The 138,621-nt window shown below is 54.0% G+C and overlaps 4 protein-coding genes and 1 long non-coding RNA gene across 14 annotated transcripts in view; 2 read left to right on the top strand and 3 right to left on the bottom strand.

The window, feature by feature from the left end:
- The window catches only part of LOC123285773 (uncharacterized), an 8,752-nt gene extending 6,561 nt beyond the window's left edge, over positions 1-2,191 (bottom strand). For 2 of the 5 annotated variants that reach the window (XR_006527746.2, XR_011503505.1), the window contains exon 1: positions 24-159. This is a non-coding gene — a long non-coding RNA (uncharacterized lncRNA). Of the gene's footprint in view, positions 1-23; positions 160-1,504; positions 1,603-1,840 lie in introns of those variants that run through there. The other 3 variants (XR_011503504.1, XR_011503502.1, XR_011503503.1) reach the window with 3 other exon arrangements.
- TINAGL1 (tubulointerstitial nephritis antigen like 1) lies at positions 189-10,017 on the top strand. Of its 3 annotated transcripts, none has more exons than XM_014837953.2 (12): positions 189-345; positions 873-1,190; positions 2,130-2,193; positions 5,810-5,902; positions 6,118-6,232; positions 7,345-7,468; positions 7,554-7,704; positions 7,837-8,026; positions 8,134-8,179; positions 8,440-8,563; positions 9,339-9,384; positions 9,491-10,017. In XM_014837953.2, the coding sequence occupies exons 2-12, from the start codon at positions 881-883 to the stop codon at positions 9,629-9,631; spliced, it is 1,404 nt and encodes a 467-aa protein (XP_014693439.1). In that variant the 5' UTR covers positions 189-345; positions 873-880; the 3' UTR covers positions 9,632-10,017. The 3 variants fall into 3 exon arrangements, with proteins under 3 accessions (XP_014693439.1, XP_014693441.1, XP_014693442.1); XM_014837955.3 differs by having other exon boundaries at positions 206-345; positions 782-1,190; XM_014837956.2 differs by having other exon boundaries at positions 214-345; positions 876-1,190.
- A 25,134-nt stretch (positions 10,018-35,151) lies between these two features.
- On the top strand, positions 35,152-44,875 carry HCRTR1 (hypocretin receptor 1). 2 transcript variants are annotated; one of them, XM_070510479.1, is made up of 9 exons: positions 35,152-35,669; positions 36,589-36,642; positions 36,807-37,141; positions 37,338-37,516; positions 38,699-38,942; positions 39,378-39,493; positions 41,026-41,252; positions 42,270-42,391; positions 44,027-44,354. In XM_070510479.1, the coding sequence occupies exons 1-9, from the start codon at positions 35,293-35,295 to the stop codon at positions 44,215-44,217; spliced, it is 1,845 nt and encodes a 614-aa protein (XP_070366580.1). In that variant the 5' UTR covers positions 35,152-35,292; the 3' UTR covers positions 44,218-44,354. The 2 variants fall into 2 exon arrangements, with proteins under 2 accessions (XP_070366580.1, XP_044626169.2); XM_044770234.2 differs by having other exon boundaries at positions 35,449-35,669; positions 36,929-37,141; positions 44,027-44,875.
- A 2,263-nt stretch (positions 44,876-47,138) lies between these two features.
- Positions 47,139-65,113, bottom strand: PEF1 (penta-EF-hand domain containing 1). The gene is made up of 5 exons (XM_014837951.3): positions 64,723-65,113; positions 54,877-55,192; positions 50,432-50,587; positions 49,801-49,944; positions 47,139-48,140 (listed from the first exon to the last, which is right to left on the bottom strand). Exons 1-5 carry the CDS (start codon positions 64,744-64,746, stop codon positions 47,911-47,913), a joined length of 870 nt encoding a protein of 289 aa, XP_014693437.1. The 5' UTR covers positions 64,747-65,113; the 3' UTR covers positions 47,139-47,910.
- A 6,489-nt stretch (positions 65,114-71,602) lies between these two features.
- Positions 71,603-122,213, bottom strand: COL16A1 (collagen type XVI alpha 1 chain). 3 transcript variants are annotated; one of them, XM_014837948.3, is made up of 72 exons: positions 122,008-122,213; positions 120,313-120,419; positions 118,268-118,342; positions 118,043-118,160; positions 117,103-117,226; positions 116,530-116,796; positions 115,842-115,922; positions 115,547-115,672; positions 114,712-114,765; positions 114,387-114,413; positions 113,806-113,841; positions 112,727-112,753; positions 111,542-111,604; positions 111,278-111,319; positions 111,108-111,152; positions 110,975-111,010; positions 110,542-110,604; positions 110,142-110,186; positions 109,959-110,054; positions 109,742-109,780; positions 109,084-109,128; positions 108,888-108,923; positions 108,274-108,384; positions 107,830-107,865; positions 107,567-107,602; positions 107,379-107,489; positions 106,965-107,009; positions 105,087-105,122; positions 104,898-104,942; positions 104,474-104,605; positions 103,692-103,727; positions 103,378-103,485; positions 102,941-103,063; positions 102,781-102,834; positions 102,536-102,577; positions 102,172-102,207; positions 102,041-102,094; positions 101,804-101,872; positions 99,662-99,715; positions 99,544-99,570; positions 98,708-98,764; positions 98,475-98,522; positions 98,292-98,345; positions 94,860-94,913; positions 94,620-94,652; positions 92,366-92,482; positions 92,241-92,282; positions 92,061-92,147; positions 91,197-91,241; positions 90,211-90,255; positions 88,435-88,488; positions 87,796-87,849; positions 87,208-87,261; positions 85,605-85,649; positions 85,436-85,489; positions 85,082-85,117; positions 84,677-84,739; positions 82,172-82,243; positions 81,902-81,955; positions 81,248-81,292; positions 81,008-81,052; positions 80,636-80,689; positions 80,122-80,175; positions 77,984-78,034; positions 77,561-77,650; positions 75,992-76,027; positions 75,336-75,380; positions 74,223-74,411; positions 73,793-73,859; positions 72,887-73,063; positions 72,666-72,743; positions 71,603-71,943 (listed from the first exon to the last, which is right to left on the bottom strand). In XM_014837948.3, exons 2-72 carry the CDS (start codon positions 120,383-120,385, stop codon positions 71,741-71,743), a joined length of 4,875 nt encoding a protein of 1,624 aa, XP_014693434.3. In that variant the 5' UTR covers positions 120,386-120,419; positions 122,008-122,213; the 3' UTR covers positions 71,603-71,740. The 3 variants fall into 3 exon arrangements, with proteins under 3 accessions (XP_014693434.3, XP_014693435.3, XP_014693436.3); XM_014837949.3 differs by lacking the exon at positions 90,211-90,255; XM_014837950.3 differs by lacking the exon at positions 98,475-98,522.
- Between the last annotated feature and the right edge of the window lie 16,408 nt (positions 122,214-138,621).

Below are 138,621 nucleotides of genomic sequence, written 5' to 3'. Positions count from 1 at the left end.
GAGGCCCCCTGGGAAGTCCTTACCGGTGTCAGACCACAATCCTTTCTGCTTAGGTTGGAATTCCGCCTAAGGGAACAGCTGCCCTCGGAGACCTAGGAGGACAATCAGGTGCTCCCAGTCCCTCACGCAAGTCCCAGCTTCGGAGCTACGCGACCGCAGGTGCTAACGCGCCGGAGCCCGGCCCTCCCGCAGCCCGGCCGGGGCGGTGCGGCGGGCGGGACGGTACAAAAGGCGGTCCCGCCCCGCGATCCTCACTTGACTTTGAGTGTCCGGCCGGCGGCGGCGCCGGAGCCAGGAGGCGCAGGCGCGCGGGGCAGCCCGGGCCCAGCCCACTCCCCTCACCAGGTAGGGACGCTCCCCTGCTCAGGGGGGAGAGGCGTAGAAAGAAGGAACAGAGAGGAGGAGGGGGGACAAGCAGAGGGACCAAAACGGATGGCAGAGAGGGAGAGTGGAGGGGGGCAGAAGGACACGGAGAGGAACAGGAGAGAGGGCGGCCCTCCACACAGAGTTAAGGACCCTTGTCAGGAGTGGAGGCTGAGGGTGGGGCAGAGGGACCCAGGACAGGAGAGGAGACCTGAGGTCCCAAGTATGGGTGTGGAGTGGGGGCACCAAGAATGCCACAGTCCCCAGTCTGTGATGGTCCCCAGGCAGGTCAGGGAGGGGCGTCATTTCTCGCCCAGTCCCCTTCCCCCTGTAAGCCAGGGCACATAAACTGTGCCTCCTCTGCCTGGGGACGCAGGAATCAGGGTCTCTGACCCTGCTGAACCCTCTTGACTCGCAGCCCCACGAAGCCAAGATCAGTCCCTGGGGTGCCAGGGATTCTCTGCTGCCTACCACCTCTGACCCCTGACCTCTGCCCTCCCTGGGCCCAGCAGGCACCATGTGGCGATGTCCACTGGGGCTGCTGCTGTTGTTGCTGCTGGCTGGCGAGTTGGCCCTGGGTGCCCGGCGGGGTCGTGGGCGCCGGGAGCTAGCACCGGCTCTGCACCTGCGGGGCATCCGGGATGCAGGCGGCCGGTACTGCCAGGAGCAGGACCTGTGCTGCCGCGGCCGTGCCGACGAGTGCGCCCTGCCCTACCTGGGTGTTACCTGTTACTGTGACCTCTTCTGCAACCGCACCGTCTCCGACTGCTGCCCTGACTTCTGGGACTTCTGCCTCGGGGTGCCGCCCCCCTTTCCCCCCGTCCAAGGTGGGCACCACACGGCCAGGAGGGTGGGTCACTTTGTCAGCCCCAAACTCAGCAAGGCTCAGGAGCAAGGCCGATGCAGTGACATTTCCAGGGGAGGCTTTGTAGAATCTGGGAGAGACCCCGCCCCACTCTCTGCACCTCTGGAAAGTCCCTGCTCTGGTCTACCTTGGATCTCTACAGCAAGACTGAAAGAGAGGAGATCCTTGGTCAGTGGGATTCTAAGCGGGCCCAGGAGAAGGGCAGCCTCCTGCCCTTTCTCCGAGTCCCGTCTCCATTCTGGATATGGAAGGTGCTGGCCCCGCCTGCTGACTCACCCTCAGGCTGATAAAACACGCAGGGGTTGGTCAGGGTCCTCTTAACCATTCCTTTGCCTTTGCCCAGGATTCTCTATCCCTGAGATGGCTGGTCACACCTGGGAGGTGGGTCAAATGTGTTCAGCCCTCACCGCCATGCTTTCCTCTGCGCTTGCCCCTGTTCATTCCGAGAATCACTTGAATTCCTTCCCACAATTCCATGGGGCCATGGGCGTGAGACTGCCTACCTGGGTTGTCATCCCAAAGTGCTGTGTTATCTTTGGGGAGTCACTTACCTTCTCTGGGTCTCAGCTTCCCCATGCCCCACCCACTCCCCATCTCCAAGCCCCAACTCACTTAAATGGCAAAGAATCCAAGGAATGTTGTGGGCTGCCATCCAAGTGAAGCAAGAGGGATCCAAGTTAGAGTCATTGAAGAACTTCCCAAGTAGCAGTTGGGGTGTGACCCTGCAGGAGATGTCTCAAGTTATAGTTTGGCTTCGGTTTCAGTGAGGGCTGGGGTCAGTGTGCGTGTATACGTGCGTGTTTGGGAGAATTTGGGGCACCTGACCTCTGAGGACCTGGCCATCTCTGCCCATTATCTCCGGTCTCGGTTCCACTTCTCTTCTGCTCTTCTCTCCCACCAGGATGTGTGCACAGGGGTCGTGTCTATCCAGTCTTGGGAACCTACTGGGACAACTGTAACCGTTGGTGAGTGTTTGGAGCTTGGAGGGGGCTTGTCTTGTGGGCCTTGTAGCCAGTAGACTTGGTTCAGATCCTATCCCTATCACTTACTTGCTGGAGGCAAGACCTTTCCCTTCTATGAACCTCAGTTTCCTCATCTATAAAATGGGAATTTTCACACTGACCGTGTAAACTTACATAACGACATTCCCCAGGAGCGGTCAACCATGGATACCTGGCCCGAGGTGCAGCCCTGACCTGGTGCAGCCTTTCCTGCCCTTCTTGACTCGGGCTGGGCTGCTGCCCCTCCCCACCTTTCTCTGTGTCATGGGAGAGTCCGAGAAGGGGGCGCCAGGAAGGAAACCTCTGACTGCAGCATCCGCTGCCCTGGACCGGACGAGGGTCAGGGATGGCCGAGCTGGAGGCTGGCCCGCCTGTAGTAGGACCTTCCCTGGAATGTGCCCCCCACACCCCTCCCTGCCAGGAAGCCGAAGGGGTCGGAGTGCCCCCTACTCTGATCTGAGGCCTGAGCTGGGAAGTGGAGAAGGGTTGGGTCAGAAGCCTTGAATGCCCGAATGGAGAGAATGGGGACCCCACGACTCAGAGGAGGAAGCCCCGCACCCACTCCACCCCGTGCCCTCCTTGCCTGGGACTGAGAGGCCCCGGGGAGGACGGATTGTTTTGGAATGCATTACGCACAAGCTGTTTCCATTGCCTCGCTGGCCTGAGGGGTGCCTGGGTCACAGGGAGAGTGAGGACTCATGCGTTTCAGCGTGTGTCTGGTGAGGGAATGTGTGTGCGGGTGTGTGGCGTGAGTGCGTGTATGTTCAGGAAGATGGATGTGGTTCTGCCGGCCCTGACAGGATGCCTCTGGACTCCGAGGGGTTAACTCCCTCCCCCTCCGGTCCCTGGGGCCCAGCCACCCAGGCCCCTTCTGGAATGCTGGGACCTGCAGCCACCAGCCCTGTCCAGACCTGCTTGGGCAGCCCTGGGGACATAGGGGGAGGTGGCAGGAAAGGACTGACCTCCCCCTCCAGGCCAGCTCTGGGCAACTGTGTTCCCTGCAGTGCCCCACACCTGAGTGAGGGTGGGGGGCAGTGTCTGTGGACCTTCCAGGCTGTGTGAGCCCTCCAAAGTTGTTTGGAGAGCCAGATGGGGAAGGGAAGGACATGGGGAGCCCCCCTCCCCCATAGTCTCCTGGGGCTGGAGAGCCCAGCCATACAAGGTTCCCCTTGAGCCTCCTTAAAAGGCAACATGGGAGGCGGGAGCCTTGGGCAGGCTTGGAACGACACAGTTTAGCATCTTGTAATAGCAGAGTTATGAGCTTGTAAAAGCAGCGTAGAATTCAACTGTTGAGATGACACCTACTTATTAAAGGCCTACTATGTGCCAGGCACTGTGCTGCGTCAAGGAGATTCAGCCAGAATGCACCAGACAGTCCCCTCCTTGCACTGGGGCTTCCAGTCTAAAGGTGAAGGACCACGCACGCAGATAAACATGTCATTACCACCTGTTAGACGTGTGACGGGAGAAAACAGAAGAACGGTGTCCCAGTTTAGAGGCGGGTGAGGGTGAGGGAAGGCCCCTCGGGAAGAGACATTTATGCTGATACCAGGGAGATGGATGGACTAGGGGACAAGTGGCCCAGGCTGGGAAGTGGGCCCCAGCTCACTTCAGCTGGAGCTGCGAAATGGGGAGAGAGGTCCCGAGGAGGCGCAGGGCCCATCCCATGGGTCTCAAAAGCTGTGCAGAGGACTTTGTATTCTGTTCTGAGTGTCATGGGAAGCCACTCAGTGAGCACACAGTCTGACTCGCATTCTTCAGAGATGTCTCTGGCTTCAGAGGAGGTAGGGAATGGATTGTGGGGGTGCTGTGGGGATCTCGAAGAGGCAGGGAGCCTGGTTAGGAAGCCATCGCCAGGGTGAGGCGAGAGGTGACACGGGACCGGAGTAGGGGGTGGCAGTGCAGGGGTGGGAGAAAGATGGATTCAGAGCCTTCTGTGATGTGTGTCCCAGGACCTGCTGATGGCATTGGGGGCGGGGGGTGAGGCTCTGGCTTGAACAGCTGGGCGGTGCCATTTTCTGAGTGGAGGGTGGAGGGGGAGCAGGCCTGGGGGGGGCAGTTTTGGCTATTTTCAGTTTCAGATGCCTTTTGCACACTCAGAGAGTGTCAGGAGGCCAGTTGGACATGAGTGAAACTCAAGAGGGGGGGTCGGGGTTCCTGTCATGAGAACAATAATAGTAGATAACAGTTCTTGAGCACTTAAGATGGGCCAGGCCCTGTGCTAAATATTTTACAAGCCTGCTATTTAATTCCTGGAAGGTAGTACTATTATCGTCCTCATTTTACAGCCAAGAACATCGAGGGAGAGAGAGTTTAAATAACTTACCCGAGGACACATGACCGGTCAGCTAAGATCAGAACCTAGGATTTGCATTTCAGAACCCGTGGTTTTAGTCACTTCTGTATATTGCCTCCATTCATTCAGTCATTCAACAAACATTTATTGGGTGACTGCTATATCCTAGGTTTTGTTTTCTAGGCACTAAAGATACCAAACAATACTGGACCTCAAGGACCTCAGAGTGTATGAGGAAACAGTTATAAGCACTATAAATAACTAAATATATACTATGTCAGATAGCGATGACATGCTAAGGAGAAAAATAAAACAGGGAAGCAGGCTAGAAAGGGTGGAAGATGTTGAACTTTAAGATGGGGTGGCCAGGGCAGGCCTCCCTGAGAAGGTAACATTGGAATAAGGACTTGCAAGATGTGAGAGTGAGCCGTGGGGATGATGGAGGAGGAGCCGCTCAAAGGCCCTGAGGCAGGAGCACGGCTGGTGTGAACAGTCAGGGGGCCAGCCTGGCTGGGGCCACAGGAACCAGGACAAGGAGAGGGTCAGAGAGGGAACAAGAGGACAGATCATGCAGGGCCTTGGCAGCACGGAAAGGACTTGGCTCTTATCCTGCGACATGCGGCCAGTGGAGGGTTCTGGGCAGAGGAATGACATGATATGACTCGGGTTTAACAGGATCACTCTGGCAGCGGTGTTAATAATGTACTGGCAGAGGGTACAGGGCAGAAGCGGGGGGAACAGTGAGGAGGCAGCAGCGTAACCCAGGTGAAGGGTGAGTGGACCACGGTGGCTGCAGGAAGGAATGAGACGTGGTTTGGATTCTGGGTGTGTTTTTAAGGGAGAGCCAAGAGGATCTGCCGATGAATTGGATCGGCACGTGGGAGAAAGTGTCCAGGGTGACTCCCAGGTTTTTGGCCTGAGCTCCAGCAAGGATGGAGTGGCCATTTTCTGAAGACTCGGGGAGGATCAGGCATGGGAGGAGGGAGTCAGGAATTCGGGTTGGGATGTGTCCAGTCTGACCTGTTGGTAGACACCCCCGTGGTGAAGACGAGTGGCAGCAACATTCTTGAATCTGGAGTCTGGGGAGAGATCAGGCAGCAGATACAAACTTGAGAATCGTGAACGTGAAGTTGACATTTAAAGCCACCAGGCCACAGGGGATCCGCTAGGGGTCTTCCCATGGACGCTGGTGCAGAATCCGGGGCTCCTGTTGGCCTCTGAGGCCTCCTCCCTTCGCAGGGTGCCAGCCCGCACTCACCTCTTCCTTCTCTCCCGTTGTCCCAGCACGTGCCAGGAGAAAGGGCAGTGGGAGTGTGACCAGGAGCCATGCCTGGTGGACCAAGACATGATCAACGCCATCAACCAGGGCAACTACGGGTGAGAGGCCCTGGCGATGCCCCGGTGGGCACGCATGCACGAGCATGTACCACACGCATACGTGCCGCCCGAGATGCATGCCCTGCCGGGCACACCCACACTCCCATCTTATTCATCTGTACACTTAGCCAATATGTGTCTCTTCCACCCACATGCGTGTACCTCCAGGACCCCCAACCTTGGCAGGTCTGTGACTTCCATCCCCTCTCTTTCAGTTGGAGGGCTGGGAACCACAGTGCCTTCTGGGGCATGACCCTGGATGAGGGTATTCGCTACCGCCTGGGCACCATCCGCCCCTCTTCCTCCGTCACCAGCATGAATGAGATTCACGTAAGTCCATCCTTGCCCACAATCCTGCCATCTCCCCATGGCCTAGGACCCCAGGGCCCCTGCACTCTGTGCCCTGTTCCTCCAAGGGCCTAGGCCTATCTCCCACCAAAAGGCTGTGTGCCGCTGAGCAAGTCACTCCCCTTCTCTGGGCCTTTAGTTCCTGCCTATAAAAAAATGTGCTGCATTGGAAGAACTGATGCTCAGCTTCTGAGATTTGTGGTCCCAGCATCAGTCCCTCCCTGGCCTCCCCAGCCTGGGAAAAATGCTGTTGGTCCCAGTATGGCTGGGTCAGGGCCCAAGGGGCCAGGAGGTCACTTTGGTATTTTGAGAAGGAGGGACAGATACTCCTCCAGCTCTGGCCAGAGAGCAGCAATTCTCGGAAACAAACGCCGACTCAGTAGAACTGAGGGAGGAGGGGGCTTCTTCCTTCCCACCAGGGGGACCCTCTAGGAGGAGAAATGAAACCAGACCCAGAACAGTCAAAGGGTAAAGAAGGGACGCTTCAGTGGGACAGGGCTGGGGCACATGCTGGAGGCTCCATCCATCAGTGGTGGGCAAGGAGGAGGCAGCTGCTGGCCAGAGTGGCCCTCCCTGCAGAGGGACTTCAGCTGAAGGCTGGGGTGACCAGACCCTGCCCCTGCCCTTACTCCCCTGGGCCTCTGCTATTTTCTGCCTCCTGCTGTTTACCTTGGCAGCCTGCCTGGTCACGAGACCTTTCTGCTTCTTCCCTCCCCTGCCCTTTGGGGCCTGAAGCCCAAGGTCCTGGTGGGAAGAAGGATGAGGCAGATCAGAAGCCGCAAAGCAGGAATGAGGCACAAGTTGAGGCTGGAAAGCGGGGTGACCTTGGCCTGGCCACTTCCCTGTTCCTGGCCTCCGTTGTCCCATCTTTAAAACTAGTCACCCGCTACCTGACACTAGAGAGGCACTAAATGGTGCCTGGATCTTCCACTTGAGTCAGCGTGGAGGCTGCTGGAATCTCTCAGCAAGAGGGCTCAGGATCAGGAGGGCTGCAGGAGGCCCTGGACTCTTGGTAGCCCTCCCATGCCACCAGGCTCCTGAGGGTCAGGTCGGGTCAGAGGCAGGAGGCAGACAGAATGACCTTTGCTTTGCAGACGGTGCTGGGCCCAGGGGAGGTGCTACCCACAGCCTTCGAGGCCTCTGAGAAGTGGCCCAACCTGATTCATGAGCCTCTCGACCAGGGCAACTGTGCGGGCTCCTGGGCATTCTCCACTGCAGGTCTGTCCAAGGTCGGGGGCTGGCGTGGTGGGAAAGGGGCACCAAGGCCTGAGCCCCCTGATGGCCCCTCTGCCTCCCCCACCAGCCGTGGCATCGGATCGCGTCTCAATCCATTCTCTGGGGCACATGACACCCGTCCTGTCACCCCAGAACCTGCTGTCTTGTGACACGCACAACCAGCAGGGCTGCCGCGGCGGGCATCTTGATGGCGCCTGGTGGTTCCTGCGACGTAGAGGGTGAGCAGCAGGGGGCAGTGGGCAGGGTACGAGGGCACGAAGCGGGGCTCTTAGGAAGCATCCTGCAGGCCAGGCCCGGGCGGGGCCGCACCGTGCTCACTCTGCTGTCGCTCCCTCCTGCTGCCCCACCAGGGTTGTGTCTGACCACTGCTACCCCTTCTCCGGTCGTGAGCGGGATGAGGCTGGCCCCGCCCCCCGCTGCATGATGCACAGTCGGGCCATGGGTCGGGGCAAGCGCCAGGCCACTGCCCACTGTCCCAATAGCCGTGTCCACACCAATGACATCTACCAGGTCACTCCTGCCTACCGCCTCGGCTCCAGTGTAAGTCTGCGCTTGGGTGGGGGGCAGAGGGCGGAGAGCTGGGAGGTTAGCCACAGGCTGGAGCCTCCCCCATGATGAATCCTCTCCTCCCCACCGCCTCCCTCCAGGAGAAGGAGATCATGAAGGAGCTGATGGAGAACGGCCCTGTCCAAGGTAAATGCCCCTCCTCCTGCCCCCTGGTTCCAGAAGCTCGTGCCTGCTTGAGACTGGGCACAGCAGCACAAGCAATCTGTATGGCATTGAGCAGCAGGTCCCCTGGGGCCGGGAGTGGGGGATCTTGTCCCCTTCTCTCGAGCAGCACCGGAGGAGGCACTTCGAGTCTTGCTCCCGAGAGAGGATGAGTGCCCTGGGGCCTGGGCATGGGTGCCCGTGCTAACGGGCGGAGCCAGCCCCACTCTGACCTCTGCCCACAGCCCTCATGGAGGTGCACGAGGACTTCTTCCTGTACCAGGGCGGCGTCTACAGCCACACGCCAGTGAGCCATGGGAGGCCGGAACGCTACCGCCGGCATGGGACCCACTCGGTCAAGATCACAGGGTGAGGGGCTTGGTGGGCAGAGGGGGCTGAGGGCTCTGAGCCTGCCTTGAGTCCTCACCATCTCTCCGCAAAGGCCCATTTCAAAGAGGAGGAAGCCACCCCGAGACTCAAAAAGAGGACGGACTCGTCCTGGGTCGTACCGAGAGTTGGGGGCCTTTAAGGTGTTCTAGGAAGTGTTCTTTCCTTACACACTGGGATAAAATGAGCCCCAGTGAAAGAGACACAAGGATTCAAGAACTGCAAGACCTCCCCCCATCTCGGCACCTGTCGGGACTCTGCCTGACTCACTCCCCCAGCCCTGTTTCCCCACCTGATATAAGGGGAGATGCTAGAGTCACCGATTCCAATTGTCCAACCAATGAAAGGTACTTTGCAGTGGGAGTTTGGGGTTTTAAGATACCCACGTTCTCTGAGTCTCTTCCTTCTGGTCCCTAGCACCCCAAGTGAGGAGGGAGGGCAGGCAAATGTGTGAGTCCCCACAGAACTGATCCCCAGGGTGTGGGTCCCTGGAGGGTGGAGTCCCAGGGTCCCTCCTTTTCTGCCTGGCCCCTCCAGCTGTCCCTTTGGTGCCTTCCCCCACCCTGGGCGCATACACAGACTTAGAGACATGCAGACTGCGGGAGGTGCAGAGAGGGACGGAGACCCATCCAAGTCCTAAGGGTGTACCCACTGTCGCCAAAGGCAACAGGGGCCTGGATAGGGAAGGCCCCAGGGGGGTTGAGCCCCTGAGAGCTGATGGAGTCAGCGTCCTTCCCCTCCCGACTCCGCCCCGCAGGTGGGGAGAGGAGACGCTGCCAGATGGAAGGACGCTCAAATACTGGGTGAGTCCCTCCGCCGCGTGCCCGGCCGCGCTGTCGCCGGCCCCGACCTTCCCCTCCTCCTCCCTTTACTCCCAGTCCCCTTCTCACGACCCCTCCTCATTCCCAGACGGCCGCCAACTCCTGGGGCCCAGCCTGGGGCGAGAGGGGCCACTTCCGCATCGTGCGTGGTGCCAACGAGTGCGACATCGAGAGCTTCGTGCTGGGCGTCTGGGGCCGCGTGGGCATGGAGGACATGGGGCACCACTGAGGCCGCGGTCACCACGCCGGGCCTGCAGACAGAAGAGCCCCGGTGGGGCGGCGCCCCCCGCCCCGCGCGCCCGCCGGAGCTGGGGGCGCAGCGGGCGCCACGGGTCTAATCCGCCGCGGGTTCCGCTGACGCAGCGCCCCGCCTGGAGCCCCGGGCAGGCGAGGGTGGCGGAGCCCCCGGACCTCCCAGCGGGGACGGGGCAGGGCCTGGCTGGGAGGAGCCGGCCTGCAGATCCCAGGCCCCTGGCACCCCCGCGCAAGACCACCGAAGCCAGGACACCCCCAAGTCTCCAGCCCCACCTCCCTACCCCTGTACTCTTATTCTTCAAAGATATTTATTTTTCTTTTCACTGTTTTAAAATAAAAACGAAGTATTGATAACTATCACACCTTGGGACCTCTGGGAGTGGAAAGCCATCCCAGTTGGGGTGGTGTGTGGTTAGACAGCAGAAAGGACTGCCTGAGGCCTTGCGGGTTGGCAGGGGTGGGTGGACTAGGAATCTTAGCCTCCATTCAGCCTGTCAGTGGCCCTGGGCACTGACCCACTTGGAGGAGGGGCATGGATGGCATAGCCTTTGGCTCCCAGGGAGATGTGGGCTGTGGGAACCACCTTTCAGACGCTGAGTCAGCGCCGCCTGAGGGGGTAGCCCAACCCACCAATCGGCAGAACTGGCGCCAGTGCCCAGCAGGCAAGGGGGGCACAGCCCCACAGAAGCTGGAGCCCCTGTCTCCGCAGATCAGCCTCTCCAAGCCACCCAGGCGAAGGGGTCCCCCCTCTCCTTCCGCTGACCCTGGGCTGGGCTGGGCCTGCCTCTCCGAGCCCTCTCTCTACCCCGCCTCCCCAGCCTCTCAGTGCCAGCAAAATAACCCCAGGCCTCAGTCTAGCTTTCAAGGCCATCAGAACCTACCCCGTGAGCCTCCTCACCAGCTTCTTCACCCAGTGCCCAGGCAACTGCAGAGTCCTCACTGCTCCGCCATGCCAGTACTCATGCGGACCATCGGACATTTGCATATGCTGTTACCCTAGTCCCTGTGTCCTTCCGTTCCACCCACCCCTTGTCCCACTGCTATTTCAAAGCTAACTCCAGGATTCCTTCACTCACACAGTACCTGGGGAGGGCTGCTGATGCGCCAGGGGCTGGGCAAGGGACCCGTGCTTCTCCAAAGCACCCCAGCCCCACCCAGCACGGCGCAGACAGGCCCTCCCTGAGCTCATCTGCACCCTGCCCTTCCACCCAGTGTTTCACTCATCTGGGCGTCTACCTACCTCCTCTGTAGGACATCCCTTGAGGGCAAGTTCTGGGTCTGGTTCATTAGTGGGTCCTAGTACCCACACCTGTGCCCTGATAGAAGGTGGCATTACAGTTGTGGGATGGTTGAGTGAATGTGACCTGTCTTCCTCTTCCCCTTCCCTCCTAAGACTCGGCCCCAGCCCATCCCTCTAGGAACAGATGTCACCATGGTGTCCCTTCCTTTCAAAAGCCCAGGGAGGGTGTGTGGGGAGGGCTCCCATGGCAGGAATCCTCCTCACCCCCACCCCCGGCTGACTGGAAGGCAGGGGTAGCCTGAGTCACGGAGGGGAGCGGCTCAGAGGTCCTTCCTCCCTGGCGGGCAGCCCCTCAAGGACAGCCGTGTCCCCCGGGCCACTGGGGCATCACCTGAAAGGAATGCGGGGGCTCGATAAGCGACCGCCTTTGTCTCATTTCCTGTTTGCCAGGACGTCCCGAGCCGGCTCCCTCGGAAGGCCCGCCCGTCCCCAAGAGCCAAGGCTGGCGGGGGGCCCTGGGGACAACGACGGGCCTGGAGCCCCGAGCAGGGGCCGTGGGGGCTGCCCGCTCGCCACCCCCTCCGGGGCCTTCGCCGGCCGCTGGGACGTGCCCTGCTGCTCCCACCCCACTGGAAAAACCCAGTCCAGGGGCTGGGCGGGCGCGGCTGGAATTTTCTACAAGGACCTTTGACGGAAGCAATGGGGGGTGGGGAAGGGAGGGGAACAGGGGTGCGGCCAGCCGCCAGGCCCTTCCTTAGCCCTGTTCCCGGGCCAGGGAGCCCCAGGCCCGCCTGGGCCCGCCCTGGAGTGGGAAAGGGTGCGGGTGGGGCTGGGAAGGGCTTAGCTGGTCCCTCAGTAACCTCCATCACTGCTCCTGGTTCTCTGATGCTGGTAACAGACGTGTTGTTATAAAGAGGGAGGCAGACCTCGAGGGCCCCCCACCAGATTACTGCCCTTGAGTCTGGCACCCCAGCCCCTTGCTGTGTGTTCTGAGGCTATTCCCTCCCTCTCTCTGGGCCAAGGGCCAGGGTCCTTAGATAATACTGGGTTTGAACCCCTGCTGTGTTTGTTCCACACAGACTCGAGAATCCTGACCTCTCAGAGCCTCTGTTTTTCTATCTTTGACGGGGATAATAGTACTCTCCTCCTGGAGTTGTTGGGAGGATTAAGTGAGACAAAGCATGCTAAGCATTTAGCACCATGCTTAGAACTTATTAAGGGCTCAGTAAATGGGGAGAGCTATAATCATTTTAAGTGGATTGCATTTGATGATGTCAAGGCTTTGCTGAGCTAAACATTCACTGAGTGCTTAACCACAGCTTTCTGCCAGAGCATTTTTCTGAGTGCTTTACATATATTATCTCACTTAATACTAACAGCAAATCCCTATTCCCTTTTGCAAATAAGGAACAGAAGCATAGAAGAGTATGAAGATTGGTTGAGGCAGAATTCAAACCCAGGTGGTCAGAATCCCCGTACTCATCAGCTCTGTACTAATAGTAGTGGTTGATTGATAGTGATAGTCCAATGTCCCTTCCCTGTTTAGCAAACTCCTACTCATCCCTCAAAACCCAGCTCAGATGTCCCTTCTCTGGAAAGCCTTTCCTGGCACCCATCCAGAAGATGGGCCTCCAGGGACCCCAGCATACATCCCTGGCACAGAGGGAGTACCTGTTGACAATTTTTCCTTCCACAAATGGATAGGGCAGGAATTTTTTTCTTAGCCCTATCCTTTCCTCTCCACCAAATACTCTGCTTGGGCCTTCATTCTGGTCTCCTGTGGGGCTCTGCAGGGGTCCCAAGGCACCTGATTCCAGTTTCCCAGGAGCTGCTGAGTTACATTACTTCACAAGGGCTAATGCCTCACATCTTCCTGGTGTCTTGCCAAACCCCCATCCTTCCCTGGTGCCCATTAAGGGAAAGGAATTCATGCCCACTGAGCCTGCAGTGGGCCAGGCCTTAAGCTGAGCGCTTCACACACTTTAGCTCATTTTATCCCACGCACATCCTTGTGAGACCGTATATCTATAGAAACCAATGCCAACCAGCGAGGTGACTCTCAGAATCTAAGGGAGGGGTGAACTTCCAGACTGTGGGCAGGGCTAGTGGGCCCAGGCACAGCTGGAACCAGGGACCCAAATCCTGCCAGGACTGCTGACTCTCTCTCTCTCCTGCCTTTCTTTCCACAGACTAACTCTGCCATGAGGAAGGACACGTGGCCGATGACAACTCCTGAGCTTCTCAGCCCACAGCTGTTTTCTTAGTTCTGATTCAAAATAAAACTGAATAGAACAGGGAAGGCTTCTGATTGGCCTGGCTCTAATCAGGTGTCCACCTGTGGGCCAGTCATGTGTAGCCAAGGGACAGGATCATGGAAGCCAGACAGCCCTTGCTGAACCAGAGTTTGGAGGAGAAGGAGATCCCTAGAGAAGGAGAAGGCTGTCTGGAGAAATTGAACAAATGACAGAAATATGTCCACAACAGCCTGGGACTCCTGTTGTTGTCATTTGACGGACAAGGAGACCGAGGCTCAGGGAGGGGTGTGACTTGTCAGTCACACGGCTCGTAAATGGTGGAGCTGGATACAGACTGGGCTTCCACCGAATGTGTGCATTAAGCCGGAGAGATCCCCTTTGCAGGTTGAGCAGTGAGGGATTTCTCCTCCCACCCCCCCCCCCGATGACTCATTCCTGAGCCCTGGGAGATAACTTTTCTAGAATTCCACCCACTTCGTGAAAATTCTGTGGCTCTGACACAAACACCCAAGGCAGTCTCTTCCCAAAGCAGAGCAAGGCTGAGTCTGAGCAGCCCTTCCAGGGGAACGTCCCGCCGCAGGGGGCACGGTGTGGTCCCCACCAGGGGATGCGATGCGACGGTTCACAGAACATGCCAGTTTATAGATCAGAGAGATGGGTGCCGAGAGCGCCACACTGGAGACATGTGCTGTATAGGTGAGGACTGTTGTTACCCCCATTTACAGAGGAAACGGAGGCTGGGCATGGGGGGCGAGGGACAGGGAGGTGACTCGCCCGAGGACACGTGGCTAGGGAGTGTAGGAACCCCACGTGTCAGGCTCCAGAGCCTGGGCTTTCTCTCCCCTCTGTGCAGGTGCACACTTGGCTCCTCTCCATCTCGCACCCGAGCAGGCTCTTTGGCCTCCAACTCTGTGCACGGAGGGCTGGGACGTGGAGTTCAGGGCTCACAGAAGCTGGTGACCTGGGTGGAGGCATGGGGGTGATGAACACTCAGGGAGACTCTGCCTGGGGCTGCAGGGAGGTGTGAGGGTCTGCAGAGTGGGAGCCAAACCGCCACTCCTCCTGGAAAGTCACCTTCAAAAGCCTCCTCCTCCGAGAAGCCTTCCTGCCTCCTCTGCACGTCATCGTCCGTCCTCTGAGCTCCCGCTCCCACCCCACCTTCTCCATCACAGTGCCTCTTCCTGACTGTAGGCTTCTCCAGCACGGGCTGAGCCTCCCCTCTCTGCTCTTGGAATTGCCCAAAATGCTCCTGGGTACCAAAAAGACACGAGAGCTGTTTGCTGGGAGGATGGAGGAACGAGTGAATGTACGGATGCACAGGTGCAGGGCCCAGAGGCGCTGGCGGCCTCGGCAGCAGGGCCCCCTGCTGGCTGCATCCACACTCCGCCCTGCCACAGCAGAGAGAGGCAGCAGAGAAGGGACCTGTGCAGACTCCCTGAATAGATCGGCTGCGGTGAACGCCGCTTTTGCACACACCCCCTGGTTGAGTCCTCTAACTGCTCTGGGAGGCCTGGAGACAGGCCAAGGGGACAAAGCAGGCAGGGGCAGAACTGGGAAAGGATCTCAGAATGTCGGACTTCAGAGGCCAACTCATTGCTGTGGTGGTCCCTCCACACCTCTCAGCCAGATATTGTGCCCTAGCCCGGCGGGGAGAGGGTCCGAGCTTGGCTTTGAGGCTTCCCCACCTGTGGCATTGTCCTCCGCTCATGCCTCCACTCTGGCTCCCCTGTCCCCCGCAGCACACACAGGCCTCCCTTGGAACGCCCCTAACTCAGAGCCACACAGACCCAGGCTCAAATTCCAGCTCCGCTGGACTCCCTGAAGCTCACTTTCCACTCTGAAGCTCAGTTTCCCTGTCTGTAACATGGGAACAGTGACCTCCACTATCTCTGTGTCTCTAGACTGAGGATTTCCCTAAGAATGAGGAAATGAGGGAAACAAGCTGGGCTCACCGAGAGTTAGATGAAGAAATTGGGACCTAGCGAATCAGCAGAGGTGTGCAAAGTCACCTTAAAGGGCCAGCCTGACTCTGGGTCCTGCAGAAGCTGACAGGCACTAGGTGAAAGTATTGACCCATCTAAAGTAGTAAAGCATCCTCAGACAAAGCCGAGCCCCTGTGGCCCTGAGATGCTGAGCTGGTCCAGGGAGAGGCAGTTCTGGCCACGGACCCAGTGGGCAAGCTGAGCCTGTGTCGAGACAGACAAGGTGGGTGTTACTGATGGGCTGTGAGTAGTTCCTTTCCCCACGACAGGATGCTGCTCTGGAGACCTGGATGTGGTGGCCATCTTAGCCTGGGGCCTTTAACCCAGGGTCTCAGCCTCAAATGTCTTTGCGGGGAGGCAGATACAAGAGTGAGCCAGGAGTGTCAGAAAAGGCAGGGGTGGGGCCTGTGTCCAGCATGGATTGGAGGGCGCACACTTGCCTAAAGGCGTTCGGAATCAATGACTTTTAAAAACGAGATGCCAGCCTGCATCACTTGGGTCCCAACAGGATGGTGTGCTTTAATTAGGAGACTCTGGGCAGAGTTTATTTAAAAAAAAAAACTAATGACAAGCAGGGCCTAGAGGAGCACGAGAGCGTGCAGGACTCTGGGCTCGTAGCCACATAGCTCTCACTCCTCTAGGCCTGCAGGGCGAGGGGTGGGGAGGTGACCAGCACTCTGATGGAGAGAGTCGCCTAGAGCAGAGGTGACCTCCTAGTGGAGGAGCTGGAGGGTGAATACCTCACCCTCACTCTCTTCCCTCCCTCTCATCTCCTGGCTCCCGGTTTACCAAATCCCACAGGAACCGTGGCTGTGGACTTTTAAAGGAACAAGAAATAAACTTCTATCTTATTTAAACCACTGTTATTTTAGGGTCTTTTGTAAGAGCAGTCTAAGCTTGGTCAATACTCTCGTAAAAGGGAGCATCTGCCAAGATATACCAGTCTTGAACTTCTAGGCTTCATGAACTTCCATTGTTTTAGTGAAACAGAGAGAGCAAAGCTGGCAGGATTGTAAGGAGAAAGTCACGAATCTATAAACAAATGGGAAATTTTAAGTAAATTTTCTTAAAACCAATGGATGAAGTAGCAAGTCGTTACTAAGGATACGGAAGTTTGAACCATATAAATAAGGAGCTTCATCGACCAGATAAACATGAACTTTACACTCCCACACACAGAATAGCCATTGTTTTCAAGCTCACATGGAACATTTTTTAAAATACCACATATGTGGTCATAAAAGAAGTCTAAAATTTTTTCAAAGAATCAATATCATTCAATCATGTTCTCTGATCCCAATATAATAAAATTAAGAACCAACCATAAAAAGTTGTCCAAGGAAATCTAATATGTTTGTTAACTTAAAAACTCATTTCTAGGGGCCAGCCTGGTGGTGCAGGGGTTAAGTCTGTGTGCTATGCTTCTGCGGCTGGGGGTTCACAGACCCAGATCCCAGGAGCAGACCTACACACTGCTCGTCCAGCCATGCTGTGGCTGTGTCCCACGCATAAAATAGAGGAAGAATGGTGCAGACGTTAGCTCAGGGACAATCTTCCTCACCAAAAAAAAAAAAAAATTCATTTCTAAATATTCATAGGATACAGACAACACTATAATGGAAATGATAAGATATTTAAAACTGAATAACAATAAGCTAAAGTGGAACTTGGAAGGAAAATTAAAGCCTGAAATACATTTATTGAAAACAAAACGGATTGGCGAGAAGTGAGTTAAGCCTCCACTTAGAGACTTTAGGAAGAGATCATCGGAAAACCCAGAGAGAGTAGAAGAAAGGCAGTAAGAAAAATAAAACAGAAAGCAGTGAGGCGGAAAACAACGAAAAGTTGAACTAATTCTTTCAAAAGCCTTAATAAAATAAACAAATCATTAGCACAAAATACACACTATTGAGAACAAAAAGAAAAATATGACTACGGATGCAACCAAAGTACCAGTTTTAAAAAACCATTTAAAGGCACCATGGGGATCAGGCAAGATACCAGATTAAAACAACCTGGAAAACCCAGGAAATAAACCCAGAAGGAAGAAGTAGCTTGCAAGAAGAGTGGCGAGCAAATAATAATAATAATAATTAATAATAATAATAAAGCTTGGGAAATTCAAACAAGCATAGACTTTATTAAAAAAATTTTTAAAGACTAATTTGGGTGATGAAATAAACAAGGTAAGACTAAAAACTGGGAAACAATCAAGTTACAGGCAGGAAGCTATGATCAGAGTTCGAAAGCATTCTAAGGTCCTGGATTGTTCTAGAAGAGGACGTTGATTAACTTTAGACTTTGTTAACTGAGGTATGCATGTTAAAAATTTAAAGACGACTAATGAAAGAATAGAACTTCATAGTATTTGCAGGTGACCTACGCACAGCCTCCCATACCTTAAATCATCTCCAGATTACTTCTAATACCTAACACAATGTAAATACTATGTAAGTAAATTTATGTAAGTAAATGCTATGTAAACTATTGTTTAGGGAATAATGACAGGGAGAAACAAAAAGTCTGTACACGTTCATTGCGGCAACCATGGTAGGCCTTTCAGCCTGTGGTTCGTTGATGCGGTCAACCGATAAGGAGACACGAATGTGTTCGAAACCAGCAGAGAGGAAACGAAGGGAATGAAGACAGTCCAATTAGTCCACCTCCAGTGACAGATGCCCGAAATGACAGATTAAAAAAAGCAAAGGAAAAGCCTGGTGCAGTTGCCAGTTTCCAAGATGGCCCCAGTGATGGTTGCCTCCAGGGACCCATGCCTTTGTGTAGTCCCATCCCATAATGGGCCGACTGAACTTAGTGACTTGTTTCTGTCCAATAGAATAGGGTAGAAGTGATGGTCCCTCCCAAGCAGGGCTGGCTTTCTAGGAGTGCGACCTGCACTCCGGCAGAGGGCCCCGTCCTCAGAAGGGTTGTGCTTGATTTAAGGGTCTGCTCTCTCCGACTTGAAATTCCTAACCATTTTTTAATTATGTACAAATTATGTAGCCAGTTTTGCTTCCAAGATCGGGTTATAAATAGGGTTGCCAGATAAAAAATTCAGGAAGCCCAGTCAAATTTGAATTTCACATAAGAATGAATGATTTTTTAATATAAGTATATCCCATGCAAATATTGAAATATTACTTGAAATTTAAATTTAACTGGGCATCCTGTATTTTTGATTGGCTAAATCTGGCAACCCTATTAGAAGAACTGTGGCTTGCATTTTGGTTGCTCTCTGCCTGAGCTCTCTGTCTCTCTTGGGTCACTTACTCTGGGGAATACGCGTCGTGAACAGCCCTATGGAGAAGCCTTGGGGTAGGAACTGAAGCTTCCTGCCCCCAGCCAAGTGAGTGAACTTGGAAGCAGATCCTCCATAGACCCTTCAGGTGGCTGCAGCCCTCACGGATGGTTTGACTGCACCCTCCCGGAGATCCGAGCCAGCATCCCCTAGCTACATGGCTCCCAGCCTCCTCACCCTCAGACATTGTGTGCAAGAGTAAAGGTTTGTTGTTTTGAGCTGCTCAGTTTTGGGGTAATTTGTTACATAGCAATCAATAACTACAGATTTTACACATGGTAAATGGAATGCACAAAATAAGATTTAGAAATAAAATTTTAAATGCTGGTAATCACAAAAAATGTAAATAGACTGATTTCACCAGTTACTAGATTGTCAGGGTGAGTGAAAATACACAGTCCAGCTATATGCTGTTCATGAGAGATACACCTAAAACAAAAATATGGAGATACTGAAAGCAAAGATAGGAAAGAAGATACTCCAGGTGTAACAGACACTGCCCACCGTCTGATCAACAGCGTGCCCCAAACCTTTTGCACTTTGCTAGAGAGTTCTGATTTTTTTCTCAGGCAGTAGGCTGAAATCTGTTGGTCCCAGGAGGAGTGCCTTTACCCCAGGCCTAATTTATTTCTCGTAATACAAAAGTACCAGCCCCAAGGGATGAATTATGATTTGGTCTAAGCCTATCACGGAATCTCATTTTTCTTGGTCAATGATTAGGGAACATGTGCTCGTGTGACCCAGTTCTGGGAACTGAGATGTAAAGAGAAATCTTCTGAAAAATGTTTCCTTCTGTTTTCCTTTCTCCTGCCTGGTACGTGGACTCAATGCCTGAAAGGACAGCAACTTTTTTGCAGCTTGACGTGACACATGTGAGCACAAAGGCCCACCAACTAATGCTGATGAAGAGGAAGCACAGAGCAAGCCTGGGTACCTGATGACATCGCAGAGCAGCTAAGATAATGCCTACAACGGTCTAACTCTGGAATTTTTGTTATTTAAAGAAAACATACCCCAATTTGTTTCAGCCGCTGAAGTTGGGTTTTGTCACTTGCAGCTAAACGCATTCCTAATTGGCACATCAGGCAAATAATAAGCCAAAGGAAGCTGGCATAGCTTTATAAATATCAGACAAAATGGACTTTAGGTCAAAAGACATCATTTTGGATAAAAAGATTATTACATAATGATTAACAAGGAAAACGTTACCAGGGAGATATAATTCTGAACTTCTTCCAACCTAACAGCATAGCCCCCAGATTATATGAAGCAGAGTTGGCAAACTTCTCCTATAGAAGGACAGATAGTAAATATTTCAGACTTTGCCAGCTATACAGTCTCTATCCCAACTTCTCAACTTTGCCACTGTAGTGAGAAAGCAATCATAGATAACACATGAGCAAAAAAACACGGCTGTGTTCCAACAAGACAGACAGAAACAAGCAATGGGCCACATTTGGTCCACGGACCGTAGCTGGATGATCCCTCCTGTGAAGCAAACTGGAGACAATTTCAAAGAGAGAAGGATGGATCTACAATCCTCCTAAGGATTTTATCTTTCTTCTCTCCGATAGTTACTAAATCAAGCAGCCATAACATTGGTAAATATATAGAATATTTTAAAAAGGCAATTAAGAAGTTTGATTAATCAGAAAATTGACATTCTTTTCCTGCAATAAGGTAAAAGTTGCAAAAATCGATCACATATTAGGTCATGAAGCAAGCTGCTCCCAGAGTGCAGAATTGATATTGTAGGGACCAGCACCGTGGTGCAGCGGTTAAGTGCACAGGTTCCACTTTGGTGGCCCAGGGTTTGCCAGTTTAGATCCCGGGTGTGGACATGGCACCGCTTGGCAAGTCATGCTGTGGTAGGCATCCCACATATAAAGTAGAGGAAGATGGGCACGGATGTGAGCTCAGGGCCAGTCTTCCTCAGCAAAAAGAGGAGGACTGGCAGCAGATGTTAGCTCAGGGCTAATCTTGCAAAAAGAAAAAAATTTGATATTGTATAGGTAAACTTCTATGACCACAATACAATAAAATGAGAAAACCATAACAAAAAGACAACCCTATGTTTAAAAACTAAAATCATATCTCCAAATATTTCATAGGACAAAGAAAAAAATACAAAATGTTAGGAATTGACTGACAATGAAAGCATTGCATTTTGAAATTTGAATTCAGCTAAAACAATCCTTGAGGGGATATGTATAGTACTCTTAAATGCACATATTAAAGGTTAAACATTAATAAAAATTGCACAATAATGAGCATCCAGCTTGGGAAATCAGAAAAAGACAACATCATAACACTCTCCCCAAAGAAGAGGAAATAATAAAAGTAAGAGAAAAATCAATAAAACAGAAAACAAAGAAACAATACAGATGGTCAATAAAACAAATTACTAATAAACTAGATATATTTCTAGCAAGATGGATAAGAGAAAGGCAAGAAGGCCCATCTAAATAATACTAGGAATGAAAAGGGGAGTTAACTATAGATTTTTAAAAATCATGACAAACAACTTTATGCAAATAAATGTGAAAATGTAAATGTAATGGGTGTCTATGACATACAACTTATCAAAATTGACAAGAAATGGAAATGAGAAATAAATAATAAGATTAAAGAAATAGTCATTCAGATTGTTCTGTTTTTATCTTCTGAATTGCTCCTAGATCTGTGTTTATTGTATCCGTTTCATTCTTCATGTTTATTTGTTTGTGCCTTTCCCTTTTCATAAATCAGTCTCAGAGTGTTGATTGTTAATCTTTTCAAAGAACCAACTTTTGGCAACATTAATCTTCTCAATTATATCTTTGTTTTTGCTTTTTTAAATTTTTGCACTTATCTTCATCATTTCTTTGTCCTGTCGCATTCTACTTTTTATTCTATTGTTCTTTTTTATTTTCTAAGTTAGAGGGAGATATAGAATTTTTCAGCAGCCCAGTCAATAATCACCCCCATTGCCCCAGAGGTAACTACTATTCTGACTTTTATCACCGTTGATTAATTTCCCCTACTTTTGAATTTTATGCAAATGGGATAATAGAGCATTTACTCTTTCTGGCTTCTTTCACTCAACATTCGGTCTGTGAGGTTCATCCATCTTGTTGCCTCTGACAACAGTTGTTCGGGTGTGAGGTATTTTGGTGTATAGCACCCCATTTATGAACACCCAACTTAGGGACCCATTCGACTGTTGACGACCACTTGGGTTGTTTCCAGAAGTGTGTTTTTAAATTTCCAAAGATGTGGGAATTGTTTATTGTTACCACTTCCTAATTGCATTTTGGTCAGAGAATATGGTATATACGACCGATTCTTGACGATGGCTTGCCTTCTGGCCTGGTATGTGGTCAATGTTTGCAAATGTTCCACGAGTGCTTGGGAAGAATTTGTGTTGGGTGTTGGTTTCTCCTTACGTCAATAAATCAAGCGTGTTCAAATCTTCCATACCTTTGCTAATTTTCTTCTGATTAGAAACACCAGTCAGTAATGAAGAGAGGTGTTTTGAACTATCTTGCTTCAAACTGTGTGTTGCCAATTTATTATTATTACTCATTATTTGGCTGGTCTCTACCACTTTGCCTTTTGCTTTCTATTTGTCTCCTGTTTGCTCTGCTTTTGCTCTCCTTTCTTACCTTTTTCAAAGTAGACTACGTTTTGGTTTTCTGATTCCATCTTTTCTGTCTACTGGTTTGGAAGTCACTGACTTGACTATTCCTGTTTTTAGAGTGGTTAACCTTAAAATTTTACGTTGCACGCTTACCAAAGCTTAAACTTAATATCCCAACCCTCCTTCCAAACAATAAGGACCTTGGGACCCTCTAACTTCAACGGCTGTCCCCTTCCACCTTGCACTCAAGTTCATTGTAGCCTGTCCTTTTTTTTCAGCCCACAGATTTGACATCATAATCATTATCATGCAATGTTTGTTTAGATTTATCTACATGTTTATCATTTTCTGGTCTCAACAATCCTTCTTGCATCTCAGACTTCTGATCATTTTTCTTCTTTCTAAAGTACGTAGAAGTTTTTTTAATGTAGGTCTGTTGGTGGTGATATTTAAACATCTTTATTTTGAGATAATTGTGTCTGGGGGCTGGGGAGAGCCTCGGACCTGAGACTGCTTTAGCACACTTCCAGGATCCCTGTCCCACCTGCTGTGGCCCCACCAGCGCTCCTGATTATGGGGCTGAGGAGGCATTTACCTCTAGGCAACATTCCTCTCTAAACGTGTGCCTCTCGTAGCTCCAGGCTCAGCTCACAATTTTGTTTTGTTTCATCTCCTTAGAGATTTCACGTCCTGGAAGACCAGCAATAAGATACAAAACGATGGCTTTTTTGCAGCCTCTGGTTCTTTCGGAGTGGGAAGGCCTTTCAGAGTCACCTAGTCCACTATGCTACCAGAAGTGGATGTCGTTTCCATGCAAGTTTTTATAATTTTGCTCCTCTTGTATGTACCCTTGAGCAGTTGATAGTATTATTGTGCCTCTTGTAAAACTTCATGTAATGTATCATATGGTACATATCTTTCTGCCTTTTCTGTTCAATATTGTGTGTAAGCTTTGTCCATGTTAACACACAGTATCTCACTTAGACTTGGGCAACGGGGGCCCAGGGCCCCACCCTGGCCCTCCTCCACAAGTTAAGGAGTCAGGACCCACCCAGAACCCTTCCCTCCGTCTCCTAAACCAAAGTCTGAGTACCCAGAATCCTGGAAATCCCCTGCCCCAAGGGCCCAGAGCCCGTTTCCAAGGCCAGAGCAGGCATTTTCCTAGAGTTCCTCCTGAGGGTGACCACACAGCCATACACACCCTAATCCTAAGGCGTGGCCCCAGGTGCCTGTCAGCAGGAGACGGGGTTAGTGGACAGAGCTTGGACAAATGGGCTGAAGTATCCACAAGCATGTAGTTGAGGTCCCTCACTGTGTGGGATAGAGCCAGAGTGGAAAGAGAATAGGAGTGGGCTCTGAGCCTTCAGATTGCTCTTGCCTTGGGCCTCATAAATATTAGGGGTAGGCCTGTCAAAATATATATATGTCTCCAGCGCATTCATCTTAATTATCTACTTTATAGCTCCAACACGATTGATTTATGTATTACTCTACTGTTTCTAATTTTTCACTATACGCAGTGCTGTAATGAACTTTCTTATATTTGTCAAGAGTTAGGATTTCTTTCCAGAAGTGAGTTGCTAGGTTAGAAGGTATGCACGTGCTGGACTTTACTAGATTTTGCAAATTGCTTTTCTAGGTGGTTATAATTTAAACTCTCTCTCACATTAACAAGAGTGCCCACTGTTCCACATATTTTGTTGTTAGTGCCGTCAAAATGATTCTGACTCATAGCGACCCTGTGTACAGCAGAGCGGAACCCTGCCTAGTCTTTTCACTCCATCCTCTCACCTGACGGCACTACTTCAGGCAATGCTCTGCTGCTCTTTACAGGGTTTTCATGGCCAATTTTTGCCGAAATGAGTGGCCTTCTTCCTCGTCTAAGTCTGGAAACTCTGCTGAAACCAGGTGGGTGACCCTGCTGATATTTGAAATACCAGTGGCATAGCTTTTAGCATCACAGCAACAGGGAGCCACCACAGTATGACAACCAACAGACGATGGTGTGGTTCCCTGACCGGAAACGAACCTGGGCTGTGGCCGTGAGAGTGCCGAATATTAACCGCTAGACCACCTCCACATATTCACCTCCACGATATAGTCAGATTGGAAATGTTGCCAATCATTGCATTATCAATTTGAGGTATAAAATTATATCTCGTTGTTTTAATTGGCATTCTAATAGTTACAAGTACAGTTAAACATCATTTCATACATATTTGTATGGTTTGCCTATTTATATCTTTTACTTGCTTTTCTGTTGGGTGTTTGTAATGTTTGTATTGATCTGCAGTTCTTATGTAGTCTGGATACCAATGCTTTGTCTGTTGTGTGCATTACATACATATATAATATATATATATGGGAGATATATCTATCTTCTCCCAGCCTTGTGGCTTGGCTTTTAGTTTTGTTTATCACATTTTTGCTATAGAATTCTTTGGAATTTTAATGTCGTCAAATCTGTCAGTAGCTTCTTAATTGTTTATGCTTCTTATAGCTAGTTTAAGAGATCTTTACATCATAATGTCTAGAAAAGTGTTACTTTTCATATTTAGTATCCTTATTTAGAATCCCCTGCACTGACTTTTGTGATCAGAGTGATATAGGGGGTGATTCTCTTATTTCCACATGGAAAACCAATTTTCCCACCACCACGTGTTGGAGGGAACTGATTTAAATGCCACCTGGGACAGATACTGAATTTTTAGTCTGCACAGCTCTGTCTCTGAGCTCTCAATCTGGCCCATTTATTAGCGTGTCCCTCTGCCAATTGTCCCTGTCTTCTATGTCTGGAGGGTCATCCGCCTCACTTGTTCATTTTCTTCAAAGTTGCCTTGGCTACTCTTGGCTATTTGTTCTTTCATATAACTTAAGGATAAGCTTGACATGTTTCCCAAAACACTAATTTAAAAAACCCCGCGTTTAACCCTTTCCTGAAATTGAAGTAAGTTTATAGATCGATTTGAGGAGAATTGACATCTTTACAATTAAGCCTTTCCTTCTACCAGCAAGTTACACCTCTCCATTTATCTGTGTCTCTTGAATGACCATCAGTCAAGTTTTTAAATTATCTCCATAAAAATTTCACATCTCTTAGATTTACTCCTAGGCACTGAATAGTTTTTTGTGTCTTTATAAAGAGTACCTTTAATAAATAGCATTTTCTGTTTGGTGCTGGTATTTAGAAATGAGATGGCTGAACTCTCAAGAATGTAAAGAGTCGGGGAGGGGCTGGCCCAGTAGCTGAGTGGTTAAGTTCATGCACTCCACTTTGGCAGCCCAGGGTTCACCAGTTTGGATCCTGGGCACGGACCTACACACTGCTCATCAAGCCATGCTGTGGCAGCATCCCACATTGAAGAACTAGAAAGACTTACAACCATAATATACAACTACGTACTGGGGCTTTGGGGAGAAAAAAAAAAAGAGTCTGGGAGTTTGCCGTACTCAGATTCTTAGCTATCACAGTGTCATGGATGCTGGCAGGAGACATGAGACTCCCAGGTCAGAGACAAAGGACTTTATTACACGCGGCTCAGCAAGCAGCGTGAGCTTCATGTTTGAGTCAGCAGTTCCACTTGTCCCCTAAGTCCCACAGGGATGCTGCACATGCAATGAATGAGCTTTGCATAATCACTGAGGAACCCTGAGCTTAGGGGGCCCAATGCCTGATCTTTGCTGCAGAGGGAGACATTATCTTCATTATACTGGACAGAAAGCAAATCTGCCTTCTGCTCTAGAGGGAGTCACTTTATATTCTGAAGATGCTTGACATACAAGCATCCTTTTAACAACTGCTCAAAAAATATATATATATGTACATATATATAGTCCAGAACGAAAGGGCAGTTAGTGCCTCTGTGTGCAAGGCATCCAGAAATGCAACAGATTCATGGAAAATTGTCTCTCAACATGACTCCTCTCAAGAGTTTTAATAGTTTGTCTGTAGAATCGCTTAGATTTTCCAGGTAAACAATCACATGACCTACAAATGTATACTGGCCGTTTTGTTTCTTCCTTTCCAATGCTTTATACCATTTACTTCTTTTTCGTTTTCTTATTACACAGGCTAGGAAATCCAGTACATCTTTGATTCGAAACAGGAATAGTGATCATCCTTTTTAGGTTTCTGACTTTAAATGGAATGCTTATAACTTTTTACTGTAAGTGGAATGTTTACTGTGAGCTTTAGAAAGATATCCTTTATCCTGTATCACATTAAGGAAGTTCCCTCCTATTCCTAGTTGGCCAAGAATTTTTATAAATTGTTTAACTTTATGGAATGCTTTTTCTCCATCTGTTTTATTCTGGGCTTTTAATCTGTTCATGTTGAGACTTAAAATGACAATTTTCTAATGTTGAAATACTCTTGCATCCCTGGAATAAATGCAACTTGGTCATTACGTGTTTTTAAAATACATTGTTGTATTCAGTTTGATGTAGTTTGATAATATTGTACATAGGGTACCTGCACCTATAGCCAAGTTAAGATTGATCTAAAATCTTCCTGTCTCCGACTGTCCTTGTCTAGTTTGGATACCAGCATTATGCCAGCTGCGTAAAATGCAATGGGTAGTTTTTCCTCTTTATTTTTTTGGAGCAATTTGCTCTAAGAGGTGGACTGTCTGCTCTCTGAATACGTACCTGAGCCCACACTTGACCATCATAGCCACATGCCGCCAACAGTGGACAGGAGGGGCAGGACTGAGACCATGAGCCCACGCCATGTGAAACGGGGTCAAACTGTCTACTTCCCCAGGCGGTGATGGCCGCGAGGACGGTCAGGTTAGAGGATCCCTGAGCTCTCCCCCTAAGCTGAGGCCTCCCACTTCACATCACCAATAACAAAAGTGACATTTTGTCTTCCACAATTACTCTTGCTTCATTTCCCAGCGTGTAGAATCGGGCCTGGGAGGGGAGGGACTATCTAAAGGAGACCCCCTTGGAGGCCCAACCTGGCAGGCACACACAGAAAGCTCAGGCAGTCGATTAGAGGGAAATCATTGCAGTAATTAATTAGAGAACTAGTCTCCAAAGTATGGTACAGGCACTCCTGCTGTCGATGATATTTAATGGTGGATGAATAAACTTGTTATTTTAATAGTTGTATGTCTATTTTAATATAGATTGGAAAATATAACTATACAATTACAAACAATAAGAGATGGAACTATCACGTCCAACTTGCAATTTTTCAAGTGTAGTGTTGGACCGGGATAGTCAATTTAGAGAAAAATAATACCATAAGTAAATATTAATACAGGTAGTAAGAAGACATGGCAAAAATTGAGACGATGGTATGAAAATAACCAAAGTTCGGAAAATATTCAAGAAAAGGCCTATTCAGTGAATAACTAGCCAGCATCAGCCAGTAGCTCCCCTTGCAAACACACCTACTGGGAAGACACAGGGAGGGGACAGATTTAAAAATGAGAGAGAACTACTTTCTACAGAGATTGAGTGATCTTTCTCAAAAGGACTAGAGTTCCTACTGGGGTGCTGGAGTCAAGAGTAAATCTCGGGGCTGGCCTGGTGGTGCAGTTGTTAAGTGCGCACATTCTGCTTCTCGGTGGCCCATGGTTCGCCGGTTCGGATCCTGGGTGCGGACATGGCACCACTTGGCAAAAGCCATGCTGTGGCAGGCGTCCCACAGATAAAGTAGAGGAACATGGGCGTGGATGTTAGCTCAGGGCCAGTCTTCCTCAGCAAAAAGAGGAGGATTGGCAGATGTAAGCTCAGGGCTAATCTGCCTCAAAAAAAAAAAAAGAGTAAATCTCTCCTTATCGTGGTCCAGGGTGGGAGTCTGAGTGTCTGCTTGTCTGTCTGCCTCCCTTCCACATGCCTGCTTCTTGATCTCCCCACCCAGTAAGTGTAAGGACAAATTAAAGACGTTTTCAGAGGCACAAAGATTCAGAAAGCTTTCTTTCCAGGCACCTCTTTTTAAAATGTTATATGAAGATATAGTCCAGCAAAACAGAGACAAAACCAAAGAAAGAAAGAGAGAGAACAGATTCACGAAACAGTGGCATTAACCCAGGAGCGCAATGAATAGAAATTCCAGAGGTCCATAAAGCCATCAGTCAGAATTAGAACAGGAAGTCAGAGGATTTGGAGAAGAACATTTTTAAGAAGAAAATGGGCTTCATTCAACAAATAATGTAATTAAGAAGCTGGAAGATTTTAATGACCTGATTAAAAAGGCATATGTTTCTTTTCTCGAAAAGAAACGAGAAAAGCAATTAGGAACTCCAGGAGAACAAAAAGTTGTATAAGAAAGTCATGGTCCAAGTATGAAGGGAATTAAAATATTCCATGACTGAGTGTCTGAGGGAGAGAAGGAAAATACATTTGGACTTGAAGCCTGCAGCCTTTCCCTTGAAGCAGCATTTAAACCACAAGATTATATAGTTCTTTCTTTACGGGTCACGGGATGCTGGTTATCTGCGCAGAGAATGATGTTTACACATCATAATATTAAAAAAATACTTTATTGATTTTCAATTTCTGAAATTTGCAGATAGACAACACACAAAACCAGAACCTTTGAATTATGGGTACAGAAGTAGACGTAAATGTAGTGGTCTAGGGGGAAGAGAGGAGGAGAGAGAGCGAGAGTGACAACAGATGTCTCCTCTTACGCAGCGGGGAACCAAGACGTGCCGCACAAAGTTAGCGGCACGAAAAAGAAGAGCTGGAAAATGCGTAGCTGACCAAACTCCGGCGGGGGGCTACCTTTGCTAAACTTCTCATCGTTCATAGTAGGCCATGTACCAGACGCTGCTAGCTCTTTAGTAACCACCTCCCCTTCTGCCTTACGTCATAGAACCCTTGGATTTCACTGAACACACGGCTACACACAGAAAAATTGTATCCCCTAGCTTCCCTTCCAGCTACCTGTGACCAGGTGCCCAAATTCAGGCCAGCTGGATGTAAATAGAAACAATGTGCCTCTCCATTAGCTGGAGTATGGATGAGATCGGCCATCTCTGACCCAGGCCAAGAGTTTTTGCCATAAATAATAATAGCTGCATTGATATATATGCTAACTATGCATCAGGCCCTTTTCTAAGTGCTTTGCGCATAATAACTCATTTGACCTAATGAGGATGTGTACGTATTAGTTTCCTGTTGCTGCTGTAACAAAATGCCATGAACTTAGTGGCTTGAAACAACACGAATCTATTCTCTCACGGTTCTGGAGGTCAGAAGTCTGAAATCAACATGTCAGCTGTGGCTGCTGCTTTCTGGAAACCAGGGAGAACCCACTTCCTTGCCTTTTCAGCTTCTAGCAGCCACCTGCCTCCTTGGGCTCATATTTCCATCCTCTTATCAGCATGATCTCTTGCCTCCACCACGACATCTCCTATTACTACTTTGCTTTCTTGTCTCCCTCCTAGAAGGTTGCTTGTGATTATATTGGGCCCACCTAGGCAATGCAGGATAATCTCTCCATCTCAAGATTCCTAATTTAATCACGTCTGCAAGTCCCTTTTGCCATATACGGTAACATTCACAGTTCCCAGGGTTTAGGATACAGACATCTTTGGGGGAACATTATTCTCCCTACCTTAGATTGGTACTATATGAAGATCATGGGAGCACCCTCAGGCCACACTAGTGTTACTGTGGCCCCAGAACAGACCTTCAGCCACGCCCGCCCCTCGCCTCTGCTCACGCTCTCCCCTCAGAATTCCACACCTAGAATCTCACCCCTTCTTCCTCTGCCACTCCTGCCCAGCATCTCACTCAAAGCCTGTCTGTGAACTCCTATTCATCCCTCAAAATCCAGCCCAAGTTACCTCTGGAACTTTTTTCTGCTTATCCTGGTCTTTCTCTGTCCTGTTAAAGATTTTCCTCAAATGTTTGGTGATCCAGGTCATAGTTAGAAATCCTCCAGTCTAGACACACACACACACACACACACACACACACACACCCCTCCAGGAAGATCAGGCCTCTCCTTCTTTTCTTTCCCCTTGCGTGTTCCTGTGTTGAAGTAACCACAGCAGCACACATTTACTACGATCATTGTTTGTTACTATCATTACTTATTATTTTAGGATTTAGATCTTTTTTTTTTTTTTTTTTAAAGCAGAATGATTTTTTTTTTAAAGATTTTATTTTTACCTTTTTCTCCCCAAAGCCCCCCGGTACATAGTTGTGTATTCTTCGTTGTGGGTTCTTCTAGTTGTGGCATGTGGGACGCTGCCTCAGCGTGGTCTGACGAGCAGTGCCACGTCCGCGCCCAGGATTCGAACCAACGAAACACTGGGCCGCCTGCAGCGGAGCGCGCGAACTTAACCACTCGGCCACGGGGCCAGCCCCTAGGATTTAGATCTTAATGGCCTCCAGCACCAATGTATGACTCAAAATAAAAACAATACAAATGACAAGCACAAGGAGTTCTGTCAAAGTCCTGGTTCTTGCCATGCTGACCATTCTGATTTTTTAAATATTAAATTATTTTTAATAATACATGTGTACGAATGAGGGAGTCTCCGTCTTGCTGGCGCTCAGCGCCTCCTGCTCTGTACACCTGCCTGTTCCCAGAGTCCTTACACAGCCCTCCACGGCAAAGGCTCCCGTTGGTCTCATTCTGTGCAACGAGGCACAGAGAGGTTGCACGCATTTCCTATGGCCGCTGTAAGAGATGACCACAGACTCAGTGGCTTAAAGCAACAGAAATTTTCTTCTCTTCCGCTTGCAGAGGTTTTGTTGTTAGTGCTGTCAAGTCGATTCTGATTGTTCGCCACACCGTGTACAGCAGAGCGGAACCCGCCCGGTCTTTTTGCGCTATCCTCTGACCTTCCGGCACTGTGTCAAACAACGCTCCACTGCTATTCCTAGGGTTTTCGTGGCCATTTTTTTCGGAAGTGGGTGGCCAGGTCCTTCTTCCTAGTCTCTCTGATCTGGAAGCTCCGTGGAACCCTGTCCACCATGGCTGACCCTGTTGGTGTTTGCATTATCAGTGGCATAACTTTCAGCATCACAGCAACACACAGCCACCACAGTAGGACAACTGACAGATGGGTGGTGTGGTTCCCTGATTGAGAAATAAACTGGGGCCACAGGGGTGCGAGGACCGAATTTTAACCACTAGACCACCAGGGCGGCTGGTGTCCAGAAGTCCGGAATAAGTCTCACGGGGCCGAAATCAAGGAATGGGCAGGGCTGCGTTCCTTCTGGAGGCTCCAGCGGAGAATCTGTTCCTCACCCATTCCAGCTTCTACTGGCTGCCATCATTCCTTGGCCTGTGGTCTCTCCCAGCATTGGCATCTCTTCAACCTCTGCTTTGCCATTACATCTTCTCTTTCTGACCCTCCTGCCTCCTTGTTAAAAGGACTCTTGTGATTACATGGGTCCGACCTGGATCATCCAGGATACTCTCTCCATCTCGAGACCCTTAACTTAGTCACATCTGCAAAGGCCCTTTTGCCAAGTAACATGTTCACTGGTTCTTGAGACTAGGACCTGGACGTCTTTGGGGGCCATTATTCAGCCTGTTACAGAAGTAAAGTGACTAGTCCAAGATCACACAGTAGCAAGCGCAGAGCCAGGAGGCTCACCTTGGCCCCAAAGCCTGTACTCCTAACCTCCTTTCAACACGAGACTGAACGGACTGAGGGGTTCGTTCTTTCTTTGGGTTCACATGTGCTACCACGGTTGGTCCCATCCCACACCCTGCCCTTATTCCACAGGCTCCCACCCTAATGTGCTTGATACCCATCCCCATCCATTTGTTTACATGGGGGTCTCCCCAGCCAAACCAGGAGGCCCCCATCTCCACAGTCTACCTGCCATCAGTGTTTGTTGAGTGAATACATGAATAAGTGAAGACAGAAGACTACTGTCTCCAGCTCCTCCCCTCTTGCTCCTGCCCCTGGCTTAAGATGCTCTGTAGCCTGTGAAGCCACCAAGGATGGCTGCCTGTGGGCCCTGGGCCCCCTGTTCTCCCAGTGGATATCAGTCCCCTTCCAGCCACCCAAATCCTGAAGGAGGGCTGGCCCTTCCCAAGGAGAAAAGGCAAAAACGCTGAGTGCCTGGCTTGGAGATGGAGGTCATGAGGTCCCGGGGTCCCTCCCATGGGCATGGCACTTTGTTAGGAGCTCCAGAGGTCAGTGCTGTTGGGCCCAAGGACCAAAACACTCCTGCTGCCTCAGTGTCCTGCCAAGACTCAGGCCTCAGAATCCCCCTTTCTGGGCCCATAGCTCAGCCACTGCTGGCCCTCCCCTCACCCCACCCTGCCCCTCTGCTTGTTTTCTGATCTCTGTTCTTCTAAGAAGCACCTCTGCACTGCCCACAGTGTTCCCATCCACGTCCCAGGCCTGTGGCAGCATTAGCAAGTTGAAAACCCAATTACATTTCAATTACTCTAGTCCTAGCCAGACAGAGGTTACTGTAAGTCACACTGGAATTGGGAGGGAGGGGCAGGTAGCAGCTGGGGCCAGTGCCCAGGCTGACACTTGAAGAGAGATGTGACAGGGACCTGTGGCTCGGAGGCTCAGGATTAGATCAACAAGCCTGGAGCTGGCTGGTTCCAGGAAAGAGGTCTTACGGCCACCAGTTGACTGACAGCTTGGGCAAGGCAAAGGCTTCAGGCTGGCTCTCCCTGGGCGCAGGAGGCACCAGGGTTGAATGCCCAGCCTGGAGATGGAGGACACGAGGTCCCTGGATCCCTCCCCTGGACGGGGGGCTTTGCTGGGAGCTCCCAGAGGCACTGCTGTTGGGCCAAGGAGCAAATGACCATAGTTCCTTTTGGGTCTTCCAGAGCACCCGTGGCCCCCAGGGACCCCGGGGTTTTCTCTGAGCATGCGCCCTGGGGTCTCTCCCTTGTGCTTACCCAGGCCAAGTAACCAGCCTCTCCCATTCTCAGGCCACCGCTGAGAGAGACCAGAGAGACCTGGGGCCCAGACCTCCTGCCTGCCCAGGGTCTGATAGGAGAGGAAGAAAGATTTGCTGCTTTGGGGTGGAAAGAATCACTCATAATCCCTGTCCTGGGGAGCAGCCATCTCTAGGGGACCAAAGGGGGAAGCGGTGGTGTGACAATTGGGAGAGAGGACAGGCTCCAAGAAATTGCATACTGTGGATGTGGGTATGGATTCTCAGCTACAACTCCTTCCCCACAGACACATTCACCCCTATGCATAAGATTTGGGGGGACCTGGGGAGCCCCTTGCTCCCTCCAGCCCAGAGTGTCTGGGGGGCCCTCAATGACACCATGCTGAGCTCGGGACTGGGTTCTAAGTCTGGGCTGTGCTGGGCTCAGCTGCTGCCCACCGCCCACGCAGACACATGGCTCTGTACCTTTCGAATCACCGCCTGCACCTTGCGTGCTGCAGCTGTCATCTCAGCATCCTCGCATGCTCTGCTTCCCATCCCCCACGTGCTGCAGCCCCCTCCCCAGCCCCAACATTGCAAACCGTCACAGCTCTAGATGGGGGGGTTAATGTGGAGGGATTAGATGAGTCATCGCTGTGGGGGCAGATGCTCCAAGTCCCACACATACACACTCACAGAGCCAGGGACACAAAGGCAGGCCCACACTCCCATTCTCACACTCACAGGGGAACACACTAGCCAATGCTACTCAGAGTCACAATTGCACATTCAGACACAGACACAGATCCTACACACACACACACACACACACACACACACATGCATTCCTCATAGACACAAACACCAACACACAGAGACAAATCAAGACCCATACAGACACATCCTACCCAGGGTGACCACCTGTCACCAACCCAGAGCCTGTCCCCTACTGATATGCACACTCAGAGACACAAACACACACACAGCCAAATGTTGTATTCCCCAGACACACACTCAGAGCCCTTACTTGAATACAGACACACACACACTAACCAGCCTCTCCTCTCTTGAGTCCCCTCATCCCCCCTCCCTCTGCCAGCTCTCCGGCAGGCAGCACAGAGCTTTGGACCCCCAGGGATGCTATGATCCATCGTCCGCTGTGCAGATGCTGTACCTGCCCAGGGACAGCTCTGCCTTAGGGCCAGCTTCTGTCCTCCCTCCCATTCCGAAGAGGTGAAGGAGTCGCTGACCGGTCCCCTGTGCTGCCCCAGCTCCCCTCCCACACACTGTAGGCCTAACAGCGCATCTCCAGCTCCTTTGAAGAAGGGCTTTGATTTCAACAGTGAAGACAGACGTCTCAGGAATCACCTCCCAGGAGGGAGGGAGTCTCCGAGGTAAGAGAGGAGGGTGGGTCTGATGTGTTAGAAAGACCCTGTCCTGAGGCAAGGGACAGCTAAGGCCACTGCCTGATGCCCAGGAGGTCACCCTTCCCTACCTGTGCTTCCTGAGGGGCCCAACCTTTTCACCTGTGCACCTGCTGCTTCCTCTCCCTTGCATCCTACCCCACATTCTTCAGGTCTCCAGGTTCCTGCTCTGGGAAGCCTGTCCTGATGCCCTGGCTGAACTGATCTGTCCTTCTGGGCCCCAAAGCTCCCTGGGCCCCCTCACGGCTCTCCTCACACCACAGAGGATTTGCCTGGCTGTTAGCCCACCTGCCTCCAGCCAGCCTGCTCCCATCTGGAGGGCAAGGCCCCTCTGTCTGACAAGGGAGGCAGGTCGACCTGGACAGGAGCACAGGCTTCACTCCCAGCTCTGCCTTTGCTGTGTGACCTTGGGCAAGTCACTGAACCACGCGAGCTGAGTATGCTTATCTGTAAAATGGAAATGGTAACAACCACCTCACGGAGTTAATGTGAAGATTAAATGAGATCATGCGTGGCGGGGACTATACAAGTGGCAGCTATATTATTATAGCTCACTGTCTGGCACACAGCTTAGCAAATGTTTGTTGAATTAATCAGGCCCTCTGGCTCCCTCCTTGCCTTCACCTATCGTCCCTGTCTTGGGAGAGAGAAAGTAGGTATGACCAAAAAGGATTTGGGAGCAGATAGACTTGCCGGCTGGGAGATGGGCCAGCAGGGCCTTGTGGCATTGCTGGGCACTAGCTGCTCCAGCAGCAGCTGGCGCTTGGCTGGAGGCGGCGCGGGCATCTCTCACCCCTATGACCCACCTGTGCCATCATCCTCATCAGCTAGCGAGGCAGCGAGGAGAGGTGGAGCTGGGATCCACCTCTGCACTGAGGCTCTCCGAAGCTGCCCAGGGCCCACCGGCACACAGTAGGTGCGCTCTGAATGCGGAGCGGCCAGAGGCATAAATGTTGAATGAAGGCGAACGATGTGAATGAACGGATGGACGCATGAATGGAGGTGGGATGGAAGCGTGAAGCTGGGGGCCGGGAGGAACGATCCTCTCCCTCCGCCCTCCTGGTCTCGGGGCTGGGAGACATGAAGCCGAGACCGGCTGGGGGCTCCCCTCCCCGCCCGGCCCCTCCCGCTCCGGCCCCCCCTCCCCACGGCGCGCAGCCCGGCGGAGCCCGCGCCGAGCCACAGCCCGCGGTGGAGCCGGGGCTCGCGCCCAGCCGAACGCGCCGAGGCAGCGCAGCCTTGGGAGGGGGCTGCCCCGGCCCCCTCCCCGAGCCCCAGAGCCCAGGAGCCCGGCCTTCGGGGCAGGGGGAGAAGTCCCCGGCGCCAGGTCCGGGTACCAGCAGCCGAGGACGCCGGGGTCCCGGAGCCAACAGGTGCGGGGAGTGGGGGACCCCCAGGCCTGGGCGGGGGTTCCAAAGGACCCACAGCGGGAGACAAGAGTCTCGGGGGATAATCTGGGTGCTGGGAGGCTGGGTCCCCAGCAGGCTCTGCCCTCCTCCCTACAGAACCCCTAGCGCCCTCACTCCCCCAAGCCCCTGCAGTCCCCCGCAGCCCCCGAGGTGCAGGGGGGTCCTGCTTAGGGAGTGGGTCCGCCGGCGCTCGGTGGGGATATGGAGTCCCCTCCCCCTCCCCCAGGGCACCGGCAACCCGCCTACACACGTCCCGGGTCGCCCCTGCCCAGCTGGGGGCGGGAGGGTCGGAGCTAGCGAGGAGGGGCGGGGAGTGAGGCCGGATTTATGAATGGAGAGAGAGGCCTGCGCGCCGGCCCAGCGACCCCTGGCGGCCGCCGGGGCGCACCGCGGCCCCGGGGACTCACGGGGTGACCAGCCTGGCCTGAGGGGCCTGGCTGCTGGGCCTGGGGCTCTCGCCTGGCTCCCAGGGAGGTCTTCAGTTCCTCCCTGCACCCATCTCCTCACCGCGCACGTGTGTGTGTGTCTCACCGGCGAGGGTCTGGCCGACCTGGTGGGCGGGGTCTGGGTCTCCAACACGGCCTTCGACCATTTTTTCAATCAAAACTTCAGGCCTGTGAACTGACTCGGGAGAGAACATATGCAATCGGGATGGCTTCCCCTCCCAATCTGTGGTGTTCGGTGGATTCAGACAGACCTGGTATGGCAGCTTTGTGGCCTTGAGGAAGGGGCTCAACCTCTCTGAGCTACCATCTCCCCGTCGGAAGGCAGAGTTCCCTGATAAGGGTAACGGGCAACGGCCAGGAAGCCGGTGTCCCGCGCTAGTTTCTGGGCAAAGCACTTGGTGTGCTTTAGAGCTCATTATTCCTCACCGCGGCCCTAGGTACAGTTCTGACTCCATTGGACAGATGAGGAAACCGAGGCTGAAAGGGGCGCGGTAAGTTACCCAGGAGTAGCTTGTGTGGACTTGGGATGCAAGCCAGGTCTGTCTTTGTCCACTGATAACCCACACCACTGTGAGAATTAAGAGGGAGCTTATATGCAAATACCTGGTGCACTCCCTGATGTTACCTGTCTTCCTTCCTCCCTCCCTTGCTTCAGGAGGTTTGGGGCTGGGACCCCAAAGACCTGGGTGCAAGACTCTGGGTCCCCTGAGGGAAGCGGGCTGAGGCCGGTCCGGGCTCCCCTCTCTCCGCGGAGCCCAGGATGCCCCTCGTCCGCAGACTCTCCTGAGCTCATGGAGCCCTCAGCCACCCCAGGGGCCCAGACGGGGGTCCCCAGTGGTAGCGCGGAACCGTCCCCACTCCCTCCCGACTACGAAGACGAGTTTCTCCGCTACCTGTGGCGCGATTATCTGTACCCGAAGCAGTACGAGTGGGTCCTCATTGCAGCCTATGTGGCGGTGTTCCTCGTGGCCCTGGTGGGCAACACGCTGGGTAGGTGTCTGGGTCCCGGTGGTGCGGGGGGGGGGGGGGGGGGCTTCCCCTGGGGACTGGCAGAGGTCCCGGGCGTCACCTCTCTCCCCCTCCCCCCAGCCCCTACCTCAGGCCTGCGCTGGCGGTGTGGGGGAGGGGGCTCGCCGGTGGGCGTGGCTCTGCCCTGGCTTCTCCTCATCGTCGCCCCTCCCCGCAGTCTGCCTGGCAGTGTGGCGGAACCACCACATGAGGACGGTCACCAACTACTTCATCGTTAACCTGTCCCTGGCCGACGTGCTGGTGACGGCCATCTGCCTGCCAGCCAGCCTGCTGGTGGACATCACTGAGTCCTGGCTCTTTGGCCATGCCCTCTGCAAGGTCATCCCCTACCTACAGGTGAGCTCTGCCCAGGCGGCCCTCGTCATCCCGCTGGCACATCAAGTGTAAAAACCATGGCCTTGCATAGGTCTCAGTGACCCTCAGACTTGCCTTTCAGACAGGACCTGGTGGCTCAGTACCTCTGCAGTGTCATCCTTTACTGTCGGCAAGGGCAGGCCACTAGGCCTGACACTCGAGGACACAGACACAGCCCAACATACTCACACAGAGATCCCCTCCTGGACCACAGACATGCACACAGACACGTGTAGGCACGTGCACAGTCACCTCCAGGTGCATGTACACACAGCGGAGTGGAGAGGCACAAGCTTGCAGTGACAAACACAATACACACTGGGCCTGCTTCCTGACCCCAGGGGGGCCGGATTTGAGGGGTCCTGCTGCAGAGTCTCCTCCCCGCCCCTTCCACCCCTGGCCGGGGCCGTCCCTCCCCCCCGCCACTCCCCGTGGTGGAATCAGGATGTGCAGACAGGTTAGCAGGGTGGCAGGAGAGCTGGCGAAGGGACCCTCACTTGCATCCCTCGACCCTTTCCCTGTACCCCAGAGGGCAGGGGGGCACTCCTGGAGGCAATGCCCACCTATGCCTCTGGCCTACACTCCTCTCTGCCTCCCAGAATGAGGACTCTTTTTGCTAACAGTCTGGGGAAGGGCTGGCACCCAGGGCAGAGAGAAATGCCTCTTGGATCTCTCAGTTTTGAGGATTTCCACTCAACTGATTAACTCTGGCCCCTCAGAATAAAGACAGGCAGGTGAGGAAATTCACCTTAGGCAAGTTATTTAACCTTTCTGTGCCTCAGTTTCCTCGTCTGTAACATGAAGGTAAGAGTACCCACTTCATGGGGTCATTGTGAGGATAATGAGAACAGTGTCTGGCACATAGTAGGTTCCATAAATGTAAGTTAGTATTCATAGATGTGCCAGGTCTCGAGCTGGACCTTTGCCATCGGTGATTTCACTTCTTCTCACAAGCATCCTGTCAGGTGGATGGTATATTCCCATTCTGCAGATGAGGCTCAGAGAGGGGGTGTGATTTGCCCAAATCTACACAGCCAGTAGCCGGTGGAGTCAGGATTTGCACTGCACCTGGCTCCCTGCTGTTTCTGGGCTGTGAGCCTCATCACTCATCCCACATCTCTGGGTGGCCCCCAAGAGGACTGACCTTATGTCCCTGTGGGGCAGGCCGTGTCTGTGTCAGTGGCAGTGCTGACTCTCAGCTTCATCGCCCTGGACCGCTGGTATGCCATCTGTCACCCGCTGTTGTTCAAGAGCACCGCCCGGCGCGCCCGTGGCTCCATCCTGGGCATCTGGGCTGTGTCACTGGCTGTCATGGTGCCCCAGGCTGCTGTCATGGAATATAGCAGTGTGCTGCCCGAGCTAGCCAACCGTACCCGCCTCTTCTCTGTCTGTGATGAACACTGGGCAGGTAACGGCGGGAGGCTTGGGCTGGCATCGCTGAAGGGGCCCCTCTGGGGCACAGACCCCAGGGCAGGCATCTGTCAGGGTACTTCTGGGGTGGGCACCCCCAGGGTGGGTATCTCCCAAAAGAACACCCTAGAGTGGGCATCTACCAGGTGCACCTCCAGGGTAAGTAACCCCTTGATGGACACCATAGAGCAGGTGTCTTCTGGGGAAACCTCTGGGTGGGCACCTCCTCTAGTGTAGACATCTGCTGGAGTCCCCCCAGGATGGACACCCCCAAGTTGGGCAACTCCCGGGTCTCTAGGCCATGGGGCCTGTACAGGCCCAACTGCCCCTAGGCCTTGCTTTGGCCCTAGTTGGGGCAGGGTGGCATTGTTAAGCAGAGCAGGCTGCAGGCTCCCAGATTGGGCCCAACCCTTTCATCTCTTGGCCCCTGCAGACGACCTCTATCCCAAGATCTACCACAGTTGCTTCTTCATTGTCACCTACCTGGCCCCGCTGGGCCTCATGGCCATGGCCTATTTCCAGATCTTCCGCAAGCTCTGGGGCCGCCAGGTGAGGCCCACTCTGGTGTCACTGTCTGGGCTGGGAGGGGATAGGGGTCGAAGGGAGTAGACAGTCTTCTGCCTTCAGAACATGCCATCCTGGCTGCAACCAGAGAGAGGCAAGGCTCAGGGACACGTCAGACCTGAGGCAGAAAGTGCTAGCACCGAGCCTGGAACCTAATGGTGCTTGAGGCCATTCTGATATGGGTCACTGCTGTTTCGGGTACCATGCACTCCCAGCTAGTCTGGCATCCTCTTAACTACCATAAATTACCCCCAACTTAGTATATGAGAAAACTGAGACCCAGAGAGGCAAAGCAACTTCCCCTGAAGCCCTCAGCCAGCGAGTGGAAGATCGGGGACTGAAACCCAGCTGTGGGGGATTCCGCTGCTCAGTTCAGTGCCACAGCAATAATAGAAATAGCAGCTCCATGTGCTTGCCAAATTAGGCACTTTGCACGCAACGTCTTCACAGCTGTCTAACCAAAGAAGCAAGACTACTCACTTTACAAATGCTGAGTAAGGACAGCCAACTTGCCAAAGCTGACGACTGGCAGAGCCTTTTGGGTTCCAGGGTCTGCCTTCTTTCCTCCATTACGCACTGACCCACAGCAGGTTTTGTGGGTTTTGGTGTTGTTTTTATTTGCAGGGGGAGAGGGGTTTAGGGGCCCTTGGCACTAGCGGGAGTGAGTCCTGGGTCAGTGCCCGGGCAGCGAGAGGATGCAGGCCAGAACATGACCAGCCTTGTAGTCCACTAACACTTGCCATCTGCTCCTCATAGACCCCCAGTCAAGATGGCAGGAGTCGCTATCCTCATCTGACAGACAGGAAACTAAGTCTCAGAAAAGGAAAGTGAGTTGACCAAAGTCACATAGTTCATGAATGGCTGAGCTGGCCCTAGACCCCATCTCCTGAATTCTAGCCCCGTGCCCCTCTGCTGTGGGGTGATTCAGGTGTCCAGTGCTGGGAGGGGCTTCCAGGCTATCTGTGGCTGTTCCAGGAGCCTGGAACCATTGTAGGCTTATGGGCACCAATCTGGGCTGTGCCCTGTGCTCTGAGGTCCAAGCCATTCTGCTGCCCACCTGCTCACCCCTTGCTGAGGCCTCCCCACAGACAGCCACGGGCCAGGGTGTGACAGAACTGGCCCCCTGCCCCACCCCCAAGCATGGAGGTGGTGATTAAAGGAGGATGGACGGAGAGCAGGAAGGATGCTCAGGGCCCCCTGTGGCCTGGGGCCTTGTCAAGGGTCCCCTGCCTCTCTCTGTTGCAGGTGCCTCCTCTATAACTAAGGGCCAATAACAGCTTCCCAGAAGGCCCACTGGAGGTGGTCTGAGAGTGAGCTAAGGGAAAGTAAAAGAACATTGTTCAGTCTCAGTCCAGAGTCTTGGTCTTTATCGTGAATACTAGGTTCCTTCCTACTGCAAGGGTTTGTTCCCTTCACCTACCTTCTGCCCCAGGGTCCAGCCCAGAGCAGGGCCCAGCAAAGAACCATCCCCCCAGGAAACTCCACCCACCGCTGCTGTCTCTGTGTGTGCTGGACAGATCCCCGGCACCACCTCGGCCCTCGTGAGGAAGTGGAAGCAGCCCTCAGACCAGTCGGAGGACCAGGGGCAGGGCCTGAGTGCGAAGCCCCAGCCTCGGGCCCGCGCCTTCCTGGCCGAGGTGAAGCAGATGCAAGCTCGGAGGAAGACGGCCAAGATGCTGATGGTGGTGCTGCTGGTCTTCGCCCTCTGCTACCTGCCCATCAGTGTCCTCAATGTCCTCAAGAGGTGAGGGCATGCAGAGAGCTCGCGGGTGGGGTCAGAAGGAGGAGGTCTCTCTGCTTTGGAAAAAGACCAGGCTCTATCGCTCATCCACTGTGTAACCTTGGGACAGGTCCTTTCTCTTCTCTGAGCCTCAATCTCCTCATGTGTAAAATGTAAATAATGACAGTCCTGGCCTCCTTGGGCTGTTGTGAAAATGCATTCACTCAATCATCAGATGGCAGGGGCTGGGGACACAGTGCACAGGAGCACAAGTCAAGTCCCTGCCTTCATGCAGCTTACACCTAGCAGGAGAGAGAAATAAATACACGTATCGTGATGTCAGGCAGTGATAATTGCTCTGAAGAAAAATAAAATGGGGAAAGAGGTTAGAAAGTGACAGTGACAGAGATTGGATTGTTTTTTACAAATCTTTTTTTCAATATAATGTTTTTTTTAAAAAAGGCCTCTCTGAGGAAGTGACATTTAAGACGTGAAGGAAGGGAGGGACCAAGCCCTGCAAGTGTCTGGAGGAACAGCCCTCTAAGCAGAGGGAACACAGGGCCTAGCAAGTGAGAGGCTACCAGGTGCCAGGAAAGAACGTGGGCTAGTTGACATGAGACGATGTCAGTGTGAGTTTGTGCTTGGCTACTTTCTGGCTGTGTGATCTTGGGCATGTCACTTTACTTCTCTGAGCCTCTGTTTCCCTATTTGAAAAATGGATGATGTCTGTGACTCATCATGTTGCTATGAGGATGGATGAGAAAGTGGATGGGGAGCCCCAGGGGATCCGACAGCAGTGACTAGCAGATGTACTTGCTGCTAGATACCCCTGGGCCCACTGAGTCATACTGTCTGTGCTCAAGAACCCAACTGTGGTCAAGACCCCAGACCCAGAGGCCTAGGAAAGGGCCTCCTGGTGGACGGAAGTGGGCGGTAGGAACTCTTGTACTTTGTAGCCCTGCAGCTTGAGTTCTATGAGCAACACCACAGAAACACACACACATGGACAGCACTTCTCACTGTCCTGCCTCCTCGTCCTAGGGTCTTTGGGATGTTCCGCCAAGCCAGCGACCGAGAAGCCGTCTACGCTTGCTTTACCTTCTCCCACTGGCTGGTGTATGCCAACAGCGCCGCCAACCCCATCATCTACAACTTCCTCAGTGGTGAGTGGGCTGGGCAGGCAGAGTGACGGAGGGTGGCCACAGTCCCTGGGATAGTGGTCTTCCCATCCGCAAACCAGGCTAAATAAAGGATGGGGGGAAGGATATACCTGCTCCCCCATGGGGAATCATGACCTTCCTCTGGGAACTCCCACTCAGGCAGAAGACTCGGCCCCACCCAAGAGGTCTGGTCTGAGTGGGAGACAGGCCACATTCCCAACAGTGGCCAAAGAAAGCGGACCGGCACCTAGGAGCTAGTGTTGCAGATTATGCAGACCAGTAAGCGGGTAGGAAGGGCAGGGAGTCGGCCAGCTCATCCCCACCCCTGCCTGGTGCATGCACAGCAGGACCTCCAATCAGCCCGTCTGGTCAACACAGGCTTCAGAGGGTGCCAGGGCCAGGAGCCCCTGCCTGAGGGGATGACTGCATAATTGAGGCATCAGGGGTAAGGGAGGTCACCAGCTCAGGCAGCCAGGACCAGGAAGGGGTGCATGGTGCATGCCCAGCTAGACATGCACTGGCAGACTGGCCAGAATTTTGGGGGCTATCCCTGACTCCACCTGCCTCCAGCAGCAGCCCTGACACTCTCTCCTCTGGAAGTCCAGGCATCCCCGGTCCCCCACCCCACCACAGGCCTCCTCTCCCGGCTGTGCCACGGCTCCCATCCCCTCCCTCCACCTCCCAGCCTCAGGGTGGTAATGCCCACCCTCCGCTCGGCTCAGCAGAAGTGTGACTCACCAGACCTCTGACTTTAGGACTAGGCCTAAAGAGCTGGTCCAGAGGACTGTTCAAGCCTGGACACAATCTTTGAGCAAAGGTTGAAAGGTTAAAGAAGGGGCCAGGGGTCAATACTATAACCCTCACTGAGACTAGAAATTACTCAACAAAGGCTAGCCAGATGGTTTCCAGCTCAGAGGAGAGGACAGAAGAGATGAGCGCTTTGGGGGAGGAAACGTCAGACAGACTTCCTGATGTGCGCTCCTCTGTTGGGTCTACATTTACTGAGCACCTACTGTATGCTTGGCTCTCCAGAGAGGCTGGCGGGATGATGAAACATGGAGGAGGTTTCAGTTCCAGACAAAATCTCTGTCTCCCTGGTGTCCCTCGGCTGAACCAGGCAGCTGTGGTCATCTCTCCTTCCCCACTGTCCTCCCCTTTAAGCAAAGGGCTTTGGAATTAGAACCGGGTCCAACTTCTGGCCTGGGCAAGCCACTGCACCTCTGTGTGTCTCATCTGTGAAGTGAGGATGAAGGACTCCAGCCACTCAAGGGGTGGGGATGAGCTGGGAGACAAGCTCAGGCACCTGGCATAGTGCCTTATGCGAAGGCTGCTGCTGCTGTCATTTTCATCACCCTGGGGCAGAGACGGGGAAAGCCTAGCCACAGATGGTGAGCCCTGGGCCCCTCCAAGTACACGGCAAGGAGGGCAGAGGCAACCTGAGGCCCTAGAGCCAGACACCACGTTTTGAGGCAAAGAATCAGATGAAAATTGAGTTTCTCCTTGGGAGCCTTCTCTGGGGCCTCTATCCTCGTTCTCCCGGGCAGCTTGGGTGGAGCTGCGTGGGTGTCCCTGGGCCCAAGGGACAGCCCTCCGTGCTGCATCCAGCTCCTTATGGCTGTCTTCTGTCTCCCAACCAAGGCAAATTCCGGGAGCAGTTTAAGGCCGCCTTCTCCTGCTGCCTGCCTGGCCTGGGTCCCTGCAGCTCTCTGAAGGCCCCCAGCCCCCGCTCCTCTGCTAGCCACAAGTCCCTGTCCTTGCAGAGCCAATGTTCCGTCTCCAAGGTCTCGGAGCATGTGGTGCTCACCAGCGTCACCACAGTGCTGCCCTAAGTGAGGACTGCCCTGGTGGCTCCAGGCAGTACAAACTGTTCCCAGCTGGGCTGTTCCTCTGGCTCCTGGGGGACCCATCTCTACTCCTGTGGAAAGACTGCTGGATGTAGTCGAGGCTGGGGCTCCAGTCCTGGTTTACTGCCTGTTTGACTCTGGGCAAGTCACTTCCCTTCTCCGAGCTGTGTCCCCTAAGCAGGAGTGATGTGAGGATTAAGTGTGCTCAAGAAAATGGAAAGCTCTTTGTAAACCGTAGAGTATTGTGGACAAGATTATCACTGTAGTCGTCTTACTTGGCCATACCTCACAGTACTATCCATCCCCATCATCCTTCCAGAGCTTGGCCTTCCTCCCAAAGACCCTCTCCTACCCAATTACAGGCCTTCCCCTGAGTCTGCTGTAAGGGTCCCAGCAGGCATTTCCATCTGGCCCAGTGGCTCCTTAAAGCTCGGGCTGCACTTGCCAGCCACTCTGAGGTCTGTGTGAGCTAATCTAGGCTCGGCCCATCCCCAGGGGGAACACAGCCCCACCCTCACCAGGTGCCAAGTGCACGCACCATAGACTGAACCCTGTTGGCTTTGTGGTGTGATAAAACTCTCCATGTGGCCATTTGGCATGGAGGCCAGCAGCCTGACGCAACTGTAATTAAAAGCCTGGCACCGAACGTTCCCTTTCCTTGTCATTGCACAAAATCTGTGCTGCTTAGGTTAGGAGTGAGAAGGTAGGGATGCTGGGGAGGGGAGAAGACATGGCAGCACTGGGATGCTGTTCTCTGCTGACCACTCCCGCCTCCCATCCCCAACACTCCAGGCCGATGGGCTGCTAGCCAGGCCTCAGAGTGTACGTGGGGCTCCCTCCTCAGGCAGTGCCCAACCTCTGATCCCAGGCCCTGGACCTTGACACATCTGTCTGCTCAACGGCCCAGCAGCCTATGGAAGGTAAGGGGGTAGGGTGGGCACACAGTGGGATTAGAAGACTGATTATCACCTTCACCTTCTTGGAAATCAGGGCTTGCATTTATTTTCTACGAACTCACAATATAAAGACAAAGCCAGAGACTTGGCTAGACATGCTCCGCCTGCCACCAAGAGGATTAGGGACTGCCAGAGGCCCTGATCCTTGGTGCCAGAGCAGGAGGTGCAATGAAGCACTACTCTTCTGAGAGAAGCGGGAGACATCTGGCAGAGCCAGCTCGGCCATGCGCACCACCCGGTCTGCTTAACTTGATTAATGGGGCTGTGGGTTCCTTCTGACCTCACCCGTCAGGAAGTGGGGCAAACCATGGTCCTGGCAGGGGCCCAGCCCAGGAATGCATGAGCACCCCTCTTCTTAGGCACCACACTTTATCCAGAGCGAGTGGAAGGCGTGGTCTAAGTATGTCATCCCACTCTCCACATGGCTCACCAGCCCAGCTCTCACGGACACTTCTACAGATGTGCAGTTGGTGCCAGGCAGGATGGGCTGTCCTGCCCATGCCACACTCCTGCTGACCTTAGGATCCAAAGCTGTTGGGAAATTTTGTAGCCAGGCTTGCAGGTGCAGAGTGCCACATGAGGTGAGGGCTGGTCCCAAGCTCAGAACCAACCATGCCCACAAGGACCAACCCAGGCACTGGGCTCCTCAGGCCTTGCTGGGCACAAGGGCGAGAGACGATGATGGGCACAGTTTTAAAGACAGATTTCAGTAGACACTGGGCTCAGTGGGAGCAAAGAAATAACAGAAGATTCCCCTAAGGTTACAGTGCTACTCTGCTCTGCTGGTTGAACCCAGCACCACAGTAGGCCTCAGGCTGCCATTTTGGGGGACTGGTGAAAATTCAGGGGAGGTGATCAGGATGCCAAGGGGAGTGATGCCCAGTGAAGAGTTGCTGAAGAGCCTGGGACTGTCCAGCCTAGGGAAGGGAGGACTTGGGGGGAAATGTGGTGGCAGGTTCTAGATATCTAGAGGGTTGACATGCAAAAAGAGGTGATGTATGTTCTGGATAGTCCAAGAGAGAAAACCATAGCAAATGGGTGGTGTTTTCAAGGTGGCAGGATTTGGAATCCACATCAGGAAGAAATTTCTACCAGTCAAGAGGAAGTGGGCTGCCTGGAAATGCACTGAGTTGTCACTGGAGCCTGGCAAGCAGAGGCCAGATGCACTGGGGGGCCATGGAGAAGAGTCTGGCTCCGGATGGAGGCTGGCCTCTGGGAATGGATGCCATCTAATTCTAGGATCCTAGCACTAGAGAATGGGGCTGACGTGGCTGAGCCTGACAAACCTGGTGGGCGTCACTGAGCTGCCAACAGTCATAGCTACTTCCCCGGACCCCCCACTGCAGGGAGCGGTGCCGTGATCAGGGCCCGGAGTTCTTATCTTCACCTCCCAAAGCAAAAGGATTCTCATCACACCATTACCCATATAAGGTCCCCCAGGCAAACCGGCATGTCTGGTGTCTTGACTTCTGATTGAAATTTGTCAGACCACCATAGACATTCAGAGTAGACTGGTTATCATGCCGATCTGAAAGTCCAGCTGGCAAGTACAGACGTCTGTGCTTAATAAAAATGGGGGAGAAGTTATGACTTAATAAATGCAGCTGGTCTGGGAGATAAAACTAGGGCTTGAGAGAATAAAAAGGCCATGCTGTAACAAGCGTGGGGTGGCTACTTCCAGCCCAGAATGCCAGCCCGAAAACTGTTATAAAACACACAATCAGCTTCTTGTGCTGACCCCCAGCCCGTACTGAACTGAACCTGGCAGACTCCTACTTCACCCTGGTAAATAAGAGCAGCCCCGTGTAGACCATGTCCCCCGGAGCTGCTGCTTTCTGCATGGCGTGGTATACAGTATGTACTTAAATACTTGTTGAACGAAAGAATGGTGACTGAATGGATAAGCATCCGAACCTGTGGCTGGGAAGGTGTGGTGGAAAAACACGGAACTTTATATTTTTTATTATTTTTATTGAAGCTTACAGTTTCACTGAACTTTTGGCCCCAAATGGAAAAACCACAAATTAAAAAAAAAAGCATTGGCAGCGGGAGGTGGCAACTGTCCCTGGGGACGAAGTCAAGCAGAAAATGGCAGGCAAGAGAGGGGTCCAAGCTGCAGAGGGCAGTAGCCTGGCCAAAGATACCCAGAGAGCAGACTGTCCCAACTCCCCAAGCAGGGACAGCCCCCAGGCAGCTAGAAGTGAACACACACACGGATTTATGGGCATGGGGGTGGCGGAATCCAAGCCACTGGTCCTGAGAGCAAACCTCTCTCATGCTTGGTCAGATTCTACCTCTGGAGAAACTGGGTTCATCTGACAAGACAGCATGGGTGAGGGAACACAGGTGGGAATGGTAAGAGGCCCATGAATACTCACCACTGGCCTCAGGGCACAGAAGGGAAAGCTAGAAGCTGGAGCCCAGCCTAACGCTGGACATGAATGCCATTGCAATGACTGGCATCTCCTGCTCCTGGTGCAAGGCTGTGCCATTTAAATGCTCAGGACTGTAAGGAGACTCAACTTCCAGGCCTCTCCTAGGTCAGGCCCTACCTGTGTGGCCTTCACTCAGGTCCCCACTCTGTGGCAGCTATGACGCAGGGCTCCCAGCCTTCTTTGGGAATAGTGCTGCATCAGGCAAGGGAGAATCTTTTTCTAGGAGGGGCAGGAAAAGAAGAGAGGCCCACATGCTTCTCCCACTCTAAGGAGCCAGATGGGCTGGGTCATAGCATCCGAGAAGCTGTCATGGTGACGAAGTCCTCAAAGCTGAGCCGAATGTTGCCCTGCACAGCTGTGTCCTTCTCCCGGAAGGCCTCAGTCAGCACCTGCAGTTGGGTGCACACCTGGATGAAGCGATCCAGCTGCATGGCGGGATTGGCGGAGCGCGAGCAGTAGCGGGAGACCAGGAGCTGGGTGAACTGGGGGCTCAGGTTGTAGCCCATTTGGGTCAGAGCTGGAGAGGAGGGGCACACAGAGCACACACAAAAACCTGCCATGAGCACCGCCATCGACCAGCGCCATGGAGCACTGCAGCTCAGGGGACTTTGAGGGAATGGGATCAGCATGGAAGCAGAAAGAGGAAAGGAGTCCTGAGGGTCTGTCCGAGATGGCAGGAGCACAACAGGGCCTCTGTCTGGATGCTCCTCTCGGCTGGTAGGGCCCCATCCCTCTTTCTCCACATCTCCATTACACCCCGTTCAACCAGGGGCCCATGGGGTCCCAGAACACCAGTCTATCTGTGCTCATCCCTGACTTGTGTGCACTACACAAGGAAGTCTGAGACCCCTAGGACCACCTTGTCCAGGGCGCACATCAGAGGTGGCCCGGCATAGAGGTTACGAGGGCCTGCTCTGGAGTCAAGACAGCCCCTCAGCAAGTTGCTTACCCTTGCTAATCCTCTGTCATCACCTCTAAAATGGGGATAATACCTACCTTGGAGCTTCTAGTAAGGATTAAAGGAAGTGATCATGTAAAGCACCTGGGACGCTGCCCAGCACATAAGCACTCAGTAAGTGTCATTTATTAAAAATAATAAAATCATCATCTCCCCAGGCAAGGCTGCTAGGCAGCTCCAAAGTCACAGCCTACATGTTGCTCTGCCTGTCCCTCTAGCTGGGATGCCTCCTCCCTTCCTCTCTGCATAATCTACCAGCTCAGGCTAAAATCCCAGCTCCCCTTTTGCTATGTGGCCCTTGGGCAAGCTACCTATACTTAGCCTGTTTTCTCATCTGTAAAAAGGCAATAATAAGAGACTCTTCATTTAAGGGTGAGGAATAAACAGTACCTACACACGGGGAGAATGAACGAATAACATATTCAACAAACATTCGTTTTGTTGTGATTGTATCACCCTTCCCAATCTCCACAACAGCACCCGACAAGAAAGCAGGGTGATCAGTACAGGTCATCTCCTTTCTGGTCTACCAGGGTACAGATACCATGAGCTCACCCCCACCCACAGAGCCCCTCGGTCTGATGGGAATCCATGGCCAGGGCAAGGGGCTGGGTTCTCTGGGGAGCCCTTTCTCCCCTCTAAGTGGCAAAGCTCCTTGTCAGGATCTCATAACCCCACGAACCACCCATCCCCTAGAGTCAGAATCGGAAGCAGACCTGGAGCTGTGGCTTCGGGTCATCTCACACAACTGCAACTTTCAGAGTGGTCTGCAGCCCAGAGTTGGGAAGAAAACTGCCTTCTAACAGAGCTAGCAACAGAAATCATCTTTTTGAGCCCCTACACAGGGGCATGCTAGAAACTAGAGAAAAAAGCGCCACAAAAGTCACACATACTGGTCTCGATGAGCACTGGGTTGCTGCGTCTCCATCCCCAAGGATCCCTGCCAGCTGGGCCTGTCTCACCAGAAACTGCCAGGAGTCCCATCAGCAGGGAGTCCAGCCCTGAGCCTGATCCCAGGTGTTTCCTTGCTCTAGATCTTGGCTCAACGCCCTAGCCCGGTCATGGAAGGGGTGGGGAGTGGGCCTGTGCTGAGGACAGCATTTTGTAATGCAGCTGGACGTTTGGTAGTCAGAGACTAGAGAAAGCCCCTTGTTCTGTCTCAGGGAGTAAAGAGAAAAGTCTAGCTCTGCCTGTGCACGGGCCCTAGCCCCGCCCTCACCTTGCTGCAACTCTGTGTAGCTGATGGAGCCCGAGCGGTCCCGGTCATACTGCTGGAAGAGGTTCTTCCACTGCTGGATGAACTTCCACAGGGCCGAGAACCCGTAGACATCGATGCGGCCTGACTTGGTCTTGTCAAACATGTCTTGGTGGGGAGGGAAAGGAGGGAAGGAAAGTTTCAAGACCGAGGGCCAAGGATCCTTGGGTACCACTGAGGCAGCCCCTACTGGAGGAGACTCCAGAGAACCACAGGCCTGAGGCCTAGATGCCTGTCCCGAAGACGCACCCTCATCAAGTGTTACACCAGCCCCACCCTGGCCACCCTAAGCCCCACCCCTTCCTTCCAGAACTGCATTTTCTCTGCAGGCTTGGCAGCTGACACCCTCCCTGCCCTCTCCTACAGGGCAGGGAGTCTCATTCTGCAGAACAGGAAATGAGTTAGCCTGTGACGCAGTGGGGTCTAGAACTTGAGAAAAGATCTAAGGGAAAGAGCTCTCAGTCTAGCGGATCTCACCTTGAACCCAGTTTCCTGGCCAAAAGATCTCTCCTCAGAAGGGTTGACCACCCACCTACTATCAGGTATCAGGTCGCACTGGCCCAGCTCGAGCCCAGGGGGAAGGGCAGGGACTCACTGATCATCATGAGGCATGTCTCATCATTGAACGAGGACCAGTTGGAGTTGACCAGGGCCTGCTTCAGCTCCTTGATGGAGATGTAGCCACTGCGATCAGAGTCCACTGACTGGAACCAGGAGTAAGCCTCGGGATCCACGTTGGGAGGGGCGCCACCTGCAGGAAGGGGCACAAACCAGGGGAGTCAGACACAGGTCTCAAGGCCAATCCACAGAAATGCTGGGAAGGGCCAGCCTCAGTGCCACCCTGGCTACAGGTTTTTCTTACCCACCAAACCCCACAAATCCACCTACCCCCATCTTCCATCAGGCCAACATTCTTACTCTGATGGAAGAGGACCTTTGGTGTCAACTCACGAGTATCTGCGTTTGATGTCTACTCCGTGAATCTGTCCAGCTATAGCGTTCTGGTCACGTCTCTATTTGACTTTAAGTTTTTAAGGAACAAGGACTTGTCTAGCTAATGAAGAATTCTCTGAAAAGGGAGATTATCTCTTCCCCACAGACTGGGGATCCAAAAATGTTTGCTGAGCACCTAACACCCACAGCCCAGAGACCAGTATTCCGAGTCACAGGAGCAGGCAGCTCTCTGGGGTGGGAACTAGGTCTGGTCCATCTCTGATTTCCCTGGCCCAGTGAAGAGTTGACATATTCTATCAGGAGCTGCCAGAGTGTGGGTGGCCATGGAGCTCCACCTCTCTTCCTTCCCCATCACCTCCCATGCACCTCCCCATCTCCAAACCTCCCTGGAGACATCTGTGACGCCTCATCCCACACCTCCAAAGAGCTGCCCAGTTCTGGCAGTTCCACACACAGGCATCTCCTCCTCCCTATTCCTACTGCACCTGTCCTGGCTCAGACGCCTCTCACCTGGATTGTTGTAACAAACCAAAAAGCCTAACCAAATCATCCTCACAGCTATTCTCCTCCACTCTTCACTTGTTACTGAGCAATCTTTCTAAAATTCAACTCTGTTCTCATCCATTTTCCCCCACCTCAACTCAAAACTCTTCAAAGGTTCCCCATTGACCACAAAATAAAGTCCAGCATCCTTAAAACAGCATTCCGGGTCCCCCCACGATGTGGTACGCCCATCTCCCTCTCACTCTCTTCCATGCTGTACCTCGACACCTCTGTCCCCGCCCAGATGAAATATTGCCCTGCTCTCACCCACACCCACGCAGAGCCTCCACTCACCCCCTTCCCTCTGCTTCGGACCCCTTCTCCCTCATCCCTTTGCATCCATTTCCTGTCCACCCTTCAAAACCCGAATAAAATGCTGTTCCTGCCCCAAAGCCTTCCCTGTTCTTCCGCCCCAAGACAGGCCTCCCTCCCCTCTCCTCCGTACTCCTCTCTCGCATTCCTGATCACTCCGCTGTGATCCTTCTCCCCTTCCAGGTTAGACTTGGAGTAACATGCAGGCAGGATCCCAGACTAACCCACCTCTGAATACCCAGAGCCTAGCACAGAGCTGGACACAGAAAGGGAAGGTGCTCAATTCACGCTAGAGTTGAGCTCACGGTTCAAGTCCCAGCTCCCCCATTTTGCAGCCATAGTTACCGAAGTTTTCTGATTTGGTTTTCTTATCTTTAAATTGAGGACATAATAGTATCTACTTCATTATTGTAAGGATACAATTAATATATGAAAACCCTTAAATTAGCACCTGCGCAATCTGCGTACTATCTGATTATTAGCATTGTTGTTGTGTTTCAAATAGCTCTGTGTGTCTGTGTGGAGTATGTAAGTAGCTTTAAGTATGTATGTAAATCAGGATCATTCATGTGGAAAGACACACAGGGTAAGCTGGGGGGTAGAGGTAAAGGGTGGGAGATGAAAGTGGAGAAGCACAGAAGATTGTCTGTCTTAGGAAAAGCCAGAGTTACACAGTATTGTAAACCTACTGAGTTAACTGGCCACAAAAAGGGCCCCTTCACACAAGGCAGTATCATACAGCCACGGGCAGCTGTGGAGCATAGAAACCACCATCCTGTCCCAAAGCTGAGGCCACAGGAAAAAGGTCTGCTGCACTGACGGGCTAGTCTGACCTCCTTAGATGCGAAATCGAGGCAGGCCCCCCTACCTTCCTAAAACAGCAGCTGTGCCATGGGGGAGCGCAGGCCACAGTTTCTCTAATACATGTGGTCTGTGCAGTTTGCATAGAAGAGTTCAGGCTCTGGAATCAAAGAGCAGAATTCGGATACAAATCTCGGCTCTGATCCTTACTAGCTTGTGTGACTTTAGGCAAATTAATTCTCTGAGTCCTGATTTGCCCATTTCTAAAATGGACCCACTTCCCAGGGCTGTGTGATGATTAAGTGAGATGAGAGCAAAATGTTTTAGCCAAGGGCCTGGAATGTGTGCAGTCACATTTTCACAGAGGAAGGGATATTTAAACTGGCTCTGAAAGGATGATAAGGAGTTGAGATGGGGGAAGAAAAAGCACATGGCAAAGACACAGAGTGTGTTCAGAGCACTCCAAGGGGTCTTGGGTTGATGGGGCAGGGGCGGGGGGATGGCAGCTGAGGAGGCTGGAAAGGCCCTCTGGGTCTCGAGCGCCTTTAGGATCTTTCCTTGAGCAGCACGGCACCTTTAAGGGTCAAACCTGCCTTGCAGAGTGCTGGTGCTCAAAGTTTAGATCCTGGATTCAGTGGGGCTGAGGTGCCACCTCCAGAGGACTCCGATGCAGGTGACATGGGGTTCATGCTTTAAGAAGCACTGCTCCAGGGGGTCACCAGATGCACTGGAGGAGGCAATGGTGGCCACACGAGGGGAAGCTACAGAGGGTGAGCAGCTGAGAGTCTGAGGCACATCGCTCCTCTCCTCTCCAGCCCCAGAGATTACCTCTGGCCCCAGGCCCTGGAGGGATAAGCCTCATAGCCAGCGGCTCCCTTCCCTGCAGTGACCTCATGCAGGCTCAGAGACAAGATTTTTAAAATATGAGGAAACTCACCATGAGGCTGCTGAGCTGAAAGCAAACACCCGGCAGCTCTGGGCTCTGACAAGATAAATGCCACTGCTCACAGTGTTTAGAAACCCCAAGGTTTGAGCATCTCTGTCAGGGCCACCTGCCTGGGCATGTATGCTAAGATGCTGCAGCTTCCCAGCAGTGCCCTTCTATGCAGGGGCTTCAGGCGCACAGGAGTGGTTCCAGGCTGCCTTGCTGCTGGCTTGGTCTTCTGGGAACAAGCATTCTGAGCAGAGGCTAACTGAATGAGTTTGGGAGGAAGTAGGGGGCTGGGCACTCACCTTCCCTGACCCTCTACGACAGCTCAGCAATCTTCTTGAGGCCAAAGCCCCTACCCAGGATTCTCTGCCTCCACTGAGTCTCCAAGCCCTGGGTCCCTCCCCCATCTTGTCCAGTACCTCACCTTTAGCATCTCTGCTCTTTATCCTTCCCCTATCGGACCATTCCCATCATTCTCCTGTCCACCTCAGCATCTTTCAGTGGTAAGGCCCTTGGCACATCTGTCATCACATTAAATGCTGAATACCTCTTTGCTGAGAATGCTCCAGAACGAGTCCTTTCACAGAATATTGTTTATTAATCCCTTCCCATGTGCCAGACACTGTGCCCAGTGTTCCCCTGCACCTTCTCATTTAATCCTTATCAACAACCATGTGAGGCAGTGACACTGCCCTCATTTTGACACTGCCAGATGTGGACACTGGGGCTTAAGGAGGTGAAGTAATCTGGTAAGGTCAGTAAGTGATCGCAAAAAGCCCAAGCTTTCACCAACTACACTATCTTGCCTTTCTACATATAGCAGTCAGTCTCCCTTCTGCAGGATAGGGTTTCTCCGCATGGCAGACTGTATTATTATCTCCAATTATTTGCTAATTCTGCCCCCCCTCCCTGTTAGAGCGCTGTACATCCTCACCACTGCCTGGTGGCTGGCAGAGCACCTCCATGGGACGAGTATCATTCCTATCCTATAATATTCCTATCCTATAAATATCGGGTTTGACCAGATGAGGATTAGCCAACAGAATGTGAGTGGAAGACAGATAAAGTACTTCAAAGCAGAAGCTTTAAGAGCATTGTGCATTCCTGTTAGCTCTCCTGACCTTTTTCTCTGCCACAAGAACAGCATATCCCTAACAGAGGCTGCTCCTTCAGCCTGAATCCTGGAAAGAAAAGACTCGTGGAGCAGAACCTCAGTCACCAAAGCCACAGCTGCCATCACATAAGCAAGAGGAAATACGTGTGAGCAAGCAATAGAAATAAATGTTTGTTGCTGCAAGCCAAAGAGATTTTGGAGTTGTTGTTACCACAGCAAAGCTAACTAACAGACTTCTCATTCTGCTGATGCAAGCTGAAGCTGGAAGCAAGATGCTAAGGCACCAAAGACCAGGCTGCCTGAACATCCACCAGAAGGGTCAGGATGGGCCCTGGGTAACTCAGAACAAGGTCAGAGGCACCTGGAGTCCAAGATCTCTGCTTACCTGGAGGAGGGCCCTGTCCATAAGGCCCGGGATGCTGGGCACCATAGGAATTTGGAGGTGGCTGACCATAGGGAGCCCCTGGGGCTGCACCACCATATGGTCCTCCTGGAGTCCCAGGGGGGAGGCCCCCAGGGTTGGGGTGTCCATAGGGCCCTCCACCAGCTGGTGGTCCATAAGGCCCTCCAGGGGCAGGACCTCCTCCATAACCACCACCAGGGGGTACCCCACTGCCATACTGCCCTCCACCATGGGGGGATCCAGGGTAGTAACTCCCCGGAGGGGCTCCGGGCGCTTGTCCTCCAGCTCCTGGGCAGCCCTGCAAGAAAAGCAAGACATCAGTCAGAATGATAAGGCCCGAAACTAGCCACAGTACGGCACTTTACAGTTATAATACACTGCCACTGCCACTCTTCCAACTGATCCTATAGGCAGAGCCGGAATTATGATCCCATTGCTCAGATGGGGAACCTGAGGCTTCTAGAGAAGATACAACTTACCCAAAATCGCACCACCAGTAACCTGCAGAGTCAGGGCTGGAATCCTGCCCTCCTGGCTCACCTTCCCTGTACACCAAGGGGCTCCACGAGGTCTGGGATCATGTTTGGTTTGCCACTTTATCCCCAGCCCCCAGTGCGGAATGGATGCTCAGTAAATATTTACTGTATAAATGAGTAGGCAAATGAATCAAACCATTCCACATTCTCCCCCTGTGCTACCTCATCTCTATTTGTGGAATTCACGTGCGAACGTGACCTCCACCACACAGCCCTGACCCTCTTCAATCACAAACAATACTTCCAGAGCATGGAGTCATCCAGAGCATGCTTTTCTTAGCGCACTCGAGCTCGTGATACAGAAACACTTTCCCCATCCTCACTCATGGCTCTGTGAGATGGGCAGGGGAGAATCAACTCCTAAGGCAATATAGTACAATGGCTAAAGTCAAAAAGACCAGTTCAAGTTCACGTTCTGCCACTTACTAACTTGACTAATGACTTACGCTCTCTAAGCCTCAATATCCTTTGCTCTAAAATGGGAATGAAAAATAATAGTGCCTACATCCCAGGTTGGTTTGTGAAGGAAATGAGACCAGCCACATGAAGTGCTTTGACACAGGCCCTGGCACAGAGAGGTTAAGCACTCACTACACATTAAAATGATTAGTAACAGCACCTTCTACAGAGGAGGAAACTCGAGTCCAGAAAAATCACACACAGGCTGCATGCAGGGGCTGGCCCCAGAATCCAGGTCTCCCGGCTGCTAAGCCCAATTTGTACACTAGGACATACACAGGAGCATTGCCTTTCTTGTCCAGGTCCCCACGCCACGAGCCAGGCGTCCCCAAGGCTCAGAGTGCTCGGCTGCATCTCCCTAAGCGGCCAGCAAAAGGCCTGGCAGAGCGCAGCCCGAGCAATATGCAGACAGGCTGAGGTAAGGGCACAGAGAGCCGCTGGGCCCAGCTCTGAGGACGGGACCAGCTAGACATGTTTGGATCAACCCGTGAGGCACAGCAGCCCGAGGCCTAGGCACCGAAAGCCTGGCCTTTCTCTTTTTAGCGTGTTTGATAGCTTCTGGAACAGCTACCCTCAAGGCTCTCCCAAATTCACACTTCATCTAAAGGGGGTGTGCTTGCTCCAGGAGGCGAGGCTTCTGGGGGGAGGGCAGGAAGCAGGCCCTTCACCTTCCCCATTCACCATCGGGGGAGTTCCTCCGCCCTGGAAGCTGCCTAGCCAGCAGGAGGACTCCTTCACAGATAATGAAGTCACAGCCAAATCTCACCGCAAAACTCTGCTCTCACCAGCTGAGTTCATGACCGGGGACCAGGGGCTTAATCTCTCGAAGCATATTTCTTCACAAATAGAATATAATAATCGCTTCTTCACTGAATGGTTTTGCAGATTACAAGAAATAAATGCAGCAGAATTTCATTAGTTTAATTTTTAGCTAAAGAATCTTTTGATAAGATAAAATTTTTAACATTGATAAAAGAGGGGCCGGCCCAGCGGTGCAATGGTTAAGTGCACACGTTCCTCTTCGGCAGCCCGGGGTTCGCTGGTTCGGATCCCGGGTGCAGACATGGCATCGCTTGGCATGCCATGCTGTGGTAGCCGCCCCACATATAAAGTAGAGACAGATGGGCATGAATGTTAGCTCAGGACCAGTCTTCCTCAGCAAAAAGAGGAGGATTGGCAGCAGACGTTAGCTCAGGGCTAATCTTCCTCAAAAAAAAAAAAACCTGATAAAAGAAAGTCACTCTAGCTGAGGGAAGGTGGGGGTTCCTGAGCCCCAACCATGTGCCACTCCCCACCCCCACCCCCCCGCCCCCCCCAGATTCTGAGAGAGCTCTGCAGAACTCTCATAGTGACTCAAAGACAGTTTGAGAATCATTAATATAAGAAAATAAGTTCTTACAACAGTGCCTGGCATAAAGCAAACGATCAATAAATCATAGCTGCTATTGTTATATTAATTATCAGCAAAGCCCCGGGCCAGGTAAACAGGAGGGTTGGGGGCAGGCATATAAAGGAGAGTAAACCCTTCTGAAGGAGCTCACAGTCAATAGGAGAGGCACAGACACACTGTCTGTAACATCTAACAAAACAGCATAAGGAAATAGGCATTTAAAAAGGACATGTATCACGGGACCATGAAGGAGAGAGCGTGAAATCGGGGAGCGTTTCCACGAGAAAGCAGCATTTCCACTGGAATTTAAAGAATAAAAGATTCCCAAGGGAGCTGGCGAGGCGTGATGGCAGAGGTGTGCAGGAGGCCGGTCACCGAACCTAACCCTTAAGGTTACAAATGGGGAAACCAAGGCCGGGAGAGGGAAGGGACTTGCTCAATGACACTGTGAGCTGGAGGCGGAGGCAGACCTAGACCCCCCCCGCCCCCTGAACCCAGTGACCACCACAGCTCCTGCTCCAGTGCTCTTTCTGTAGGCAATAGGGCACAGGAGCCCAGCGGAGGCCAGGAAAGGGGTAGGGACTCCGCAGAGGCTGGGCACACCCACGAACAGGGTGGACACCGAGCCAGGAAGTGGCCGCTCCACAATAAGCCCTGTGAGCCATAAACTGAGCCTGGCCTATGGCACCTGAGGCAAGGCCCTTCCTCCGGGGAACGCCCTCAGCCAACAAAGCAGGTGCTGCCAGGCAGGTCTTCCGACCTGTGCTATCTCATTCCAGGGCTCTGGTGCAGCCTGGCAGCAACTAAACTCTTTCCTCTCCGCCCTGCATTAAAGCCCTCACGTGTACGGCTTACAAAGCACTTTCACATGCACAGAAACACTGCTGGCAGAGTCCTGCTGACAATCCTCTAACAGAAAAAAGGAAGACGTTAGTAGGCTTATTTTCAGATGAAGACACTGAGGTGCACAACTGTTAAAAGACTCCATTTAGCAAGCGTTTACAGAGCGAAAACATTGTGCTGGGCTCAGTGTGAGGCCTGGGGGCACAAAACTAAACAGGGCCTGTCCTTGAGGAGCCCACAGATAATCTGATCAGTGCCATCAGAAAAATCTACTTAAATGCTATCAAAGAGGCATAGGCAGAGGAATCTGTTGGCTGTTGAATGATAAATGAGCAATTAAATGAACAAAGGCATGAAGTGGGTCAAGGAAGGCTTCCTGGAAGAGGCAGAAGTAATACTGGAGCTGGCACTGAAGGATGCACAGGCATTCTCCAAAAGGAAGGCAAAGAAGGACATTCCAGACAGGAGGGAGAAGAAAGACAAAGGCGGAGATCTATGAGTGAACACGGGATGGTCAGGGAACAGGCTAAAAAGCAGGGGGCGGAGGCAAGAACACAGTGTGAACTCAGAAAGGCAGGCTCTTTACACATCCCCTGTCCACATGCCTCTCCTGATGCATTTCAGCTAGCCGGCGAGTACAAGTGTCTCACAGTAGTTTCTGTCTATGGTCTTCTCTGCGGAACAGTGAGCTCCCCAAGGGCAGACACTGGGCCTCCTGCATCACGGTACCCCAGGGTCCAGCACAGTGCCTGGCACCTGCGTGCCGCCATAAATATTTGAACAAATGAATGCCACTCCAAAGCGTCTGGGCTTTATGCTGGAGGAAACAGAGCGCCACAGAAGGGTTTCCAATAGGGGAAGAACGTGATCAGGGCCTTATTTGGAGAATGAACCAGCGGTGGGGTGGAGGATGAGCTAGCGAGGCGGGCGGCAGCCCAGGTGCAGGGCAGGCAGGGCTTGAAGGAGACAGCAGACTCGGAGATGGAGAGAACAGGATGAATTCTGACACTATTTCAGAGAGAGACTAGACATGACTTGGCAACTAATTAGGTAAGGGAAGAGATGGAGGGGAGAGTGAGGAAAGGCAAGTGTTTAGAATGACTCAGGTTTCTAGCTTGCACGAGAGGAAGGTAGCAGAGCCATCAACTGAGGCAGAATCCAGGCTGCGGAAGATGGTTCTCTGGGTCACCGAGTTGTTAGTAAAGGTCCGAACCAGAAAAGAAAACCAGAGTCCCTGACTCCATGTTCTTTTATACTACTCCACGCTGCCAACTCTTTTGAGAGTTTTCCCAAGTGCATTTCATGCAGACAAACATAAGATTGTGAAAGAAAAAAAGACAGGAAGAGTTAAGTAACCATGGTTTCCAAAGCATCACAGAAAACTATCCCTAGGTCTTTACTGATTGCAAATAAACTACATTTGGTATATTGGGTTGGGGGAGGGAGCAATTAACACTTTACTGAAGCTCTGCTAGATGCTTCCAGTTCAGCTCACTCTCACCGATCCTCAGTCCTGTGAAGTGAGTGTTATTATCCCCACTGTACAGAGGAGAAAATTAAGGTGCAGAGAATTTAATAATGTGCCTGTGATGATGCAGCTAGAATGGGTGAGTTCGGATTCAAAACACGGTCTGCATGACTCCACTCCATTCCCCTCCCCTCTGCTGTGTGTTCACTCAGTAAATGAGTGAGCACCTCCCACGTGCTGGTGCCAGGGACTGTCCTAAGTATATCCGTCAAATATGATGGATTTCTACGGTGGATGGGGGTGAAGGGTGAAGGGTTGGGATTGGATGATCTTTCAGAGGCTTCACGCCCAGAAATCAGGAAGACTCAGAAGAATCTTATTCTTTTTTCCCCAGCACCTAGACCCAACTGAGAGCTGCAGTATTGCAGGAGACCCCAAAGACCCTCTAGGGCAACCGCTCAGTCGATGATGGAATCTCTGTAGCCCTATCTGGAATCTGTTTGCATTCCTGCAAGTGGTGGGGAGCTCACACCCTCCCAAATAACCCACTCAGCAAGTCCCATATTTTCTTTTGGCTCTGAGGGCTCATTCTTCCACCGCTAAGACCCTTGTGAAGCTCAGAGGTGTCAAAAGTTGGTCCATGCTGAGTCCTGATGGGGAAGAGAGCAGGCTGCATTGCAAAGACAAGCTTGTGCTCCAGAACTACCCCTCCAGTGCCCGCTGCAGCAGGCTAGAGACCATTCCAAGGGCTTAAACCATCACAAGAAGACAGAGGAGTGGCTTGGGCATTCACCAGCAGAGGCTCCTAAAATATTTAAAGGCTGGAAACCTGCAGCCAATAAACAGTGAGCCAAGAACTGTCCCAAGACTTCAATTACCACCTCTGTGCTGACACTCCAAAATCTCTCTCTCCAGCTTTCTCTCTCCTGAGCTGCAGACCCACATATCCAACAACTTCCTGACCTTCCCTCCAAATATATCCTCCCTCTGTGTTCCTATCTCGGTGAATGGGAAACCCTAGTGGCCTCCTGGGAACCTCCTCTTTCCTCCCCTCTGTCACCTCAATTAGGCACCAAGATTTCTCAATTCTACTTCCCAAATGCTTCTCAAGTCCATTTTCACCAGCTCACTGTTCTCTCTAACTGACATTACTTCAATAGCTTTGAGACTGGTCTCCCTGCCTCCAGGATCTCCCACTTCCACCCATTCCCACAGTGCCCCACGGTAAGGGCTCCAAAGCACAAACAGGAGAAAGCTCTTCAGCGGCGCCCTCATTACTCTTAGGATGAAGTCCACACTCCTCAAAAAGGCATATAAGGCCCTATCTGCTCCTTGCTTACCTTTCTGGTCTCATTTCTTACCCTCTCCCCCTCTTCACTACAACTAGAATGATCTCCTTAAATTCCTCCAAAATACTGGGCTCTCTTGCTTCCTGGCCTTTGAACATGCTATTCCCTCTACTGGAATACCATTCCTTTCTTCACCCAGCTAACTTCTATTAGAGATTCAGTTTTTGGCTTAATTATCACCTCCTTTAAGAATGTCCTGGGGCTGGGGCCAACCCTGTGGCCAAGTGGTTAAGTTCGCACTCCACTGCAGCAGCCTACAGTTTCGCCGGTTCAGATCCTGGGCGCGGACATGGCACCGCTCATCAGGCCATGCTGAGGCGGCATCCCACATGCCACAACTAGTAGGACCTGCAGCTAGGATATACAACTATGTATGGGGGTAGATTTGGGGAGATAAAGCAGGAAAAAAAAACAGATTGGCAACAATTGTTAGCTCAGGTGCCAATCTTTAAAAAAAAAATCATTAAAAATAACAATTAAAAAACAAAAAGAATGCCCTGGGGCTGACCCCATGGCTTAGTGGTTAAGTTTGGGGCACTCTGCTTTGGTGGCCAGAGTTCGGTTCCCAGGTGCAGACCTACGCCACTTGGCAGGGGGCCATGCTGTGGTGGCAACGCACATACAAAATAGAGAGATGCAGATCTTAGCTCATGGCAAATCTTCCTCAGGAAAGAAAAAATATCCTTTCTCCCTGAGACTCAGGTATCCCTCTTGTGCTGTCCTAGTACCTTACACTTACTCTCATTTAATACTTATCACACTGATTCTACATTTTATACATATATATCACTCTTCCACTTGGAGTATTTACCATATGCCAAAACAGCATATCAAGCACTTCATATGGATTATCTCATTTAATCTTTACAGTAACTCTCGAGGTAAGTACCCATTTTAAAGAAGGGGAAACCAAGCATCTGACTTTTGTAAGAAATTTCTGCAAGGAAATGGCAGAGCAGGGATTTAAAGCCAAATCTCTCTGGCCTCAAAGACCATGCTCTTAACCACTGAAACCATCAGGCTGGCTCCCCTACAGGACCAAAGGGTACTTAAGTTTCACTGCTCCAATTCCCAGTCCATGCTTGAGGACCCTGGGGCTGGGGCAGTGGAAAATTACAGGAATCTTGACTCCCAGCAATAGGCTGGAATCCTCCATGGATATGTACCGAGTGGAGGGGAGGCAGCACTGACAAGCCTTTGGATGCTTTGAAAAAAATCATCTCCTGTGTGGGCCCGGTGGCATAGTGATTAAGTTCGCGCACTCTGCTTTGGCGTCCCAGGGTTCACCGGTTCAGATCCTGGTGGTGGACCTACGTACCGCTCACCAAGCCATGCTCTGGCAGCATCCCATGTGAAAAATAGAGGAAGACTGACACAGATATTAGCTCAGCAACAATCTTCCTCAAGCAAAAAGAGAAAGATTGGCAAGAGATGTTAGCTCAGGGCCAATCTGCCTCACACACACATACACACACACAAATCAGTTCCTTTCTTGGAAAACCATAGACCAGGAGCTGGACAGGCAGACAGGACATAATAGGGGGAAAAAGAAGCATTTCTTCTTCTATTCCAGACACGTGCTCCTTTTCAATATTTCACTGAGCATAAGCCCAGGCAGCATGGCATGATAACAGTAATCGCAGCAGCACTGTGCACTGGCACACACTATGTATTAGTAATGTGCCAAGCTCCCCATAGAATTTATCATATTTCATCCTCATTTCAGTCCTATGAAGTACTATTCCTCCCTTTTTACAAGTGAGGAAACTGAGGCTCAGAGCCTTTAGATGCATCCAAGGGCATGTAACTATTAAGTCGTAGAATTAAGATTCTAGCCCAGTTCTGTCTAACCTGGGAGTTCAGGCTCTTAATTTCTATGTCACTGCTTCTCGGATGCATACAAATTACCTCCAAAAGCTGATTAAAATATAGATGCCTGGCCCTTCCCTGGTGCAGAACACATCTGAGGTGGAACCCAAAAGCATGCTTTTCTAACAAGCTGCTAAGTGATTCTGATGCAGACCATCTACTGAGAAACAATGCACTAGGGCAATATTTCCCCAAACAGAGTTCCTCAGGAATACCAGTGTTACTGAAAAATGACCACTTAAAAAAAAGGGGGGGGGGGGGAATTCCATGGTTAAGTAAGTTTAAGAAATACTGCATATTCAATCCCTCCTTGGCAGATTTACAATGTATATTTACAAAGCAAGAATTCCGAGACAGCCAATGGCGAACAAACTTAGCTTTTTCTAACAGAGCATTTCCCAAATTTACTTAACCACAAAATCTTCCTCTGTTAGTGATAACCTATTAACAGCTCACAAGACGCAGCAAATGGAAGGGAGCTTGGGAAATACTGCTAGGTTATACTTCCTCCTAACTCTAGCCTAGGCCGGCCTCTCTCTCCTCTACCTCTGCTAAGCATGCAATGAAAGGATTTCTAAGTCTAGCCCTGGCCTCACCCGCTCACTTGCTATATGCCACCTTGGGCAAGCCACTTAACTTCTCTGGGCTCGTTCCTCAGCTATAAATTGGGGGTTATAATCCCAGGAAGCATGCCTCAGGGCCTTGGTGATTGAGATAACAGAATTCCATATCGTGTACAAAAACTGTACAGGGCTGCATTCCCTCAGAAGGCTCTTGCCACACCTTTTGGCATGTGACTGTACTCAATCGAGTGCTTTGTAATGTCCCATATGAAGTTGTCTTCCAATTTTTCCTGCATGGGTTTTATCTCCTAAATTAGCATGATCTTGGGCAACTCAGGAGCCCTCTCTGGGCTTCAGTCTCCTCCTTTTACAACGAAGTCACTATTCTGAGGGCCCTCCCAGCAATGATCTTCTAGGCATCTAGTAAAAATCAAAATACCAAGAGGGAACACCTGTTACACTCTCAGTAGTACCAAATGCTTTACAAGCATCACTTCCTTATTCTTCATAACAGCCCTCAAGGTAGAGCCTATTATTTGGCCCTATTTTACAGAGAAAGCTTCAGCTCAGAAAGGCAAAATCCGTTGCTCAAGGGCTCAAAACTATTTCAGTGATGGAGCCAAGGTGTGAACCTTCCTCTGACTCCAAACTGCACTTAACCCCTCCATCATTCTGTCATCCGACAAAGGCTTCTGGCCACAGAATCACCTTGCTGCGGTGTTCTTGGCTGGATCAAGATGGGTTGGCAAGCGGGGAAAAGGCATTGGCTGACAGCTCCGGGATCTGCTGCCTAACTGCCTGGTAACTTCAGCCAAGTTCCGTGTCTTCTCTGGGTTTCATTTTTCCTATGTGTGAAATAAGGTGTTGGACTAAGCCAGTAGTCAAACAAGCGCACTTGTGGAGCCTGCTAAGCCACAGATTATCTCCTGATTATCGGGATGCAGTACGTCTGGGGTGTATTTTTATCCGACGCCCCAAATGATACCGACGGAACTAGCGGCCTAAACGCTCTATTCGCGTTGACGACCCTGCTCAGGGTCCCCGCGGGAGCCCTGGGAAGGTGTGGGGCCAGGCCGAGCCCAGCCAGGGTATATGGGGTCCAAGGCCCCCAAATCCTCGCGTGCGCCACGTCAAAGGGGGCGCGACACGACCTCCCAGACGTGCAGTCCTGCGTGACGTGAGACAGGCGCGACCGACCATCCCTTTTCCCTTTTGCTCCGCGCGACACCTCGCGGAAGCCAGCCTCAGCGTGGGAAAGGCGCGGAGAAAGCGAGGGCAAACTCAAACACCGGTCCCCAGCCTGAACTTGGCGAGGCCCCTACCTGGATTCGCCCGCCCCTCACGCACTCACCTGCCCATACGGATAGCTCGCCATGGCGACTCTGACGTCACACGTCGACGAGGGGCGGGGCTTCCTGGTCTCAAACCCGCCCTTTGTCTGGGCCTGGGGGCGGGACCACTTCTGATTGGAGGTCCGTGGCTGTCAATCCTGGGCGCATGTGTGGACGGAAGTGACGGTGTACGGGGGCGGTCAGGTGACTCCAGAGAAGCTCGAGGAGCTTTTCTGAGCTGGATTGGTTGGTAGCTTCTGAAATGTAGTTTGTTGTGATGGCGCGGATCTTCGTGCTGCTACTGCTCTAGAGTAGGCGCCCAGGCTGGTCAGGCCCGGGTATTTAGTGGGAAGGTTGGGTGGGGTGTTGCAGCAGTGGCCATGTTATAACCTGGCAAATGGGACGCACGATAGTGGCGTAGTTGCTATCATCACTCAAAGTTTCCGCCCCAGGAGGGCCCTAGCGGTTGCCGTGACAACCGGGAACCGCCCGAGCCCTACTGCAAAGGCTAGAGGCAACAGCGGAAGTACAGATGTTCCTGACTGGTGATGGGGAGCCCATCCTAAGTTGAAAATGCATTTAATACACCTAACCTACCTAACATCATCGCTTAAGTGTGCTCAGAACACTTACAGTAGCCTACAGTTCGGCAAAATCATCTAACACAAAACCTATTTTATAATGAAGTGTTGAATAGCTCATGTAATTTATTGACTACTGTACTGAAAGTGAAGAATGGAATGGTTTTATGGGTACAGAATGGTTGTAAGTATGTCGGTTGTTTACCTTCGTGATAGCGTGGCTGACCGGCTGCTCCCCAGCATCATGAGAGAGTATCATACCGCATATCGCTAGTCTGGAAGAAGATCAAATTTTTAAGTAGGGTTTCTGCTGAATGCGTATGACTTTGGCAACATCGTAAAGTTCAAAAATCATTAGTCAAGCTGTGATAAGTCGGGGACCGTCTGTACTTACACTCTAATATCGAGACACCACATGCCAGTTAGTAGCATTGGAGTAGGATCTGTGGTCTTTGGAAAAGAAAGTGCCAAACCATCAGAGTGGGAGGAAAATTAGATCATCTAGGGCCTCTTTCATAAATGGGGAAATTGTGGTGCAGAGAGGCAGGGACTTGCCCTAGTTCACGGTGGGTTAGGGCAGAGTGTGACCTAGGACTGAAGTCAGTGGATGCCCGGTTCTCAGCAGAGAAGTCTTGGCTGGTCCCCAAAGAAGGTCAAATCCTGGTTACTAAGTGACCTTCTAGACAGGTGTTTACTTGCCTCTTGGTAGTTCAGGCTCTACACTTGTTTGAATGCTTATTGACTAATTTGTTAAGTTCTTTCGTGTGGGCACAGATTGTGTCTGTTTTTGCCTGTCATTATATCCCCAGTTACCTAGTACAGTGCCTGGCACTGTATTTTTTAAAAAGAAATAAGTGAATAGTGTTATGAGGTGTTATCCGTTAGCCATCTTTGTAACCATCTAGCCAGGCACTTTCCAAAATCGCATTACCGGTCATGATGCTTGCCCACAGGTCAGCCTGCAATGGCTCCTCTTCATGTACACCTACAAAATAAGGCCCAGCCTCTTTATTCTGGCACTCCAGGCCCTTCACCTTTGGCCTGACCTCACCTTTCCAAACTTATGTCTTACAGCCCCTGTCTGTCTTCCCCTCTGTACTCCTATGTTCGGGTCCACCAGTCAGCACCCTTGCTTTGGAGTGAGGATCTTGATTTACCCCTTTCTAACTGTGTGACCTTGGGCAAGTTATTTAACCTTTCTGAGTCTCAGTGGCCTGGGCTGCCAGAACAAACGTGTAAGGAGATTTGAAAAAATGAGCTTATTGCACCTGCTCATGGCCAGGCTTTTGCTCAAACCACTCCTTTCACCAGACCAGCAGCCTTCCCATCTCCAGGCCTTCAAAGCTCAGTTCTGGTCCCATCCCCCAGCTACCCCTCCCACATTCCCCCCAGCTCCAGAGTTAGCTGCTCTCCTGTCTGCCTCCCTTTGCACTTGGTACTGTCACTGTGCTATATTCCAGCCTGCCTTGTGTAAGAGTTCTCTTTGATATTTTTCCTAAAACCCATTCCTCTCTTTCATCTCAGAAAATCCACCCCGTCTCTCAGGCCAAAGACTAGGATCATTCTTGTGTGGCCCCTGTTTCTCCACTCACTCCCCCTCCTCCATTTGCTCTGGTTCAGAAACAAAGCCGCATCTGCTCTTTTCTCCCTGTTTGCGCCATCACCCTAGCCCAAGACACCATCATCTCTGGTGTGGATCCCTGCAGTAGCCTCCTGACCAACGGCCCTGCTTTCACTTCCTGCCACACTCTGTTCTTCATAGGGCAGCCAGAGTGATTGTCTTAAATGTAAATCAGATAATATCATGCCTGGGCTTAAGCCCCTCCAGAGGCTTCCCGTAACTCTTGTAATAAAATCTAAAATCCTTATGACCTTCATGGCCCTATATGACCAAGACCCTGCCTGCAACTACAGTCTCACTTCCTCCCACTGCTGTCCTTCTCAGTTCACTCCAGCCACACTGGCCTGGTCTCCAGCCCAAGCTCATTCTCACCTCCGGATTTTTGGATTAGCTCTTCCCTCCGTCTGGAATGCTCTTCCCTTGGCTCTTTACTGGCTGGCCCCTCCTGGCCATGCAGGTCTCAGTTGAACTATTACCTTCTTTGGGGGGGGGGTTCCTTGACACTGCATCTAAAGTAGCATTGCCCCCACCACCGCTGCATTCTAGTCATCATATCAATCTAGTCATATCATATTTTTTCATAATAATTATCACCACTTGAATTGTCCTCTTTAAAGTTTACATGTGTATTGTAGGACTGTCCTTTTCTTATTCACGCCCCTATCTGCAGTGCCTAAAATAATGCGTGGCATGCATTCAATAATTGTTAGTAGTTATTATTATTATTACCCTGTATTGAATGCTTACTAGGTGCCAGACATTGTGCTGAGTACAATGTGTTGCTTCATTTTCACCACAATGCTTTGAGATAGATCCTATTACCCATTATAAGGAGGAGCTGAGACTGAGAGAGATTAAGTGACTTCCCTAGTATCAAAAAGACAAGTGGAGAAGTCAGGATTCGAACCCAGATCCACAATCTTTTAACTGCTCAGTACTTAGTAGGTCTTGTCCTCTTTACCTTTGTAACCACTCCCCCCGCAAGTCCAAAAAATAGGTAGAATCAAAATGCAAAATCTCCGAAGGGAAGAAGTCCTGTAGTCTGGGCTGAAGGTCAGGGGATATTTGCTGGGAGAGAGAAGCGTGACCCCTGGCCTGCAAACTGGGGTAATATGACGCACGCTCATTTTATTCCACAAACATATTAACTTACTGAGTTCCCATCACTTGCCAGGCTCTGTTCTAGGTGCTGAGGATTGGATTCCTATGAGAATTTCACGCCCCCAGCCCTCTCTGCTCAGCAAAGGGCTCTTAGGAGAACGGTCTGTGGGATATGTGTGCTATCCGGGGGCAGGGCATCCAAGTCATCTCTCAGGCAGTCAGAGACCAGCCAAAGCCAACGTCCAGGGCTTGCTGAGGACCTGCAGCAGGCCCAGATGTGTTTACTTTGGAGAGGGCTGGATAAGAGGGAGATGAGGATCTTCCAAAGACTGAAAAACAATCAACTCATTTCCAAAGCCTCAACTACCTGAGGCAGACAGAGGTGGGTGGGGAAGTTCCTGTTATTGTTTCAGCTTTAGCCAAAGGGGAAAACTGGGATTCCAGCCCTTTTTAGAGCACAGAGCACTTTCCTGAGTTCACAGAAGCCCTGTGGTTGAGCCATTAGAGGTGAGGCAGAGCTTGGTAATGGAAGGACCATCCACTGGAAAATATCGCCTCCCCTAGAGACACAGCACTCCTCCCAGGCATCCTGGCTCCGCACCAAGCTCCGGTATTGCTTACTGAGAAGGAATACCAACACCCACTTAATTATTGTGGAATTAATTCTCTTTGATTCTGACTAGCTCCAGTTCTGAAATTCAAACTCCACTAGGATGCTGTGGATCAGAGGGTGATTTTCAGTTTTCCACAGAACCAACAGAAAAATGAGAACAGCAGACATGGCAATTTGGCCACGCTCCCCTTCCATTATGGGATCATATGGAGAGTACATTGATACATTCTATTCCCATGGACTATTCAGGACAACAGCAAAAAGATCTAGTCTTGTAAGGGGTTAACAGACCACATGTGAATGAAGAGTCTAAATAGATTCTGTTGAATTCTGGTGAGAGGGGAAAATATGACAAAAAGGAAGATTTAAATTCCAGAAGGCATCAAATTTTGGGATTTTTCTTTGCAGAATAAATATGCAGCAGCTGTTTCTCCATCTTACAGTGCAGAGGGTCTCTCAAATTAAGGACCCTCCAATCCACTCTTCCCGCTGTCATCGGTGAGTTCTCCATGAGGCAAACCTGCCCCAACACACCCTCTGGTAAAACCCTGCTTCCCTTTGTCTCCCCTGCTCACGCTCCACATCCCGACCACACTGCACTGTCTCATCACTCAGTGTCCTGTGCCCAATCACCTCTGGCCCTTGGCACATGCTGTTCCCTCTGCCTACATCCATCTCTGTCTAGACAAGGCAGGTCCCTCAGCTCTGTGCTCCCCTGGCACCTGTACTGCCCCATCATCCCGCTTTATTGTAACTGCCTTTGTAACTCTCGGGTCTCCCCATAGACACTGTGGGGGCAGGGACCATATCTGTCTAGTTTGCTTCTGAATCTCCAGAGCCTAGTACAGTTCCTGGCACAAAGGACAAGGAGGAAATGGACTCAACAGGTGAGACGTTGCCAATCTGAATGATCTGCGTGTTGCTTTCAAAGCCTGGAATACACTAAGAAGTGAAGACAGAAGAATAACAGGGTGGGAATTTGAGAAAGCTGCCTAAAAGGAGTGGACGGCTTGAGAGCCTCCTTCCTTTCTCTCCAGCTCACCCAGTACCTGAATTTAGGAGGAAAATCCATGGATTTTTTGCTGACCGCAGTAAGAAAAGAGACTATAAAATTCAGCTTTCCATCTGGTTCTTCATGGTCCAAGAAGATACAGCAATTTTAAACTCCAGGGAGACAAGTGCTCAAATCATGAAAGCTTAAACCCAGCCTGTCGTGGAATCCCCTAAGAGTGGTAGGAATTTGACTCGGGAAGAAAGTGAAGAAAGCATCATTTACTCTGGAATGCTCTTTTCCCTGGGGGCCCTCAAAGAGGATGAGTTTGATGCTTCCTCATAGCAATTTTCCCCTCTGGCCTTCAAAGCCAACCTACTCAATTCAACAGCTGGTCCTTGCTTCTCTTTCTTTCTACTCGTGCCAACCACTCCTTACCACGAGGCCGATCATCAGCTAGCACTTCGCAGACTGGGCTGAAAGAGAAAGCTGGCCTTCCAATGGGAGCACTTTAACATCTGTCCTCAGCCACTGTCCAAAACTGGCTGCTACTTCAGTGCAAAGATGATGCATTTGCTTTTTAATGTTTTATGTTAGAACCAGGGTTCACTGAGAATCGCTGGTGAGACTGAAAATAAGAATTCCCTCCTCCTTTATCTAAAAACATCATGTGAGACACCCAGGCGTGTTTGGGAGTCTGCCTGATTTCATGCCACTGGCACACCTCTGCTCCTGGCAGGCAAAAAATAGGGCAAAGGTTCTGAAAAGCGATCAGTAGGCTGGTCGCCTGGTATTTGGGGCCTAACCGCCCCAAAGGGAATTTTCTGAGCTGTGCTGGAAATGCCAGCTCTGGAAGGATTTGACAGGCCGTTTGCAGGCTTCAGGCATTTTGGATAAGCATTTAGACTTGGTACATTTCTCAGCCTGCTCTGTGATCCCTTTGAAGTTTATCCAACTTGAATAAACTTTCCAGAAAGCTCAGGCCAGTAAAAAGGCTTTCTTTGGAAGTCTCTCTGGATGTGCCCTGTTGCTTTCTCATGGGGCAGCCAGCCCATCAGGACAAGAGATCTGAAAAGTAGAGAAGGAAGAAGCTTGAAACAGAATGTTTCTATAATATTCAACTTGCTGTCTTTTTTTTTTTCTTAGCCTTTTTACATATGGAGGAGACAGCAGATAGATCACCAAATTCCCAGTGGACTTTGAGGACCATGAGCTTAGCTTGGAGCCTGGCTTGCCATGACCCCTTGGCACTGATGCAGCCTGTCCCTGAAAGCCTAGGCTAAGATGGACAGAAAACCACGCATGTTAGATCAACAAAGAATAACAAAAGATGCCATTTGCAGTCCAGGCGAGCTGGTGACAGGGCCATGCAAACAGGAGGTTCCATCTCACTTCCCGGAGAAGCGTTGCCTGGCTGCCTAGGCCAGGGGCTGGAGCCTCTCTTTCCTCCTGTTTGCACAGGCTGTGTAATCACAGAATTACTGGAGCAGCAAGAAGAGACTGTGCACTTGGAGGTGCTGCCAGGCAGGTGAGCACACCTCAGCACTGGGCCGCAGCTCCCAGGGTGCCACCTGGATTGGCTTTGGGTCACATTCAAGAAGTGAAGAGGGTAGGCAGAGGAGAAGTGTGGTACCAAACACTGATTTCTTTAGGGAAGCGACTACGGAGGGGCCTTTATGAGCTGGAAGTGGGGTCTTCAAACCTGCTTTTGGCCCATTGTGGGGCGGGGCTGAGTGATTCCCCTTCTCTGACAGTGTGCTATGAAGGACAGGACACAAGGTCCAGAGGACCAAAGGATGATTCTGAAGCACCTGGAGAGGAGAGCTGAGCTGGGGGACACCCTATACAGCGGCATCCCACAGCTCCACTGGGTGACCACAGACAATGAGGGAAATGCCCTTTTTTGACCCTGGGACCAAATGACAAAAGGAAGATGACAGGGAGATACAGCTGCAGCCCCAGAGAAACCCCCTGGAAGTAGGACTGCAGATAGTTTTGTTTCTTTATTTATTGATAAAAAAATATTAATAGCAATTAAAAAAACCCCAAACATTCACAACCCATCACAGAGTCCTATAAGTTTTAGCCATTTGTGCCCAATGGAGTCCTTCATCTGACGGAGATGGGGATTTCAGCCAAAAGGCCCCTTCATGTTTTTCATGGGTGGGTACTGCTGCTCCATTGGCATGGCCCCAAAGCAGTCAGCGGGGCTACAGTGGCCAGCCTTGCCTGGCTGGCCCATGGGGCCTGGGGGACCAGGGATGCCAGGAATGCCTTGCTGGCCCATTGGTCCAGTTGCCCCCATCTTGCCATACCCTGGAGGACCTTGAGGACCTAGGGAGGGAGGAGTCAGAGAAGGACAATCAGGAGACCCAGATCATAAGAAAAGAAAAATAATGGTCATAGTAAATAATACCTGACATTTGATGACTATTTCTCAGGTTATGACACGTTTCATGAAGACCTGACCGGATCCTTACATTAATTTGACAAGAACAACAATACTACTGGCTAGTGCTATTGAGAGCATCCCTGGGCCAGGTGCAAGGTGAGTGCTTTTAATGTGTTATTCATCAAATCTTTACAACAATTCTGTGAGAAAGGAACTAATCTCATTTTGGAGATGGGGACAGAGGCTCAGAGAGGTCGCACATGTGGTGAGCAGTGAAGCTGGGTCTCAGAGCCAGGCCATCAGGCTTTGTTCATTCTCTTTGAGGTTATACGGCCTGGCTTAATTTGACCTTATCAAGGTCATACAGCCAGTAAGATGCAGAGCAGGACTTGAACTCGCATTCCCTGGCCCCACTATGGTCCGCTCTCTTCCATTGCACCATGCTAGCCCAGTTTAGGACTTGAGGGCAAGCCCGGAGTCTTCCACTCCCCTCCTCCCCACATGGCCTAGTAGAGTGTCTTGCACACAGTGGCATTACTATAAAATGTCGGTTGATAGGCCTGTAGTTATTTGAGGTTCTACACAACTCTGTTACTGGAGGAACAGAAAGAAAGGAGATCTCTGCCGCTCTAGATTCATGGTCTCAAATGTTGGCTTCTCCTACCTGGGGGACCAGGGAGACCATTTTCTCCTGCGATGCCAATACCAATGTCCCCCTTTTCACCTTTGGTACCGGGCAATCCTGGGACAAAAGAAATAAAATAAGAAGTCCTATCCCAGAGCAGAAAATGACACGCCCAGTCGGATTATTTGAAACACACATGTACACACGAATATCATATTCACAACAGACCTGAAATGCTCATATTTGCCCAAAAGAGCTACCTCTCACTCCTGGCAAGCCCTGCCGTCCTTCTCTGCCAATCTGACCAGGGAGCCCAGGTGATCCTGGAGCGCCTGGCCGGCCTGGAGCACCGTCCTTCCCTGGGGGCCCCGGTCGTCCTGGGGCTGCCACCATCTCCATGGGGAACTGCATCCTGGAGGTGTAGTAAGCCATCCTCTCTGTAGGAAAGGACAGGGACAAGTCACAGAGCACCCCAGGGACTCAGAATGACTGTAGATGCTGCAGACAGGCCGCCAGCATGGAGTCTGAAACAGCCTTTCTTCAGAGGGACGTTAAAGCAAGGAACGTGGGGGTTCATCTCCTAAGGGGTCTCCTGTGCCCTCGCCTCCACACTGCCATCCACGGTGATCTTTCTGAAGCACAGATCTGATTACGGCCTCGCTCACCTCCAGCACCCTTCATTAGCTCACCACTGGCTTCAAATAAAGACCAGACTCCTTATCTAGCATTCAAGGTCGTCTGCTTCCCAAGCAAGATGTCTAGCCCCTTCAGCATACACTCCATGCTTTCCCCAGTCCCTAGCAGCCATAGCTGGATGGACAACGACAGGAAGAAAACCTAAACTGAAACCCCACCAGCCATCTTACGGCTGCTGCTCGCCCCTCTATTTAGAGCTCGCTTCATGCAGACTCGTTTGATGTCAATTTTCTTGTCTGTCTCCTTTGCTCCAGTGGGAGCTCGGGGAGGGCAGGAGGGAGTCATTTTATCTCTGAACAGAGCAGGTGACAAGGAAGGTCTGCAGTCAAACTGAACATATGCCTGTAAGTGAGGGGGCGGGCGAGTCGGGGGAGTATCCTGAGCTTTAAGGAAAAGGAGGCCAGGGCGGGGCGGGAAGCAGCTGGGAGGGGCAGGCGGTCCCCACTGCCACCCAGCCAGCTGCCAATTACCATCGAACATTTTAATGATCTCTTGTCTGATGAACCTCTTGATTTCATCATAATTCACCATGTCTCCCTGAGGAAAGAGAATAAAACCTACCTCAATTATACTTTCAAGCCTGGTGCTTCCCCCTGGGAATAGACTTTATGAAAATAAAGGATGGAGAGAGGGGCAAATGTCCCAGAAGCCTTCCACAGATACTTAATCCAAAATCCTAACCCCCCTGAAATGGCACAAAATATTTTGTGCATAAGGGTATCTTTCTAGAGAAAGGATCCACAAACCCCCCAACCTCCCCCACACAGTTAAGAACCACCCATATGGGGGTCATGCTCCTTCCCAGAGAATGTCAGCAGGAGCGTCTAAAACAGTCCATGCTCCACCCCACATGCCTGTTCTGTGAGACAGTGCCCATGGCTGCCAGCCCCTCCCCCTTACCATGGAGCCAGGCACCCCGGGCAATCCAGGGCTCCCTGCAGGCCCCGGAGATCCAGGGTGGCCTCTCTCTCCTGCGGGACCCGGTGGCCCAACAGGCCCCATGGAGCCACTCTTGCCGGGCCCACCAGGCATGCCAGCTCTTCCCTTCTCTCCTGCCTGGCCCTTCTGTCCTGAAGGTCCCGGATCACCCTACAAGGACAGGAAGACACAGTCTAGCATTGCCAAGGACTGCCAAGTCTACCTCATGCCATCTCAGCAATCTGCCCCTTCCTCTCCATCCCCCTGGCGGGCCCCCAGCATCTCCCTCTGGGCTCTGGCCACAGCATCCTGACAGGTTGCCCTGCTTCACTGCCCCCTGGGTCAGTCCTTCTAGAAGACAGCTCTCATGGTGTTACTCCCTGCTTAGAAATTCTGATGGCTCCCAACTGCCCTCAGGATAAAGCCCTAATTCCTTGGCCAGGCATTCAAGACCATTGGTGATATGGTCCCGATCACATCCTCTCCAGCCTCATGTCACTGCAAGGAAGTCTCCAGCCAGACCTCACTGGGTATAACTCTCTGATTCGGCCAGGCTGTCTTAGTCCTCCCTGCCTGGAACGCCCTTCCCCTCCTCTCTACCTAGGGCACTCCTCCTACTCAGCTGAAATGTTCCTGTTCTTTGCACAGCCTCCCTGGTTCCCCAGGCCGAGATGCTGGCTCCCTCCCTCTGACCCCACAGTGCTACGTCTAACCTTCCTCTGGACTTGCCATGCTCTAGGGTAAATGTGACTGGACTAAGTGAGCAGCGATTGTTCAGGGACCTCTGTTTACCCAAGACTAGGACAGAGGGCCTGGAACAGAAAGAAGATCAGGCAGATGCTTGCAGAATGAATAAATGAATGAATGAATCAATCAATGAACTGGAGATTTCCATTCTCCCAACCATAGCAAAGAACCCCGAAATAGCTCCATGTGAGAAGTCTTCAGAGATGAGGTTGTTCCAAGTTCTGCCCACTTATTTTCCCTGCCCGCTGGCCTTCCTGCGTCCCCTCTCCACGGCGAAAGTCATGGTTTGGTGCTAGGCTTAACCAACTCATGAGCTTCTTCTCTCAAACCCAGCCAGTGCCCACTCACCTTTGGACCAGGAAGTCCATAGAGTCCCTGTTTTCCAGGGGGTCCCTAAGAGGAAAGCAAAAGTCAGAGGTCAAGTCTAGGCAACAACATCTCTGAGCTGTCCTGGGGAAGCAGGTGCCGTGAAAGGGCCACCTTCCACAGCCCCAGGCCCCTAGGCCGTGTCCAGCTGGGCGCTGTGTGAGAAAGGATGGCAGCCTCCCTGCCAACAGAGGGGTGGACAGGTGGAAGGGAGAATGACGTCCCTAGGGCATGGCCTTTGTAATCAGATTGGTTAGGTCCCTTGTCACAAACAAAAAGAAGCGAGAAGTCAGAATGAAAGGGCCCGTCTGTGGCATATTGGAGGGCCTGGCAAGAGCTAGTGCCCAGGAAATGTTTGTTTGGAATTTATTATTATTATTATTATTATTATTATTAGCTCTTTCTCACCAGGTACATGGTAAACAAAATTAGTGAACAACAAGTCTCACTCTCGTCCTTGTCCCCTAGTCCCCAGTTCCTCTCCCCAGAGCAACAAGGGCTACCATGTCCTGCACATCTGTCCAGAGCTGATCTGTAAATACAGGGAACATTTACTGAATGAACAAAGAAGGGTCAGGGCAAGGGAAGAGCAAGAAGAAGCAGCCCCAAGAGAAAAGGAGAAGCCAGCACATCGGTACCTCTTTGCCAGCTGCACCATCGGCACCAGGTTCACCCTGGGGAGTAGAGAGCGATGGAAATACGATGAGTGCCAACCCAGCTTGCCTCACCTTGCCCACCAGACATGCCCAGCCCCCGTTCCACCAAGGAGCCATGATCCTCCCCCACCCCCCCAACACTATGGGCACAGGCTGTGGAAACTTAGGCCCCCACCCCACACTCCAGCCTGGTTCTGGAGCCCCATGCTGATACTCCAGTCAGCTCCCGGAGGCCCCACACTGACAGCTCCCGGCCACCTCCCTGACTGAGCTCTATGAGGAAAGAGTAGACTGCGCCTGCCTTGCTCCTTGCTTGAGATCCCAGCATCTTGCACCTTCCCTGGCTCTGAGTATATGTTAAATGTTTGCTGAATGAAGGCGTGAACTGTGAACCTCTGTCCTCAGTGAGGTCCCACAGATTGGCCAGGGCGAGCCTGAGCCTGCTCCCTCCCCAGGATAGGAGGCTGTCTCCCCCATCCAGCCCACTTCCAGTGGGGTGCTGGGGAAGAGGAATCTGTGACTGCAAAGCAACTGGCAGCTTCTTCCAGGGACCCTGGAGGCTTCTGAGCCTGTAAGCAGTGATGGCGTGGGGTTGGAGAGACCTGCCTGCCCAGATTCCACGGCAGAAATCAGAGTGAGTAGGAGGCGACACTCAACCCTTCTGGCAGATGGGCCCACGGATCGCCCCTGCACTGGCTGGAGTCATCCACCCCTTCCAGGTCCCCAGCCCCAGGGTCATTGCTACTGCTTTCAGAAGAGAGTCTGCTTTGATGGAAGGCACCCTGAGCTGGGGGCTAGGAGACCTGGGCTCCTGCCTCAGCTCCCCAGCAGACTTTTCATCCCTGAGACCGGCAGTCAGTTCCACCTGGTGTGGTTCACCTGTCTGGAACCTTTGAAAGAGGGAGTAGTGCAGAACTGCTAAGGATGCAAGTTCTGGAATCAGGCAGACTCCTCCACTCACTAGCTGTGTGACTTGGGGCGGCCTACTTAACCTTGCTGAGCTTTTGGTTTCTTCTGTAAAATGGGGGCAATCTGACCTACTCAGTAGGGTTGTGGTATAGATTAAACGACAAAACGTCAAGCACTTAGTTGGCCGTTCAGCATGTGGTCAGTGACCAATATATTAGTGCTCTTAGCATTAAACAGTAGCTGAGACCAAGGAGTGGTTTCTGAGCCGCTGAGAGAGCTACAGTAAAGGCACTGCGGTTCTGGTTCCTGACATTACTGATTGTCTGTGGTTACCAACAAGTGCCCCTGGGGAGGGGGCAGAGGGAGGCAGGCAGAACAGAGCCAGGCGTCCCCTGTCTGACACCTAGTGGAGGGATCTGCACCAGTGGTGCTGGTGCATGGTCAGGCAGTGGCCTGGTGTACAGCTCTCTTGCAGAGCTTGTCTTTTCTTCTAAATATGATGCAATCCTCAGGCACAAGCTCCATGCTACCATCTTCCACCCTAACAGCCTCTCCTTCCCTGGAGACCCAGACGTGCAGTGCTGCGCTCCAAGCCAATTGGCCCCTCCCCCTGGGGCTGCGCCATAAGATGTGGGGTCTTACCGGGGGCCCAGGGTGTCCAGGTGGGCCCGGCTGGCCTGGAAGGCCTAAAAGGCCCCTTTCTCCAGTGGGTCCCCGGTCTCCTTTCAGGCCCTAGAGAAAAGGAATGGGCATGGGGAGAGGGAAAAGTGAACCCCACACAGCAGAGGCAGACATCCCATCATGTACCAGGGCCCACGGCCCCCACCCCCAGGCCCCACAGGAGCAGGTGGCACTGCCTGAACTTGGGGCAGGGCCCTAGGATGGCCTCGAGTCCTCTCTGAAGGCCTTCACCACATGCCGGTTGGGGACCTCTCTGGAGCAGGAGAAGCTGATGACAGGGAAGTGGGGGGATGTTCTCCATCCCCCAGCTCCCTCTGAAAGGAGCCCACAGCAGAGCAGGGCCAAACGCCTTGGAGGGAGGGATGAGGGGAGTATGTCACTCACCACTACAGAGATCCCAGCTGGGCCTGGCTGGCCGGGAGGCCCCGGTGGCCCCTAAAGAGAGGCGAAGTCAGTGGGATGGAAAGAGGCTCCAGTAATAAGGCCCCTGGGAGGCAGCGAGGGACCGACAGCAAGAACGAGCCCTGAACTTTGGCAGCTCCATTCTCTTCCCTAAATCCTCTTTCCCTTCTGGTCTTGCACTTGAGCTTCTGCCAGAAGATCTGGGCCAGAGCTGAGGCCTGGGGTCCCTGAGCGCACGGGGCCCTCACGCCAGCCGCACACTGAGTGGTACCCCTGGGGCTGTGCTGAGGGGACGGCCTGGGAGCCATAACCAGAGCCAAGTGCAGAGGGCACAGGCCCGAGGGAGCTAACTACGTGGGCCTGGGTCTTCTGAGGCCCCTCACTTCCTTCTGCTCTGTGGGAGGAGCAAAGACCGGGAGCTGGGGCTCTGCGTGCAGCATGGGATGAGGGGGGTGCGCTCAGCACCAACCCCAGCAGCCACAGAATAAGCTCCCAGCCAGCACCCAGGCCTCCCTGGTCTCCTGCAGCTCCCCAGCACTGGAGGGCGATGAGACTAAGAGGCGGCAGTGCTCCGGCCTGCCTGCGCTGCGCGGTGTCTGAATGCCCTCCCGTCCTTCTTCACATCCTCACCTCTGAGGCACCGCTCAGACGTCACCTCCCTGGTCAGAGCTACACCTTCTCTGAACCCCAGGGCACACAGGTCTCTCTCAGAGCACTTCCCTCCACACTCCCAGATGGAAAGTTCCAGAGGCACAGACTCTGTGCTACTCATCTCAAGTCTCCTGGGGCAGGAATGTCCTGCTTGGGGACTGGCACACAGCAGGGGGCTGGGCTGGACAGACAGAGGTGAGAAGAGGAACCTTGTGCTCCCCTCGTCCCCAGGCCCTCAGTGAGTTTCCAGTGGGGACACAATTTAGAGTGTGTGACTCCTTCTTTCATCTGTAACATGAGGCAGGACTGGGCTAGACCTGGGGTCCCCAATCCAGCACCTCTGGACCCCTTGAGATCCATAAAAATAGTGAAGAGGCCCTGAGAGTTCCTTTTATTGGCCATGAACTATTTTTAACATTCCCAAAAGCCTCCTGGAAATTGTACAGCCAGCTGCAATATGTCTGCAATAAAATGCCAGTGCACTTGCTTCTCTCTGGAACCCCATCAGCTCAGCGCATCGCACTGATCAAAGGTGCCCATTGGCAGTTGTCTACGTTGCTGATGAGGAAAGTAGATGGGAAATCCATTAGTGCTGAATAAATATCCTCTCCAAGGCATCCTACCTCAGTAAACATGCCACCCACTTACCCAGTTGCTCAAGCAAAATCCAGCAGTCACCCTTGACTCCTCTCTTTCCACCCCCCGCCCCCTCCCCATCCAGGCCAGGAGCAAGTCCTCACCTCCAGACACATGCGGGGTCTGTCCACTGCTACCCTGCTCCACCACCACCATCCTCCACTGCTGCCAACGCCTCCCGGGCAGTATCTCTGCTTCCACGTGCACGCCCACCCCTCTCTCAGGACCCTGACTCTGAGGTCCTCCACCCTCTGCATCACGTCCTCTCTAAGTTCAGCTTTCCCGTTCCCACACTGACCTTGGAGTTCCCCAAACACACCAAGCCCCTCCCAGCCTCAGGCTCTTTGAATCAGCTCCCCCCCACCCCAGCTGGCACCTTTTTAACATTCAGGCCTCAGCTCAAATGCCACTTCTCCAGTAAAGGTTCCTCTAACATCACCTCCTAGTCCCTCCTGTGACATCACATCACTGCCTGATGCTTCTGTGTTAGTTTCTGTTTGTTGTCCCTGCATGGAAGCCCTGGGATCAGGGGCTTGTCCGTCTCGCTCACTGCCATAGCCCAGTGCCTGGCATGGAACAGGGGCTCAAGAATTATTTGTTGAATAAGTGAGTGATCTTTGATAAGTAAACTCTAATATGCCCAGAAAACAACAAAATGGCAAAAAGCCTGGGAACCACTGGACTGGGTGATCCCAAAGCCCCTTACTGCCCCACGTGGCTACAGCTGCTCCAGTGGCCAGATCTTTCAGACCATCACCAGCTTGCCCACCACCATCCAGCCCCAGTGGAATCCTAACTCTCACAGAGGCAGAGATAGAAACAGTTTAACTCACAACATGGCCGGGGGGGCCGGGTCTTCCCTGGGGTCCCATGGCACCGGGCTCACCCTGCAGGAGACAGAAAAGGGAAGAAATGACACAGAAGAGCCTTACACACATGGGCTGTTCGGTGGGAGAGGGCTGAGCAGGGCAGACGGAAGGCCGGTTGTCAGAGGAGCGCAACAGAGCCCTGGCCTCCAGGCTTAAGCCTTCCAGGGCCTGAGGGACCAGCCATGCCCAGGGGTCTTGTTGGAGAGAGAAAGCAGGAGACCCCGCTGAGAAGGTCAGGCCCTGCCTTTTACATCAGTGACCCAGTAGCCCGGAGTGAGGGGAGTCAGTTATAACCCTTAAGAGGAGGGAGACAGTCAAGATGTGCAGTGTTGGGCAAAAGCTCGCCCCCCACCCCCGGCCCAGAAGGCCAATGACAGCACAGCCCCTCGGACAGTGAGCAGGAGGAAGTGGCTGCATGCCAGACTCAGCAGAGCCCAAGGGCTGTCTACAGGCAACAGTGCAGACCCCAGGCCCTTACCTCTGCTCCCGGCCGGCCACTGCTGCCTGGGGGGCCTGGTTTTCCACAGTCACCCTGGAAGAGAGAGGGGCAACTGGAGCTCACCAGACCTCCACTTGACTTCCCCCACACCAAGTTGACCCCACATCAGCGGGGTCCGGACACCTGCCCCGGCTCTGGCCAGCAGCCCTCTGATGTCCTCAGGTTGGTAGACGGTGGAGGCCTGAGCCAGTCTGCCAGGCGCCAGTGGCCTCAGAGGCTTGGAGGCTGGGAGGGCATCTCAGCCAAGGGTCAGGTGGCACATCTGCTCAGGCTAGGCTGCCACGTCTGCCTGGGGTCAGGCCTCCAGGGGAGCTGAGAACACTTGCTTGGCAGATGGCACCAGGGCCTTACCTTGGGCCCTGGAAGGCCAGGATGTCCTGTTTTCCCCTTGAAGCCCTGGAAGAAAAAGCAGGGCTCAAGCAGAGTCCACGTCCCACTCCTCCTTCCTCAAACAGATCAAACCCATCGAAAGTCAGAGCGTGGTCCACGGAGGATCTGGATTCGAGCTGCCCCACCCGCCAAGGCAGAACCTGCACCTGCTCAGCTTTGGGACCCCCGAGCCCCCAGCTCCTTCCTGCAGCTGGCACTTACCGGGGGTCCCATGAGTCCAGGCGGGCCAGCAGGACCAGGGTCCCCCTAGGGAAAGAGACCAGGGGCACTGAGACAGGAGCTTTGTCTGGCTTGTACCCATCTCATTCACCACTGTCTTCCCCTTTCTCCAGCTCCTCCCCCAGCTATCCTAGGATGGAGGGAATGTCATGTGGGGGCAGAGGGACGAATCCAGGCTGGGCTCAGCCTGCCTGCCTGTGGACCCTGAGTGAATCCCAGGCCCTCTCTGAACCTCAGTTTTCCTTTTCTGGGGGGCTGAAGGGGGTTGACCTTGGTACTCTGCTCTTTGCCATGTTCCATCCCTCTTGGATTCTCCAGCAAAACCAGACACAAGGAGCCAGGGCCACTCAAGCCCTTCCATGTCTGCAGCCTGTTCTTCCTGACACCAGCCTAGTTCCATTAGTTGCCTGAGTTTCTAGATATAAATTTACTCCCTTCACCGTCCTGCCTTGGTGAGGCCCAGGTCATCCAACCTGGCTAAGGCTGCCAGGAGAACTGAGAAACCAAGGGGCTCTGGGGCCATCTGGGAGGTGGGGTGTGCTGAAAGGCAGAGGGCATGGCACCCCCTGACAGAGGGGGGCGGTTCCCTTGACTTTGGAGGAGGAAGGGGGTGGCCTCCTGAGCCCGTCTTCTCACCCTCAAGCCAGGCTTGCCATCCTTTCCATCCAGACCATCCAGGCCAGCAGGGCCCTGAAAACCAGAAAAAGGCATTTGTGCAGGCCTGAGCTGGAGCCCTGGGAGGTGGGGTACCTGACCCAGCCCCTCCACCCTCTCTACCCCACACCCAACTCCCACCCCTACCACACACACCCAGGAGCACACACACACATGCACACACCCCCCACACACACATATGCCCCACCCCCCCCCCCCCACGCCTGTCAGGCTAAGAGGGCACACACGCACCTGAATCCCAGGAGATCCTGGTGGCCCAGGGGGACCAGGCATGCCTGATGGGCCTCGCATTCCTTCACTGCCCTGGAAGCAAGCCCCCCAACAAAGTCAGCAGGGCCTTACCCCGCCCCGGGAGATGAGGCCCTGGGCCGCAGGTTCTGGTGCCTACTGGAAGTCAGGACAGCTGGCTTCTAACCCCGGTTCTGTTCTGGCCTAACCGGATATATTCCACACACCACTCCCCCAAGAGGACCTGTTTTCATCTGCAAAGCATCCCCCTTTCTTCACTGCTCCGTGAGGAGGAGACTGGGCCTACTCAGTCCAGCATCTTCTTCAGGGTTGACCAGGGACTGGCATGGTGGGTGCTCAGGAACATGTGCTGAACTGACAGCACACATTCAGTTCATATTGGTCCCAACAAGGCGCCCGGCACTCTGCGGCTCTGATTCCCCAAGGTGAAAACAAGGTGGCCCCTGTCCTCAAGGAGCTCCCAGTCTAGTGAGGGTCACAGACCCACCACAATCAAGGGAAATACAACAGTCCATGTGCTCTGTGTGAATAAGGAGCTGTAGGAGCTCAGAAGAGGGAGCAGCTTGCTCTGGCTGGGGTCAGGGAAAGTGCCACAGAAGAGTCACCAGATGCTAGACTCTGAAGGCTGTCCGGGATTAGGGCAAGTGGAGGAGAGAAGGGCATGCCAGAGGGAACTTCAGAGAAGGATGAAGATTTGGAAATGGTCCCCTGCCTGGCTGAGCCGGGGTGTCTGAGGGGCCTTGTGATGGGCGGGGTGGGAGAGGAGGCAGGAGGAGCAAGAGCCTGGTTGGGGAGGGCCCTGAACACCACACTAGACTCTATCCAGCAGACCAGGGGTTTTCAGACTGTACTTCTCAGAGCCCTGGGGGTTCCTGGAGGAGCCTCGGACATGGGAGTACCAAGAGGAGGCCCAGAGGGTGGGACTCCAGAACCCCTACCTTTGCCTTGGCCAGAGCAGCTCCACTTGCATCTGTTTTATAGATCAAGGATTCACATGAGCTTTTGTGTGATGAAAAGGCTCAAGGACTACAAAATAAAATCTGAAAACCACCGCTACAGGCACTGGGGAGCCATTGATGGTTCAAAGCAAGGGAGTGATGAGAGCAGATGTATGAATTAGAACGTCTACTAGAGAAGGGAGGGGGAGGCAGGCAACTTAGTTAGGAGGGCTGTTGCATTCCCCAGTGGGGAGAGGGTGGCTGCCCCGCCGCAGTGGCTGTGGGGGTGGCAGAGGGGAAGGGATCCAGCTAGAGACCCCACAGGGGGAAACAAAGAGCTCTGGATGGCACTGCAATGCCACCTGCTACCAGGAGGGGTCAGCACAGCCCCAGGAAATGTCAGCCCCACAGGGAGTTGGCATGGAGAACCACTGGCCAGAGGTTTGGGATTCTCTGCAATGACCAGCCCAAGGAGAGCAGGCAGCACTGGGGTACAGAGCCAGCACAGGGGCTCTGGCAGGGGCTGTTCCTCAGGTGCCCCACCGAGAAGGGAAGGGAGGTGGCACCCCTCACTGCCTCAACCATAGCTGATAGGCACCAGCTCTGGGGAGGCAGCCAGGGGCCTGGGGACTCTCCTGGGCAGGGAGGGAAGTCTCAGTTCTACTGCTAACTTGCTGTGCGCCCCTGGGAGGCCCCTGACCTCTCTGGGTCTCAGTTTCCTCACCTAAACAGTGAGAAGTTAGACCAAGATGGTGCTTCTATAACCCATTCCAGCTCTGGAGGCTGCGCCGCATGCATCCAGGGGAAAGAGGCGCCCCGAGGCTGCAGGCCTCCTGCCTTTCCCTCTGGACCATGATCTCTGCCTACCCCAAGCTCAGAAGTCAATCTTGGGGCCTCTTACACCACCTATTTGTCACATCTGGGGGGCCCAGAGGGTGAGCTGAGACAGGAAGGCAGAGCTAGTCTCTAAAGTTTACTCAGCCAAGCCCAGGGGCAGCCAGGGTGAGAGCCCCCCAGACTCTGCCTCTTCCCACCCTGTCACCAGGTCACAGGCTGCACCTGCCCTCCTGGGTCCTTGGGGACCACCTGAGCACGGCTGCCCGAGAGGCCCATTCCCCCTTGCCATGTTGTCAGGCACAAAGGCAAAGGCCCAGAGCACCTCCTGCTGTATGGCTTCCCCCCACTCAACTCCTCGCCCTCCCCTCAAAGAGACGAAGCTGGCCTGGGCTGGCCGGTCGCATTCTAGTCACCCACCTCCCCTTACAGCCCTCTGCCTCCTCCCCACCCACCTCTCCCAACAGGCAGGGCCCTCAGCTGCACAGAGGCTGGCGGGCATCCTGGTCCAGCTGCCATCCCTGGGGCCCATGGGTCCACCCGGCCCTGTTGCCCTAAAGCAGTTGCTGGGCCCTTCCTGGAGGTCTCCTTCCCCACCCTTGATATAACGGAGTCAGTTCCTGAATTTCCAAAGGCCTGATGCTGGGGTGGCCCAGGGCCACGGGAACTGCATGGCTCAGATCTGTGACTGTGGCCAGCTTGGGGTTCTTCTCACCTTCTCTGCTTGGGGGCCGGGTGGTCCAGGTGCTCCAGCTTTGCCTGGGAATCCAGGGGGACCCTATATCAATAAAGGAGAAGGTGGGAATGAAAGTGGGGCCAGAGGGGGAGCTGCCTTCCTTCTTCCTCCTGCTTCACTGTTGTTAATGTGATGCATTTTGACTTCCTGGAAACACCACCAGGAACGTTGAGTCTGGCTGGCCTGTGGGGCTGAGGCCCACCCAAGAGGCCCTGCTCTCCAGGTCCCAGCTCCTGGAATGAGGCCTGGCCACCCAGGCCGTTCCTCCCATGCTTCTTGCCTCCCCTCCCCTCCCCAGGCCTGTCCTTGTTCAGCCTGGCCTGGTCAGGTCTGCCCCTCCCAGACAGGATGGCGTCAGACAGAACTGGCTTTGTGTTCACTCACCGGAGGGCCTGGAAAGCCTGGCTGGCCTTGAAATCCCTAGGGGAGAAGCAAGGGACAGTTGCTGTGCTGCCCCCTCTCTCCTGCTTTCCCGCCCAGGTGGAAAGAGTGACAGAGTGAGGCCGCCTCAAACCACGTGGCCTTGCCCTCCCCTCTGCTCAAGATGGCCAGCAGGCGAGGCTCCGGCCATGAGGTGGGAAGTCACGACTCAAGGATGGGTAGGGCCTGGGAGGCCAGAGCTGGTCACCCCTCCCCACAGGAGGGTGACCCCCAAGAAAAGGACCCAGTCCCTTCCCTGCCTCCCCCCAGCCATCCACTGTGGTCAGGACAGCCAGGCAGGTCTCTGTCACCACTCACCTGATCACCCTTCTCACCCGAGTTCCCTTGGGGTCCTCGCTCTCCTCGGGGACCCTGTCACCACAGAGAACAATGCAGCTGGAACCCAATCTTCCTGCCCTCAGACCCCAGGGCAGGACCAGGGTCAGGCATCCCCATGTCCACAGCTCCCTGCCCCTCCCTCACTCACCGCTGGGCCTACGGGACCAGGGAGGCCTTCGGATCCTGGCGGCCCCTGGGGACACAAAGGGGCAAAATCAGTCACTGACTGGGGGAGCCAGGAGATCAGGAGATGGGGCAGGGAACAGGGCACAGAGCAGAGGCAGGGGACGTAGTGGGAGGCCCTCTAGACCAGCAGGACTCCTCCCCCTGCTCTGTTCAGGCCTCCTTTCTCTTGCCTGAGCTACTGCCCCAGCCTCTTAGCTAGTCCTGCCACCTCCTGGCTCACTCCAATCCAGCTGGCAACTGGCTGCCATCTTCTCTCCATCAACACAGCTCTGATGATAACACTCTCTTGCTCCAAAACCTTCCATGGCTCCCTTCTGCCAACTGAATGACCTGCACACTTTCCAGCAATGCTGGGTTTTGAGGCATCCTGTAATCTGGTACCAACCACCCTTCCCACTTCCCTTCCTTCTCCCTTTCTTACCTTCTGCCTTGCTTGGTCAGACTGCTGTTCCCGGAACATACTCTATACATCCATACCTCTGAGCCTTTGCATGGCTGTTCCCTCTATCCAGAATGTCCACCATTCCCCAACCCTTTCTAGGTCTTTTGAAACCTTACCAAGTTGTTAGGTGGCTTGAATCTGTTCCTGAGGTGCCCTCACCCATGGTTTCTCCCTCCATGATTCCCTAGTACAGACAACCATGTGCCTCCCCAGCCCCATTCAGGTCTCAGCTCAGTGCCACCTCCTCAGAGAGATCTCCCTCACCCTCTAATAGTGTCCTGCACACTGCCCAAGCCCCTTAACCCACTCTATTTTCTCCATGGGTTTTATCTCTCATTTACATATATTTGCTTATTATCTGTTATCTGCCTCCCCCAGTGGAATGTGAGCTCCATGAGGGTGAGCGGTACGAGAATGTTCTATTCATCATGGCATCCTCAGAACGGAGCCTGGGACCCGCAGGCCCATGGGAAACATTCATTACTGAATAAACGCACAGCGGGGTTTGCTGCAGCCCCCAGGGCCTCACTGACATGCGTGAGGGGGAAGGTAAGACGGTAAGGTTTGGGAGGTTTGTCCCAAAGGGACTTGGGTTCAAGTGCAGGCTCCACCCTAACTCACTAACTAGCCGCGGGACCCTGGGTGAGCCTCAGTGTCCTCATCTGATAACAGCCCAGCACCTGTGCTCAGCACAGGGCCTGGCACACCTGGCTGCAAAGGGCAGCTCTGGCCTTGCCCGGGACAGGCCAGGGGTGAGCTGGGTCTGGAGTCCCAGGCCTGGCTCTCTCTGGCCCACCCTGGCCCACTCGCCTACATGGGGGAGGAGGAAGAGGTTCTGCTGACAGCTGACTCTCGGCCCCCCTCCCCTTGGCAGCCCCGGCCAGCCAGGGCTCCACGAACCCCACTGGGAATCTCCCCACAGGTCCCACCTCCGCAGCAACCAGCCTGCGCTGACTGCCTGAGACGCAGCTGGAGCGGCTCTGGGGGCAGGCAAGCAGGGGTCATGTCGCCCCCCTCACAGGCTGCTGGAAAAATCTCCCGCCTGCGGTGGTGCAGGTGGTGGGGCAGGGAGCGGCGCCGCGTTTGAAGCCCTTCCTTCCGCCCCCACGCTGATGCAACTCACCGATTCCCCCTTCTCTCCTGGGGCCCCAGCGTAGCCACGCTCTCCCTTGATGCCCTGACAAGCGAGCAGAGAGAGTGGAATTAGCCCCGTGGCCCGCCTGTTACAGCGCTAATGCGAGGGGTGGAGACTGCAGCTGCCACACAGACTGGCACGTAGAGGCAGATGGCGCCGAGGATGAGAGCTGGGGAGGAGAGAGGTGGGCTGTTCCCCACCAGCCACTGTGGCCCTCAGTGGAAAGCGGGGACACGCCCACCCAGCAGGCTCCTGCAGGAGGCGGTGCCCCAACACTGTCCCCCCAGCTCTCCCAAGCCCCGCAGGAGGCAGATCTCAGTCCTTGCTGGGTCTGGGCCTTTCAGGGTGCTCTGAGAGTCTGGCCCTTGATATGCAGTGACGGCAGTGGGTCCCCCAAAGCCACACTACCCATGGGGCTTCCAGTGGGGGTTCTGCACAGATGGCCTGGTGGAGCCATGGGCTGAAATGCTTGGAAAGAAGGGAGCCCGATGAGGGACGCCCAAGTCTGGTCCTGTCTCGACTACTCCCCCTCCCCCCCAACTCTGGTACCTCCAGAGCCAGGGTCCCCTTACTCACAGGCAGTCCCGGGGGGCCCATGGCACCTGGGTAGCCAGGTTGCCCTGGAGGACCCTGCAAAGAAAGGTAGACATGATGGACCATCCCCCCAACATTTCTGTTCCCCCCTCCCTGGGTGAAAGGGCAGTCAAAGCCAGAATGCCTGGAGCTGCCATTCAGCAGGTGCCCACTCGCCCGCCCCCAAGTACAGTCACCACTTTTTCCTCCAAGATCCGGGTTCCCTCGGTCATGACCACCACCGCAGGCCTAGTGACAAGCACCAGCCTGACCAGGACCCTGGGAGCTGAGCCAGAGAAGGCCCAGAGCAGGGGAGGTTGAGGACCAGGGAGGGGCTGGAAGGGGCCTGTTGAATCCTGTGGTACGAGGGCAGGAGGGAGAAAAGCCCCCAGGGACACAGGCGGAAGCCACGGGCCAGGGGTATTTGCCCCTCACAGGGAGTCAGGCACGTGGAGATCGGTCACCTTCTACCCTGAGGGGGGTGTGAAGACCTCCATATCAAGGGAATAAGGGCTGAGGGGTAGAGAGTTTCAAAAGAAGGAGTCCACTCCCATCTCCCAGTCAGCAGCCATCCCTGGGGGCCCAACCTCTGTCTCCCCAGGGCTCTTCATCTGTCTCCATCCCCCGCCAGCCTCCTCTTACCGGTTCCCCTTTCTCCCCTGTCGGGCCCCTGAGGCCTCGCTCTCCTTGAAGACCCTTGGAGAGAAAAATCATGAGAAACTGCCGGGGAGGGCAGTCCTCACCCAGCCCCTGACTCCTCCTCCTGCCCAGCAGTCCTCTGTTGCCGTTCCAGGCCAAGGTGGGGGTTGCTGGTGGCCCCCCCTAGTGTCCCCGGCAAGGTGACCATAGGGGGTGTCCCCAGAAGAGTAGCCGTCAGAGGTTTCCACTCCCACCTATGGGTGCCTCTCAGGAGCAGAGCCCCCAAGGCAGGTAACTACAGAGAAACGCCCCCAAGGTGGGTGACTCTCAGAGGGTACCCCTCAGGAGGGTGACTGTCATTGGTGTGCCCGACTGTGGTAACTGGGATGCACCTTTAGGAGGGTGGCACGTGTGCTCCTCTGAGGGACAACTGTCAGGAGAGGTGTCCCGAGAGTAACGCATCTCGCCAGAATGTATCACTGGAAACCCAACACTTACCTGTCCAATCCCCACCCCCCCAGCCAAAAATCACCTTTGTTTACAGATGCAGGGGAGAGACACGGGAAGGCTCCCTCCAGAGCGGTCCCTGTCACTTTTTAGGGTGGAAATGGACATCAGTGGCAATCATAGCCAGAGCCCCCACCCCTCGCTCCTCACCCTGGCCTTCGTAGATTCATCACACCATTGAGGGGCTGTGTCAGCCCCTCTCCCTTGTGCCCTCAAGAGATGACGCCCAAACCTTTCCACAACACAAGACAGATGGCTAGACGGACAGATGGCCCCTTCACCCAAGCAAGCAGAAACAGACAAGGTCCGGCCAGGATGAGGACGTGGGGACAGATGGAGCTGCGACAAGGAGGGGCCCTGCTCCCTAGTCTCCATCACCAGGCCTGGGAGGAGAGGAGGCAGGCCCCAGGAACACGAAATCTGACAAACAGGAGGTTAGTTTCCGTGACCCGGGAGGGAGCAACAGTGAGGATGGGGATGACTCAAACACGCGATGATGATGATGAAGGCAGAGCAATTAACGACACCTGGCAGACGGAGCAGGCCAAGACGCGGGGCACAGAGGGGCAGGGCCCCACAACACCCAGAAACCCAACTGGCTGGCATCACATGCCCAGCCTTGGAGCAGATTGGGACCGGAGCCAAGGAAGAGGAAAGAAAGAGCAAGAAGCTGAGAGTTCCCTCTAGGACGATGGGAAGGGTGCGAGCATGGCCGCCTCTCAATTCCTGGGGTGCCTCTGGACAGCCCTGCCAAGCAGCAGGGCAGCAAACCTGTGCCAGCCTGCAATGTGAAGCCCTAAAGCTTTGGCATCTCTGCCGGGCTCTCTGCCAGGTGCCTGGCAGGGCCCCAAGAACTACTTTCAGCAAATCTTCAGTCAACACCAAAGGTGGGAGAAGCAGGAGGCAGAAGGGAGGGATAAAGAGACCCCTAGAGGCACCAGCTTAAAATAAGAAGGTAAAATAGCTCTGGAGGGCTTAGGCGGGTGACGTGTGATTGTGGGAGAGAAAAGGGAAACGGAAGCGGGGAGAAGAGAGATGAGATAAAGAAAGCAGGAGAAGAGGGAGACGGGAAAATGGAAAGAAGTCAGAGATTGGGAGGATGTCCAAGCTGCTGGGACCTCAGGGAACCTGTGTCGTTAGCTAGCGTGCCTGCAGGGGAACAATGACAAACACGGAGGAGGAAGGGAGGGCACGACAGGGAGGGAGACAAGCGAAAGCCACAGAGACCTGGCTGGCGGGGGAAGGGGAGGTTGAGCAGTGCTAGGTTCTTACAGGCAATCCGGGGGAGCCAACAGCACCAGGAAAACCTGGGGGGCCCTGGTGGGAGAAACAGGCAGGTCACATCTCACAAGCACAGTCACCCTGGGGCCCAGTCTGGGGCTGGGGGGTCCTGGGAGAGGAGGTCACGGGAATATTTTCAAGGCAGCTGGAAAAAGAGACTCATTGCAAATCTTGGCCCAGAAGACATCTGCTCCTCCCCTTGGCTCCAGGAAGAAAGGCTCCGCCATCAGCAGAGACGCGAAACAGCACCCCGAGTCAAACAGCCTTTCCTGCGTCTTCCCAGTCCAAGTGAATGCCCTTGCTGGAGTGGATGCCCCTCATGCCTGTTATCTGACCTCCATGTGCCCCCAGGTGGGTGGCTCCCTGGTTCTAAGATGGTTCCCACCAGCCTTTTTTTCTCCATAGAAAGCATTTTCAGTTCTTCCAGTCTTTTCTAGTCACTTCTATTTTCCTACCATGTCAACATCACAGAGGACTCCAGGGTAGATGCCCCTGGTCTGGCCTTTGCAGACTTGGCCTAGAGATGGTCCTACAGAGCAATGGAGGGCAGCTCCATCTTAGCTCCTGGCCCCTCTAGGAACTGGTGTCACGGGGGCATGGAGAGACATGGCCAGGCTGCCACATGCTTCCCTGGCTGCCGAGACCAGGAGCCAGAAGCCTGGGCTCCTCTGCCCAGGACAGCCAGGTCTGCTGTGCAAAACCCTGCAAGGATAGGGGTGGGGAAACAAGGATGGGCCCCTGAGGGCCTCCCCTAAGCAGGACCACAGGCAGAGCAGGGAGGAACAGGCCAGTTCCAGGGGATTCGGTGGTGGGAGTCCACAGTCCCCACAGATGCTCTGATGAGGAAAGAGAGGGCAGTGTACGTTCCCACTTTCTACTCTGCCCAGCTTCCTGGAGACACGGCAGCAGAATGGTGTCCGAGCATCACCACCCCTTTGCGAACTTCTCAAGTGGGCCAGGAGACCAAAGATACTTACAATAGGGCCTGGAGGACCCGGGGAGCCCCTCATGCCAGGTGGACCCTGCAAAGGAAGCCAAGAGACACAGATGAAGAGGCTCAGGCCCCACAGAGCCCTGGGGTCTCTGCAGCCTTCTTCCTGGCTCACCACAGCCAGAGTCAATGGAGGGCAGCTGATATCAAAGCAGGATGTGAAAGCTGATGTTAAACCTTTCATTCAGTTCATTCGATCATCCAGCAAACATTTATTGAGCAGCTAATATGTCCCAGGCACTAGCCCAGGTGCTGGGGACACAGCAATAAAGAGAACATGAAAATCCCCGCGTCGTGGCCCTTACAGTCTAGGGGAGAGGTGGACAGCCACAGGTAGAGCGGGGGCTGGCACACGGTGCTCAACAGACAGCTGTGGAATTCTCCTAACTGAAGGAAATACACAGTATTCAGAGGGGATGAGTGGACACAGGGAGGGGGATGGGGGTTCCAGGGATGGGGTGGGGGTTCAGTTCAGAGAGGATGGTCAGGGAATGTCTCCCTGAGAAGGTGATATTTGAGCAGAGGGCTGAAGGGGTGAAGGAGTGAGCCCTGGAGCAGAGCTGCAAGCAGAGGAAGCAGCGAGGCCAGAGAAGGGAGAGTGTCCCGTGGACAGAGAGCAGCCAGGTGGCCAGTGTGCCAGGAGAGCAGATGAGGTCAGAGCAGTAAGAGAAGCCAGGGCACCCGAGGCCCCGAGGCCTCTGAAGGACTCTCAAGAAACAGGGAGCCACCAGAGAGCCCAAGAGGACATTTGGCAGGAATGAAACTGCCCTCAGGAACTGAGAGCCACTTAGGTGGGGACACCAGCTCCCGCGGGGCCCTGCCTGGATGAGGGCCCGGGCCCTGGCTGTACCTCTTCTCCTCTCTGGCCAGGCAGTCCCGGAGGACCAGGCCGGCCAGGGCTCCCGACACAGTCTGGATCTCCCTCATTGTTGTCTCCCTGGAGTGGGATGGAGATGGTGAGAGTGAGTGGCCAGGGCCCCTCTCACAGGGCTCAGGGCAGGGGGTGAGGAGGAGGCGAGGGCCCACTCACCCGGGCCTCCTCGGCTCTCGGGCGCTCCCGCTCTGCGAAGCACTGTGGAGGACGACAAAATGCTGTCAGGGGAGGCGGCGGGAGCTCTCCCTGCACCCAGGCCGCCCCTGAGCCCGGGCTCCTACCCGGGCACAGCTGTCAAAGCCTGGCACGCCGGGGATGCCCCGGTCTCCCTTCTCTCCTTTTTCCAGAAGGGCCGCTGGGAGGGCCGTCTGCCCCTGGACACAGTCCCCGCAGAGGCTCTGATGAGAAAAATGGGAGGGCAGTGCGGCTTGGGTCTGAGAAGGCCAGCATGGGCTGGGTGGGGGAACCCCACTCTGAACTCAGCCCGGGGTGCCCTGCATGGCAGTCCTCCACCCACACCCTCTCTCCCCGCAGTCACATCCCTGCAGCAGCTCCGCTCCATCCTCAGGGGACCCAATCCCAATAGTGGCTCTGAGTTTTCTCCAGGAGGAAGCTCTGATAGGGCCAAGCCAAAGCCATTTTCCAGACAGGCGTGTGGGAGGAGGCGGAGGGGCCCGTGGAGGGACCATCTGTCCCGGCTGTTCCTGCAACCTGCACCCACTGCGAGGACACGCCATGAGGATCTGGGCTGAAAAGGCTGGCTCCAAACACCAGCTTCTCTGCCCAAGGGAGCAAAGGCAGCAGCTGCAAGAAGAGCCAGGCCCTTTGCAGACACCCTTGGGGACGGGGCCTGCCCTCTGTTCCCCAGCAGATCGCACCGGCACAGACTCCCTGTTCACTGGGTCTGAACAGTCTTCCCGAAGAGAAAGTCCTCCTCTTACCTGGACGTTTTAACCTCTTTGGGTCACAGACCCCTCTCAGAGTTTAGCGGCAGCTATGAGTCCCATTCCCAGAAAAATAAAACCCACTAATGAAAACTAGACTACAATTTCAGAGGACTCGGGAGCCTGGAGTCTATCCAGGGCACGGTGTCCAGGGCCCCCAAGGCAGGAGTGCCTGCTCCATCTTCACCCTTCACCGCAAAGCCCCATGATAATGGCGGCCCTTTCCACCTCGCCCATGATGCCAGCCATGGTAACAGGCCTTTGCACATTATCACATCCAATCCTGACAGAACAATGAGGCAGGTCGTCTTGTTAGCATTCTGGAGATGAGAAAGCCGACGCTCCAAGAGACGGCATGACTTGTCTAAGGTAAGGGGGAACCCGGACTGGACCCTGGTCTGTCCACAGGCCCAGGCTTCCTCTGGGCCGTGGGTGTATATGGTGGCTGGGGTTCCTGGTCAGAACCCCGCGGGGCACCATCTGACCCCTTCTCCAGGCCACATTTATTCCTGTTTGGGGCCCTCCATGGGGCCCCAAACACTTGATTAAGAAGTTGTCAGATGAAATGTTACACAGAGAAATGTCAAATTCTGCATGTGGAGTCACACATCACTTGCCCAGGGATGGGGCTTGGGGGAACCTCGGCTTGCCGGAAGCCTAGGGGAGAAGAGCTGGGGTTTCATTGCCACACTCCACCGTGACTCAGCCTGTAACTGCTGCCAGCAGTTTAACTCGACCCCAGGCTGCTTCTGGAGACGTCTGCTGTCCAGACAGGGGTGGGGCAGGAAGTTCCCATGCTCTGTCCTGACCAGCACCTGCTAGGGTAGTGGGAGGTCCAGGGCACTGGCTAGCCAACGCTAGACAGGGGTGACCAGGACAGGGGGGCTCTGGAGGCCAAGGCGTGGGAGGGACCCCAGAGGAAGCTGAGCTGGAGGACAGAAGAGTCCAGGCCTCATCTCTAGGGGTGACTGGGCAAGGAAGGACTTGTCACCCTTGGTGCCCAGCTTAGGGGGCCAGGCCAGGCCACAGCCCTTGGTGTGCTCTTGACACTATCGGCAGGCCCTGTCACAGGCCAACTCTCTTACCAGGCCCCAAGTCCCCTTTCTTGCAAACCCCATCTCCTTCCTGGGTTCTTTTTGGATTGACCAGAAGACGGCTGACGCCTTCTTCCAGGCACCCACCCAGTCTCCTCAGGGAAAATAACCTCCACAGCCCCCTGCCTGACCGCCCTCTGATGCACTTTTGCCCTCCCCACTCTGCTTTGGAAGCTGCCGGGCCCTGCCCTGGCATGAGCAGGGTGGTGCTGGGCCTCCCTGGCAACTGCTGTGGGCAGGCTTCAGGGTTGGAACTGCCGACAGCATCCATCATGTGGGTACCTTCACAGGATTCCTTCAAACACTCATTCAGCAAACACTGAGGGTCCATTATGGGCTGGCACCACACTGGGCCCTCTTAGACCAGGCGCCTGGAATGCCCCACGAAGAGCTCCATCTGCAGCTCTCTCTCTGCGGGGCCACGCAGCTGAGCACTTACGAGAATCCCTTTAGGGGACACCCCCGCCCGTTCCTACTCCCTCCCTTTATCCCCTTACCTTCAGGAGGTGCTGTTCAATGGGTAAGGACCCCTGCAAGAGATGACAGGAGGGCTCAGACAGAGGAGGGGAAAGGGGATGGAGGCTTATGACATCAGGTGGAAGCTTAGGAAGCCATGTGCCAGCCAGGCTTCTCCCAGCCTCAGAAGACGGAGAGAAGAGGGACTCCCACTCCAGCTAAGGAAGCTGAAATGGCAAGCTGAGCCGTGGGGAAGGAGGGAGGGGGCTGGCGGTACCTACCAGCTCCGCAGTCAGCCCCGGCTGTCCTGGCAAGCCGTTGTTTCCAGGTACTCCCTGCAGCCAAGGAGAGACACGAGTGAGTGGACTCCCCTCTCCAGCTCGCGGGTCACCCACCATCCCCACTGCCTCCTCCCCTCATCCTACAGAGCTGAGAGCCCTGGCTGGCACGAGGCTGACGTCGATTCTTAGCTCAAAATCTCCAGACTGTTTGTAGGGAAAGCTGAGGAGGCCCAGAGGGGTGACCCCCAAAACCTGTCAGACAGGGAGTTTTTCCTCACGTGTTAGGGGAAGGTCAGAAATTGGGCCAAGGGTCTTCTATTTGGAAGGTAACTATTGTTTCTTTCTGTGCTAAGTACATTTTCTATATTTTCTCATTTAATCATCACAGTTATTTTGGTGAGTGAGGCGTTATCTCCATCCTAAAAACAGAACAAAAAATGCAGAGAGGGTACCTAATTTGCCAAAGGTCACAGGATGAGCCAGGCACAGAGGTGAGATACAGAGTGAGGACCACTGGCTTCCAACTCCTCCCTTAACCACTATTTCAGCATCATTCCTCAAAAGACACTTCCAGAACACTCACGTACACAGCAAGATGGAGGCTTGGGAGTCAGACCTATCTAGGTGCAAATCCTGACTACCCGCATAACTTTTGGCAGGTTACTTGGGGAAAGAAATCTCTCTGCCTCAGTTTCCTTATCTGTAAAACAAGGATAGTTTATGGTGAGGCTTAAAGGAGATCATGGCTGTAAGGAGCTTGGTACGGAGCCTGGCACGCAGGATGCTCATGTTAAATGTTTGCCACCCAGACTCTGTTCCCCTTGCAGACTCACAATGCACATTTGCATATTAAATACTCCACGGAGGCAGGGAGTATGTTCCGTTTTAAATCCCCGGTGCCCGCCATGGAGGGGGCACGCATTAACCACGCACTGAGTGAATGCACAGCTGCTCACCTTGCTCTCCTCGCACGGGATTTCCTTGGCCCGCTCCGAGAGCTGGCCTCCCTTCAAGTCCCAGCTCCCAGCAACAGGACACACCACCTTCCCCCACCTGGAGTCCGCCTCCCCCACCCCCTCCTGCACCCCCACACACTGTCACCCTGCCAGGATCATTCTGTGCCTTAAATGAGTAAATGCGGTAAAGTGCTTAGAACAGGGCCTGGCCCAGCGAAAGTATTTTGAATGTGTTCCTTATAATTATGCCCCTAAATTATTACTCACCCCCCGCTCCACAATCATTGCCTGTGTGTTAACTCAAGCCTGACACTTGGTGATTTTCTTGGCCTGATCTTCCTCCCAGAACTAAACATCCCATCTGTTGTTCTGAGGAACTGAAGGGCTACCAACTCACTATCTACTAGCTATCTAGCCTCGGGCACATTTCTTAACCTCTCTGCCTCAGTTTCCTCTTCTGGGAAATGGATGAGGATTATGTGAGATTGTATCACTCCAGCAAATAAGAGCTGTCTATCTCTGAACCTGTTTCTGCGCCTGGAGAGAGTAGCTGCTGAGCCCTCCTTTCCTTGAAAGGACCGCAGGAGGTGACCTGGCGCAGAGGACACGCACCCTGCCTGGCACGAGCCGGCCTGTTAGTGGCAGTCTCGGCATGGTCTCCGGCACTGGCACCAGACGAGGACTCTGGTGCCCAGGACCAGGCTCGGCAGTCACTCTTTTCTGCCTCATTCCCCAGCGTGTCTTGGCAGGGCTCACACTGTATCAGCGTGTGCTTGTTAACAGGTCACTTTGAAATGACTCTCATGCTTCCCCGAGCAAACGGCAAGCCCCCTGCAGACAGAGTCCTGCCTCCTGGCAGTGCCGCAGGAAGCTGGGACACTTGGAAAACGTGTGGCTGGCCCGTGGGGGACCGAGAGTTGGCTCTACTCTGAGCTCTCGAGGAGACAGAGAGAATTAAGATCCCGGCGGAGAGCCCCATTGGCAATGGGGGCTCCCCAGAGTAGATTCTCAGCCCAGGTGGCAGTGCGGGAAGAGTGTTTAAAATCGTTGGGCCAGGGGGAGTAGTTTGTAAAAAGCTTCCATGTGATTCTGCTCTGCTCCTTCAGATGGAATCACTCTTCCAGGAACTGGGAGCCAGACACGTGGAAGCCACTGTCTGTGCCTCCCAGGACCTCTGGGAAATGGGGCCTGGAATGCAAATCATTGGAAAACAGTCCTGAAAGGCAGAGGAGGGGACGAGAAGGCGTTCTGGATGGGGAAACCCCAGTCCAATGCTGCCAGTTCCCAGCCGGATGACCTCAGACAAGATGCTTCACCTCTCAGAGCCTCAGTTGGCCTAGCTGTGACTTAGGGATCACACCATCTTCCTACTGGAGTTGACATAAGGCTCAAGTGAATGAGAGAATGGATATAAAACAATAACAGTAGTCGGCATCCTAATGACGGCTAATGCCTTCCAAGCATTTACTATGTGCTAGGCAGGGTTCTATACAATTTGCATGTATTAACTCGTTTAATATTCACAAAAGACCCACGAGACAGGTGCTGTAATTATCTCCCCTTAACAGATGAAGGAACTGAGACACAGAGAGGGTAAGTAACTTGCCTAGCACCACACAGCCAGCACATAACAGAGCTGGGATTCAAAGTCAGGCTGCGTAGCTTTGGAATGCACACTTCAATCACAATGCCACGGGGATCTCATCTCCTCCTGCGCTCCCCTCACTGTCTCGGGCCTCCTTGCTATTCCCCAAACATCTCATGCACATTCCCACCTCTGGCCATTTGCACCTGCTGCTTTCTCCCTCAGGGATACGCTCCCTCACAGGCTCACTCCTCATTTCCTTTAAGTCTTGATTCAAAAGACTTAAAAGTCTTTTGTCACGTTCTTTTCAACCCTTTCCTCAAATATCTTCCCTGCCCTCCTCCAATTCTCCATCCCCACGCCCTGCTTTAACTTTCTCCTTAGCACACATCACTTTCTAGCATATTATATTTTATCCATTTATCTTGCAATTGTCTGTCTCTCCTGCTAGAATGCAAGCTCCAAGAGGATGGGGATTTTTATTTGTGTCCACTGCTGTCTTGCCAGCACCTAAAACAGTGCCTGGGAAAGAGCAGATGTGCAAAAATATTTGTTGCATGAATAATGTGGAATGCTGCTCCAAAACAGTGGAGCTCTGTTCCAGTGCGGGGGATTTTTGTCTGACCCAGATTCTGGGTCCCTGACAGCTGACCGGGGCATGAGCTTGGCATGGCTGTCAGGGGGTGCCTGGGCTAGCACCCAACAGGGCATTCCTCGAAAAAGGGCTGGGAGTGCACACAGCCAGCCCTAAGGGGTCAGTGGGTCCCCCACGCCACTCTGCCAAGCAGAAGCACAGGGGAGTGAGAAATGACCGGTGCGTGCGTGGGGCAGGGGAGGGGCACGGAGCGCGAGCCCTGCCTCCCAAATTCTCTTACTCTTCTCCCCCTTTACCTGCAGCCCAGGCACTCCAGGGGGGCCTGGTGGTCCAGGAACACCGGGAGGACCCTGAGGGAAGAAGAAATAATCAGACCCAGAAGCAAGCTCTGCCCCATGGCTGGGGGCAGCAGCGTAAGGCTGGGCAAGCCGTGGGGTGCTGGCAAACAAGAGGAGTGACAGAGGAGACAAGCGACACACCTGCGGGCCCGGCTGCCAGGAGCTGCCCATCCAAAGTCCCGGAGCACCCTGGGTGGGAGTGGGGGTCGCAAAAGAAGGGGAGAGGTTATAGGCAACGTCCACACCAAGCGCAGGGCTGCGTGGGGAGGCAGCTGGCTGGGGCGCAAAGCCCCGCGGGGCCCTAGCACGCTGGGCTGAGGCGGGAAGCCTGGCCTCTCCCCCAGCCTGGGGGGAGGACTCTCGGCACCACTTACCGGCATGCCAGAGAAGACCAGGTCTCTGGAGGGGCAGGAGCACTCCCCCGCCTCGCCCTGAAAAGACAAGAGTCTTTGTCAGAGGGGGCCAAGGATGGAGAACCTTCTGGAAACTGCTATCTGGAAGGCAACGTGGGCTCTAGAGATGGAGAGGCCAGGGTTTAAATTCAGGGTCTGCCTCTCGTGATTGTACCTCTGGGCCATCTGTTTAACCTCTCCGAACCTCAGTCTCCTCATCTGTAAAATGGGGATAATAATGCCGAATGCATAGACTGTCATGAGGATGGGCTGGATTAACGTACATAGAGTTTCTGCTACACGGCAAGTGCTTGGCAAACAACGGCTCGTGAAATTACCGAGTTTTTAGTTCCACCATAGCCTGCTGCTGGACAGGTAGTCTCACATCCCCTACAGTCACAGCTCACCCCGGCTGCAGCCCCACTCTCCTTGGGCCAGCCTGGCTTCCATGCCCTTCTCTTCTGGTCCCACACATCTCTGCCCTCTCACCGCTAGTCCTTCCCAGCTCAATTCCTGTCCCTGTCTGCTGACTCAGGGCCCATTAGAAAATGCAGCTGCCCCCTACGGAGGCCTTGTCACTCTCTGGGTCTCCTGGGATCCTAGTTGAGCCCTGAGCCTGCAACCAGGTGAAGTGGGAATGCGTGGGGCCCCGGCTCCCCGGATCCAGGAGCTGGTGGGTGGCAAGAAGCCCGGGATGACTTCTCAGCTCCCATCCTCCAGTCCAGAGTGACTACCACGTGCACAGATTACCCTGGGTGGTAGGGCTGTAGGGGCTGCTAATTTCCGTACAGTATCGGTCACAGGTCCTTGGGACTTACCTTCTCTCCCTGGGATCCCTTTTCACCCTGCAGGGAAGAAACACAGGGAGCTGAGTAGACAGGGCTGTGGAGACAGGGACAGATGTGGCTTCCTGCTTCCCTGAGACACTGTACTCACTGGCATCCCTCTGGCTCCTGGAAGGCCAGTCTGTCCTCGCTGCCCCTCAGCGCCCTGAAAGGAGAGAACCTGGGCTCAGTAATCGAGGCTGGACGGCAGCCAGCCAGCTGGCCCGCCTGCAGGGGAGGACGACAGGACAAACAGAAGCAGCGCCAGGCTCTCCTGGTGCCCGCGTCCCAGAGACCATGTTCTAGAGGAGGAAACTAGGCACAGGAGACCAGGAGAGGAGGAGGGGGATAAAGACTGGCGCTTCCTGAGCTCCTCCCGGGTGTCAGACACCATGCAACGCACCCGTCAGAGAGCACAGAACCAAGTCCCCACTGCCCGCCGTGCAGGACAGTATTGCTCTGTTCTACAGGTGAGGAAACTGAGGCTTAAAGAAATTTTGTAACAGATCCGACGGCACAATTGCACCCAGGTCTGTGCGGCTCTCCTCTCGCCCTTTTGTGTGTGACACGCGTTCTCTCTCACAAGTTACCTCAGTTGACTTCGTGAGGAGAGAGGAAATTCAGCCCCTATTTACCAACAAGGAATTGGAGACTCCGAGAGGCTGTCACTTGCCTAAGGTCACACAACTTGTGAGTGTGGGGCCTGGGCTGGGAAGCCTCCTAGATGGGACTCAGCTTGAGGGGAGAAGGTTTAGAGAGGTTAGCCCGGCCACACAAGGGCTTTCCAACAGACGCCTTCCTGTGGGACGTGCCACCTTTGCACACGGGACTCGACGCTTCCCCAAGGAGCAGGCCCACGTTCACCTCCACCTCTGATTTACCCTGGGGTTCCCTGGGACAGGCAGGGACCCTGACTGACCAGCTCCGCTGGGCAATACAAACTGGTGGTGTGGACCTGGGCAAGTCCATGGCCCCTCTGGGCTCGGTGCACCCTCAGGAGGAAGCCATCCATGATTCCCAAACTAGAACTGGAATTTCTCTAGGGAGCCATCAGGATAGAAAAGATGTGGTTCCCTGGGCTATTTCCACATTACCAAAAGCCCAAGAAAAATTACACATTTGCCCACAACCTGGCACAGCACAGGCTGGCTGAAAGGCAGCCTTTCTTTGATTTAGGCTAGAACTATATCATCTTGTAAAATTCGAGTGGGCTCATGTGGAGTAGGAGCTGATTATTATACAGATCTTTGATGAATGAAAATGAGGAAATGTATTTATTATGACTTAATCTATGCAATTTGTTCAACAGACACATCTTTTAAAACATGGGAATCACGGGTTAGACAGTAATAAAGGGAGGTCTTTGAGAGTAATAAGATTGAAAATATCCAGGCCGGCCCCGTGGCCAAGTGGTTAAAGTTTCACGCACTCCACTTCAGCGGCCCGAGGTTCGCGGGTTCTGATCCCAGGTACAGACCTATTCCACTCATCAGCCACACTGTGGAGGCATCTCAAATTCAAAGTAGAAGAAGACTGGCACAGATGTTAGCTCAGAGCTAATCTTCCTCAAGCCAAAAAAGAAAAAAGATGGGAAGTATTGCTGGTCTAGATAGATCTGAGCTGTCCAGTATAGCAGGCAATAGCCACGCGTGGTGATGTAAACCAAAATTAAGTGAAATTTAAAATTTAGTTCCTCTGTCACACAAGCTACATTTCGAGTGCTCAATAGCCACGTGTGGCTAGTAGCTACCCCCTCAGGCGATACAGAATACAACATTTCCATCATCCTGGATAGTTCTGTGGGGCAGCACAGTTTAGATGAGCCCTAATGGCTCCGAGGTTTGAAGCAGTCGGGGGGCATTAACCAGCGGGCTTTGAGGCAGACAGACCTGGGTTCAAGTTCTGGCTCTACCTCCTCACTCTCTGCCTTTCGATTTCCTTGTCTATGAAAAGGAGGCAATAAAGGCCGTGCTCTGACAGGGCTGCTCTGAGGATTAAGGGAATCGCTGTTTAGAGCTGAGCACAGAGGCTCAGCGCAGTCACTGCTCAAAAGATGGTAGTGATCAGTATTGTCATGATTCAGTGCTCCCCCCCAAACAGTGCAGTCTTCTCAAGGCTGGACCAGCCTGAGGCCTCTCTCCTCCCATCCCTCCTGCTGCTGGGATGGGCAGGGTCAGCCCTGTGATCTCTTCCCAGCAGCAACGTCCTTGGTCCCAGCAATGCTTCCACCATGGAGCACAGAGAAGACCCTTACCGGAGGCCCAGAGACACTGGCACCAGGAGGTCCCACAGGTCCAATGGCTCCCTTCACCCCTGGAGATCCCTGTGGAAGAGAGGGTACAAAGGTTCTGGGGCAATCCAGCAGGTGGGATGCATCAGACCAGGTCTTGGGCAGCTTCTGATGGCTACCACGCAGCTCCCATGTCCCCTGCACCTCCTGCCAGGGCACCACAGCACTGCAGACCTAGTGCCCAAGGAGGAAGGGGCTCACCTTGGCTCCCTTCTGTCCAGTGGGGCCAGGTGGTCCCCGAGGTCCTGGAAGCCCCTGCAGATGGAAGCACAGTTAGTTATCTCTGTTCTAGAGTGGCCCCTTCCCCTGCCAGCTTCCTCGAGCAGACGTACCTGAACGCCAGGCAAACCCTGGGCTCCAGGCTCCCCCTGCAAGTCAGAAAAGGCAGACTGGGCCACAACTGTCTAGGCCAACCTACCCCACTGGCAGACCTGCTCTGGGGTGGGGTATCTGCCAGCCCAAACTCAGGAGAGCTCCCCAAGGGACCATGAGGGTCAAAGAGGTGGGGCTCAAAGATATGGTCCCCAACAGAACAACAGCAGGCCAGGGATGCTGCCCAATCCCTTATCCCAAAGCTGAGCCCTTCAGCATCTAGGGGCAGGCAGAGCTCTGTGGTTTGGGGGGCATATGGGAGTAAGTAGCCGGCTAATGGAAGTTTTAGGGGGCAAGTAGGCAAAGTTAAGGCTGGAGACTCACCTCGGGCCCTTGGACTCCCATTCCTGGAGGCCCAGGCTCTCCCTGAAGAGGCAGAAGGACAATCCTTGGCTTGAGATTCCTACTCACTCTGCACCCCTTCCTCCTAAACCTCTGCCACCTCCGCCTTCTCCCCCCTCTATAGCTGATCCCCAGTCCCCACTCCAGGCTCACTGCCCCCATGTATCTCCCCACCCTCAACCTCACCCACACATACCTGCAGCCCAGAGCCCCCTACTCACACATACCTGTGTGCCCTTCAGTCCTGGGGGCCCTTGAACTCCTGGTAGACCAGGCTTGCCCTAAAAGACACAGGTGGCCCATGTGTCCCCCAGGGGAAAGGGGGCAGGAGGGAGCAAAGAGAAGCCCAGGTCGGGAAGGACTAGAGGACAGGCAGCCAGAACTCACCGGTTTACCAGGCCGGCCCACGCCTTCAGGGCCCGGCTCTCCTTTGGGGCCAGGCTTCCCGGGCAGTCCCGCCATGTTGGTCAACGCCCCCTGCAGGCTGGGGCAGGCAGTGCAGCCATCGCCCTGGTCAGAGATGGGCACAGCCAGGAGCCCGTGAGCCAGGGCTGGCAAAGGCCAGGAGGAGGAATCGGAAAGGGGGTCTTTGTGCCCCTCTGAGAGCTCTGCCCCTCCACTGGCCCCACCTCAGCCTGAGAAATCAAAATAGGCCCCTGACACTCCTAGCTCTTCTCCCTGCCTCGGAGAAGAGCTGAGGCCCCTCCACCCAGCGTTTCTGACATCCTGTAAGGCTTGCAGCCTGACTCCGCAGTCCTCTCCCTCATTAGCTCTCAGCCTGATTTCTTTTTGCTCATGCAACAAACTGCCCCCACCGGACTGACCTTTTCGCCTTTTGGCCCTGTGGGGCCCCGAATCCCAGGCTCTCCTGACAGTCCCGGCTGACCCATGGTGCCCGGTGTTCCAGGATCTCCTGGATTCCCAGCATCACCCTAAAAGGAGTAGGGTTCAAGGAGGGCAGAGGTGACCCAGATAGGGACAACTTGCCCTCTTGGGACCTGCAAGCACTCATGGCCCTTCGCTGGGGCTGGAGGCTGGACAGGGAGTGGAGAGTGGGTACAGAGGAATCAGGAAAAGGAGGTGGGGAGGGCATCTGAGAGGAGGTGCTGCCCACCCATGCCCACCGAGGTTCTCTCACCTTCTGTCCCTTCAATCCACGCTCTCCAGCCTTGCCCTGAGGAGAAAGCATTTCCAGCACCCATTCATTCGTCCTAGATGCCCCTTAGTGTCTGGCACTGTCTTAGACCCAGGAATACAACAGTATACAAAACAGACCAGAATCTGCTCTCGTTCTAGTGAAGCAATATTGTATAGATTAAGAGAAGAGACTTGAGCCAGAGTCCTGCCTGGGTGACTGTGGGCAAGTTACTTATCTGTGCCTCAGTTTCCTTATCTGTCAAATGAGGATGACAAAAATAGCACAGGCTTCTACCCTCTAGGGTTCTCGTGAGAACAGATTAGCTAATAGAAGCGAAGTGTTGCATGGCACACAGTGCACGTTCTGTTCGTGTTCGCTATTATTGCTGAAGCAGTAATAATAATCATTACCACAGTGGGGACCGTCATTTCCTGGATGCCTAGCGTGTGCTGCTAAGGGCTGCACACACATCATTCCTGGGCTTTACAACACACCATGCACAGGAAACAGAGGCACAGAGAGCAAAAGGAACTTGCTCAAGTAAAAGGCAGAGCTGGACTTTGAACCCAGGTTCGTCTTGTGCCGGTCATGCCCATTCTGCACACTCTGCCAGGCTGTGTCCCAGGACAAAGGCAAAGGCCTGTCAGGCCAGAGACAGAGGCACTGACCCCTCCACACTCCCACCTACTCCCCACTGTCCAGGGAGCCAAGGCACCCAGGCAGGGTCCCTCCCGTCTCGTGAGCCCTGCCTGCATCCCGGCGCCAGAGGCCTCGGAACTTACCTGTTTTCCTGGTAGACCGAAGCCTGGAAGCCCAGGCTCTCCTTTCTCTCCAGGAGGGCCAGGCAAGGCCACCATGTGGCCGGCTCCATCCTGAGGCTCGGACAGGGCTGGGCACAGCTCACAAGGCTCCCCCTGTTGAGAAAGGACACAGGTTAGAGGGCCCCAGGCCAGGTTTGGAGTTTGGGGCTGGGGAATGTAGCCGGCCTGACACAGCTCTGGGCAAAGGATATCTCAGGAAGATCGTGAGAGGTCAGGTAAGAGATGAAGGTGGGGGCCAAGTCATCAGGGGTCTTGACTGCCTTGCTAAGGGGTCAGATGTTACCCTCAGGCAGTGGGGAGCCTCAAGGGTTTGAAGTGGAGCGAAAGGAGGGTGTATTCAGGAAGTTCACCCCAGCTGCAGAGTGGAGAATGTCCCCAGACTCACCTTCTCTCCTTTGATGCCTGCTGGTCCCACCGGCCCTGGGGGCCCCTACATGATAAAAAGCCATGTGTGATGCCTGGCATCAGCCTGGGCCATGCCAGAGCACAATCCAAGCCTATCATCTCCCCAGCGCAGGCAGCACCTCCCACCTTGTCCTTCTCCGGGAGCTGTCGCCATCTGAAGCACACTTACCACACTGCCGGCTGGCCCTGCCTCCCCGAAATCACCCTGAGAGCAGAGCAGAGAAAATAGGGTCAAGAGGGGAGGCAGAGAAGTGCTAGGTCAATCCCAAACCCCAAGCTAGAAAAGTAGCCCCTTGGGACCTCTAGGCTACTCCCTCATTTCCTAGCTAGGGAAACTGAGGCTCAGAGAGGGAAAGGGATTTCCCCAAGGTCCCCACAGAAGTCTACGGCCAGCCTCTTTCCGCCCCCAGCCTCCCTTCACTGACTCCCAGCCCCACCCTCAGGCCTGACCCAGCACACAGAGATCATTAATTTGTTTATCCAGCAGCTATTCCTGGCTGTCCATATGCGCTATGTGCTGGGCGAGGTGCTGGTATGTAACAGTGAACAGCACAGACAAGCCCTGCGGAGCTTACGCACTTGTGGGGCCAACGGGAACTTTTTAAATAACAGTAACTGTAAATTATGATGAGTGTTATGAAGGAAATAAACAAGGTGATGAGACAAAGGAAGCAGGGGAGGTCATTTCAGAGACAGGGTGCTCAGAGAAGTATCAATGACAATGATCAGAAAGATGACTCTAAGGCCAGCAGTGAAGGAACGGGGGAGGGCAGAGAGGAAAACGTTCTAGACAGTGGGAGCCACAAGCACAAATCTAAGAGGTGGGAAGAATCTTGGCAGGATCCAGAATGGAAGGAGGGCGGTACAACCACAGTACAGGAAACGGAGAGAGAAGAACCAGATGAAACTGACAAGGCAGCAGGGCTGGTCATCCAGGGTCTTGTCAGGCAGAGCAAGACTTTGGCACAAAGTCAAGTCATGGAAGGATTTTAAGCAGGGAGATAATGGTACCCTGAGTTCTCTTTACAAAGTCACGTTAGCCACTGGACGACAAATGGACTGCTGAAGAGCTGCAGCGGCTGCAGGCAGGCCAGACAGGGGCTGCCAACACCGTCCAGGTGAGAGATGATGGGGACCAAGACTAAGGTGAGTTGTGGAGGTGGAAAGAAGCAGCGGGAGTTGAAAGATGCTGTTGGCAGAACTGTCAGATGGAGGAGCTGATGAGGGAAAGGGAGGGATCAAGGATGACACTGGGTTTGGGGTCTGAGGAGCTGGGTAGATGCCCTTCACGGAGACAGAGAAGCCTGGAAGAGGGAGCAGGTGTGAGGCAGCGTGGCAAAGCTCCATTTGAGAAATGACAGGTGTGGTTTACCTGGCAGAGCTGGGTCTGAACACTAATTTCAGTGTTTTTCACACCTGAACGTTCATGTACCCACAGAACCCCTCATCTGAGTCACACTACATTATAAGTTCAATGCTGTCATTTGTCTCCAATGCAATCATCAATACAAATGGTAACAAGGGCACTGAAATCGAGTGACCCAGCCAAGTACTGATTACGCACTCTGGAGCTAGACTTCCTGGGCTCAAATCCCAGTTCAGCACCCAAACACCTGTGTGACTTTGGGCAATTTACTTGGCCTTTTGGTGCCTCTGTTTCCTCATCCGTAAAAACGGGAATAATGGAGCACCTACCCCATAAGGCTTTGGGAGGATGAAACAAGTTAATACGTGTACTTGGAACAGTGCCAGGCACATGAGTGGTAAAGAGTGCTAAATATTATTATTTTATTATAAGGTTGTCTCAAATGTGCTTAATTGTTTTAGATTATCAATAAATTAAAAATATAAAACTAAAGGATTCTCTTGGAGAACATGAGGGCTCTCAGAAATAAATTCCTTGACTCCAGTCTGTAGAACACTGATGAATGTATTTCCTGTGGAGGTGCAGTTTGATCTCTTATCTATATTCGCTGCCCAGGGCCCCCCTTTCCCTGCCTCCCTGCCAAGAAGCCCCAGTGTGCCTGACACGTAACCCAGATCTCACCTTCTCTCCTTTTAGCCCTGTTGGCCCCGGAGCCCCAACTTTCCCCTGAAAAATAATCAAGTCACAGTCACAGCATCTCCCCATTCCCACCCTTCCAAAACCCCATGGGTCCCACTGTCTACCCAGAAAGAGAAAAGCAAGCTCGGGATTCCGAATCCCACAACCTGTGAGTGGCTGGACAGTTACTTCTGTTACACAGCTGGGCACTTGGAGGTTCTAAGAGGAAGTCCCAGGGCAAGCAACCTGGGGCAGTGCAGGGTTGGAGGGAAGGACCAGGCTGCATGCCTGGGACATCTGCCTCAGGGCCTCCCTCCTGGTCTCTGCCTTGAGAGTCAGGCCTAAGGAGCCAGGGAGGCCACCAGTGTGGCAAGGATGGGCTGGACTGGACTGGGCTAGGAGGAAGCGGCCACTCACCGGAAGGCCTGGCAAACCGAAGCCAGGGGAGGCCACGTCTCCTTTGGCCCCTGTAGAGGGCTCAAGATGCTGGGCCCCTACAGCTAAGCTGCAGGACAGGCAGGACTCCCCCTGGGGAAGGAAGAGAAGGGATCAGAAAGGCTCCCAGTAGTCGGAGGGGGACAGCCAGGGGACCGGGGCTCCCTCACCTTCTCTCCTTTGAGGCCTTGGATGCCAGGGTCTCCCTGCAGGGAGAAGAGGTTTATGGGCTGAGGCTAGGCATTTTGAGGTACCCCAAACTTCCTAGCCATATATGAGGACAGCAACATCACACATCACAAAACCTTCCAACGCCCAGGGGTCCCAGGAGGTTCAAGGTCAGCATCCCAGTGCCAGGGCTTATCAATTCATGGAACATATGGAGGCAGTGAAGCCAGGCTACGCTGCCCCACAGGAAAGTTCGTATACATACCCGATCACCTTTTTGTCCAACAGCTCCCAGGACCTCCTAAAAGAAAGGGTCTGTGAGGGAGAAGGGTGGGAAGTCCAGGCATGGACCCTAACCTAGCCCTGCCCACTCCTTTCCTCCACCCCCAACCAACACCCAGTGCCTGGAGGATACAGCCTCGCTCACTATAAGGGTTGGCTCTACCCCAGCTTGCCCAAAAGGCATCTTAGCCTCTGTTCAAGAACCATGGGAGGTTGCCATGGAGACCTGGGGTGGCCTTCTAGCCCAGCCTTAAACTCTATGGTTCAGCAACCTGTTCCTACCCTCCCAAGGAGCTAAGAGCCTAGACCCTCTGCCCACAATCTCTCTATGGCTGTGAGAATTACACAGTCCCTCTGCCCAGTCGTCTCTATGATCAAGCCCCCAGTTTTTTTGTGCAGTTGGTTAATGGCCACCCTGGGCACTCACCCTGGCTGGTGCAGGATCACCCGGTTCCCCCTTGGGGCCTGGCTTTCCAGGGAGGCCCATGAAGTTCTGGAACCCTTCAGGCAGCGTTGGGCACACTTCACAGGGGTCACCCTAGCAGAAGGGAGAGACCATGAGTAGACAAGGTGGGGCTGAGACCCCGCAAAGACAAGGACCTCTAGACATTGGGTGGGCCAGCGCCCTATCCCCAACATCAAAGTGGACAGTAGGAACCCTGGAGGGGCTGTCTGTTCAACGGACTCATTCATTCAAATTGAGATTCCTGGACATTGCAAAATGACCTCACAACAAGCCGTAAGAAATGATTGTGTCTCATCTACAGATGTGGAAACTCCAGCAAAGAGAGAAGCTAATCGATCTGCCGCGTTCATAAATCACATGGGTGGCCGAGGCGGAATTTGAACCCAGCTGTGTCACTGCCAAGCCAGGCTCTTTATTTAGTAATCACATATGTACATCCTAGGGACAAAGAAGGGGTGGGGGTCTCCTGAGGAAGGTCCAGCCGCCTGTGCCCAGGGCCCCTGATGCTCAGTATCACCTTCAAAGAGGGGCTCCCACCCCCAACCCAAGCTGGGGCAACCAGGCCTGGACCTCACCTTCTCTCCCTTCAGCCCTGGCACCCCAGGCTTCCCCTGTTGGAGAAGAAGCGATGGTATTAGTTCAAGGCAGACAGAGTGGCGTGCCAAGAGAGGGCCCAAGGACCCAGCCCCCCTCCCTCCGGAGGCCTTGAGAGAGCAGACCTGGGCATGGTGGGTGGCAACCCCCCACCCCCACGAGATTGGGGTCACTCACAGGTTTCCCACCAGGACCTTCCTTTCCTGGTGCCCCGGAGCTGCCCTGCGGTCAGAAGAAGGGTTAAGGGGGAGGCTCCTGGCTGGGACCTCAGCCCACCACCCCCTCCCCATCCAGTCCCCTCTCTGGATGGCAGGACAATCTCTGCCAAAGCTCCAATCTTCTCTTGGTCTGTCTGGTCAACAAATAGCCCCTTCTTGCAGCCTATCCTTCTCCACGCCTAAGCTGAGTGCTTCTGGTTGCAAAGGAAGGGAGGACATGAGGCCTCTGCATACACCTTCCCCAGTGTAGTGGGTTGGGAGGAATCTGGGTGACCCCAGAGGAGCCACAGCAGACAGACAGACATTGCCAGGGCTTTCCACTCATCAAGGCACAAGGCCCTAAAATGGGCTTGGGCCCTCCAGTTAAAGCGACTGTGGTTGTTACTAGACAGGCTTGCCTGTCCCCATTCCTGGAACCCAGGCCAAGGTTCCCATGTCAGCTAGCAGTGGGATGGGACACTCCCCCCAAGGGGCCTGGCTGGGCCAAGGCCAGCCTCCTCAGGCCTAGCCTCTTCCCCACACAGGCCCGCCACCCCAGCTGCCCCCGCCCCCATTCTCCTCTCTCCTCCCACCCAGCAGAGGTATCCCCACATGCCCACACTCCTGCCTGTGCTTACCTTGTCTCCCTTAGGGCCTGCAGGGCCACCTGGGTCCCCCTGAGGGCAGAAACCAGGTCAAGTGGAGGCTTCCCAGGGGTCCGCAGTACAGTGAGATGGACTTGAGCCCCTTCCCCCAACCAGGACCCCTGGGACGGAGCCTCATCTCCCCAATCCCTGGTCAGGTGGGGGAAGGCTCTCTGTGGAAAGGATGACAGGAGGGGCAAGGAGTACTCACCGGGGTCCCAGGAAGTCCTCTCCCAGGGGGCCCAGGGAGGCCAGGGGGTCCAGGTTCCCCTGCCAGCCCCTCAGGCCCAACAAAGCCAGGGTCTCCCTGGCAAAGACATGAGGTGGGTGTGAGACAGCAGCCCCGCCTCAGCCCTATCACCCACTCTCCACCCCACAGACACTCACAACTCACCTTCTGCCCTTTGGGCCCCATGACGCAGATCTCCCCTGGCCGGCCCTGTCGGGTAGGGGGAGAGGGTAAGAAGGGCCCAGGCCTGGCACCTCCCTGGGGCAGCAGCCCACGCTGGGAGGGGTACATACCCACCTGTCCACCCTCACTGCCCCTCTCCAAAGCCAGACCCCACCCAGTGCCCCAAGGTCATCAAATGTCAACCTCAGGGTGACAGAGGTCAGGGCTCTTCGGCTGGGAGCCAGGAGGCCTGGGTTCAGGTCCTTTCTATGCCTCCTGGCAAGGAGCCCCTGCACAGCCCCTCCCCTCTCGGGTCTCTGTTCTCCTGAGCAAGGGTAGCGGGTTCACCATCCCATGCTGAGGGATGTGGGGTTCTCGTGGGGAAGGGTCCCAAGCGCCGTACATCTCGGCCTGGCTTCCCCGGCAAGCCCTTGATGCCTTCGTCTCCCTTCTCGCCTTTCTGGCCCTGAAGAAGGAAGAGGCAAAGTGACTGGGATTGAGGGAAGGGGCTGAAAGAACCAGGGCAGCTCCATCTTAGGGAGGGACATTGCCTTCTCAACCCCTGGTCTCTGCCTCCCCTGAGATGGAAGGGGTTCAGTCCCCATGCGAGGGTAGACAACAGGAAGAACTTCCCAACCAGCTAGGCCACTCACTTTCACTGGCATTTCTTTCCAGGTCTAACGGGGATTTGGATAAGGCAGAAGAACTGGGAGGGTACTGCCAGCTCTGTGTCCAACAACGCCATCCTCTAGGAAGACTCTGGACCCCTCCCTCCTCAGGTCTGTGGGACCCACAGACCTCCCTGGCACCCACTCCTTGAAATCCAGGCCCATTACCTTCTGGCCTGTGGAGCCTGGGTGTCCTGAGGGTCCCTAAGATGAGGAGGGGACACAAAAGAAAAGGTGAGGACAGGAGAGGGAGGCCAGGCCAGGACCCCGCTCCCTGCCCTATCCCTGGTCCCACACTCACCAAGGCTCCTGCCTCCCCCTTCTCTCCCTTCGGGCCTTCTGCACACTGAGCAGGGAGACAGGTGTTGAGAGGGGCCCAGGGTCACCCCATGGGCTGCCGAGGGCACAGCCCCTTCCCCAGAGGCTGACCCCCATATGGGCCCTGAAGCAGGCCTCGCCTCCAGGTCTTACCTGAAGTGGGGCATCCGGGGAGATTCGGACACAGTCATTGCCCTGCAGGGAGGGATCGAGGGGTCAGAAGTGGGGCCCTGTTTTGAGGAGGATGGGCCCCTAGGAAACAGAGGTGTCCACACAGTAACCCCTAGAAAGACCCTGGCCCTCAGCCCCCAGGCTGCAGGTTTCCAGCTGAGATGATGGGGTGATGGCTCACATCCCAGCCCACCCCCAGGGTACAGCTGGGAGGGGTCCTGCAGTGGGCGTGGCTGGGGCACTTACCCGGGCTCCCTTCTCTCCCTTGGATCCTGATGGACCAGGCAGGCCCCGCTCACCTTTCCCTCCCTGTGGATGAGACCAAAACAAGGGCTGGGACAAGAGGGGCCACATGGGAACCTCAAGGAAGCTCTCCTCACTCCGGTCTTCTCCACCCATGCACCACACATGGGTGTAAATGAGCACAGCCCTGCCCCAGCCGCCCCCCCCGCCCCACTCCCCGACGCACGCACATAGCATATGGATTCCATACGCATTCCTTCACATGTCCCTCCCACCCTGAAAGGCTATACTTGGCAAATCTATAGTCTCACGCAGAGGGTGTCTCTTCCCCTACACCCCTACCCAAGCACGCTAGCTCACACACAGCACACCCAGGGGCGCAGGGACACACGTGCATGGACACACACATGCGGAGAGACAGGAACCCACGACGGTGAGCGTCAGCTGCCTGAATTCAAATCCCACTTCCACCCCTTACTAGCGTGTGACCCAGGGCAACTCACACGCCCTCTCTGAGCCTCCGTTTCCCCATCAGTAAAATGGGATTCACATTAGCACCTACCTCAAGGGGTCATGGTGAGGAAGACATGTGATGTGCTCGGCACGGAGCCGGGCACGCAGTCAGCACTCACATGAAAGTGGCCCCAGGAATCACATTATATGCTCACGGGCACACACAAGCACACAATGTCACACTTGCACGGGTGCTGTCTGCCCTGACACTCACAAGCTCAGCCGTCCTGTCAGGTTCACAGGCATATGGGCTCACCCCCCACCACAGTGGGCCACACACATGCAAACACGTGTCCCAGAGACGCAGGGAGGCACACCCACACACGCTCATTCTGACATACCCAGTCACACACATGGGCACAGCTGGGTCCCAGATTTCTCTGAAGTAAAATGAGAGTACCCACCCCACAGACGTTTGAGAGGGTTCAGGAAGGTGACACACGTGCACACGGGGCCCAGGTCCTGATGTGCAGCAGGGCCTCAGGAAAGACCGTTCTGGACATTCTTGTATACCCACAACCCGCTACTGTCTCCAACACCTACCTAATCACCCCACAAACACACAGACAGGCTAAGTAGCCCTGATATAAACACACAGCCATGGGCTCACATGCTATGGGGTGGGCTGAGGCCACCAAAGAGGGCAGGAGTGTCCTGTTCTCCATCTGGACTCACCTTGGGTCCAGAGGGACCAATTGTGACCTGAGGGGACAGAGGAGAGAGCATGATACCTCAGGGAGGGAGAGGAAACCAGGGCCCAGAGAGAGCAAGCAATTTAGCCAGGGTCACACAGCATGGTGGCAAGACCAGCAGCCTGAATCCCAGGCCCCGCTCTGCCTCCTAGGCCAACCAGCAGGCTGACTTCATATCCTAAGGCTGTTAAACTTGCAGAGGGGTCTAACCTACCCTCTCGAACCTACCTGGCTTTGGCTATCCCCTACCCCCACCCCCTACCCCCACCTGCCTCTTGCAGAATAACATGGCTGCTCAGTTGCCATGGTAACCCCATGCACATCTGGGAACTATCAGCCTTACGAGCTTGGTTGGGGGTCTGGACGGCAAGACGGGCAAGCAGCACAAGGGGTACTTCCTGATGTCCCCCAAGGTCAGAGGCTTGGGGCTGAGGGGAGCCGGGCTGTGTCCTTTGCGGACCAATAGGGCACGTCAACTCAGAATGTCAGGCCATGGGAAAGCGGTGACTCGCTGCCCACAGAAGAGGCACAGTTGGGTACCAGCTGGGCTCACACTGAGCCTCTCTCCCTTGTCCTTCTGGACCCCCAGAGGGAGGCTGGGCCAGGGCCAGCTAGAGAGGGATAGGAGGGGAGGCCCTGAGCCAACATGTGTTTTGGTGGCCAGCACTGGGCTGAGTCACCCTGATCCAGCCCTTCCCCTTCTCTAGGCCTCCTAGATGACATCGGAAGCCTTCAAACAGAGCAGGCCTGAGTCCCTGTGGGGTGCACAAAGCTGGGATCAGCAACCAAGGTCCCGATCCCGCTGGCCCCCACCCTGTCCCCATTCCACCCTGGATCCCAATACACTGCCCAGATCACAGGGTGTGCAGCTTCCTTCCACGCAGCCCTGGCTTGGCCAAGATGGGGGTGGGAGTCAAGCCCAGCTCCAGGGAGGAGCAGGGAGGGAGTGTGAAACTGCACAAAGACCCCCTTGTCCTCAACCAGGAAGCTGCCAAGCTGACCTCTAGCAACACCCCTCCCAGCACCCGCCTACCCCGCCCTGCACACCCTCTATTCACTCACATTGCTCTCCTGGGCACCAGGGACACAAGGTGGGCACTGAAAGGGAAGAACAGGCCGGGAGGTCAGTTCTGAGAGCCCGGGACCAGCCCTCTCCACCCCATTCCCCCCCCTACACACACCAAGCACACAGAACATCACATGTGTCCTGGGGGGAGTCTGAGGGAGCATGAAGATAGGAATTCTATCAAACAAGACTTGCCCCTCAAGTCCCACCAACCCAGAGCCAAACCATTTCTCAGCCAAGGAAACTGAAGCCCAGAGAGGAACAGCAGTGGGCTCTGGGTCACACAGCATGTCAGGGCAGAGTAAGGCCCAGAATCCAGGATCCCGTGGCCAAGGTCTGGGCTCTCCCCATAATGCCCATGGCCATTTGCTGCCAACTCAGTAAGAGTGTCCTGAGCTAAACCTTTTCTCCCAAGGAGAGGTGGGGGAAGACAGGGCCCCCACCCAGGAATGCTGGGAGCTGTGTGTCATCCTGCACCCCCATGCCTAGGCTCCAGCACCCCAAAGCCTTGGTCAAAGGGTTCATGCTGGCACCTCCACAACCAAGCTCTCTTTGCCTGTCTAGATGGGAGGCTTACCTCATGGGCTTCTGTCTCCCGATGGGCCTGCGAAGAGGGAGGGCATGGGGACGGGCAGGGAACAGAGGGTGTGGAGCCCTGCTTCCGCACCCCTACCCAAGAACCACCAGGAGCGGGTGCCCCAGATAGTGCCAGGCAGTGTGTCTGTCTCACCCCAACTCATCCTTCCTTCTCAGAACTGGCGCCTACATACGCTACACTCTGTCCAGGAGTGGGGCAGACGGGAAGAGTGAGGCAGTCGAGTCTCTTACTCAAGGGGTTTACAGAGGGCATGGAGGGCAGACTGAGGGCACTGTGGACTCCTCCACCCACCCACCACCTCTACCTGGGTTCCCCTTTCTGCCTTCTGGCTGATTCTTCCTGTCAGATGGGTATCCACCTGTGCAGACAGAATAAAGGGGAACTCTTGAGGAAGGGGCAGTTCTAGAGCCCACAGTGGGAGAGGGCATCAGGCAGGGGTTTGGACCCCAGGTACCTGGGAGTCTAACATCTGGCACTTCCCAGGGCATCAAGAGCCTGCTCAGGCCCCTGGCACCCCTCCTGGCGCCCTCCTCTTCCCCCCACCCACGTGATGTCGGAGAAAACAAGACCATGAATCAATGGGATCCTGTGTTTCTGCAGCCAAGGCTGGGCGTGACGCCCGGGTGGGCAGGGAGACTGCCCAGAAAGGGGGTGGGGCCAAGGGAGGAACTGGGCCTTCCTGCCACCTTACAGAACCTGAGAGCCAGCAGGGCAGCTGGCCATGGTGCTGGGTGTAGAACCAGACTGGCATTGGCCAGGGCTGGGCCCAGGAGAGTGAGCAAGCCCTGAGGCAGGCAGTGTGGCCTGGCCTCTGACCCCAGGCATCCCTGCCCTGGAGAAACTGCCTGTGGGTGCACGCCTGGTCCTGCCCTCACCAGAAGGGTCTGGGGCGGTATTAATGAGGGTCTGGGTTGTGGCAGAACTGGATGGGCACAACCCCTCATGCCAAAAGGCAGATGGGCACAGGGTCACCCATGGGCTGTCTGCCTCCCTGAGTCCTCTAGGAATGGCACACAAATAGGTGGGGCTTCCAGTGCCCCCGCCCATCCCGGGCACAGCTGACCCTGGTGGCAGACTGAGAGGGGTAGTCTGACACCTGCGCCTGCCCGTGTCCGTGTCCACCTGTCTTGCCCACCCACCTTGCTGCTTTGAGGCTCCTCCAGGCAGAAGCAGCGGGTGTAGACCTTGCCCTCTGTCTGTGGATTGATCTCGATGAGCTCATTGTTCTGGGTGTCCCTGCGGGCCTTGGAGGTCTCCTGGGGACACTGCCCGGTGTGGGGGAAGGGCTGGGGTCAGTAGGGAAGGCAGACCCCCTCCTCACCCACTCATCTTAGGATCTCTAGGCATCCCCTCCCTGACCCCCCATGTCCAGCACACTGTGTCCCTGGGCAGTGTCCCAAACCCTCCCAGCTGTGCAGGGGCTGGGTCACTCACCCCGCCCGGTACGATCTCGCAGCAGCCCTCCTCCAGCACGAGCTCTGGGTCACAGTAGATGTGCGCCTGCTGAAGGTCAAACTGCGGGGGACACGCACGTCAGTTTCACTTGCTTTTATCAAATAGCTCCAGGTCCTGGCCCCTAACGAGGCACAGAGACAGCTCCGCCCCAGGATTTGCCCTCGGAAGGTTCCAGTCTGGCCTGGGAGACCATCAGGAATATAGCTGTCACCAAAGGCAAAACAAAACTGCAAGTGCAGGAAAGAGGGAGAGGAGGGAGAAAGAGGAACGGGGAGGAGGAGGTTCCATTCAAGCTGGGCCTTGAAGGACCAGTAGATATTCAGCAGAGAGGGCTGCAAGGAAAAGCATTCCAGGTGGAGGTAACAGCATAGGCAAAGGCATGGAGGTGTGAAAGGACCAGGTGAAATGGATGACGGGGATGGAATCGACCAGAGCAGAGCTGCCTGGACAGATGGAAAGGAAGATCACGCTACAGACATTTATAGGGATCAGATCACGAAGGGCCCTGACCGCCAGGGTAATATGTTTAGGCTCCATCATGGAGGGCAGTGGGGAACCATGAGAGGACTCTGAACAAGGGAAGGACCCAGTCAGATACAGATTCCGGGGAGCTCACTCAGGCTTCCAGAAGGTGGGAGCTGAGTCCAGAGCCCGAACTCACACTCACCAATACAGGTTTGCCCTGCTCAGAATCCAAGCCCAGAAAGACATGGCCCACGGGCTGCACGGGTCGCCGGAGCCCCAGGGGCTGGGAGGAGGCTGAGGTGCAGTCTATATGCACAGAGGCCACGCGTTCCGCCACACTCAGCACCAGCTTGTGCCAATGCAGGTCGAAGAGCTGGGGCACTGGGAAGACGCAGGACACAAAGTCGCCATCTTGGCCCCGGGCCCGGAGCTCCAGGCTCCGCTCTCGGCTATTGACTTCCAGGGAAATCTGTGTGGAATTGGGAAAGGAATGGGACAGAGAATCAGAGCCCCAGAGTCAAAGCGGGGTAAAGTTAAGGGCCCTAAGTTCATTTTACAGGAGGGGAAACTGAGGCCCAGAAAGGGAAGAAAGCTGACTGGGGTCACAAACCAGTACATCCTGAAAGAATGGGATAGGTGCTGGTGGAGATGGGGTGGCCCCGAGGCTGGGCATGGGATGGAGCTGGGAGGCCCCAGACATCACAGGCTGGGGTAGTAGTTGGGCTGGATGGGTACTGCTCCATCACCAAGAGCAAGAGGGGTGGGGGGGGCTCACCTGTGCGTACCCATCTCCATCGGTCACTTGAAATAAATACCATGTGCTCTGGTGAGTGTGTTTCTTCAGCAACAGCGTCAGCACCAGGGCAAACTCATCGGGGAGGCCCCGAGGGAATACTCGTCTGTGAATAGAGCAGGGAGGGCTCCTGGGGCTCAGGTGGGAGCCCACCAGCTGCCCACCCTGGGCCCTCAGGACTGTTGAACCTACACGAGACATGCAGGCCCCCACTTCCAAACCAACACACACATACATATCCATTCATTCTACAGACATCCACTGAGTGCCTACTCGGTGCCGGTGTGGGCCTGACTGCTGGGGATAACAAGGTGAAAACAGAGATGGGGAGCCCTCCCGGTGTGGGGAGATAAGACCATAAGCAAGCCCCAGAATGACTATTTCCCCATTTCATTACAATTGTGGTAACTGTGCTTCCAAGGACTCCAGGATGCCCTGGGGAAGATAACCGGGCCTGGGTTAGGAGCAGAGATACTGAAACAAGATGAAGAGGGGTCAGCACAACCAGAGTAGCAGAAAAGAAGGAGGAACATGTGGGAGGTGAGGCTGGAGAGGTAAGCCGGGGCAAGACCACCCAGGACTTGCAGGAGTTTGGATTTCACACGCTGGCACGTGCATGCCTGCACACATGCAACTCTTGCCAGGTTCCCATCCCAATCCTGGGGTCCTCAATGGTGCCCATAGGATGCAGACCTGTTGCCACCCACTGCCAGCCAGATGGGAGGGACAGAGGTAGGGTCTGCCAGGCACCTCCTCTCTGCCCACTCTGCAAGCCCCAGGAGTGGAGACCAGGTTGACTCCCGGCAGGGGGCTGGATAAAATGACCCACAGGGGCCCATGGGCTTAGGCTCCACTTCCAGAGTTGCTGGACGGTGTGGCCGAGGTCAGGACTGATTTCCAGCGGTCAGCCTGGGGCCATTACCGTGTGGGCTGGGTGAGGGCAGTCGCCCCCAGTCGCAGGATGAGGGGCCCCTTGGGGTTGCGGATCTTCTTGATGGCAGATATCTTCAGGAGGTTGAGTCGGTGGATGAGGTTGAAGCCTTCGGGGGAGACACCAGATGAAGAGCTCAGCTGGGCGGCTGAGGAGTGACACAGGCCACTCCAGAAAAACGGTGGAGGGGGACAGCAGGATGAGACTGGCACTCACCAGTCACGTTGGTCGATAAGTCGCTTCTGTATTCCAACTTGAGCCCTTCTTGCTGTGAAGGCGGGCACTGCCCACCTGGAAGAGAATTGGCAGTGGGGCATTCGGTGGGCTCAGGCTGAGGCAGCCAAGCTCTTGGGGGCCCTGGGAAGGAGCAACTTTATAGTCCCTACTCTGGACTTTCAGTCAGGCCCTGCCTTGGAGCTGCTGTCACCTTTTGCCTTCTGACCCTGGCTACCCTGGCAGCCAGGAGGACGCCTAGTCCACAGATGGGAAGACTGAGGCCAGAGACTGAGGCCTGGCCCAAGGCTACTAAGTGAGTTCACAGCAGAGCAGGACCAGAACTCCTAGAACCTAAGACCCCCAAGGCCCCAAGTCAGGGGCGAGGCCAGCAAGAGAGGAAATGAAAGAAACTCTGGCAGCCCTAGAACTCAGATGGGGCGAGGAGCTATGTATAGACATACACCCAAGGAGGGCAGAGGAGCACCTTAGGGGTAAGGAAAGTCAGGTTCACACACACTGGTGTCATATACAAGTGTGTGTGCGTGTCTGCACATGCATGAGTTGTGGATGCTCGTGCCACCAGGGACACCACGTGCAGCTGGTGCAAATGTTCTCAACAACAGGTAGGGTTCCACTTCCTGTGTGCAGACACGCAGGCCAGACACAAGTCTGAGTCAACACATTGACTTTTCACCTGGATAACCACTTGTGAAACAGTGAGAAGAAACTGGGGGCCTGAGGAGACCACAAGCTCAAGGGAACTACCAGGGCCTTGGAACTCTAGACAGGATATATTAAGGGGGTAAAGGCTCCTGGAGAAGAGAATAGCTTAATTCAGGTCTCTAAAACCGTGAAGGGACAGATGGGCAGCCATGGACCTGCCTCCTCCCTAGGGCTGACTGAGCAGAAGTGTTGAGAGAGGTGCTACACCAGGAGAGAGAGATAGAGCCTAGGATCCCGAAGGCCTTCCCACCAACGCAGATGGGGTGGCTGGGACAAGACAGTGAATACGGCTCCTAGAAGGAGGGCAGTGAACTCCCTGGCTGCCTGACCGGAACAAGGAATCCTGGATCCCTCGGCCCGGTGAACCGACTGGAGTCTCCCTCCCCCAGGTCTGGGCAGAAAGACTATCACTGTCTTGAGCATCGGCAGCAGCAATGGGTGACTCACCCCTTGGCAACGGGCCCAGATTCCTTACAGATGTTGAAATTCTCTGCCCCATCCCCCAGGGGACCCGGTGAGGGAGAGGAGAGCCAGGCACACGTGCACACATGCAGAAACACATATGTACACACACCCTGCAGCCAGTCACATGACCCCGGGTGCATACCCCTCTCACATCTGCACCTTAGTTTTTCTGCCTCCTCCAGCTGGATTTGGGTCCTAGGAGTTCTATTTCTGCTCAGCCAGGCGGCTGAGCCACCAAGCCCAGAGGGCACCCAGCAGGGCAGGGCAAGCTGCCCAGTCAACTTCCTCTGGCTTTGGGCCCTGGAAAGCTGCACCCTCTGTCCCATCCAGCGTCTGGGCCTCGAGGCGGGCCCTTTATCTGAGCTCCAGGGCCAGCCACGGAGGAGGAGGAGCACGTGGGCTGGAGGATGGATTCTCCACCATGGAAAGGACTGGAGGGGCCTGGGCTCTTTCAGGATGTGGCTTCCTTCTGCAGGGAGAGTTCACCATCTGCTCCTCCTCACCCCACCGGCCCTACCAGCACTTTGTGCACAGGCTGGGTTTCCGGATTGGGGAGGGGGGTAGTTCTCTCACACACAGAGACACAGGAATATGGACAGATGCACAGAGTGACTCAGACACAAACACAGAGAGGCCCAGAGACACACAAACAGGCAGACAGAAACACACACACACTCTAGCTCACCTCACACAGGCTGCATGTGCAAACACCCCAGGCCACCCTAAGCCCGGCTCCCAGGCTCTCCTATAAATGGACACCTGGCCCGGGAGCACAGTCACATATGTGCAGAGGACCCCGGCACGACAGGGAGCCAGTCATAGGCCTATGGTACCCTGATCCTCCTGTGTCATCTCACCTGTATCTGTTCCATGGCTGCAGGTGGCCCAGAGACCAAGCAGCCACAGGCCAGGAGCCCAAGATGCCCACATCCTGGTCCAGAGAGATTAGCCACAGCTGCAGCACCTGAAAACCACAGAGACCAGGAAGGTGGATTCCTGTGCCCACACGGCACAAGCACACACGTGGGCAAGGAGCAGCCAGCCCTGGGGCCCAGGTGCTGGTACTGGGGAGGCAGGAGGTCTGGCCAGGCGTCAGTCCTTCTCAGAGGCCCAACCACAGGCCCTGAGCTAGGACTTGGGCCGGAGTGATATTCAAAATATTTAACCACCGGTATGGCACGGACACTGACCAGCCAGAGCAGAATGCTGGCTGGAGCACTGAAATAGGGTCCAGGCGGCATCCAGCTGTGCCAGGGAATAGTTGCTCCATTGAGGAGAGAGCTACAGTGCCCTAGAAGGCCAGGTCAACTGGGATAGTGAGGGGCCCGAGGGATAGGCTCAACAGGGGCTATTTACCAAGACACACAGAAGGATTTCAATATTTTATCAACCCGCGCACTGTATTGATATACATGGCCAGCTGCACCCAGCTCAGCCAGGTGGCCCTGCCAGGCACCCACAATGTCAGGGGCTGACGGCCGGGCTGAGTCTCCTGGCAGGCATCACAGCGTTGTTGTGTGTGGGCCAAGGAAGGTTCCCCCATGGGTACAGCGGGCGGGAAAGCAGGTCACCGAGGCTCAGGACCCTGTTGCCAACCTCCCCTGCTGATGGATGCTCGTCTTTTAGTTTTATTAAACCCTGATGGATGGGCCCAGATAAATCAATGCGGACTCAGAAGCGGCCAGCAGAGCCATACATCATCCGGCCTCCCTAGAGACAGGCAGCTCGCGCGCGCACACACAGAGTCACGCGTGTGTTGGGATGACACACACAGACACACAGGCGCATATGCACACAGACACATTCATGCCAGTGTGTGCATACAAACCTACCTGCACACAGGCATGCTCACAGAGACCCGTATTCACCGATATACCCAGACACACCAGCTTGCACATACACATGTGCACACAGCCAGCCTATGACTACCCCTCCAGTAGGCCTTCTTGTCGGGAAGTTCTTATGCAAGTCCAACCTCATTCCCTCCAGCTGTAATGGATTTCTATTTCCCCTCCCTCGGTCCTGGATAGGGAATGAGAGCAGGAAAGACCCCCGCCTCTCCATACATTTGGAAATAGGACCCCAATCCCCTTCTTCCTGGGGTAGAACTGTTCCCTCACCCTATTGGTCCCCCATTCTAGTGGGGCACACATCCTATCTCTCAGACATTATCCCGGCCTCCCCGTCCTGCCAGTCAGTGGAAGGGCTGCCAGCTGTGGGAGGCATGTGAATGCATGTGGAGGCGTGAACATCCATGAGCTCGTGTTCCCTTCCTGCTCCGGATCTCTGGCCTCCACTTCCCCGGCCCCAGCGAGGGGTGGTGGGGCCACAGGGACAGAAGGAGAGGAGCTGATCCCACCCCAATACAAAGGCACAGATTTGGGGGCGGGGAGAGTCAGAACTGAGCTGGAGTTTAGAGCTCATCCGGTTATAGACACAGAAACTGAGGTCCAGAGAGGGGATGCCACTTGCCCCAAGTCACACAGCAAGTCAGGGGCAGAAGGGGCCCTTCAGCCCAGAGCCCTGAGGCAGCCCACCTCACCCCCACTTACCGTGGCTGGGGAGCCCCCCACCTCCCTGAGTAATCCAGGCGGCCCAGGGCAGCCAGACAGGAGAAGCAAGGCCTTGGTTCCTCAGGCCCTCCAGGGGCTTCTTGATTACTTCTGTCCGGCTGACTGTCCCCAGCTTCCCGGGTCCGAGCTCTTGGGGCTGAATGCCGCCGGCGCGCGCCTGCCGGGGACTGCCGGCCACTCCGGGTGGGGGAAGAGGGGGCGGTTCCAGGGGGCTGGGGACTTGCCAGGGCCGCTAATGGAACACAGCTGGACCCGCCCCGCCAGCAGGAGGAGGGAGGGCGGGCCGGGAGGGGGCTCCAGCGGCGGCGGCAGAGGCGGCCGCTGCACAGCCCCGCTCCTGGCCTGGCCGCGCTCCCGGGCCCGCCCCCTCCCGTTTCCCCCCCAGGTGAGCGAGCGGGAGCCAGGCGGGACCCAGCGTGCCCGGAGCTGCCTGCAGGGGGCTCCAGCGGCAGGCAGGGGGTGGAGGGGGAGAGAGGAGGGGGGAGGGGAGGGGAGTCCGGCCCTTTAAGAGCCAAGCCTGGAGCACGAAGGGCCTCCCCTGTGCCACCCCCTTCCCCTTCCCTGGCTGGGCCTCCAGAAGGCTAGGGGGGCGGGCCGGGGAGACCCTCCTCCCCGGGTCCGTGGCACCCGTGACGTGGCTGCTGCCCAAGCCTCCTTGGTCCGCTTTTTCCAGTTTCTCAGCCTAACATTCCCAGTTAGTCTGTTCTTCTGTCTGAACTGGGGGGCAGGGCCCCCCACGGCGGCGCTAAGTTAACCCCTTCTGCCCTGGCCTCATTCCCAGAGAAGCGAGTCCCCTTAGTCCTCCTCACCCCGTCAGGTTAGAAGGGCTCAAATCCCAGTGTCTTTGTGGCCTCGAACTTACTGTTTAACTGTGACCATTTTCTCATCTGTAATATGGGATGGGACGTATAGACCTCACAGGGTTGTTGTGAGCAGAAAACGAGTTCAAGTCTGTGAAAGTGCTTCCTACAAGTCTGGCACAAGGGAGGAGCTCAATAATAGTCACTGTTGTTACCTTTATTAGTGTGAACGCTGGTGGGAGGTCGTGTGAGGGGGTGAGGCTGGGATTCAGGCTTATATACCCGGGACGCAGAGGAGTCACTTTATATTCAGGATCCAAGGAAGCGATGCTGGATGAGAGACTGGACTTGGAGGAGAAAGGAGCAGATAAGGTGTCCAGCTCTGTCCAGAGGCAGGGAGGTGATCAAGGGGACCCTCCTACGGTGTCCCCCTTCAAGCAGCCAATTTCTGCACACCAAGGCTGAGGGCTCCAGAGAAGTGAGTTCAAGAGGTCACGAGTGGTAGGAATGGATGGGAGGGGCAGGGGAGCAACTAGAGCGCCCTGATTTGAGGGGGACTTCCTGTAGAAAAAACATGGTGGAGCCAGCGCCCTATGGCCCCATCTAACCCCGAGGCGTGGGGCAGGGGAGCAGGCTTGAGATTTCCCGCCTTCAGAGCCAGAGGCGCTGAGTCAGTGGAAACCCCAACCATGGCCACGGAGGCGCCCCACTGTGGTCCCTGCCCGGAGCCGGTCCAGATGTGGCTACGACAGTGGCGGGACCTGGGAAGCGCTGAGCTCAGCAAGCGGGAAGTGGAAGGGTGGGGCTTTCTGGGCACTCTGGCCCGGGATGTGTGTAGGCACTGGCCCGGCCTGCCCATAGGCTGCTGCCCCAGTGGTGGGCACTTGGGAATGAATAGGCCAAATGAATAGGTCAGGCTTTGCTAAGAACTTCACGTAGGCTGACTTCTTTAATCCTCACAACAGGCCCAGGAGGGAGAATTCTATTCTTGTCCCCATCGTACAGACGGGGAAACCTGGAGCAGAGGAACAATACAATGTGCCCAAGAGCACGTGGTTAGTCGGTGGTAGAGCAGGGACCCACGCACGCCCAGTTAGCCTGGGCTCACGGCACAAGGTCTTAACCACTGTGCCATCCTGGGTGACTCCTACCTTACCCCATTCGTACCCCAGACTCTCCCAAGCAGGAGGGGATGGCTGGACCCAGAGCAGCCAGAGCTGGAGGGACCTGAGAAGGGGGCGTCCAGATACCTTCCCACAACACCCACAAGAACCTTCTCACAAGAACAGCCAAGCCTGGGGTGCCCCCTGGGTCCGGATCCACTGTCATAGACACAGCCAAGAAATGTACCTCTGCCCCTTCCTCCCTCTGACACATATGTGCACACATCCAGAAGCATACAGTCAGATATGCGCTCTCACGACACGTGTGTAGACTCCACATGTGTATGCAGGCACTTATATTTACACAGACACATGGACACACATGATACTCCTCCATGTAAACAAACACGGAGACACGTGTGTGAGTACAGGTGAACCCACAGAAATACATCCCTGGACATATTCAAACACAGGTGCATAATTCTCAGAATGCATGTACTTGGATATGCACACATGGACACACGCATGCACACACAGACATGTGTGTGCGCAAACACACAGAAACACACACATGTACCCACAGGAATACTTACTCTTACATGCAAGCAGAGAAACCGACAGACCTACAGCACACACATGTGTACACACAGACACAGGTGGCCCCACAGACTCGGCTCCCACAGAAAAGCCCACTCAGATAGGCAAACACTGACACACATACACGCATGCAGCAATGCTGACACATTTACATGCGTTCAGCCCTAGAAAGCTCTGCATGCCAGCAAGCAGGGAACCCCGTGGGGCTGGGCTCAGTGCCCTCACCCCAGATGGCATCGCCACGAGGTAATCAACGCTGCTAATCGCCACCAGCTGCCCTGGAGCCTGCCTGCCGCTGCCGGATGGGGCTACCAAGGCCTACTGGGCCCGGGGTAGTATGCCCAGATGTCGGCAATTCCCGAGGCCACACCCACCCCACCGTCCCAGCTGGCCATTGGGGAATCCCTATCTGGCAGGAGCAGCCCCTGGGGCTGGGGGAAAGTGAAGAGCCAAGACAGGGCTTGGTCCCAGGACAGACCCAGGAGTCCCCATGCAACCAAGCAGAGGTGTCTGAAACCCTCATGCACATGTGCCCACCTGGGCATGTGTGCACACAGGCATATCACACATGGCCAAAAGAGACCTCTTGACTATTCCCCACAGGTCTGCTTCTCCCTGTCTTGCTCATCCTAGTAAACTCCACCATAATTTGTTCAGATGCTCAAGCCAAAAACCTGGGAGTCATCCTTGGCTGCTTCCTTTCCCCCACTATCCTGTTGATTCTACCCTCAAAACACAGCTGGCATCCACCCACTTCTCCCAACCCTCGCCCAAGCCACAACTCTTCAGCCCGGCCTATTGCAGGAGCCTCCCAACCCGCTATGTCCCACCCAGCAGGCAGCAAGACCTTTCCAAACCTGTATCGTTGTTCCACTCTCCTGTTTCAATCTTCCAGTTTTCATTTCACTTAGAAGAAAACCCAAAAGCTTTCCCTGGGCCTTACCAAGTCCATCACGATCTGGCCTCTGCCTTCTTGTCCAGCCACGTCACCCGGAAGCTGTGGCCCCACTGGCTTGCTTTCTCAGTCCTGAATTCGCCAAGTTGGTTTTCCCCTCGGGGCTTTTGCACCAAGTCTTCTCTCTGGAAGGGTTGGCCCCTGATCTCTGCTAGGCTGACCCTTTGACATCAAGGTCTCACCTCATAAGTCACCTCCTCAGAGTGGCCTTCTCTGACCACCAGATGCACAGGTGGCCCGAGTCACTCCCTAGCACATGACTGTTTGAAATCTCTGCATAGCTCTGGCATATGTTTGTTTGTGTATTGTCTTTCTCTATGAAGAAGCAAGTGGCTCCACAAGGGGCCTGTCCACTGGTATTCACTGCCTTACAGCTGAGCCCGGCACCCCACAGGCGCCCCTGGTAAATTAGGGAATAAGTGCAAACAGCACTGTCTGAGCGCCAGACACACGTGCACCCACAGGAGGTATGACATGCAAGCACACACATGAATGTACATGTGCCCAGGGACACACACAGATGCAGCTTCTGGGTCAGAGAGGAGAGACTGAGACCAAAGGACCAAAGTCTCTCTCTGCCTCTTTCTGGGTGTCTCTGGCCTGTCTCCTTAGGATTCCAGCTGTCTCCCCCACTGTCTCTGTGTCTGTGTCAAGTCTCTGGTTCTCAGGCTCTCTTTCCTCCCTCTCTGGGACTCTGGCCCCTCTCCAGCTCTCTCTCCCCTTTCTCTCTCTAACGCTCCTGTTACCCTCTGCATCTCTGTCTCTCTGTGTCTCTGGTCTCTGTCTTTTTCTCACACTTTTTGTGCCTTTATGTCCCTGTCTCCTGTCTCTCCTTATCTCGGAGCCTCCCTGTTCTCTGCTTCTTTTCACCCTGTCTCTGTCTCTGTCTTCTTTGTCTCTGCTTCTGGCTCTGTATCCCTGACTCTGACTGGGTCTCTCATCCTCCATGCCTCCCTCTCTTTGCCCTAAATCAGCCCTGCTGCCATGTCTCCATGGCTGTCCGCGTCCCTGTGGCAGGGAGACCCATCTTTCACCTCTAGTGGCAGTTTTATTGTCCCAACAGGTAGGCTGGTGCTCCACTCTGCCAATGCCCACCTCCCCTGCAGGGCCATGGCGAGCTCCACACCAACACCCCTGGCCCTGGCAACATTTTTAGATGCCCAACCAGGGCATCTTACCTCAGCAGCTCATGGCACCAGGCCCACTTCGCTTGACCACCTGGAGCTTCTGGAGAGTAAGCCCGGACTCTGATGGGCACTGCTGTGGAGATAGCAATGGCCGGGCAAGTGGACACTGGGGGCCTCAGCTTGGTTGTTCCCTGGGCTCTGCCCACCTGTTCTGAGGGAGCCGTGGAGATATGACAGGCACAAGAGCTCTGGATTCCAGTCCTATCTCTACCTGCTGTGCGACCCTGGGCCCCAGCCTCCCCCTGGACCATGAGGTAACGGTAGGATCCCACTTTAACCCACCCTAATAGCACCTTGCCTGCTTACTCTACCTCAGGAATTCTCAACCGGGGCAATTTTGCTCCCCAGGGACATCTGGCAATGTCTGGAGACATTTTGGTTGTCACACCTTGGGGGGCGGGGTGGTGCGTGGCTACTGGGATCTAGTGAGTGGAGGCCAGGGATGCTGCTAAACATCCTATGATGCACAGGACAGTCCCTCACAATACAGAATTAGCCAGCCCAAAATGTCAACAGTGTCCAGCTGGAGAAACCCTGCTCTTCCCCAAGGGGAAGATTCTGCTTTGAGACTGTCTTCACCTTCCTTCCCACGAGGGGGTAGGGAAGCCAACTGGGAACAGACTCCTAGAAGGGGCAGATCTGAGCAGAAGCTTGGGAGGGGAGGGGGTTAGTCAGTTATCCGCCACTGACCAGTTTGAGCATCTCTGAGCCCTGCTGGACTGTAAGCCACCGAAAGAGCTGCTTTTGCTACCACTTTATCCCCAGAGCCTATGACACAGACTGGGCACTTTATAAATATTTGCTGCATGAATGAAAGAGGGGACCCAGCTCCCTTCCGAGGACAAGCCAAGGAGTCTCCTGGGCGAGGCCCGGTGAGAGGGGGAGCATTCAGGAACTCCCAGCTACTTTGCATGCCAGAACCTCAGACGGTTAGACTCATAAATTTGAATCCTGGAATCTCTGGGTGGAGAGAAGGCTTGGCTGCTGCCAGCTTCACCTCCTCCCAGTAGTGCCTGGGGCTGGGCTGGGGAGGCCTGACAACCTGGCTAGAAAGGGAGGCTGAGGGAGAGGGCTGGAGACGGAAAGTTCAGGGTGAAAACCCAACTTTTTTATCAAGGCAGAAAATAAATCAAAGATCAGAGAGGGTTTCATCCTGGCTCTGCTCCTTCTTGGCTTTGTTCTCTTAGGCTAATGCCCTCACCTCTCTGAGCCTTTAGTTTCATATCTGTAAAATGGGGTGATCATAATAACACCTAACCACATGAAATTTGAGGGAGAATTAAATGAGATAATGCGCGAAACTAAGCCAAGCCCATGAGAAACACTCAAAAATGTTCATTATTAACATTTATTATTATTTGGGAGGGCTAGTAATCTTCCAGGAACTCTTGTCCTACACCTCATACCCATATTCATCCCTGACAGTCCCCCCTGCCCCCTTCACTATTTACATAGCTGATTTCATGTAACTCTGAGAGGTCAATGACATTTCTGACAGATGCGACAGGTTTTCTTTTTCCGCGAAGTGGTCTAAATAAATAATATGTAAAGAAATAAAACCAACTGGAGTACTGTCAGCCTTGACCAGAAAAGGCCTGATCCTGGAGTCTGGATGGTGGGGGAAAAGGGCCTGGGACTGGGGACCAGGTTCAAGGGCGGGGTCTGCCTTGATGCATTATTTGGCTTGAGGATGGTCCCTGCCCTTCGGCAACAGGGGAACGCTGAACCTGGGGACTTTTGAGCCCCTTCCATTCCCCAAGTCTGAGGGTCTGTAATGTAATGACCCAAACATGCCCCCTCCTCAAAACAGATAACAAGGCGAGGGGAGCCAGCCCTGTGCAAAGCCCAAGATGCTGACCCTCGTCCCCCTACTCAGGCCCAGAACACACCTTACAGTTTACCTGGTGTTCCACATCCACCCAAGCACCCCGTGACCATGCCCCACGCCGCCTTAGTGAAGCCGCTCCAGGGAGGGGAGCTCACCACACCACGCCCATTAATCCTTCTCTGCATATCCAGGAGGGGAGAAGAACAGGTGCCAGAGATGGTAACTAACGTGCTGAGCTGGGACTGAACCCAGGTGTGTGTAACTCCCAAGATGCCACTGCTGCTTTTTGGAAAATACTTTTAATCATCAGGACAATCCTGAGTATCTATCATTATTCCCATTTTACAGGTGAATGGGTGTCATCCCCAACTTGAGACTTTACAGTAAGGAAACAGGCCCTAAGAAATGGTTTGCTATGAGGCAGAGGTGGGATTTGATCCAGGGCTATTCCAGCACACTCTGCTGTGTGATATGCCCCTTCCTCTTTTTAGGACTCAGTTTCCTCAACTGTAGAATGGGGATGTCAGCTCCAGAACCTCTAAGATTCAAGTTGGGACTTTTTGCTGCTCCAAGCCCAGGTCCCCACCCAGAAGCCTAGAACAGCCCCGTGGGCCAGGGCGGGAGAGAAGGGCAGGTGTCGACGTGACTGTCCCGCCAGGGGGAGGGGGAGCGGGGGGCAGCGCCGCCAGACACACAAAAACAACCAAATAAATCAGGACCAGGCCCTCCTAATCCTTCCCGGCTGTAGCTGCTACCGCTTGCCCGGCCTGGGCCGCCATCGCCTGGCCCGCTCAGCACGGCCAAGAGCGCAGACTCGGGCCAGCAGAGTCAGAGTGACGCAGCCGTCAAGGCGGCCTCGGCTCCCGGAGATGCGGGGAGGCCCTCCCGGCTGGGTGACTCAGCCTCCCAGACCCCTCCTGGGTGGGCACGTTCCTGCGCCTTGGTCTATTTTTAGAGCCGGCTCCAGGCCTGAGCGCAGAGGGGCAGGGAAGGGGGCCCTCGTGAGGGCGCAGGCGCCTGACCAGGCTCAGACCCCAGGCCCTCCAGCTGTCTATCTAGAAAAGAATGGAACCACTTGGTGTGAGGGGGAGTCGCGGGGTGAGGCGCAGGCCCAGAGACTGCGTCCCCTTTCCCCCACCCTCCCCGCAAGGCCTGGCAGTTCCAAGGAGCGGGGCGCGGCCTCCCGAGAAACAACCTCTGTTAAGTGGGGCCAAGAGTCTCCAGTGGTCGGTCTGTCAGGCGACTGGACTCGATGCCAGGGCGGGCGGGACTCCCGGGCGGCCGAGGTGGCTAGGCGGGAGTGGGGAGGAAGCTTCCAAGTTTGGGGGATCCCGCCCCGACCCCGCCGTGGGCCACGCCTCCAGCCCACCCTGGCCACGTCCCCAACCCTCTCTTTGGGCCACGCCCACGGCCCGGGGGCCTTCCCTGACTCCACCCTAGGCCCCGCCCCCTATCTGGCTCCGCCCAGCTCTGGCCAACCCTGTACCCTTTTCCCAAGGTCCACAGATGCCTAGATGCTGAGCATCTGACAGCCTGGGACTGGAGCTGGGCCTGCCTCTGGGGATTGGGACAGAAGTGAGAGGAATAGGGCCTCCTCCCCTGGCGTGGGGTAGGGGAGGAGAGCATTGGGGGGCAACAATGGTGCCACTGACCAGGAGGCCTCTAGGCTGAGGATGTATCTGTGGGAGCCGGCCGTCTTCCAGGTTGAAGTGGCTGTGGCAGCCCCGAGCACGGAAACACCCCTGCATACATGGGCACAGAGCGGCACACAGTGGCACCTGGGGCAGAGGTCTCTGGGCTGATGCCTCTTCTACTGGACCCTAGAGGCTGAGGCCACAGTCCTGGGGTGTGGGGGCAGCTGATGGTCCCAACAGATGCGTTCTCGTGACGAATTCAGACACGTGGGGTCATGAGTGGAGGCCCACCTCACTGGGGGTGAGGGGCGGACGATGGGAGGCGGAGCCGGTCTCCCAGCACCAGCCCTCCATCTAGTGGGAAGTTTGGGAATCGCGGGACGCAGAGGTGGGGTGGGGGGAGGCGTCCATTGCACCCCGAATCCTTCTTCTCCCTGAAGTTCCGCTGGCACCTACACACCACCATCCTCCTCAGTCTGCTCCATCTCAGGGATTCGCCCAGATAGTCATTCAAAGATCTGTCCTCCTCTCTTGCCCCAGCTCCAAGTCCTGTCCCTTCTTCCTCATAACTATCTATGGATAATGCCCTCGTCTCTCCATCACGGCCACCACCACAGGTCCAGGTAGCCACCATCCTTGGCCTGGATCCCTGCAGCTCTGCCAAAGGCTCCCCCGGCCTCCAATTTTACCCTTTCCCCCTCCACTCTCCTACAACTAGCCAACTAGTGTTTCTAAACCAGAAATCTGGTGGTGTCACTTCCTTGATTAAAACCTTTCAGTGGTTTCTCACCATCAAGATGAACTCCAAACCTTGGCAGGGACCTAGGAGGCTCTCCAGCACCCAGCCCCACCTCCTTCAGTCCCAGCTATTCTCACAGGGCAGTTGTCAGTTCCTCGCACACCCCTGTTGGCTCTCATCCTGAGGCCTTCACACCTGCTGTTCCCTTTTCCTGGAACACTTTTCCTTGCTGTCTTCAGGGATCCGTCTGGCAAAAATTACCCTTCTTGAGAGGCCTTTCTTGACCCCTAGGTGTGAGTTTAGGTGCCCCTTGTCTGAGCTCCCACAGATCCCAGTGCATCCCTGCCCCTCTCAGAGTGCCACTGCCTGGGTCTCTCATCGTCTGTCCACTCTGGTGGCAGGATAATCTATTGAGATGTTAATTGTTTTGTTCCCCTTCCAGTTCCAAGCTGGTAACCAAGCTTTTTGATTTTCCCAGCCTCGGGGAACTGTGCAGGGCTGAACACAAAAGCTGCTTGAAGTCTGATGGCTCATCCTGACTTTTGAAAAAGCTAACCTTCTGGAAGTGACTGTGCTAGGTTCCCAAGGGATGGGGAGAAGATGGCAGCTGATGGGGGCAGAAGAAGGAGAGAGCCGCTAGCTGCAGAGGGGGCAGACATGGGGGTCCTGGAAGTGGTGGGGACCGTGTCCAGCAGCCCCTCCTCAGACAGATAACGGGAGCTATGGAGGATGGGTGGTGGTGTACCTGGGGAGGCTGGAGCCCAAGCACTGGGGTACCACCTCAGTGTCCCAAAGTGGCAGAGGAGCAGCTGAAGTGCCAAACCTCAAGGGACTAGGGCAACAGACATCTCTGTGTGACCAATGTAGACCGAAGACAGGAGGCACCTGCTCCATGCTTAGGCTCAGGAGGGACTGCAGGTTCTTGCACAGGCCTCTGGAGGACGTGACAGGCGGCCCCAGTGACGGCTGAGATTGAATTTTCTGCCAACTGGTAGGAAGGGGCTTAGAGTGAGTCAGATTGGAGCTGAGTTAATGAGAATACAGCAATGGGGGTATTTCTTGAGTTTGTGTGCCAAGGTTCCTACCTGCTACACCTGTCGGTTGTCTCCCTACTGCGGGCTGAGATTGCGTGTGCCTCATTCAGAACTGAATGCTCAGGACCCACGCGGTGCCTGCCACATAGTGAGTGCTCAGAAGGTATTTGCTGAATTCACTTTTCCTAGGTAGCCATGGAAATCTTCCTAAAACCCAAGTCTACTTCAGTGATTCGCCAGCAGCCCTCAGAATAAGATCCAAACCCCGATGATAGCTCACAGGCCCACTGTGATCAGAACCCCCCTCCCTGCAGCCTCATCTCTACCGCCCATCCTCCCCGCACTCTCCTCTCCAGCCCAACCACACGATTTGCAATTCCCCAAACTTGCCAGGTTGTTTCATGCCTCCGTGCCTTTGCTTACGTGGCACCCTCTGCCTGGAGTGCCCTTTCCCCTTTCTCTGCCTGCTGAGCTTTCAATTAGTCTTCAAAGCTCAGCTCAAGTGTTTCCGTCTTTAAGAAGCCTTCGCTGCCACCCTCCCAGCAAAGGCAGAGGAGACCCCTCCTGCTGGAGCCTGTTGTTCATGTCCATGTCTGTCTCCCTTTTCCCCAAGCCCTGTTTCCTGGACTGTGGGCTTCTCTAGGGATTCCCCAGGGCCCAGCACAGTGCGAGGTACACGTTAGGTTCTCCATAAACGCTCACTGTCCAGTATGCGTTAGCCCGACCCTCCATGGACTCATGATGTGACCTCAGCAACCTCCCCTGTCCGTGGGCCTCTGTTTTCCTCTCTGCACAGTGTGGGTAGTGGAGCTCAGTGGTCTCCAAGGGCCCTTCCCTCAGCTGGGCTTGGAAGAGTTGGCACATAAAACACAATTCACCTGCATGCACTGCAGGCCAGCTAAGGGCAGAGCACGCTCAGACATGCAGCAGCGTGTGTAGCACCCATGCATGGCCAGCCGAGAGAAAGCCCCTGCCTAAAGAGCTGTCCAGGACACTCTCCCACAAAAGTATCCGTGGTGTTCTGGATGTGGGTGCTCTGTCCTCCCAACCCCCATCCCCAATCAGCCACTGGCCCTGACAGTGAAAAATTCAGCAGCAGCTGGAGCAGCCAGTCCAGCAGCAAGTTAATATGCAAGGAATGAGCCTCCTGCAATACGCGTGCCCGGAGCTGCGTGTCCTGTGGCGCTCTCCCCTTCCCAGGCCTAGACGCGACACAGTCTGCCTACGGCAGGGCACCAAGGGCCACACCTGTAGCTCTAACTGCTTCCTGGATACCCTCCTTTTGATGTCCTATGGGAACCTTAAACTCCACATTCATTCATTCATCCATTCTATTGTATCTAAGTTCCTATCATGTGCCAGGCAATGGTATGTATGTACGCCCTCAGAGGCTCACAGTCTAGTCAAGGAGACAGATGATAAAGAAGAAACAGAATTTCAGATCGGGAGAAGAGGTACTATGGCAGGATTAGGGTGATGTGGTACTTTAGATTTTTCAATTGCAAAATGACAGAGAGGGGCAAGGGGTCGGCAAGGAAGGCCTCTCTGAGGAGGTGGCATTAGAGCTTCCATCAATAAATGAGGAGCTAGCAAAGCAGATAACTGGGGAAAAGCCACTCAAGTGAAGGTTTCAGCACATGCAAATGCCCTGGGGTGGGAGAAACCATGAAATGTGTTCGAGGAGCAGAAAGGAGCCCACGTGGCTGGGGCTCGGTCAGTGAGGAGAGAGGGCAAGAGACTTGGCTTTATTCTAAGGGCAGTGAGAGGCCCCTGGAAGGTTTCGGTCAGAGGAAACAAAATCCATCCCTTCCCCCGGCTTCCCTCCTCCCTGGCATCCTTCTTCAAGACTATGTCTTCCTCATCTTTACATTGTCAGTGCCCAGCTCAGGGCCTGGCACGAGTTGGCTTCAAGTAATGTTTACCGAATAAATGAATGACCAAGTCCGGCTCTCCTGGCCCAAGGCTTGACTGAGTGGTTCCGGGTGGGTCAGCCAGGTGGCAGAGGATGGGAGTCATCTGGGCCAGATTAAGACACTTAGATGCCCTACCCATTGAGAAGAGGCTGCTGATCCCCATACATAATTCATAATAGAAATAATACTAATCCATGAAGCATAATACTTACACATATGCTAAAATGAAAACAACTTTTTAGATTTTTCAATTGCAAAATTCTAGATAAACTCACCGAAGCAGCATTTCTTCCCGCTTGTGTGTGTGTCTGTGTGTTGCTGCCACCTTGCTGGTGCCTCCAGCTGGACTGTCTGCCCACTGGGTCACCCAGTGCTAGATGGCCTGGCCTGACTGTCCCCTCAGTGACATGGTCTTGGCTCTTGGACTCAGGCTAACGAGGAGCACCAAGGGTGCCATGGTGGCCTAGGTCTGGCTGATAGCGAGTAGCTGATAGTAAGCAGCCCCGTAGTAGCATTGTTGGCAGCTTCTCAAAGCTGCGTCAGATTTGGCAGCTGCTCAGTGTGAGAATTCTGCTAACACCCAGTGGGCCACCAAAGCTTGCCCCTTCCCACCCATCTGAAAACTGTACAAAGTGATCAAAGTGACCCTAAGAGACTTCTCAGAGGAGGAATCTAAGGCTCAGAGAGGTTAACTAACTTGCCCAAGGTCACTCAGCAAGCTGGGGGTGGAGTTGCGATTTGAACACAAGCCTTGCCCCCAAAACAGACTCCATTCCTTTCCCGAGGGTGGCTGGGCTGGGCTGGGGCACAGCCCACTTGCCCATATCTGGATCCACAGAGCTGACAAGAACAAACAGTGGAGTTGGACCCGACCTAGCCTGGAGGTGGGTCCTGCCCTCCCCCCAGCCTCTTTCACTGCCCAGCTGGACTCTAAGCCTCTAAGCTCAACACTCCCCCAACACCCTCTCTGGGGCCTAGAGATGGACCCTTGTCTCAAGGTTCCCATGTGGGTTCCACAGCATCACACAGGCCCAGAGCTGGCCACCCGGCACAGCTCTCAGGTTCTGAGTCTCAGGATTCGCTCTAGCTTCTCTCGCACAGTGGTGCACTTCACAGGATCTGTCCTTCCCTCCTTCATGCAACCCCCCACCGCACCTGCTCTGTGTATGGGCCCTGCAGGGAATCAGACTCAGTCCCTGCCTGGGAGGAGAGCTGACCTCTCCTCCCCAGCTCCCCACCCTCCCTGGAGACAGGGCTTGGGAAACTCAAAGCAGATCAGTGATTCTTAGGGAGAAGGGGAAACTGAGCGGCTCAGGGCAACACCCCCACACGCAGGCCAGTTTTCCTATGCCAACCCCAGGCTGAGCTCTGCCTCCACTGGGTTCCAGCACCACTCCCTCCCCAGTGGGTGGGAAGTGACAAATGAGTCTCAGGAAGTGGAGGGGGCAGTCGGCAATCGATGGCATTAACATGGTGCCCAAATTAAATATTGACTTTCTTGGTTGACTCTTGGTTGGATTGATGGCTGGGGCTGTGCCGTGCCACCGCAGGGGATGGGGACATACCAGCCTGGAGCAGGCCCAGTGGGGACCTGAGGCTTACAGGGAGGGCTCACCCCTGCACCTGCCTGGTCAGGAGGAGCAGCAGCAAGGGCTGCAGAGAGCCCAGGGCCCCAAGTCTATATCTCCATTTTGTGCCCTGGGAGCTCCCTAGGGAGTCCAGAGCTCCCTTCTCCCACAAGGTCTTAGAGCTGAGGTTTCATTGAGTGTACCCCCCATCCCCATCCCCCCTTCAGGAACTGTGACTTGCCTGCCGCCCAACAAATGAGCAGAATCAATCTCTGTGATGATAGCCATTACCAGGTCTCAGGACCCTGCCTCCCAGGATGGTAGGGTTGGTTATTTTTGGTCTGTCATTATGTAAGATCTTGGGGAGGGGGTATGGACAGCCTCTCCATTCCTGGAAACACTCCATCATCCTCTCCAGCTAATTCACCTTCAGAGCCTACAGCGGGCCCTGAGCTTTCTCTCCCTCTTTTCATAGCTCCACTTTAAGAATTGTCCATACCATCTTCATTTCTTCACCTCCCACTCACTCTACAGCCTGCTCCAATATGGCTTCCTGCCATGCCAATGACTCTAGGCTAGCCCTTCTCCTGAGTTCCAGTTCTGTCTAACCACCTACTTCCTACTTGAAATTTCCCCTTGACTATCTGCAAGGTATTTCAAGGTTAACATGCCCAAGGCCAAAATCATGATTGTCTCCCCCAAAGCTGATCCTCTTCCCATGTCCCAAATCCAATAGCATGGTCATCCATCCACGTGCGTAAGACAGAAGCCCACAGATCATCCTTGGCTCCTTCCCATACCATCCACGCCAGGGGCTGACAATTCCATCCACTACACACATACAGATTCCATGCCCCCTCCATGGCATCCCCTAAAGTTTCCTTCATATGAATGGTCCCCTCACTGGTCTCTCTGCATCTGCCCTGCCCCCATCCATTTCCCATCCACCCAGAGCAATCCTGTTAACATATAATTTTGATCATGCCAGTCCCCTGCTCAACACCCTTCTTTGACTTCCCACTAGTCTGAAATGCCAAAACCTTTATCAGAGTCTCCCCTGCCCTGGGTACTTAGCAGGCGTTTTGGGGGCATGAGAGGGGAAGGGTCTTCCTGGGGTTGGAGACCTTAGAGGAGTGCAGGGAGCAACAGTAGGTGGGGAATACTAGGGACTTGCCCTAAAAAGCCCCAAGGGGGACCCCATGAGCTGCCAGGGTGGACAAAAGGAACACTTGAGGGACATGAGTCTAAGAGGCAGAAGTTGGCAGCATCCCGCACCCAGGTTCTCCCTCAGGCCACCTAATTTCCTTTTAATTAGTGCCTAATGGAAGTGAATTAAACCCAATTGAGTTTTATGGTGTCTGTTCAAGTGCCAGCCCCAACCTGCCTCCCTTCTCCTAGGGTCTGGGGCTGCAGGTGGAAGGAAAGAAGACAGGTCGTGCAGTGGTTGTAGGGGTGAGGGCAGAGGGTGCGCCCTTCCCCCAGCCCTGCTGAGATAGGGCCTAAGACCAGTCCACAGGTCTCCTCGGGACCGTCTCCCACTTCCCCAACACCCCCTCCCTGTCCACCTGTTTCCCCTGAATACCTAGATTCCAGGAACACTGACTGAGGACCTACTGCGTGCTGGCACTGTGCTGGGAACCTTCCCTGTATCAGCTCCTTGAACCCTCACCACGACCCAGTGAGGCGGGTAGTACTCAAACCTCCTTTTCACAGAGGACACTGAATTGACTTGCCCAAGGCCACTGCCTTTGTTCTGTTTAGAACTGGGCTGTCCAAAGTGGTAGCCACTAGCCGCACGTGGTTACTGAGCGCTCAGAATGTAGCCAGACTGGACTGAGATGTGCTGTGCATGTAAAACACACACTAGATTTCAAAGACTTAGTACGCAAAAAGAATATAAAGTATCTCATTGGTAATTTTCTTTATTAATTATGTGTTGAAATGATGTTGATATATTGGGTTAAATATATCATTAAAATAAATTTCACCTTTTTTTTTTACTTTTTAAAAATGGCTATTAGAAAATTTAAAGTTACATATGTAGTTTGCATTACTTTTTTTATTGGATATTCCCCAGGGTCTGTCTTATGAAGGTAGGGCTGGTCTGCTCACCCATGACCCTGCGGTCAGGAAGGCAAGGAAAGGCTGCAGCCCTGCTTGGGTGAGCCTCTGTCTCACTTGGGAGGTGGCAGGTCCTTTCAGCACCCTGGACAGCACCCAGGGCTGGCTTCCCACTTGGGGTCCTAGGACAGTGCTGGAGCTCAGGATGGATTAACTGGGGGAGGGGTAGATGCCACCTGCACAATGCTCCCCACAGATAACCTCAAGTCACGTTCTGGGTACCGAGTGAAGAAGGCTTGGTAAGGATTATCATTCTCCCCATTTTGCAGATGAGGAAACCAATGAGAATTGTGCATTCCATCTGTTCACTCAGTAAAGACCCACTGATGCCTGCTCCACGTGGTGCCCTTGGCTGAGCACACAAACCCGAACCAGGTCGACGTAGATGATAGTAATTCTGTGTGAGCAGTGAGACAGCAAAAGTGTGGGCCAGCACTGTGGGAGCCGAGTGCTGACTGCTGAGGCACGGAGTTTACGGACAGCTTCCTAGAGGGACTACTTGAGCTGCGTCTGAAGGGGAGTTTGCCAGTGTAAACAGGAAAGATTTCCAGGCAGAAGGGACAGCATGTGCATAGGCAGGGAGGTGAGCTAGATGGGCCAGGAAAGGTAGGCAAGAGTCACAGCATCAGGGCCTTGCATTCTAGGCTAATTCTAGCATCTTTGGCAGGCTTCTGAGCAGGGCAGTGGCCTGGACAGATCTGCATTTTGGGGAGATCACACCTGGGGGCCAGGTGGACAAACGACTAGAAACTGGAGGCAGAGAGAATAAGGAGGACAATGAGGTGAGAAATTCAAGTCCAGGAAAGAAACGACAGGTTGGTAGATATTAGCCCAAATGGAGGGGCTGTCAGGCCTACAGAGAAGGAAACCCACATCAGACAAGGTCCAGTGGCCTGTCCAGGGTCACACGGCAAGTCAGTGCCTGGGGAGTGGGGACTGAGTGGCAGAGGGGAGCACAGCCCTCAACCCAGGAAAGCTCTGCCCTGACCACGAGTCTCAAAGCCCTTGGGAGCCTCTGCTGCAGCTACGGTTGCTGTCTGAGCAGAATCAACAGGGTGATTCTAAATTTCCTCCTCAGACCGGATGCAAAGCAGGAAACAACAAGAAGGGAGGG

Source organism: Equus asinus, chromosome 5 (genome assembly GCF_041296235.1).
Source record: "Equus asinus isolate D_3611 breed Donkey chromosome 5, EquAss-T2T_v2, whole genome shotgun sequence".
Taxonomy (NCBI): Eukaryota; Metazoa; Chordata; class Mammalia; order Perissodactyla; family Equidae; genus Equus; species Equus asinus.
The sequence above is the reverse complement of the archived record's forward strand: the minus strand, read 5'-3'. Positions and strand labels throughout refer to the sequence as shown.

What these genes read in the sequence shown, in the direction of transcription:
- PEF1 (XM_014837951.3), bottom strand. Translation starts at nt 64,746, where the DNA reads ATGGCGAGCTATCCGTATGGGCAG. An exon ending in TGGACAGGGCCCTCCTCCAG is followed by an intron (nt 50,588 to 54,876) that starts GTAAGCAGAGAT and finishes CCCTTCCTGCAG; the next exon opens with GTGGCGCCCCTCCCAACGTG. An exon ending in CTACACAGAGTTGCAGCAAG is followed by an intron (nt 48,141 to 49,800) that starts GTGAGGGCGGGG and finishes CCTCCTCTCCAG; the next exon opens with CTCTGACCCAAATGGGCTAC.
- TINAGL1 (XM_014837953.2), top strand. Translation starts at nt 881, where the DNA reads ATGTGGCGATGTCCACTGGGGCTGCTGCTGTTGTTGCTGCTGGCTGGC. An exon ending in TGGGACAACTGTAACCGTTG is followed by an intron (nt 2,194 to 5,809) that starts GTGAGTGTTTGG and finishes CCGTTGTCCCAG; the next exon opens with CACGTGCCAGGAGAAAGGGC. An exon ending in CCAGCATGAATGAGATTCAC is followed by an intron (nt 6,233 to 7,344) that starts GTAAGTCCATCC and finishes TTTGCTTTGCAG; the next exon opens with ACGGTGCTGGGCCCAGGGGA.
- HCRTR1 (XM_070510479.1), top strand. Translation starts at nt 35,293, where the DNA reads ATGGAGGTGGGATGGAAGCGTGAAGCTGGGGGCCGGGAGGAACGATCC. An exon ending in CCTGGTGGGCAACACGCTGG is followed by an intron (nt 37,142 to 37,337) that starts GTAGGTGTCTGG and finishes CCCTCCCCGCAG; the next exon opens with TCTGCCTGGCAGTGTGGCGG. An exon ending in AGGTCATCCCCTACCTACAG is followed by an intron (nt 37,517 to 38,698) that starts GTGAGCTCTGCC and finishes CCTGTGGGGCAG; the next exon opens with GCCGTGTCTGTGTCAGTGGC.
- COL16A1 (XM_014837948.3), bottom strand. Translation starts at nt 120,385, where the DNA reads ATGTGGGCATCTTGGGCTCCTGGCCTGTGGCTGCTTGGTCTCTGGGCC. An exon ending in CAGGAGAGAAGGGGGAATCG is followed by an intron (nt 85,650 to 87,207) that starts GTGAGTTGCATC and finishes TTGTGTCCCCAG; the next exon opens with GGGCCGCCAGGATCCGAAGG. An exon ending in CCGGCCCCCCCGGCCATGTT is followed by an intron (nt 78,035 to 80,121) that starts GTGAGTTAAACT and finishes GCCTCTCTTTAG; the next exon opens with GGGCCACCGGGGCCTCCCGG.